Source organism: Humulus lupulus, chromosome 6, assembly GCF_963169125.1.
Source record: "Humulus lupulus chromosome 6, drHumLupu1.1, whole genome shotgun sequence".
Taxonomy (NCBI): Eukaryota; Viridiplantae; Streptophyta; class Magnoliopsida; order Rosales; family Cannabaceae; genus Humulus; species Humulus lupulus.
The window spans coordinates 116,214,007-116,358,185 of record NC_084798.1 but is presented as its reverse complement, the minus strand read 5'-3'; the positions used below and the strand labels follow the sequence as shown (position 1 = coordinate 116,358,185).

Genomic DNA, 144,179 nt, shown 5'->3' with positions numbered 1-144,179 from the left:
ACTGGCCCAGGCGATATATCGCCTACAGGGGGCGATATATCGCCTCCTTCAGCTTATTTTGAAAGTTTTTGAATTTGTTTTCCATTCAGCCATTCAACCTTTTGATAAGTCCAGCACCTTTTTGAACGAGTCTTCAGCCTCTGCTGAACGATTATTCAAATTATTTTCACCTAAAAAGCCATTATTTTTATTTTCACCCCTTTCATTCCTAAACTCTATAAATAGGACCTAGTACCCTGCCACTATTCACCTTTTACTCTAAGTTCAGAGGCTGCAAGTTGCTAGGTGAGTGTGAGAGTGTAAACACTTGGGTGGGGAAATCATCAGCTTGATCATCATAAGCTTATCAAACACTTGGGAAAGTAAGGTTTCATAGTATTTCGGTTCGAGGTTTAGATTGGTCTACAAGTCTTCAAGGTATTTCTACACCTTAGTTCATTGGCATTATCTTGTTTTAAGTTCTCATAGTCTTCTACTCAGCCTCTAACCTTAATCTTTATTTTGGTTAGGAAATCTAAGTTCTTGAGAAAAAAGGTTTTGGTAAGTATTTTTCTCAATAGTTTAGTCCTTCCATTTCCTCTCATTTCTCTTCTTCTCTATACTCACTCTTTTCAAATGGTTCTTAGGAGTGTTCCAAAGTCCCAACTCTGCCCTCTTATCCCGGTAATTTTGGTAAGGAAAATAGGATAGAAATTCATATGTTATATGTTTTATATGTTATCTTATGTTTCTTATGTTATGATAAGTGTTATGATATGTATGTTTGTAGGCTTGGGCATATGACCCATATGACTAACAAGACCCCAAATAGATTATGGGCATATGACTTGTTTAGTCTATAGGACCCCAAGTAATAATGGCCATTATAGTATGTGTATGATAAAAGTGTAATGTATGTTATGTTATGTTTTTACGTTTCTTATGAAATTGTTGTATATGAACTATGTGGTAGATTTTCCTTGCTGGGCATTAGGCTCATTCCTTTTTGTTTATATGTGCAGGAAAATAGCTATAGTGGCGGTAAGATTCGTGGATGCTTGGGGAATGTGTATCGGTGATGAATGGATTCAAGGAGTCGAGAGTTCGATTTTCGAGGATGTAGTCTTGTTTTTATGGTTTTACATGTATTTTCCGCACTTGTTATGTAACTCCTTTTTAATTTAAATTATGTTTTGTTTTTAAAGACAATGGGATCCCATATCCTACTTGACAATTTATGTAAGTAACTCTTATTTTTACAAGTTTCCTAATAAAGTTATGGTATTTTCACAATGTAAGTTTTATTAATGATTAGTATGTATAGTTTCGTTAATGGTCCAAAAGTCTAGAGTAGTTGGGTCATTACAGTATTTTGGGGATTTTATATGTCTAAAAACCCTCTTTCTAATTTTCGGCTATATTAGGCCTTGTGGATGGTTTGGAATGCAGATAGTTTTTGGTTAATGAAAAACATTGTGAGTTTTCTTCTTGAGTTCTTGAAGAAACTTTCGAACTTATCAAGGGGATTCCTTGTGGCGTTCAAATCTGACTTATCAAACGGATAATCCATTCCCGTTTGTGGCATCTTCACGATACCAAGGTTCATGCTTTGCTAAGCATTGGGTCGCGGTTTCCATTCCAAATTCGAGTGTTCTTGGGTTGTTTTTCCAGATTTGGTTCGGGTTTCATCACATTTGTTGGCGTGGTTCGTATCATAAAGGCAAGGGCAAGCTTGATCCGCCTTGACTTGGAGAGCTCTACGGGCCGAATGTACATGACCAGCTGCCCAACCTCCACGATTGGGGTTTAGGCAGGGGCGCAAGAACTAGGAGTGTCTATTTTGCCTTAGTATGGCTAATGGTTGTCTGCATTTTGGGAATTCTGTAAACCAACCTTTAAACTCTATTGCTTTTTGGGATCCCATGTATTAAGTTGCTTAATTATATAAAGTGAAACTTTTGAGACCAAAACCTTTTTAACCCTATCTCACACATGTTTAGTGACACGTTTCTAAATTAATGACTTGATTAGCAAGTCCTGCACCTTTATAAGTAGTACACAGTGTAACGGTCTTGGCTATCCAGGGCGTTACAGGATTAGTGGCTTATCCATATCTGGAATAACTTCCAGATAAGTGTAGAACTTCCTCAATCAAACCACTTCCTTAGCTGCTTCACAAGTCTCTATGTATTCGACTTCCATGGTTGAATTAGCTATGCAGGATTGCTTAATGCTTCTCCAGGCAATAGCTCCTCCAACAATAGTGAACACTGACCCAAATGTCGATTTTTGACTGTCATTTTCTGATTGGAAATCAGAATCAGTGTATCCAATAGGGTTTAGCTCTCCCCCTGAATAGCTTACCCCCTGAATATACCAGCATATAGTCTCTCGTTCTCCTAAGACACTTGAGAATGTCACTGCAATCCAGTGTTCCAAACCACGATTTGATTGATAATGATTTACCATCCCAACTGCATAACATATGTCAGGCCTAGTACACAACATAGCATACATCAGACTCCCAACTGCTGAAGCATAGGGATACTTTCTCATATCCTCTTCCTCTTGAGGTGTCTTGGGACATTGTTCCTTGTAGAGAGTCGGTAATTAACCTTTCTTGGAATTCTCCATAGAGAATCTTTCAAGACCCTTATTTATATAATTAGCCTGAGAAAGTACCAAGAGCTTGTTCTTCTTATCCCTTAGGATTTGGATTCCCAGAATATAGCTCGCCTCACCCAAATCTTTCATCTGGAACTTTTTAGCTGACCACTTCTTCAATTTTGACAATGTCTCTACTTGTTCCCAATGAGCAAAATGTCATCAACGTAAAGAACTTTTTTACTTATACACACATGCTTTGTTGACATTTTGTTTGAAGCCATATGTTTTAATTGTTTCATCAAAAGTGATATTCCAAGATCTAGATGCTTGCTTTTATCCAAAAATGGATTTCATGTACTTGCACACCTTTTGATCTTCCCCTTTCTTTCTGAACCCTTCTGGTTGTACCATATAGATACTTTCATCAAGATAGCCATTCAGAAATGCTATCTTGATGTCCATTTTCCATATCTCATAATCATTGGCAGCCACTATGGATAAGAGAATACGAATGGATTTGAGCATGGCCACAAGAGAAAATGACTCTTCATAAACAACACCTTATCTCTTAGTGTAACCTTTGGCTACAAGCTTCACTTAGAAAGTCTCTAATTTCCCATCTGCACCTCTTTTCTTCTTGTATATCCACTTACATCCTGTGCGCCTGACATCTTCAGGTGGATCCACAAGTTCCCAGACAGAATTAGAATACATCGATTCCATTTCTTGGTTCATGGTTTCTTGTCATTTCTCATTTTCAGGATCATCCATTGCCTTTTTAAAGGTTAATAGATCATCCTTGTCTGTATTAGAAATAAGGACATGTGCCTCATGTTCGTAGCAAGCAGGTTGTCTCACAATCCTCCCACTACGATGTTGCACTAGGGTTTCTTTCTTAGGAATCGTGGTTTCCTTAGTTTTTCATTTATCATTTAATGATGAAGAAGATTGTGATGGAATCTTATCAGCTGTGAGTTCCTCCAATACTGCCTTGCTCTGAGGTTTATAGTTATTCATATAATCATGTTTGTTGAAACAAATTCCTTTTGATCCTTGGGACTATAGAAATAACCACCCCTTGTTTCTGGAGTGTAGCCAACAAAAATGCACACTTCCGAACTTGATTCAAGTTTCCTTGATTTAGGTCTAAGAACATGAGCAGGGCAGCCCCAAATGCAGAAATGGTACAGACTAGGTTTGTTTCCATTCCACAGTTCCAGTGGCATTTTGCTAATGGTCTTAGATGGGACAACATTCAAAATGCACGTCGCCGTTTGAAGTGCATATCCCCAGAATGAGAAAGGAAGTGAAGAGTAGCTTAACATAGACCTAACCATGTCCAACAAGGTCCTGTTTCTTCTTTCAGAAACATTATTTTGATGTGGCGTTCTTGGAGCTGTGAGTTGGGATAGAATACCATGCTCTAGCAAGAAATATTTGAATTCCAAATCCAAATATTCTCCACCTCGATCTGATCGAAGTGTCTTTAAAGTCTTACCTAACTACTTCTCAGCCTCAGCTTTGAATTCTTGAAACTTACCAAAGGTTTCAAATTTCCTAAGCATTTGGTAAGTATGATCATATCATGAGTAATCATCAATAAAAGTGATGAAATACTCATACCCACCTCTTGCTTGTACATTGATTTGACCACAGACATTGCTGTGTACAAGCTCCAAAGGTTCTTTGGCTCTATTGCCTTTTGTTGAGAACGGATGTTTGGTCATTTTTCCTTCTAGACAAGATTCACAAACCGAAAGAGTTCCAACTCTTAGTTCTCTCAAAGGTCCTTCTTTTGATAACCAGTTTATACTATCTAGAGCTATATGACCAAGTCTAAGATGTCAAAGATATGTTTCATCCTCGATGGAAACTTTTAGTCTTTTGTTACCTTGCGGTTTTGCTACTTTAAATTATTTTGAATTATTGAGCATTTGTTCATTTGGTTTGAGCATATATAGTCCATTATTATGTTTTGCTTAACATATATTTGAAACTATTCTTTGAGATAACAATCGAATTATTACTAAAAGAAATATAAAAAAAAATGTTCATGCAACATAGATAAAGAAACTAAGTTTCTAGAAAATTTAGGATTAAAATAAACATTGTTCAAAACTAAATAATTGTTCCCAAAATTTAAACGGATTGTTCCCTTTTCTCTTGCTGAAACGAGCGCTCCACTTCCAACTCGCATCGTCACCTCGCCATCTGCTAGCTCCCTTGATGACTCAAGTATTTGCATGGAAGAACAAACATGGTTAGTGGCTCCTGAATCTAAAACAAAAAAATGACATATCTTCTTCCACTACACAAGTTTCAAGTACAAGTAAATCATATTTACCTTTCTTTTTCAGCTCAAAGAGATACTTCATGCATTTTCTCTTCCAGTGACCTTCAACACCACAGTGGAAACTTTTTCCTTTTGGTTCTTTCTTCTTAGAGTTGTTGTCAATTTTGATCTCCTTGGCTTTTGGTGCCTTCTTGCCTTTATTGGACTTTTTGCCCATTCTTTTGTCCTTATTATTGTTCTTCTTTCACTTCTTGAATTTCTCATCAGAGTTTGAAGATTTCTCCTCTACCACATTTGCTTCAGTACCTTATGTGATGGATTTGTTAAGAGACTCAAATTTCTGCAGTTCTTTCAACAGGTGGGTCATGCTGAATTCCAGCTTATTCATAATATATTTGGTGGTGAACATAGAAAAGGTTGAGCGATTCCAGTATGATGCTTACTTGTGTACGCTCATCAATGACGACCCCATGTATTTCTACTTCATGTATCACATTAATCATGTGTAAAAAACATATTCACATACAGAAACATCTTTCTCCATCTTAGTAGTCATGTAGGTTCTAGTATCCTCATGTCTACTTTGATCAGATTGCTGCCCAAACATGGCCTGCATAGAATCCATTATCTCAAACGCAGTGTCCATGGTTTCATGCTTTGTTCTCAGAACATCATTCATGCTCGCAAGCATGTAACACTTTTCCTTATTATTGGATTAAATTCAGACATCATACTTGTCCCGAACATTCTTCAGGGCAGTGGCAACAGGCTCTTCAGGACATTCCTCAGTTAAGAAAAATTTGTGGTTCTCACAGATTAACATAAGATTTACATTTGATTTCCATCTTATAAAATTATCACCATTAAGTTTTTCAAGTGATAGTAAAGCGGTTATTGGATTGCCACCATTCGACATTACTGAAATAAATAAAAACAATAATATTATCATTTGAAAAAATATCCATGTTTTGGAAAGTAAACATGATGCATGAAGGCAACAATTAAAATACATAAATTTACATTTACTTTTCCACGATAAAACTACATAACAAATAAAGTGCCGCCTTAGGGTTGGTCAAGTTAAATTCAAATAGCTTATAAAACAATCTTATCTTTATAATTTAAAACTTAAAATAACTCTTTATTTTCTCTTTTAAATATAAAGTATCGCTGGTTTGGTCAAGATGCAATTATCCACCGCAAAAGCTTAATTACATCTTTGTATGTGTAACCCATTATTTTGGATTTCATGACTTAACTAAGAGAGTGTCGCCTTAGGGTCGATCAAGCCTAAAATACATCACTTTCTCCTATCTTCGTAAGAAGCCAACCTTGGTATTGATATGTCTAGAAACCTTCCTTAGGGGGATGAAAACAAAGCCACCTCAAGGCCCTATTCATATCTCACGGTGTTGTACTAATAATAGAGGCCATAGGTCACATTTAGATGTTCACCTTCTCCCACTTACTATTTTAGATTAAATGTGTTTTATTAAACTATTCAATTAATTCCAAAAGTAATTACTAGTTTATTAATAACCATATGAATGTAATTAATTACAAAAATCATATTATAAAAGAGCCTTTTCTGTAATTAATGTGATTTAAATAATTATCGGTTACATTCATCTAACTTTACTAAAACACTTTTTACATAAAGTTTGTTATCTTAAAGGCTTATAAAAACTATTGCCTTTATTATGGTGTGATTTACCAAGTTTTAACTAATTTAATACTTAGTAGTTTACATGAAATTAATTCACCAAAAACAATTCATATAAACAAATAGGACAATCCTAGATAGTCATGTTTCTAAAAGATGCATGATTAATGAAAAACTTTGTGGGGTTTCCTGAATGACATGTAATTGACTAATGCATGATCATGTTATCAATCAAACATAAATGAATATTTATTTAAATAAATACAATAAATGATGAACCGAGTACTAATGGTGTAACGCCCTGGATAACCAAGACTGTCACACTGTGTGTTTAAAATAGTGCGAGACTTGCTAACCAAGTCATTTAAATAAAAATGTGAATCTAACGACATAAACAGGTTAAGTTTAAAAGATTTTGGTTATAAACGAGTAATTTTCATTAAAATAAATGTGTGGTACATGGGATCCCGAATCAAGGTTTAAACGACATATTTACAAGATTTCCAATTGTTATAAACAATCAAAGCCACTCTAATGGAAAAATACATATTTTAGGTCTCCATCCCTGTACAAACCCTCGACCGTGGCGGTCGAGCAGCTGACAATGTACACCTCGCCCCCAGAGCTCTCCAACCCATGGTTGATTCATCTTACCTTTGCCTTTACCTGCACCACGTAGCACCCGTGAGCCAAGGCCCAGTAGGAAAACATAATGTCATAGCATGATCAATATCAATAACCAATTATTCCACAAAGCATAACCAAGTACTCAACAATTCATAGCATTCACCTGTTCAGTGATAACAATCAGATAATCAGCATATCATATCCATCAGATTAACAACAATAATCACGTTCATAATGAGCAGTTTATCGCAACCATTAAACAATATTCAGGGTCGGGCCCCTTAGGCCGCACCCTCTATTTAACCCACTGTCTTCGACTCACTTAGGCCGCCCCCAGTGTTATTATATCCACTGACTCCGGCCAGCTTAACCGAGCTCAGTGATTAATAAGCTCTCCTCAGATACTAGTGGCTGAGCTTCGCCCTGTGCGCAAGTATTGATTCCGGCACTCTTACACCGTTTATTACATGTCCTCCATGGCAGAATACCACCTCATGACATTCATACAATTATAGGGAGCTCTTAGTCCCAACATATTCACATGGTTTATCACAATCATATAATAATGCATACGAATATAGGGAACACTTAGTCCCAACCTATCCACATAAACGGGTGCATTTTTCTTACCTTTAATTCCAAGTGCTTTGATTAAGAAAAACAACCCCCGAGCACGATCCTGCCCTGAGCCCAAGCGTACACCTAGTCATAACCACAGTAAAGGATTCCATCAATAATAAATGAATAAGGGTTTCCGGATCAAGTTCTAGTCTTCGGGACATCCAATTCCACCAAGCACAGTAGTGGAATCGATCTCGAGCACCCTAGGTCAAGTCCCCTCACCTTAAACCTCCAAAAGTCCAAGAATGCCCTTAAGAGCCACGGCCCAAGCTTCCTATGCTGCGACGTGCCCCTGACCAGAGGCTCAGCCTCACCAAAAACCAGACAGGGGCCGCGCCCCAGCACTCCCCATGCCGCAGCCCGCCCTTCTTCCCCAACTTTATCTGCTTCAAAGGGCCACGTCACACCAAGAACTGAGCCGCAACCCGACCCCTTTGAGCCCAAAAAATCCACCATTTTTAACACTCAAGCCTCACTCAAATCCATCCAAAATCATCCTAATGATACAATCCAATTTTCACAAACATTCTAACATGTATTCAGCAACATAACCCAGTAAAAACCTAACTTAGAAACTCACCAATATAACACTTTAATCTTAAAACCCATAATCTCAAGAACACCAAAACCAGCCAATAAAACATAGAATTCACACACTAAACCATAAATTAGAGCTTACCTTCACTGAAGGACCTATCCTCCAAGAGATTGCTGAGCTAACTCCCAAGTGTTTAGCATCAATTCAGTCTTAAATTCAAAACCCAAGAGAAATCAGTCCAAAGCTACATAATCAAATTACCAAAACTGTAATTCAAGCCTTACCTCAACTCTTGTTGAATTCCTTAGCTAAATTGAGCTAATCTCCAAAGCTTCAACCCAATTCCCTTAGTTTCCAGCCAAGCTTTTCCTTTGTTTCTGTGGTTTCCCTTGAGAGAGAAGGAGAGAGAGAAGAGAAGGGTTGGTTTGGGTATCTTCTACTGTTTTTCTTAATTTGTTTTATCTATCCTTAGTTACTTAAGTAAATCCCTAGGCTCGGGGTACCAAAAACGTCCCCGAGGGAAAAATGGTAAATTTCCCCAGTACTCCCACCTAGGCTTCCTAACCTCAAATATATTTTCAATTATTTATTTCTATAACCCGATAACTCAAATAACTGTCTAATACCCAAAATACCCCTTGACCCTGAGTCAAGTATCGGGTCCCGTTGTGACTTTCTCGCTACTTGCTCCCTAGGATCGCCTCGTACCGAATGCTGCAAATATAAATATATCCACATAATAATGTGGTCTTAACAGTTTATCACATTTATAACCTAACGGGCCAAAATTACAATTATGCCCTTACAATCTAAACAGGGCCCACATGCTTCGTACTCATAAACATGTATTTCACATATCCATATAATCATAGGATCATGCATATCACATAGTCATGCATTTTTACCAGCAATTCACATAACCTCCAATTATGCCCTCCCGGCATACTAATCAAGGCCCTTAAGTCCTATTAGTAATTTTGGGTCGTTACAAATGGGTATTTCTAAGATTTACAACCCTTTAAAAAAATTAGAAATAAAATTGCAATCTAAGCCTATGTAGCTTTCAAGACTCTCCAAGAATGCTCCTCCTCTTCTTTAGGCTTTCTTGCTAATCTTTAGAAACTTTGTTTTGCCCAAATTATTAATTAGAAAAAAAATTTCTAATTAATTTATTTAATTAAAACTAACTTTTAATAACCATTTTTGTCATCTTTTTAATATAGTTGAATTTAAATAATTATAGAATCAAAATCAAAAAATTATTTCAACTTTAGATATTAAAATATCTTAACCAACTAAAAGATATTTTATTTTCTAATAAAATAAAATAAGATAATTAATCTTATAAATTCAAATAATGTAATTAAATAAAAGAGATTTTATAACAACTTAGGAATTAGGGTTTTGGGCACCAAAATGGTGCCCTAGGGCAGGCATCACAAAGAGCCATGGGCACAAGGGCATCGCTGGGTAGGCTGGCTAGCACGAAGGTGCACACACGGCAGGGGCTAGAGGCACGGGTGTTGGTGGGGCTCGCACAGGCACTGGGTGCGCACGAAGCTCCTCGATAGGTGCCAAGCGCACTAGGTTTTGTATGTGGGAGGCACCAGGGGCGCGTGCGAGGGAGCAGGGGCTCGGGCTGAGTAACGCGCGGAGGGGCATGGAACTCATGGCCTGGGTGCATGCACGGGTTAGGCAGCCATGGGGCTGGTGCGTGTGGCTAGGGCTCAGGCCCTTGGCTCGGGTCCTCCCAATTTTCTTTGTGTACAGATTTTCAATTCAAATTTCAAGAAATAAAATTACAAAAATCCTATGCTCTTTATGATCTAGAGAAACAATAAAATTCCTAACCCAATGATACGAACCACACCAACGATTGTGGTGAAACCCGACACCAAATATGGCAGCCACCAAGAACACACGAAATGGGAATGAAGAACCGCGACCCAATGCTTAGCCAAGCACGGACCTTGGTATGAGAAAGACGCCACAAACGGGGATGGGAATCCGTTTGATAAGTCAGATTGAACGCCACAAGGAATACCCTTGATAAGTTCGAATAGTCTCTTCAAGAACTCAAGAAGAAAACCTCTCAATTTTCATTTCATCAAAATCTGCCTTTCCCAAATGTTTACAAGGCCTAATATAGCCGAAAAATTACATCAAACAAGCCCCTTTGTCTTCCTAATGAAAACCAAAAATTAAAGACAACCCCTTTGTCTTCCCAATGAAAACCGAAAATTAAAGACAACCCTTTGTCTTCCTAATGAAAACCGAAAATTAAAGACAAAAGGACTATTGGACTCACACAAGTCAAATGTTTGACTTTTCACAAAATAAACAAAGACTAAATAAAAAACGTGATTAAAAATAAAAAGACAAGATGACAAAATACAATAAGACTCATTACAAGAGGATAAATATTGATCAAGCTCCTAAACTGAGTCTTTTGGCTCGCGCCCTCGTCACCGGACCAACTGGAACTATACTTGGATCTTTAGTCTTGGTGTCCTCATCACAAGGCCCTTACAACTGAGGGGGTCGAGGATTAGATATGGAGAGAGGGTGCTGCTAGGCGCGATGCTCGGAGGACAGTGCCTCCTTTCACCGGATCTAGTCAGGGTAGTGGCCCCAGTGAGCAGAAGAGAAAGTCCCCAGACTCTTTTGTTCCTCCTAGCTCAGATAGAAACGTACGGGGTGCTTTCAGTGGCCGTCAGGGCGGGGGAGACAACTGGAGGAGTTTCCCAGTGTGTCCTCGATGTAGACGATGACATCAGGGAGAGTGCAGGATCAGGGCTTGCTTTACTAGTGGGAGTATCAGTCATTTGAGGAAGGATTGACTGCAAGCCAAGAAAGAAGAGTTGAAGCAGAGCGACAGTCTCACTCCTGCCAGAGTGTTTACCTTGACTCAGACTGAGGTTGAGGCTAGCCCCTCGGTTGTGACAGGTCAGATTTCTAGTGCTGGTTCTTCTTTCACTCCATTGATTGATTCGGGGGAACTTATTCATTTATTTCTGCTAGAGTGATAAATCAATTGTGTAGACCTAGTGACTTGTATGCTAAGGGAATTCAGACTTTGTTACCGACTGAAGAACTGGTAGTCTCTAGGAGATGGGTTAAAGCATTTCCAGTAGAGATAGACTGTAGAAAGTTATCTGTTGATCTGATTGAGATAGTGATGGATGACTTCGATATGATCCTGGGGATGGATTGGTTATCAGAGTACGGGGTGACAATTGACTGCAAGCGCAGGATGGTGACTTTTGAACCAGAAGGGGAGGTACCGTTTGTATTCGTGGGGACAGTGAGTGGATCGCGAGTACCTATGATTTCGGCACCGAAGGCTAGAGACCTGATGCAGGAGGGTTGTGTAGGATTCCTAGCGAACGTTGTGGATACCTCTAGAGTTGTGTCGATTGGACCGAGTGAGACCAGACTGGTATGTGAGTTTCTAGATTTATTCCCTGCAGACTTGTCAGGGTTACCGCCACAGCAAGAGATCGAGTTTGTTATAGAGTTGGCGCCAGGGGTGGAGCCAGTATCTAGGACACCTTAAAGAATGGCTCCAGCAAAGTTGAAAGAACTGAAGATTCAGTTGCAAGAGTTACTGGATTTGGGGTTAATCAGACCGAGTTTCTCTCCATGGGGTGTTCCAGTGTTGTTCGTCAAGAAGAAGGATGGATCTTTAAGAATGTGTATTGACTATAGGGAGCTGAACAAGTTGACCATTAAGAACAAGTACCCACTACCTAGGATTGACGACTTGTTTGACCAGCTATAGGGGAAGACAGTGTTCTCTAAGATTGACCTTCGGTCAGGCTACAACTAGTTAAGGATTAAAGAGGAGGACATACCAAAGACCGTTTTCCGCACGAGATATAGACACTATGAATTCCTGGTTATGTCCTTTGGATTGACCAATGCCCTAGTATCTTTTATGGATTTGATGAGTAGGGTCTTCAAGGACTATTTGGAAAAGTTTGTGATTGTGCTTATTGATGACATACTGGTGTGCTCCCAGTCAGAGACAGAGCACGAGCAGCATTTACGCCTGGTATTACAGCGGTTGAGGGAGCATAAGTTGTATGCTAAGTTCAACAAGTGTGAGTTTTGGCTACTGCAAGTAACATTTATGGGTCATATTGTCAGTAAGGAGGGGATTCCGGTTGACCCAAGCAAGATTGAGTCAGTGAGAGATTGGCCTAGGCCGAGCAGTGTACCAGAAGTTAGGAGCTTTTTGGGATTGGCAGGGTACTACCGGCGGTTCTTTGAGGGGTTCTCCAGGATAGCCACACCGTTGACCGAATTGACGCGAAAGAAGACTAATTATGTGTGGACAGACAGGTGTGAGAACAATTTCAAGGAATTAAAGAGGCAACTGATCACCGCTCCAGTATTGAGTCTGCCATCAGACAATGAGAAGTTTGTAATTTATTGTGATGCTTCCAGATAGGGTTTGGGATGTGTACTGATGCAAGCGGGAAAGGTGATAGCCTACACATCGAGATAGCTGAAGGAGTATGAGCAGAGATTGATGAGGACACCAAGACGCAAAATCCAAGTCAAGAGGGGAGGAATGATGAGGACACCAGTTTAGGAGCTTGATCAATATTTAGCTTCTTGTAATGAGTCTTTTTATTTTAATCACGTTTTTTAGTCTTTGTTTATTTTGTGATAAGTCAAACATTTGACTTGTGTGAGTCCAATAGTCCTCTTGTCTTTAATTTCGGTTTTCATGAGGAAGACAAAAGGCTTGTCTTTAATTTCGGTTTTCATGAGGAAGACAAAGGGGTTGTCCTTAATTTTTCGGTTTCATTAGGAAGACCAAGGGTCTTGTTTTCATGTAATTTTCGTCCTTATAAGGACTGCCAAAACAATGTGAAAGGGCAGATTATGTTGAATGAAATTGTGAGTTTATTTCTTCTTGAGTTCTTGAAGAAACTTTTGAACTTATCAAGGAGATTCCTTGTGGCGTTCATCCTGACTTATCAAACGGATTCCATCCCCGTTTGTGGCATCTTCCTCATACCAAGGTTCGTGCTTGGCTAAGCATTGGGTCGCGGTTCCATTCCAATCTCGTATGTTCTTGGTGGCTGTTCCATATTTGGTGTCGGGTTTCGTCACACTTGTTGGCGTGGTTCGTATCAGTTGGTATCAGAGATTAGGATCATCCGGTTTGGCCTATCCTTTTTTTTTCATTTGTGTTTCTATTCTATTCGTATTTCAATTTTAGGGTTTCTGAAATAAAAAAAAAAAAAAAATCTATCTATTCGTGTTCTTGATTTTCTTAGTCTTTGTTCTTGTTTTCCTTCTAAAAATCTGAAACCATTATAGTTAATCTCTTTATTCCAGATTGTTTCTTTGTTCAAATCGTGTTCTTAATATCCTTGTTCCAATTGTTTGTTGTGAAATCAGAAACTATTCTAGAGCTTGTTGAAATCGTGAATTAGGGCTTTGAGTTTTTCTCTTGTTCTAATTGTAGAATCTGAATTTTCATTGAGTTTCTAGTGCTGTTTTGTTTTGAAATCCGAATTTTGCCTTGGGGTTCTTGTTCTTGTTGTGAAATCCGAAATTGGTATTGATAATTCCCTTGTTTCAATTGTGTCCCTGGTTTCAATTGGTTCCTTTATTTGTTGTGGAATCCGAGACTGTTATAGTTGCCACCAATTATTTTGGTTTTGATCTTATTGTTTGAATCACAGATTGGATTTTGGGAATATTGGTTTTCGGATTGGTTCTTTGGTGTTCAAATTTTTTTTTTTCTTTTCAAAAATTGAGTATCTGGGTTATCAAATTTGAGAGATAAAAAAAAAAAGGGGGGGGGGGGGGGGGGGGGGGGGAAGAAAGGAAAGGAAAAATCAAGAGGATCCGAACCTTAAAAAAAAAAAAAAAAAAAAGTCTGGAAACCTGTCTTAAAAATTTTTGTTCTATTCTTGTTCCCTATGGTCTAGGGGCCTTTTTGCCAAAACCCCACACAAGTGTTCCAAAAATCACCATTTTTCGCCACTTTTTCATCAGTTTTCGTTTGATTTGTTTGGTAGAATTGGCTGCTTGAACCTCCATATCACCGTTTCATTAGTTTTCAAAGAGCTTAAAGAAGAAAATAGAGTGGAAAAAGGCAGAGGTGTGAGCTTATTTGAGGGTAAAAGCCATCATTGAGTGCAAACACGAGTGTACTTGAGTGACCATTTTCTTTGAGTGAAACACGTAAGGAGTGTGGTGAGGTCTTTTTCTAACCTTAATTTTTTGCAGATTTTCAATCATGTCACAAAATACAGAAAGACATGCAGGCAATGACACTCCACCACCTACAGTTCCAAATCTACAAATTGAAGCTTTAATGGGGGAGATGAGGAGGATGTTGAGGGCGGAGTGTGAGCAAATACATGAGAGGTTGGATAGGGTAGAAGAGGGAACACAACGGAGACCAAGGAGGGGTAGGGTACACCAAAGGGAGGATGAGAATGAAGGGGATTTAGAAGGGGTAGTTTCTGATGATGAGTTTGATAGGATGTCGACGGGTAACCATAGGAGGTATGGTGGGAATAGAGAAGATAGGAACCAGGTAGATAATTATATGGGGAATATCAAAATGAGAATCCCAGCATTTCAAGGGAAGAGTGATCCTGAAGCATACCTTGAGTGGGAGAAGAAAATGGAGCTAGTTTTTGATTGTCACAACTACTCCGACATGAAGAAGGTAAAACTTGCTGCCATTGAGTTTACTGATTATGCTATTGTTTGGTGGGATCAGCTGTGCATCAACAGGAGGCGGAGTGGAGATCGCCCTATTGACACATGGGAGGCCATGAAGAGGGTGATGAGGCGACGGTTTGTACCACCTCATTATTATCGAGATCTGTACCTTAAGTTGCAGGGTCTTCGTCAGGGCTACAGAAGTGTTGATGAGTATTACAAGGAGATGGAGATGGCTATGATTAGAGCCAATGTTGAAGAGGATCGGGAGGCAACCATGGCAAGGTTTTTGAATGGGTTGAACCGAGAGATTGCTGACCCAATCGAGCTACACCATTATGTGGAATTGGAGGATTTGGTTCATATGGCAATCAAAGTTGAGAGGCAGCTCAAGAAGGGTAGTTCAAGTTCGAGGTCAAGACCGAGCCCACACAATCCAAGTACAACACCTTGGAGGTCGAACTATCCAAAGAAGGAAGAAGACCAACCTACTTCATCCTTTACACCAAAACCAGCCACGACCCCTCAAGGTAAAACAACCCCTACTTCGTCCCATTCTAGTGAGATAAAGTGTTTCAAATGTCAGGGGCGAGGACACATAGCTAGCCAATGCCCAAACAAGCGAGTTATGGTAATTCGGGATAATGGGGAGATAGATTCTGAAGAGGAAGATGATCTTGATGATATGCTACCATTGGAGGACGCTTCTATGGGTGGTGAGGAGTTTGGGGCAGAATCTGGTGAGATGCTTGCACTAGTCACACGACGAGCCTTGAATTTGCAAGCAAAAGAAGAGGAAGAAGAGGTGCAGCGGGAGAACATCTTTCACACTCGTTGTCATGTGAAAGACAAGGTATGCAGTGTTATTATTGATGGTGGTAGTTGCACTAACGTTGCTAGTTCTTCCATGGTTGAAAAGCTGGGGCTCCCAACGCTTAAACATCCTTGTCCATACAAGTTGCAGTGGTTGAATGATAGTGGTGAAGTGAGGGTTACAAAGCAGGTGCTGGTATCATTTTGAATTGGCAAGTATGAGGATGAGGTATTGTGCGATGTGGTTCCCATGCAAGCTGGACACCTCCTTCTAGGAAGGCCTTGGATATTTGATCGGCGAGTCCAGCATGATGGCTTCACCAACAAGTACTCATTCACGTTACATCAACGAACAATCACTCTAGCTCCATTGACACCAAAAAGCAAGTATATGAAGACCAAGTGAGGTTGCAAAAATTGAGCGATAAAAAAAAATTGAGTGAGCAAAAGAAGGAGAGTGAAAAGATGAATGAGAGTGAGAAAAAAGAGAGACAAAGAGAGAAAAGGGTCGAATCAAGTGAGAGAGAAAAGAAAGAGAAGAGTTCGATCAATGAGGGAAAATTCGAGAGAAAACAAAGTAATTTTTATGCAAAAAAAAGTGAGGTTAAGGAGGCTCTTTTAAACACTAACCAACTTGATGCTAACAAGGGTCGTCACAAGCAGGTTTTTGATCCCGGTGATTGGGTATGGTTACACATGAGGAAAGAGCGATTCCCAGCACAAAGACGTTCCAAATTGCTACCTCGAGGAGATGGGCCGTTTCAAGTGCTAGAAAGGATCAATGAAAATGCCTACAGACTCGATTTACCAGGTGAGTATACTGTTAGTGCTACTTTTAATGTTTCTGATTTGAGTCCTTTTGATGCAGGTGACGATTTGAGGTCAAATCTTTCTCAAGAGGGGGGGAATGATGAGGACACCAAGACTCAAAATCCAAGTCAAGTTCCAGTTGATCCAAGTCAAGAGGGGAGGAATGATGAGGACACCAGTTTAGGAGCTTGATCAATATTTAGCTTCTTGTAATGAGTCTTTTTATTTTAATCACATTTTTTAGTCTTTGTTTATTTTGTGATAAGTCAAACATTTGACTTGTGTGAGTCCAATAGTCCTCTTGTCTTTAATTTCGGTTTTCATGAGGAAGACAAAAGGCTTGTCTTTAATTTCGGTTTTCATTAGGAAGACAAAGGGGCTGTCCTTAATTTTTCGGTTTCATTAGGAAGACCAAGGGTCTTGTTTTCATGTAATTTTCGTACTTATAAGGACTGCCAAAACAATGTGAAAGGGCAGATTATGTTGAATGAAATTGTGAGTTTATTTCTTCTTGAGTTCTTGAAGAAACTTTTGAACTTATCAAGGAGATTCCTTGTGGCGTTCATCCTGACTTATCAAACGGATTCCATCCCCGTTTGTGGCGTCTTCCTCAAACCAAGGTTCGTGCTTGGCTAAGCATTGGGTCGCAGTTCCATTCCAATCTCGTATGTTCTTGGTGGCTGTTCCATATTTGGTGTCGGGTTTCGTCACACTTGTTGGCGTGGTTCGTATCAGAGATATCCCACGCATGATCTAGAATTGGCATCGGTGGTATTTGCACTTACGGTTTGGAGACATTATTTATATGGTGAGAAGTGCGAAATATACACCGACCATAAGAGTTTGAAGTACGTATTTACTCAGAAGCATCTGAATATGCGCCAGAGACATTGGCTAGAGTTGGTAAAGGATTACGATTGTGATATTCTATATCATCCTAGGAAGGCCAATGTAGTGACCGACGCACTGAGTCGAAAGGGCCCAGGACAGTTGTTCAATTCGAGGCAGATGTCCGATAAGTTAGCTGAGGAGATGACTAGAGCTGGTATAGAGTTGGTTGTTGGTCGGTTAGCCAACATCACTCTTCAGTCTACGCTCCTTGAGAGGATCAAGGAGGCACGGGGGGAGGATCCCCAGTTGAGAGAGCACAATGAGAGTGTCTTAGCCGGAGTGGCTAGAGACTTCTCTATTTCAGAGATGGGACTACTGAAGTACAAGGGTCGGATTTGCATTCCGATGGATTCTGATATCCGGCAAGAGATCTTGCATGAATCTCATACCACTCCCTATTCCCTACATCCGGGTACGACGAAGATGTACCAAGATTTAAGAACCTTGTATTGGTGGTCAAAAATGAAGAGGGATGTGGTAGATTATGTGGCCAAGTGCTTAACTTGTCAGCAGGTAAAGGCTAAACATCAGAGGCCAGAAGGGTTGTTGTAGCCACTAGGGATTCCAGAATGGAAATGGGAAGATATCAACATGGACTTTGTGGCTGGATTGTCGAAGACCATGGGACAACATGATTCCATGTGGGTGATTGTGGATAGGTATACCAAGTCCGCCCACTTTTTTCCTGTTAGGACAACTTATACTATGGAGCAGTATGTTGAGATGTATGTGAAGGAAATTATACGACTTCATGGGGTTCCGAGGTCGATAGTATCAGACAGGGACCCCACCTTCACCTCCAAGTTTTGGGAGAGCCTGCAGAAGGCTATGGGGACGCAGTTGCGGTTTAGTACAGCTTATCATCCTCAGACAGATGGACAGTTTGAGATGACGATTCAGATACTAGAGGATATGCTACAAGCCTGTGTGCTGGATTTTGGGGGATCTTGGAATAAGTATCTTCCTTTGATTGAGTTTTCATACAACAATAGTTATCAGGTGACTATCAAAGTGGCTTCGTATGAGATGTTATATGGGAGGAAGTGCATATCACCTATCCATTGGGATGAGACGGGTGAGAGGAGATACTTGGGTCCTGAGGTTGTTCAGAGGACCAATGAGGCGATTGAAAAGATTAGAGCACAAATGCTCGCCTCCTAGAGTTGGGAGAAGAGTTACTTTTACTTGAAACTCAGGAGCGTAGAGTTTCAAGTCAGTGACCATGTCTTTCTCAAAGTTTCTCCTTTGAGAGAGGTGAAATGGTTTGGTGTTCGGAGCAAGTTGAGCCCTAGGTTTGTTGTCCCCTTTGAGATTCTGGAATGAGTTTGAGAGGTAGATTACAGATTGGCGATGCCTCCAGATCTATCAGGGGTTCACAATGTGTTTCATGTATCCATGCCTATGAGGAGAAGTCGATTTATCAGATTCCACGCATGTACTGAGTTATGAGAACTTGGAGCTAGATCAGGATTTATCATATGAGGTGAAGTCGATTTAGATTCTTCACCGAAAGGATAAAGTCTTGCGGAGCAAGACCATCGCCTTAATGAAAGTGCTGTGGAGGAACAACAAATTGGAGGAGGCGACTTGAGAACTTGAGACAGATATGCGGGATCGGTATCCCGAGTTATTCAGGTAATTTCGAGGACAAAATTTCTGTAAGGATGGGATAGTTGTAGCGTCCCAAATTCGCTAATAAGGCTTAGGGCCTTGATTGCCTGGAGGGTAGTAATTGATTTAATTATATTAATTAATGAATTTGATGATTATGTGATTAGAAATGCATGTTTAGGTGAATTAAATGCATGTGGGCCCCATTTGGCTATTAGGGGCATGTTTGTAATTTTAGCCTATTGAGGGCATAAATGCAATATTTTGTATTTATTGTGAGTGATACCACGAGTAAGTGGTAATATATTTGTGATGCACGATCCGAGACAGTCCTAGGGAGCAGATTAGTTAAAAGTCACAACAGGATCAAATACCCGGCTCGGGAGGAGCCCAGGGGTATCTTGGGTGTGTTATATGTGTTCGGAAATTATGTAATGGATACTAATTTATCAATTATTTGGATATGTCAGGATTAAGCGAGATTTATAGGAACATTTGAGGAATTAACGGGGTTTGGCAATTGACAAAATTGCCCTTGATGATATTTGGGGACTTAGATAACTTAAGGGGCATTTTAGACTTTTGCCAAGATTGAATATGCATTCAGATGATTTGAGAAAACAATAGACTTAAGTGAAGGATAGCATCAACACTCTCAACTTCTTCTTCTCTCTCTCTCTCGGTTCTCTCTCATCCTCTTAAAGACTCAGCTGGTTTTTTTGGGAATTTTGGAGGAGAAACTCATAAACTAAAGCTTGGAACTTGGGAAAGATAAGCTTAGGGTGCTGGAGTACTAGTCTAAGCTCGAAATCATCCTTGAGGTAAGGAACCTAGCACTTAATTATTAGAGTTTCTGCTAAGTTTTGTTAGAGTTATAGGTTTGCATGTGAATTGGATTTTTAAGTTTAATTTTTTATATTGGCTGAGTTTATGAGATTATTTATGGACTTGTTATGGAGCCTAGATTGTGTGGAAGGAAAGTCTAGGCTTAATTCTGGGTTTAGATATTGAGTTGGGTTGATTTAAGAGGAAATTGGCTCGAGGAAAACGCAGGAAGAAATGGTGTTTTTCTAGGTTTGGAGGCTTGAGCCGCGGCCCTATTCTTCAGGCAGCGCGGCCCGTGTGTGTCAAAAAAGCTGGAAGCCTTTGTCTACCCAGGCGTGCCGTGGCCCAAGGATGGGAGAGTTGCGGTCCGTGTCCCTCAACTTTGAATCATTTTTCCTCTGACTTTGGCGCGTCGCGGTCCTTAGGGGCTGGGCCGCGACTCAAGTTCGAAGTATTGATTGTTTAAAGGGGTTTTGCTCGGGAACTCAAAAGTTGAGGCTCGGGAAGGATTTTACCACTCGGATTGGTAGAATCCAAGGTCCCGGAGGCTAGAATTATACCCCGAAGTTATTTATTGGATTAGAGCTTGATGGATGGCTATTGTGATTGAGTTGTGACTAGGTGTTCAGCGAGGCTCGGGTTAGAGGAATTTGCTCGGGATTGTGGGTCTCAGGAAGCTTGGGGCACAGGTAAGAAAACGGTTGTACCCATAGAGCATGGCCCTATTGTTTGTATTGGAGGGCATGGCCCTATTGATTGGATTGCAGGGCGTAGCCCTATTGTTTATGTTTAGTATATGTTTGAATATTTGTTGATATTATCTTATGTAGTGCATATATGTGACTGAACGGCGAAGGCCGGGAACAGCGAAGGCCGGGAACGGGGAAGGCCGAGAATGGCTGCAAGCCGAGTACGGCAAGGGGCCGGGAATGACATTGAGCACAAGGAGTGCAGAACCGAGTATGGAAAGGGGCCAGGAACAGCGTTTAGCACACGAAGTGCAAGTTGTTAGGGCGAGACCTTCCTAGGATGCTGGAGTAATCCTCACGGTGAAGACCGCAAACCCAGGGCCTGGTAAAGCGCCTGGGACAGCATGGGCGCTATGTGTTTAGCATGTTGGTTGTTTTGTTATATGTTGATTGATAGATATGCATATGTTAACTATTTTGTGTTGAGTTTTCTTGCTGGGCTTCGGCTCACGGGTGTTCTATGGTGCAGGTAAGGGCAAAGGAAAGGTCGACCAACCATGAGTACGAAGAGCATGGAGCGATGGGTACATGTTCGGCCTATCTGGCTGCCATTGCCAGGGTTATTTTTGGGAAAATGTTATGTAATAGCCTGAATTGGTCGCCTAGTTGACCCTAAATGTATTTTGAGTTGTAAATATTTTCTAAACAGTATTTTGGGATCCCAAATGTTTAAATTTTTAGTATTTTCAATGAATGATTACATTTTTTTATTTAATGCCTTTAAACGACCCTCAACACAGTTTAGCTAGACTTTTAACCTAAAGCCTCGTGTAGCGACTGATTGGCAAATTATAAACTCACTTAGTAACGACTCTAAGGAAGTAGGGCGTTACAACTTAACTAGCCAAAGTTCTCAACCTTTACAAGGAGATACCCCAACCCTATTTATAGGGGCCTGGGTCATTTATGTCCTTAATGGACAATTAATATAACATTCCCCATTATTTGGGGAGTAAAATGTTAATTAATTACATATGGATGCACTAATAAAGACCATGGGCCCAAGCAGATTGCACGGGGCCCATTTGCAGAAAGCTGGCCACCAACTTTATGGGGAACAAGTATCTAGACTATGCCAGGATGCGGCTGCATGTTCGTCCATGTTAGGCAGCGTTGTGAGAAATGTTGATTGTTGAGTGTACGAGCTCGACACCACTACTCGAGGCTCACCAAAAGTTGTCAGGCAATCTTTTGGTGGGCCACAGCTGGAGGGATTAACATCTGGCAGCTACTACATGCTCGAAGACAAGAACCCTAGACCTGGGGATTGGTGAATGAAGAAGGCGAGAGGACCACCTGAATGGTCCTCGAGGCGTGGTTTAATGCAAAGACATACATGGCTTAGAAACAGACCAAGGGACGTGGCCTCACCTAGAGACATCCGCACCTCGAAGATGGAACTTGGGGCGTGGCCTCACTTGGAGACAACCACGCCTGGTCGGACCACATCACTCGAAGTTTTTCACTCAAAGGAACGCTCGAGGAGTTTAACTACTCTTCTAAAGACTACCACGTGTCTACTGGTAAAAACACGGACAACAATGATAATATTATATAAGCCAAATTTCTTACTAATTATATTAATATGAATTCAAATATTATAAAATATTATTTAATATAAGACTAGATATTTACTACTTATATTGCTATAAATTTAAATATTATAAAATATCATTATAATAATATATTATACATAATCTTAATTTTTATTAAAAAAAATTAATATTTATGTTTAAAAAGGTTATCTTGTCATGGAAGACTTCTCAATGGTTACTACCCATAGATGAGTACTAACAACTATGACGATGTGGCAACATAGTGACTTGGTGTAGCAAGTCACCAACAAGTAAATATTTTTTTCTTCATTAATTTTGAATTTAGTTTTTTATTGTCATAATTAATGTTGTTTCCAACAAATGAGAGACAATAGTTATATTTAGAAATTGACATGCATTTAAAAAATGAAAAATTTACAATATTAAATTTTCATAATAAATACACATTTTTCATCAAGTAACTTTTCCAAAAATTTGAAAGAATCAAAATTTATTTTTAGAAATATTAATTAACAACTATAAATATGGATCATTGATCTTAATTCAATGGTTTAAAGTAATCATCCATGAGAAGTAACTATTAAGAGTGCATCCATATGTATATATATAAATTATAAACAATGTTTTGGTTTAATTTTTAACTTAATATGTTTATGTCATTATTTTATATATAATATTATTTATTTATTTGAAATTTAATAACAATGATACAAATTTAATAAAAATAATTAATAAATTCTATAAACAAAACTAACCAAACATGCACATTATTTTTTGAAACGATATGATTAATTTTTTTTTACAGTTTTTAAGTTAGTTTTTTTTCCTCGACAAAATTGGTCTTAATAAGTTTTTTACATTCATATTAATACCTTGTTTTTATTATATAAATGCTTTTATGTGTTCAGTTTTTTAAACAACTAATAATTTATTTTAGGTCAATCATATTTCTCTTGTAGTTTTTTATTAGTTTCAAAGTTAGTTTTCAATGGATCGAATTCTTTTACTTATTTTGGCAGTTTATATTTATATTATATTATTTTAATTTTTATTATTATTATTATTTTGATATTTTGTTTTATTATTATTTTTGTTGGTGTTATTCAAAGTTATTAGAGATATTTGTTATTATAAGTTTTGTTATTGCGAGTTGTTATTGCAAGTCATTAGAAATTTCAACAAAATTCGGAGGAGGGTTGGAATTTTCAGTTTTAGTCACTAGACTATTTTCATGAAAACATCAATACACAATCGAGATACTACACAAATAAGATTTTTTTTTTCTTGTTTCGTTCTAATTTATAAGTTTAGTTTATTCTTTATTTATTTTTTCTAACTCTTAAGAATAATTTATTATATTTCATTTTTATTGCAATTGATTAAACTTACTTGTATAGTGTTTTATTTTTTTTATTATTATTATTATTTAATCTATCTTTTTTGTAGATTCATTGAAAAAGAATCATAGTTGTCATTGGATACCTAGATGCTATACAAGAAGGATGAGGATTTGTAGAGGCTGTGTGTTTTTAATGGTGGTGCTAGATTGGAGTTATTCATGTGGTCTTTCTTTGCACGTTGTTGCATAGGACTGTTTAGCAGTTGTAACTACTTTCTCTTGAATATCTTCCTTTTCAATGACTTTAGGTCTTTGTAGAAAATATTGCAAGTTTGTTGTCCAATTGTCCTAGAATATCCTTGATTCATGTCATTATCATGGATTAACTGTGCATGCTCTTTGGGTGGACGAATAACTTGTTTGGGTAGAAGATTTCATTTCTTTCTTCAAGCTGCTTAGTTTTATAAGATGTATGACATTATGATTTTTTTTCAATGAATAAATTTCCTTGCGACAAAAAAAAACTGCTTTCATTTAAGGAGAAAATTACATATTTGTGAAGTATTTTTCCCAGCCACTTGCAATTCTATGACTCCAAAAAATCAGAAATTCAGTCGTATGAATATTGAACCTTGCAGGATAAGTCAAAAGTCATAAAATCACAAATAAGTGTCCATTATTCAGTTCATGATTGAGGTCAAGTCTCAAACGATCATCGATTGATGAATGCTGAACTTCTACATTTTAATGGAGATTATTAGAAGTTTCTTCTTTCATCGTGTTTCAGTCCTATACAATCTATATTGTATATGCTACCTCTATCCATTTGTGTTGCTACACTTAACAGTCCAAATAAACTGCTTTGTATTAAACAAAAGATAGGTCGTACTCATAATCTTTATTAAATAAAGCTCTCACTTTATTTAGCGATTACAAACTGTTTTATATTATTAATTTGAAATAAATTGTCTTGTATATATATATTGTAACACCCAAATTTCAAAATTTAATAGAGAGCCTCAAAATGTAGGCTTGTAAAGAGTAAGCTCGGGATTAACAAATGTTAACAGTACACTTGTACAAATTTTCAAACAGTTCCAATTCTGCTATCAGCGCTCGAGCATGAGTTGCAGGCTAGAAGATACCAACCTTCTTTGAGGGATGTGTTCGATCGACTTAGCGAGTGAGGAGGAGACAACAACTGGAATGATGAACTCGAAGTTTGGCTGGTCTCGAAAGCACGTTAAATCAACGTTTGAGCTCGATGACACAATTACCACACAGAAAAGTTGTTAGGAAATCCCTATTTCTTTGGGAATCCCTATTTTTATGGGATTATTATTTAATTAATACATTTGATTTTTATTATTAATTCCAATATTTATTTGAATTTAAATATTTGATTGTAACTTCCCTGAATTGGGGGAAGATATTCCTACAACCAGATCTATAAATAGCCCGGACTTGGTCATTTGTACTCACGTACAATTTTGTACTGAAGAAGAGTCTCTGCCAAATTGCTTTCACTTGAAGCTTTCACACATAGTTCATAATAACAGTGACTCATGGACGTAGGCAGATTATAACTACTGAACCACGTTAAAAATCTCTGATTTCTTCTATTCTTCCTATATTAATTGTTTATTGTTCTACATAATTAAGTTGACAAAAAACGGTGTCAACATATATATATATATCACTGTACATATACTTAATTCAAGATCACATCAATAATATTGAATCTTCATGATAAATGGAATGTATAATTAAATACAAATATGAGTGCAAAATATTAACTTTATTTAATTAACAATAATTGTTCATACAAAAATATTCTTTAAAGGCACAAATCCCACTACTTTTAATTATGATGAAGAATATAACTAGGTTAAATAAATTACATGTTTATGGGTTTATTTATTAGAACAACCTATCTTTAATGAATTTAATGCTTTCACTAAATTAAATATTTGGTGTTTTCCTTTAGGTTGTTGTTGACGGTGAGAACTCACCAAGTTGTAGTAGGAAAATAATCAACTAAGCATATAGATGAAGAACTTGACAGAAAATATTGTAGGGAAACTGTATGCCCTGGTTTTCCCACGGGCTGATTAGCGAGCTAAGATGCGGCCTAATCATGATTACCACGTGGACGTCCCAAGACCGGAACTGTCATCGTAAGGTCCTACCTCTTTAGCTCGAGGTAACCTAAGGGTTCGCCAAGAGTGCCTGAGGGTTAGGTCTGGACTCTAAAGGCCGCAGGTCGAGTTAAGTATCCAGCTCGTGGTACGAGCTAGAGTTGGAGACTGTGACCTCTTATAAAGTCAACCACGCAAGGTAAACGTGCATATATCAGACATCACGTGTCTAATATATCCCTGACTTCTCGGACACGCAGCGTGAACGTGCGTATTCAGATACCCACGGCTGGGTTGGGCCGTGCGGCCCATTATCCCCTTACCTATTGATTTGACCACACTTATGTGTCAGGTTTAGGAATTAATCATGAATGTCCCAGAGTGGATACGATAGGTAAGAAGGTCACGGGATGACCTTCTTACCAACTCCCAGGTGCCTTCTCCTATAAATATGGAGACCTTGGGAGTTAATAGAGGTTGGATTCTCGATTGTAAGAAATACCCTGTAATCAAATACCCAGTATATAGCAATAATACTGACTAGTGGAGTAGAAGGATTTTAACCTTTGAACCACTTAAAAAACGTACTTTGAGTCACCATTTCATTTCCTAAGATCATATATCTGTTTCGGTTCAACCTAAGCACTAATCCCTTTCTCTTCTTTTCTTAATTACCTGTTGGCGAAGAACCGCGCGTCAACAGAAACAATGGAGGAAATTTGTCTATTTATTTTAGGTGTATTGTTATAGTAATTTTCCAACCCCGTTCCTGATAGAATGAAGGGCTATTTATAGGAGCTCTAATGGCTTTATTACAAGGTTGTCCCAAGGGTCTAAAGGTAGTATCCTGAAACGTTGTAGGAGGTAGTGGTGTAGAGGGTAGTGGTCGACTCTGTCACCGATTAGGGGTGTGGTTGTAGTGCCACCACTACGTACTTACCCGTACTACTACTACTTGTCTGGTGCAGGTGTCAGGCTCGTACTCTGACATCTTCATGCTTGTGTGTACCTTCATTGTAAGCGTACCTCGTTCCCTAAGCTTATATTTTGTCTCAGTGTTTGACATCAAGCTTTTTTTTATATATAATATACTAAGTATGGGGAAAGGCAATGGATTATCTTCTCATGGAGAATAGACTTTCTATATGCTGAAGTTTGTTGCCTTGTTCGTATACCTCTTGTTGACCCTTGATTTGGCCAACGACACGGAGTCAAATGTACGACAAAAGATAAAACGATAATTAAGAAAGATAATCCAATGGAAAATAAGAAAATACCAAGGATTTATAGTGGTTCGGCCCCAAAGAATGGTAATGACCTACGTCCACTTAGTGCTATTATTAATATTGAATCTCAAGGTCGTGATAAAAAAACTAGGGTTCTTGAGTTTCACAAACCTTGGAAGAAATACAATAAAACGATGGATAATTGCACTATAGCTCTCTCTCTCTCTCTCTCTCTCTCTCTCTCTCTCTCTCTCTCTCTCTCTCTATCTTCGCAAAGAAATTCAGGGATCAAAAGTCCCCTCCTTGAGCTATTTCATGCATATTTATAGGCTCAATGAGGGTTACATGGGCCAATGGGCCATATCTTTCCTTAATAACCGCGTATTAAGGTAACAATGAGGAAATATTCAATGCAATTATTATAAGATTACAATCTTAGAAGAAAACAAATCAAATTATACGACCAGAGTGGTCGTATCTAAAAGTTAAGCCCTGACGAAGCGATGTGCCTCTGGTCAATAGTCGAACAACACTTCTGCCACGTGTCAACCACGTGTTACAAATCCATGTCACGTCATCAGCAGCCGTTTTTTGGGTAAACATTTGCCCCCCAAGTTTATTTATTGCGACCAGCAATAAGTAAACTTAAGAAACTGACCCTTCGAATACCCCACGAAATCTGTCAGAGCCGCCCGTGCTTCCTTGAAAAAAGTGATCAATCATGTCCAATCAAGTCTTTTCGGTTTCCCAATAACTTTTCTGACGGCCATTACACTTCCCCATGCTTTGAAAAAAGTAATTCATGATTACTTCTTCTACTGTGTCGCAGTCACTATAAGTAATACCCCAAATCCACATTTTTACTTTTTACTTTTCACTTGCCATCTCCTCTCGAAGAACTTCCGTCTTCAGAGCCCAGAAATTCCCAGGAACTCACATCCGGACGCTCGAAAGCTTTTGTGTTTAGACTTCGTATTCAAACTCCATTCTTCATCTAAGTTTCACGAACTTCTTAGACGTTTGAGTTGCCATGCAAAACTGTTTCATACTTATATTTATCTCTGAACCTTTGCATGTTCTGGGCTGAAACTATTATGGGGATTGTGTGTATATCAATAGATGTTTGATAGGGTAGTGAAGTAACATTTCGTAGGAGTTAGGAGTCAGTTTGGTAGTCGAGATTGTAGATTTAAGGCGTAAAATTACTTCGATTTTTAGGCTAGTTGAAAAACTGGGTTTTTCCCGCCCCTTTGGAGTCGAAAAAGTTTTTACTTCCGCTTTTCAATCTGTTTTTCAAACTGTTCGTATAGAACTTAGTGTTTTCACTAGAATGTTGCTGGCCGTATAAAAGCTTAACTTTTATACGCGAGCAACGTTATTCTAACTCTCGACACAGATTTTGAGGCTTTACGTTCTCACCTCCCCCTTTCTCTATTCGCAGCTTTTCATGCAAGATCCGTGGGGAGGTGAAAGGCCTATCGACGACGAATTGCTTGCCCAATTACTTGAAGACGAGGAGCAACCATCGTTGTTGATACCAGAAATTCCCTTTTCTCGAACCCCACCCAATAGACCTCAGTCAAACCTTCAAGCCATGGGTAGAGTAAAATCCACTGCCCAGAAAAAGAAACCTTCCAACCCTTCAAATCAGCCTGCTCCTCAGGCTGGAATTCCCTCGACCAGTGGTCGGGAAAGAAATATCCCTGACCCCAACATTCAAACTCGTGCTTAGCTTCGAAACGTCGTTCAACCAGATGTTGAATGGTACGTCGCCCCTCCTAGCCGGGTAACGATTAGGATGATCGCTAATTATATTAAAAAATATGGACTTCCTGGGGTGACACTAGTCCAACCCACTCAAGACCAACGGGCGAACTTGCCTGGAGGCGCTTTCAGCGCCTGGTCGAGGTACCATATCGAGGCAGGAGCGATCCTGCCTCCTCATCCTTTTTTCCAGGGGGTGGCCAACTACTTCGGGGTCGCCCCTTTTCAAATAACTCCCAACATATATAGAATGCTTGCTGCACTCTATATCCTCTATAGCCATAAGAAATGGCCCGTCCCCACGCCACATGAGGTCAACTACCTATTCGACCTAAAATCTAACCCCAACCAGGAAAACACGGGGTTTTTCCACTTCTGTCACCAGGAAACAGGTCGCAATTTCCTGACCGACACCACTTATATCTCGAACGTGGGGAAGTACCATCTGGAGTACTTCCTGACGACTGACATGATTGCAAACAACTTGGCCTTCACACAAGGAGGTAAAGTCTTTGTACCACTGGTCGTTTATCTTTCTTCAATTTTTTGCTGCATTTCCCTTAGAAATTTAGTGCGTTTCAGGCCCATGGTTGCGACCAGACCCTACTCCAGACATGGAGATCCGATCAGCCCTCCTGGCCAACATGACCGACATAGAGAAAAGTGTCAAACAACTAGTCACAGAGGCCAATCTGAGACTGGTCGGCCTTTTGGCCACTCACCAGGATGTGAGGGAGTCAACAGCGGGAAGTGCCACTGGTGGAGAGGTTCCTGAGTAGCACCCAGACGTGTCACAACCCCCTTTGAGGAGGGCAACTGGAGTGACAATCAGGGAACCCTCCAGCACCCTGCAGGCTGCTGCTCCCCTCGCCCCAACGGGAAAGGGAAAAAAGAAAGCCATCGAACCTCTCGAGCCCCTCGACGAATCTTCGGATGAGAACAGTACTGATCTCTCGCTCTTAGATAGTTTGCCAATTCCCTGTCACTTGACGGGGACGACAATTTTAAGTACGCTCCCAATTTAGCTTCAGACTTCTTCATGCCAGAGAGTGAGTGTAACACTAGTCGAGTATATAATGTAGCGACCAGTAATGATAGCTCGGGTATTTCACTTACAATTTTCTTTGTTTCTTTTGCTGACATAACATACTCAATCGTTTATACTATCTCACTGTTCGTGTATTTTCTTTTCTTACAGACATGGACTCCAAGAATGTGTTCGACATATATAGTGCCCCCGAGGCTCTTGAAGCTCCCTCGAGCAAGAAGAAGACGAGCAAGCAGCATCCTGGGGAAAGCAGTAAAGCGCCTCCGGCCAAGAAAACCCGTACTGCAGTCCCTCCGGCAGACGGACCTTCAACAAACATAACGCCACCTCCTTCTCCTCTCGAGCAACAAACTCCCCCTGCTCCTGTCGGGTCGACACCTTCTCCACCGGCCCCAACCGACCAGACTCAGCAGGCTACTCCTGCTTGCACAGGGGGCGACATATCGAGTCGCGCCTTAAGATTGGTCAAAGATAGGGTGGCCAAAATTTTGAAGCACGAACGTTGCCGAGAGGCGATGGCTAGGACGGAGATGATGGACGTCGACCAGATCTTAACCCGCGCATTAAATAAGTTTGCCAGTGTGAGTTATCTTTTTATGTGGAGACAACCATTTTATACTTTATAGTCAGTTTAACTTTCGCTCTGATCGCAGGCAATGCTGACCCTTACTGCCGGCCGGCTCCGCTCAAGTCTATCACCGAGCAATCTAGGGCTTCGAAGCAACGGCATGTTGAAGAACTCAAAGCTGCCGAAGCGAAATACGCTGAACAGCTTGGGGCAGTGCTTGAGGAGAAGAACAAACTGGCTGAGGAGTTAAGGGAGAAGCAGATTGCTCTGGATAAGGCCGTCGAGCAAAGAGACAAGTTCAAGGAGTCTAACTGCGTCAACTACCGCGAGGCTAAAAAGCTCGAGGAGGACAATCGCAAGCAGATAGGAGACTACAACATTGGAGGGTCGGATCGAGAAGCTTGAAAAAGCTAACGCCAACAATTTGGAAAGGTACAAGAACGCCACGGTTAAGTGTTTCTAGACTTCTGGAAACACAACCAAGAGGCTGATTTCAGCTATCTTCCTGAGCGCACAAGGCATGTTGAGATATTCCGCTGCGTTGCTCGATTGGCGGAAGAAGAGAGAGCAAGGGTACCTGCCTCGCCTGAAATCTCCTTGGCCACTGGCGTGGACGGGGCGGACAATGAACCTACAACTGTCGTCGACTAGGGCACCCCTCAAGATCCTCCAGCCTCGTAGTCTGCTATTTTTCTTTCTCTTTAATCTTTTAAGTACACGGCCTACGGGTTGTGATGTAAAGACACTTTTATTTTCTAGCTGAATATTTATTGCTGCACGGGCAGCTTTTACTTTTAATTGAACAATTACATCCGAGCAGCGGCTGCTCGCAGTGTAAAAGGATCCATTTTGATATTATAATATATTTGCATCTTATTATAACATCTGTTCACATGACCGAACTTAGCATAGTACTTTGGTTTGATTTAACAAAATACAAAATTTTGAAAAATACTCTAAGTACCCTAGCATGCTTTCACTTATTTTGCTCATGTGTTTACATACTTTTCAATATGCTTTGCTTACTAAATACCTTATGTGCCCCCCAAGTGATCGAGGAGCTTTAGGTCCTTGGTCACTTGCCTTGACCAAAACCTGTTCGAACAATACTGCTCGGAGCAAAATAATTAAAATTGTAATACAGCAAAACAACACATGTAATGAGCAAATACTTGTATAAAATACAATAATTGGAAAGAATGACTGGCTGCGCACAGTCCCTTATATTTCTCGTAATAAATGGACAAAATGTGTCTGTACAAGTGATAAAAAAGATCTTACACTTATAAGCGATTAGTCGCATAAAATGACCAACCCTTTTTCATAACTTGTAAAAAGTAAAATTAATACAAGCCAATCCTTTAAGAAGGATTGTTCATTGATAGTACTTGCGCAGGTGTTCTCCATTCCAATAGTGAGGAATGAAATCTCCATTTAGGCGAGCAATTTTGTAGGTGCCTGGATTGAGGACTTCTTCAATCTGGTAAGGCCCATCCCAATTAGGTCCGAGTACTCCAGCAGCTTGGTCGCGAGTGTTTAGGAAAACTCTTCGAAGTACCAGATATCTGACATTAAATTTCCTTTCTCGCACTTTAGAATTGAAATATCGAGCAACTTTTTGCTGGTACGCAGCTACTCGGAGTTGGGCTTGTTCACGTTTCTCATCGATCGAGTCCAGGGATTCCATCAATAGCTGGCTATTCGAACCTTGATCGTACGTTATTCTGCGATGCGAAGGCAGATCTAACTCAACAGGAAACATACCCTCATACCCATAAGCTAAAGAGAATGGAGTATGGCATGTTGCTGTTCGGTGGGAAGGTCTGTACGACCAAAGGACTTCAGGCAATTGCTCTGGCCATGCCCCCTTAGCTTCTTCCAGTCTTTTCTTCAGAGTATCCTTTAGCGTTTTGTTGACTGCTTCGACTTGTCCATTTTCTTGGGGATGAACGACTGAAGAAAAAAGCTCTTGATAATACCACGTCGTTCGCAAAAGTCCGTGAATAAATCACTATCAAACTGGGTGCCGTTATCCGAGACGATTTTCCTTGGCAATCCATAGCGACAAACGATGTTTTTTATCACGAAATCCAGCACCTTCTAGGTCGTTATGGTTGCGAGCGGCTTGGCTTCGGCCCATTTAGTGAAGTAGTCGACGGCAACCACAACACACTTGACGCCACCCTTTCCTGTGGGAAAAGATCCGATTAGATCTATGCCCCAAACTGCAAACGGCCACGAACTTTGCATCTGCTTAAGCTCATCATTAGGGGCTGCTCGTGGGATTTTGGAGAACCTCTGGCACTTGTTGCACCTCCGTACAAACTCCATCGAGTCTTCATTCATCATGGGCCAGAAGTATCCTTGCCTCAGGATTTGTTTTGACAAGCTTTGCCCCCCAGCGTGGTCTTCGTGTACCTCTTTCATCAATTCTTTGGTCTTCTCTTTTGAAATACATCAGAGGAGTGGCATTGAGTATCCCCTTCGGTACAAGATTCCATTGACTAGGATATACCTAGCAGCTTGCCGCTGAAGGGTCCTAGCTTTGTTTCTATCAGTTGGTAACACGCCTTGCGTCAGATACTCTATATATGGTGCCATCCATGTATCCGTCATCTGGATCACCATAGTGGTCTCCTCTGCTCGAATGCTTAGCATAGACAGCCGCTCAACCGGTACTATATTTAGAGTATCAGCATCCTTCGCACTTGCTAACTTGGCCAAAGCATCAGTATTGGAATTTTGGTCGCAAGGTACTTGCTGGAGGGTGTATTTGTCGAACTGAGCCAATAGATCTTTTGTTTTGTTTAAATAGGCAACCATCTTTAAACCTCGCGCCTGGTGTTCTCCCATGACTTGATTCACCACCCGCTGAGAATCACTGTAGATGTCGAGCATCTTTATATTCATGTCCCTGGCTAACCACAACCCAGCGAGTAATGCTTCATACTCGGCTTCGTTGTTAGAAGCAGTGAAGTCAAACCTGATTGCGCAGTGAAATCGATGCCCTTCCGACGTTATCAATATCACTCCTGCTCCGGAGTGGCACTCGTTAGAAGAACCATATGTAAATAATTTCCACGAGGGAGCTTGGTTTTGAGACTCAGGCTCATTACGCTCTTCAGTCTGCTCGCTATCTGTAAGTTCAGTGAACTCTGCAATGAAGTTAGCCAGGGCTTTCCCTTTCATCGCTGCTCGCGGCAAGTAAGATATATCGAATTGCCCAAGTTCGACTGCCCATTTTAACAATCTACCCATAGCCTCTGGTTTTTGCAGGACTTGCCGTAGAGGCTGGTCGGTCAAAACCATGATTGGGTGAGCTTGAAAGTAAGGTCGTAGCTTCCTGGAGGCCAAAATTAAGCAATAGGCTAACTTTTCAATAGGTGGGTACCGTAGCTCCACTCCAATTAGCCTCTTGCTTACATAATAAACAACATTCTACACGCCTTCTTCCTCCCTTACTAAAACGACACTAGCAGCATATTCTGTGATCGCCAGGTAGATGAACAAAGTTTCCTTATCAACCGGTTTCGATAGGATCGGTGGTTGCGCCATATGAGTTTTCAATGCTTGAAAAGCCTGCTCGCACTCCTCCATCCATTCAAACTTTTTGTTGCCTCTAAGTAGATTAAAAAATGGAACGCACTTATCTGTTGACTTCGAAATGAATCTACTGAGAGCAGCAATTCTTCCGGTTAAACTTTGAACATCCTTAATTAATCTTTGCTAGCGATTTCATATCGATCAGGGCTTTAATTTTCTCGGGATTGGCTTCAATTCCTCTCGAGTTAACTATAAATCCCAAGAACTTCCCTGATCCTACTCCGAAGGAGCATTTAAGGGGATTCAACTTCATCTGATATTTGTTCAAGACGTTGAAGCACTCTTTTAAATCCTTTATATGCCCTTCTGCCTTCTTCGACTTGACCAGCATGTCGTCGACGTAGACCTCCTTGTTTGTACCGATCACTTCTTTAAACATGTGGTTGACTAGTCGCACCAGCGTTTTTCAAACCGAAAGGCATTACTGTGTAATAGTAAAGTCTTGTATCAGTCTGAAAGCTAGTGTGATCCTCATCAGGGGGATGCATACTAATCTGATTATACGCGGAGTATGCATATGAGAGAATCTCATGCCCTGTAGTGGCATCAACCAGCTGGTCGATTCTTGGGAGTGGGAAACAATCTTTGGGGCAAGCTTTATTAAGGTCTGTGAAATCCACGCACGTACGCCACTTGCCATTTTGGCTTGGGAACTAGCACGGGATTAGAGACCCACGATGGATAAAACGCCACCCTGATGAACCAATTCTCCTTCAGCTTTTCGACTTTTTCTTTTAAGGCCCTTGATCTATCTTTGTCGAGCAGCCTTCTTTTTTGTTGCACTGGTGGAAAGCTCTTGTCGATATTTAGGACATGGCTGATAACTGCAGGGTCTATCCTGACCATGTCTTTGTGCGACTAGGCAAAGACTTCCTAGTTCCTCCTTAAGAACTCCACCAGTGCTTGTTCTAGTGTTGTCTCTAAGTTTTTACCGAATTTCACACCCCTGGTCGGATTTTCTTCATCGAGTTGGACCTCTTCAAGGTCCTCGATGGGTCCTTTTTCTTCCTCAAAATCCCCAAAGCGAGGATCCAAGTCTCTATCCACACTTTGGGCAAAGCCCTATTTGGTGACATTATCACCTGAGTGGGCCTGAGCATCAATTTCCACTTGCAACTCTTTTCTGAGAACATCTCTCGATACACCTTTCTTTTCCTTGGTGATCGAGGCGTTGTAGCACTCCCTTGCTTCCCGCTGATTTCCCAATACGCATCCTACCCCTGCGTTTGTCGGGAATTTCATGGCAAGGTGCCATATTGAAGTGACGACCCGTAGGTCGACCAGGATTGGTCTCCCAATTACAGCATTGTATGCTGAAGGACAATCAACTACTATGAAAGTAGTGAGTAATGTCCTATTAGCAGGTGCAGTACCTGCTGTAACTAGAAGCCTAATTGACCCTGTTGGGGTAAGCCCTTCACTGGAAAAACCATAAATGGTTTGGTTGCATGGCTCCAGGTCTTTGACAGATAGCTTCATTCTTTCCAGCAAAGACTTGTACAGGATGTTGACCGAACTTCCTATATCGACCAACACCTTCTTCACCATTATGTTGGTAATTTGTATGTCTACGACCAGCGGATCAGAGTGTGGGAATTGCACGTGCTGGGCATCGTCTTCAGAGAAGGTTATCAATTCCTCCTCTGTTCGAGCCTTTTTTGGTATTCGATCCTTCACACTCATCATCTCGATGTCCTAGTCATGGCGTAGGGTTCCAGCGTATCGTTCCCTTGCCTTCCCACTGTCTCCTGCAAGATGTGAGCCTCCGCAGATGGTGAGTAAAGTGCCTGCCACAGGAGCTGGCTGTGGAGGTGGCGAGCGTTGGCGTGCAGGCGCCTGCTCATTGCCACCTTGAGCCTCTCGCTAAGACCCTCCTGCGGCTCGCACATATCTTCTTAAATGTCCCTGCCTGATCAAGAACTCAATCTCGTCTTTCAACTGGTTACATTCATTGGTGTCGTGCCCGTAGTCGTTGTGAAAACGACAGAACTTTGTTGTATCTCTCTTGGAGATATCTTTCCTTATAGTTGCGGGTCGTTTGTAAGGCACGCTTGAGCTGGTCGCCTGGTAGACTTCAGCTCGGCTTTCGACAAGGGCCGTGTAGTTGGTGAATCTCAGCTTGTATCGATTGCCTTTGGGGCGTTTACTCTCAGAAGTTGAGGGTTCATTGTTCGCCCGTTTTCCATCGTTCCTACCATTGCCATTCCCGTTGCCCTTGCCGTTGCCCTTGGGATTTTCTGACCCGTTGGCGGCTTTGGTGGGTTCTTCCTTGGGCCCCTTGTCTTTTGTTGGCGATTTCCCTTCGTTGGCAATCGTGTCTTCGAGTTTGATATATCGATCAGCCCGATCCAAAAACTCTTGGGTACTTCTTACCCCATTCTTTCTGAGGCTACTCCAGAGGGGTGAATGGCGCCTAACCCCAGCAGTTAGAGCCATCATCTTACCTTCATCACCCACTGTCTTGGCTCCAGCTGCTGCTCGCATGAAGCGTTGGACATATTCCTTTAAGGGCTCTCCCTCCTTCTGGCGTGTCTCGACCAACTGGTTGGCCTCTGTGGGATGTACGCGACCCGCATAGAATTGTCCGTAAAATTCCTTTACGAACATCTCCCAAGATACTATACTAGCAGGAGGGAACTTAAAGAACCACTCCTGGGCGGTGTCAGACAGTGTCGCTGGAAAGATCCGGCAGCGGGCATCTTCCGACACTTTCGATATATCCATTTGTATCTCAAACTTATTAACGTGAGATACTTGGTCTCCGTACCGTCAAAGTTCGGCAAAGTTGGCATCTTAAACTTACTGGGGGTTTCAGCCGCAACAATCCTTTGTACAAAGGGAGTGCCCCTCCTCCTATCGTACTCGATATGGGACGTTCGTCCCCCGACCAGTTGCTGTACCTCCTGGTTCAGCGCATCAATCTGAGCCTGAACAGCTTCTGGGATTGCTGGGGCCGCCGGTGCCGGGGGAGCGTACTCGTCGTGCCTCTCACGGCGGTCGTTAAGTACGTCCCTTAAATCATCGTCTCTACGTCTCTGCTCGCTAACTCCTAGTCGACTAAAGACGTTCTGTTGCCTGGGTTGCCCCCCAGCGTTGTGGCTAGCTGGCCTATTTTCTCTAGGTGGGGGGCTTCTGCCTCCACCTCTTTCCTCATTTCTCCGACCAACATTTCTTCTGCCGGAATCAGCTTAATTATAGTTGATATCGCCCAATAAATTCCTAAGCGGTCGCAGTAGTAATCGGGCTATGTCGTATCCACAGAGAGGTAAAGTACAAAATTAAAAGAAAGATTAGTAAATTAAAAATAATAAACTTTGTAAAAATGTGAATTTGAAAAAGAATATAAACATTAAATGAATAAAATCGAGGGATTAGAATCAGAAAGAAAGTATGGAAGGCATAAGTTTCATTCATGCAAACATATATATATTTTAATAAAATTGATTCATTATACTCAACTATAATTCTACACCATTAATTATAGTTGGAAAATATATATATTAAAGCTCACCTTAAAATATGTTCTTTAATTAAATTATACTAACTTCTAATTTTAAAACCTATCATATTATATACTTTAGAGCGACAAAATACCAATGGCAGAATGCAGTAAAAAGCATATAATATAACAAATATTCTAAATTAAATTAAAAACCTAAATTACATAAGAAGAGCATGACTAGACTTATGTAAAAGATAATAATAAATTTAGAACAAAAATTAGAAAAAAATAAATTTAATTGTAACAAATATACAGAAATGAAGAACAAAATAAAGAATCAATATATTAAAAATATAATATTAAACATGAACTCCACTCTAGCCTTTCCACAAGAAAATTTAGCCTAAAATAGGCATTGTTTTCACTCAAGAAAATGTAAAAGAAAAATAGGAAAAGTAAGTGTTTTTCTCTCCAATACTCTCTACTATTCCCTTGCACAATCTCCTCCCATTTTTCACCATTTGGTACTCTATTTATAGTGTAAATAGGACTCAAAATCGTGTAAAACCGTGTATAAAATAGTGGGAAAGTGGCTTAAAAAGCTGATGAAAATGGGAGACACGGACTGGTCGTGGTCGGGTGCTAGGGAGCATGGGCTGACGAGTGGGACGCGTGGCGGGCTACGGTTCGCTGCTGGGCTGGAGGCGTCAGTCACGGTCGGGTCGTGGGAGACAAAGCAGGCGCGTCAGGCTGGCGTGTCAGGTGCAGTCGTCAGAACGTGGCAGGTGGCGTCAGGCATGTCAGGGAGGCTGGCGGCTGGCTGCTCGGCTTGGAGGCTCGGCTGGCTCGGCTCGGCGGCTCGGGTGGACGAATGGCAAGCTGCCATGTGGCAGCATGGGAGAGCAGAATTTTGCTTGGGCTTTGGCTGTTTTGGGCTTAATTTTGGGTCATTCCATCTTCAAAAATGCCATTTTCTTCATGATTTCTTCAATTTTAATTATTTATTTCCTCTTTCTTTTTCTTTGTGTCAAAAATCATTTTATTTCCTGAAAATTAAACACAAAATAAATTAAAATTAATATTTTCAAATATAAAATATATGACAATAAATCCATGAAAATATTAATTAAAACTTAATTAATTTTACACTTTAAGATTAATAAAATGATATTTTTGAGCACTAATCACAACCCCCAACCAGCTTATTGCTAGTCTCTAGCAATTCAAGCGAAATGATAAATGTCAACATGATATGTTTCCGGTCAAAAATTATAAAAAGAACTTAAGTATTCACACAAAATGTTAGTAACAAGTCAACAAGAGTTATCAAAATTACTTCGAATAAATCTAGAGTTGTGAGTGTGTGCACCAAACTTAAACCTTCTTACCGCAAACCAGAGCACATAAGAGCCTTCGAAATTATGCCAAGTAAAAGTCTCAACTCCATTAACCTCCCATGTAATTGAAAGTATTTAAAGCTTAAGGGTTTCACTCATGGAGTTGGAAAAGAAGTAAGCACTCATCAAATGGGTATATATTTAGGACAAACTCATAAATAATTATTGAAACGAAGATAGGAAATAGACTATTTGGACAACCACCATAAATAGTACCACAAAACCAGTTTTTCGGGATTTTAAGTTAAATAGACAATCTTTACATTTATTTTAAGAGCCATAAAATAAAAAATTAATAAACACATTTTTTTTTTTTTTTGGACACAAGGGACAACATAATTGAAAATGATAGAAATATTGTTCTTGTGTCTTTCTCCTTTTTTTTTTTTGCTATTTTTTTTTTTCTTCTTCTTTTTTTTTCTATTTTCTTCTTTTTTTTTTTTTTTTTTTTCATGAACAACATAATAAAAGGCTCTTTAATAAGATTTGTCTATAGAAAATATTATCCCTAAAACATCATCCATTCATACCACAATACCTTGTCCAAATAATTATAACCATTTCTAAGAATCAATAAAAATTTAAAAGTTGTTTTCTCAAGTCTCACTTCTCACACAAAAGAATGAATTACTTAAACATGGCAAATTTCTAAGCAAATATGTACTAACAACCATCTTACCACAACAATTGGCATGTGCATTAGGTAACTCTAGAGAAACTCTTAGTAATATAGATAACAAAAATTGACTCAAAAGTAACATTTTGCAAAAATAAATAAGTAATTTTTTAAAAAATTTGACCGTGAAAATATTAATATGACAAAAATCAACATGAACGTGCATGAATATGCTCACCACCCCCAACCAAAATCTGACAGTGTCCTCAATGTCTCAAAAGATAATAAATGTAAAAGAGCAGGGAAAGAGAACACCTGGATAGCGAGCGTCGAGTGGTAGAGCGAATATTGATTCTCTAAAACATGAAAAACTGAAAACACAAAATGATAACAAAAAAAATAAAATGACAAAAGGGAAATAAACAGAAAACAAACCTATTTACAAACAATTTGGAACACTACTCAGACTTGGTAAACTGGTTCCACGAGAGTGACTTCTTCAGGCTGGGTCACCCTCTCTATGTAGTGTTTCAGTCGCTGGCCATTTACTTTGAATTCTCTCCCATCAGTTGGGTCCATGACCTCAACAGCACCGTTGGGAAAGACAGATTTCACAACATATGGGCCAGTCCACTTTGATCTCAGCTTGCCAGGGTGGATATGCAAACGAGAGTCATAAAGATGCACTCGTTGGTTTGGCTCAAATTCTTTTCTTAGGATCTGCTTGTCATGAACCGCTTTCATTTTAGCCTTGTAGATCCTAGAGTTGTCGTAAGCATCGTTTCTTAATTCTTCAATTTCTGACAATTGAAGCTTACGATTGAGTCCTGCCGCCTTGAGATCAAAATTTAGGCTTTTAACTGCCCAATAAGCTTTGTGTTCCAGCTCAACAGGAAGGTGGCAGGCTTTACCATAGACTAGCCTATAAGGAGACATACCAAGTTGAGTTTTGTAAGCAGTGCGGTATGCCCAGAGAGCATCGAGAAGTCGTGAGGACCAATCTTTGCGGTCAGGATTAACCGTCTTTTCTAAAATTTGCTTAATTTCTCGGTTGGCTAACTCAGCTTGGCCATTTGTCTGTGGGTGATAAGGCAATGCAACCTTATGAATTACACCATATTTTTGCATTAAGGTCTCAAAAGAATAGTTGCAAAAATGGGTGCCTTGATCACTTATGATAGCGCGTGGTGTGCCAAACCTAGATAACACATTTTCTTTTAAAAATTTCACAACAGTTGTGTTATCATTATTTCGACAAGGCACAGCTTCCACCCATTTCGAGACATAGTCTATGGCGAGGAGAATGTAAAGGTAGCCAGAAGAAGGTGGAAATGGTCCCATAAAGTCTATTCCCCAACAATCGAATATTTCTATTACAAGAATTGGGTTTAATGGCATCATATGTCGTCGGGACAGGGCACCTAATTTCTGACACCTTTCACATGATCGACAGAAATTGTTAGTGTCTTTGAACAAAGTAGGCCAATAAAGACCACACTGTAAGATTTTTGCAGCAGTCTTTTTCATTGAAAAATGACCACCACAAGCTTCATTATGACAAAAGTTCAAAACACTAAAAATTTCATCATCTGGAATGCAACGTCTCATAATTTGGTCGGGGCAATACTTGAAAAGATATGGGTCATCCCAATAGAAGTTACGAACCTCGACCAAAAATTTACGTTTATCTTGTGCACTCCATGCAGTTGGAAGTTCGCCAGTCACTAAGTAATTGACGATATGAGCGTACCATGGCAACTTAGTGACTGCGAAGAGATGTTCATCAGGGAAGTCATCTCGAATGGCTGGGCCATCAGCGGAATCAGAAAATTCAAGACGAGATAAGTGGTCCGCTACCACGTTTTCAACTCCTTTCTTGTCTTTTATGGTCAGATCAAATTCCTGTAACAGAAGGATCCACCTAATTAAACGCGCCTTAGCATCCTTTTTGGAAAGGAGGTATTTTAAGGCGGAATGGTCCGTGAAGACTGTGATAGGTGAACCAATCAGGTAGGAACGAAACTTGTCAAGTGCGAATACTACAGCAAGTAACTCTTTCTCAGTGGTAGAATAGTTCATTTGAGCACTGTTAAGAGTTCTACTTGCGTAATAGACAACGAAGGGCTTCCCTTCCCTTCTTTGACCTAAGATAGCCCCTATAGCATAATTGCTAGCATCACACATGATTTCGAACGGTAAGTTCCAATCTGGTGGCTGAATGATAGGGGCGGAAGTGAGTTTTGCAACGAGTGTTCGGAAAGATTCCTCACACTCAGGTGTCCAACTGAACACAACATCTTTTGCTAGGAGGTTTGACAAAGGGCGAGCAATTGTCGAAAAGTTTTGTATGAACCTCCTATAGAATCCTGCATGCCCAAGAAAAGACCGAATGTCTTTAACAGTCTTGGGGGTGGGCAACTTTGATATGAGTTCAATCTTTGATTGATCAACCTCAATTCCTCGTTCTGACACGACATGCCCCAATACTATGCCTGATGGCACCATGAAATGACACTTTTCCCAGTTGAGTACTAAGCCTTTCTCTTTGCAACGTTTAAGCACAGACTCCAAATTGAGAAGGCTTGATTCAAAGGAATCTCCAAATACTGTCAAATCATCCATGAATACTTCCATACATTTCTCGATCATATCACTAAATATGCTCATCATGCATCGCTGGAAAGTGGCTGGAGCATTGCACAGGCCAAATGGCATACGCCGGAAGGCAAAAGTACCAAAAGGACAAGTGAATGTGGTCTTATCCTGATCTTCTAAGGCAATCTCGATTTGGTAATACCCTGAATAACCATCGAGAAAGCTATAGAAAGGATGACCTGCCACACGTTCCAATATTTGATCGATGAATGGAAGTGGAAAATGGTCTTTGCGGGTGGCTGCATTTAATTTTCTATAATCAATGCACATGCGCCACCCAGTTGTGACCTTGGTAGGAACAAGTTCCCCTTTTTCATTTGGTACCACTGTTACCCCAGATTTCTTGGGCACAACCTGAGTTGGGCTGACCCATTTACTATCAGCAACAGGATAGATTATGCCAGAATCCAGAAGTTTCAAGACTTCAGTCTTTACTACTTCCTTCATCGTTGGGTTCAATCTTCTTTGCGGGTCACGACGTGGTATAGCCCCGTCTTCCAATTGAATGTGATGGGAGCAAATTAATGGACTAATACCTTTGATGTCAGCTATCGTCCATCCTAATGCATCTCTTTGTTCTTGCAACACATTGATGAGTTGGAGCTCTTGTGTGGCAGTGATCTTGGAGGATATTATGACAGGAAAAGTGTTGTCAGCTCCCAGGAAAACATGCTTAAGACCGTCAGGAAGTTGGGCCAACTTTGGTTGAGGAGCTTGTTCAATAGATGGTTTTGGTGTTTCTCGATCTTGAGGGAGTTCCTCAAAGATTGGATTCCAAAACATGGTTCTTTTAGCCTGTGAGTGTTTAACGATTTCAGGGTTGATTGTCGACTCATCAGGCTCAGAACTTTCTGAAATTTGGAAGAGGTGATTAAAATGATTAGACGTGTATTTTGATTCGACCTCTTCCGAAATAAGTGTATCGATGAGATAGGATTGGAAACACTCATCGTTGTCAGGTGGTTGTTTGCCGATGTGGAAAACATTCACTTCTAGAGTCATGTTCCCGAAAGAGATTTTCATGAGACCATTCCTACAGTTAATGAGTGCATTTGCTGTTGCGAGGAAAGGTCTACCGAGAATGATGGGAATTTTGGACTCTATACTTACTTCAGATTGAGTGTCCAAGATGAGAAAGTCAACAGGGTAATAGAATTTTTCAATTTGAATCAGAACGTCTTCTACTATTCCCCGAGGTTTCTTAACTGATCGATCAGCCAGTTGTAGCACCACAGATGTGGGCTTGAGTTCTCCTAGACCTAATTGCAAGTATATTGAATATGGCATGAGATTTACACTTGCTCCTAAGTCTAGAAGGGCTTGACCAAATTCCTGTTCCCCTATTTGACATGAGATGGTGGGACAACCAGGATCTTTGTACTTAGGCGGTGTTTTGCAGTCAATTACCGCGCTAGCTTGTTCTGCCAAGAATGCAGTTTTCTTGACATGATGCTTTCTTTTAACGGTGCATAAATCCTTGATAACCTTGGCATAAGCCGGCACTTGTTTGATCACATGCAACAATGGCAAGTTGATCTTCACTTGTGTTAAAAGGTCTAGGATTTCACCATGATTTTCCAGTACCTTTCCAGTGGATTTCAAAGCTTGAGGAAAGGGTGCCTTTACTGGAATGTTTATTGGCACATCATTATCTGGAGCGGGCATTGACGTACTCGTTGTCTTTGTTAACGGTGAAACCGTACTTTGACCACTTCGAGTAGTTATGGCATTAACCTCTTTGAAATTTGTATCTGCAGAGGAGGAGGTTTGTGCCATGTGTTGCCCTTTTTGATGGATTAGAGGTTGAGCGGGAAGTTTCCCATGCTCTTGAATAGCCAAAGTAGTGTTTAGCTTTGTCATTTGGACTTTCATGTCTTTCATTTCCTCTACCATTTGTGTGAAACAAGCTTTGAGCTCTTGAGTTGAGGCTATTTGAGTTTGTGCAAGCATTTGCAAAGTACTCTCAAGAGAATTACTTGACTGCATGATATTTTGAGGAGCGTTGTATGATTTTGGTGGTTGTTGCTGCTCAGGCCTCCATTGGCTCCCAGATGCTTGGTTCGAATCCTTCCAGCTGAAATTTGGATGGTTGCGCCAACCAGGATTGTAAGTGTTTGAGAAAGGGTTATAAGGTTTCTTGTAATCCCCTAAGGCATTGCATTGTTCCTCTTTTCCTCCTCTTAACTCACTAAGAGTTGGGCACTCTTGCGGTTGATGTTCCGTTCCTCCACAGATGAAGCATGGATCTCGTGTCTCTACTTTTGCAGCCATGTGGATTCCTCTACCTTCTTGAGATTTGAAAGCCTCGAATTGTTGTCTCAATGATTCAATTTGGCTTTTGACGTTATCCTCTTCCTTCAATTGGTAGATTCCAGTTGATCGTGGCTTGTCCATAGGACTTGGTCCATTCCATGTGTAGGATTTTTCAGCAAGATCGTCGAGGTACTCGAAAGCTTCATCGGGATCTTTTTGAAGGAATTCGCCATTGCACATCATTTGTACGAATTGTCTTTGTCCGGTTGTGAGACCGTCATAGAAATAGCTGATCAGACGCCAGCTTTCGTATCCATGATGTGGGCATTGATTTATCAAATCTCTAAACCTCTCCCAAACCTGATGGAAAGTTTCATGGTCTTTCTGGATGAAGGTAGAGATTTGTCTCTTAAGGCTGCTAGTCTTATGGGGCGGGAAATATTTGGAAAAGAATGCTTTTGTCATTTCGTCCCATGTTCCGATAGATCTAGGCCTTAAGGAATACAACCAGCTTTTTGCTTTGTCTTTGAGTGAGAAAGGAAAGAATTTCAATCTCACAATGTTGGTGACATCAGCTCGGTTGTTGAATGTAGCCACCACCTCTTCGAATTCCCGAATATGCACGTACGGACTCTCATTTTCCAACCCATGGAAGGTTGGTAGGAGGTTAATCATGCCGGGTTTGAAATCGAAATTTGGCATATTGTTGGGATACATTATGCACGAAGGTGTGGCTGTACGCGTAGGATGTAAATATTCCTGTAGCGTTCTTGGTTGGACTTCATCTTGATGAGCCATCGTGGGTGGTTCAGGAAGTCTCGGTGAATCAGGAGTGTTTGAACGAATGGAAGAAAACGATGAACTAGGAGAGTTTTCTAAAGTTTCTACTTGTTGTCTCACAAATCTCCCTAGTGTGTCTCTGTTTCGTGGCATAAATATTTTTTTTATTTTTTATTTTTTATTTTGTAAGTATTATAAGCGCAAATATGTAATAATGTAATAAGTATACACCAAAATGTTCCCAGGCCAATTGGAAAGGCTGCCAAGGTACCACTTTAGGCCCAAGAGCTTTTCTAGAACTCCCCGAGGTTCTTAGAAAAGATTGGAGGGTAACGCTAACACAGACCTTATTTAAGAACCAATTTTTCTAAGACAGAACAAGTTTGGTTTTTACTAATTTCCACGATTACACAAATGTTCTCAATACTTTGTTTGATTTTTATTTTTGATTTTTATTTATTTATTTATTTTTTTTTCCGGAAAAAACCTAAATCTAAAATAAAAATTCTAAACTTAAAATTAAAAAAAAATGAATAAATAAAATAAATAAATAAAACTACTAAGGAAAAATAAAATAAAAGAGAAATTAAAAATTACACTACTTTTTTTTTATTTTATTTTTTATATATATTGAAAGAAAAAAATTAATTTACTAGGCAAACCTTTAATTGTAGAATTACCTCCCCGGCAACGGCGCCAAAAATTGATATCGCCCAATAAATTCCTAAGCGGTCGCAGTAGTAATCGGGCTATGTCGTATCCACAGAGAGGTAAAGTACAAAATTAAAAGAAAGATTAGTAAATTAAAAATAATAAACTTTGTAAAAATGTGAATTTGAAAAAGAATATAAACATTAAATGAATAAAATCGAGGGATTAGAATCAGAAAGAAAGTATGGAAGGCATAAGTTTCATTCATGCAAACATATATATATTTTAATAAAATTGATTCATTATACTCAACTATAATTCTACACCATTAATTATAGTTGGAAAATATATATATTAAAGCTCACCTTAAAATATGTTCTTTAATTAAATTATACTAACTTCTAATTTTAAAACCTATCATATTATATACTTTAGAGCGACAAAATACCAATGGCAGAATGCAGTAAAAAGCATATAATATAACAAATATTCTAAATTAAATTAAAAACCTAAATTACATAAGAAGAGCATGACTAGACTTATGTAAAAGATAATAATAAATTTAGAACAAAAATTAGAAAAAAATAAATTTAATTGTAACAAATATACAGAAATGAAGAACAAAATAAAGAATCAATATATTAAAAATATAATATTAAACATGAACTCCACTCTAGCCTTTCCACAAGAAAATTTAGCCTAAAATAGGCATTGTTTTCACTCAAGAAAATGTAAAAGAAAAATAGGAAAAGTAAGTGTTTTTCTCTCCAATACTCTCTACTATTCCCTTGCACAATCTCCTCCCATTTTTCACCATTTGGTACTCTATTTATAGTGTAAATAGGACTCAAAATCGTGTAAAACCGTGTATAAAATAGTGGGAAAGTGGCTTAAAAAGCTGATGAAAATGGGAGACACGGACTGGTCGTGGTCGGGTGCTAGGGAGCATGGGCTGACGAGTGGGACGCGTGGCGGGCTACGGTTCGCTGCTGGGCTGGAGGCGTCAGTCACGGTCGGGTCGTGGGAGACAAAGCAGGCGTGTCAGGCTGGCGTGTCAGGTGCAGTCGTCAGAACGTGGCAGGTGGCGTCAGGCATGTCAGGGAGGCTGGCGGCTGGCTGCTCGGCTTGGAGGCTCGGCTGGCTCGGCTCGGCGGCTCGGGTGGACGAATGGCAAGCTGCCATGTGGCAGCATGGGAGAGCAGAATTTTGCTTGGGCTTTGGCTGTTTTGGGCTTAATTTTGGGCCATTCCATCTTCAAAAATGCCATTTTCTTCATGATTTCTTCAATTTTAATTATTTATTTCCTCTTTCTTTTTCTTTGTGTCAAAAATCATTTTATTTCCTGAAAATTAAACACAAAATAAATTAAAATTAATATTTTCAAATATAAAATATATGACAATAAATCCATGAAAATATTAATTAAAACTTAATTAATTTTACACTTTAAGATTAATAAAATGATATTTTTGAGCACTAATCAATAGTCATGGCCATCTCTGAATTATGGCTGACTACGGCGTGATAGGCTGTTCACGCTATTTCCTCCTCGGGATGGCATTTCCCGAGCGTCAGGGGGAGGCTTGCGCTGGTCGTTGGGTCCCCGTGCATTGTTATGCCGTGGGGGGGCCCTGACCGCAGAGCCTAACTCGGTGTTCCTCCTATTGGCAGAAGGACGCTGCCCCCTGCTCGGTAGATTTGGCTCTTCATCCCCGGGGCGGCTGCCCTGCCCTATTCTGCCTCGGGCGTTGGGGATTGCCTCAATCAGCCTGAGATGGAGGCTGCTGCTCAGGATCCCTAGGTGGGACATCATCCTAAGCCACAGGCAGCTGCTCCGGCCTTTGAGGGCTTGCCGGCTAGAGCGGAGGGCTTGGATTAGGACCTCTTTGAGGTGGCGCATTCGGTGGCTGATCTGGCTAGAGGTTGGCACAGCCTGACTCTTGGCCAGTTGAATGACTGCTTCAAGGGCGGCCATGGCATCCCTCTGTCGACGATCCATTTCCGCCTGTCGCTCACTCAACTCCTGGCGCTGGCGTTCTGTCTCTTTGCTGCAGCGCCATCGTCTCCGCAGCACTCTCCTGATTGGCCCTTAATGTCAACTCATCTTGCAGCACTCCTAGCGTTGCCCTCAGTGTTTCAGAATCTAACTCTTCCTCATCAAACTCCAAATGTGGTTCATTCTCAGCCACATTTGGGGGAGGAGGTTGGGATGGTGCTGCGCCAGCAGCCTGTCCAATCTTCTTGGATGTTTTCGCCATTAGATTTTCTCATAGTTTTTCCTCAAACTCTCAATGAAAGCACCTTGACCCTTGATTTGGTCAACGACACAGAGTCAAATGTACGACAAAAGATAAAACGACAATTAAGAAAGATAATCCAATGGAAAAGAAGAAAACACCAAGGATTTATAGTGGTTCGGCCCCAAAGAATGGTAATGACCTACGTCCACTTAGTGCTATTATTAATATTGAATCTCAAAGCCGTGATCAAAGAACTAGGGTTCTTGAGTTTCACAAACCTTGGAAGAAATACAATAAAACGATGGATAATTGCACTATAGCTCTCTCTCTCTATCTTCGCAAAGAAATTCAGGGATCAAAAGTCCCCTCCTTGAGTTATTTCATGCATATTTATACTCTCAAGGAGGGTTACATGGGCCAACGGGCCATATCTTTCCTTAATAACCGCGTATTAAGGTAATACTGAGGAAATATTCAATGCAATTATTATAAGATTACAATCTTAGAAGGAAACAAATCAAATTATACGACCAGCCTGGTCGTATCTAAAAGTTAAGCCCTGACGAAGCGATGTGCCTCTGGTCGATAGTCGAACAACACTTCTGCCACGTCATCAACAGCCATTTTTTGGGTAAACACCTCTTAAGGGAGGCTCTCGCATAACCCTCTCGTGTAGTCTTCTTGCATATTGATCTCTAGACAACATGTCTTACAATCGCGTCGTGTTATGCTACAAGATGATTTTGGGGAGTTCTTTTGTACCAGGTCATGGTGACATCTCAAGTGATGCCTCGAGATGACACGACATTGCGCAAAGGTCTCAAGCACAGTGAAGGGGCTCGCGAGGTGGTGCTCGATAAGGGTCGCGATATGCGAGGGCTCGCGCATGGTGAAGGGCCTTGCGAAGTGGCGCCACATTAGGACGTCGTGATATGTGAGGGCTCGCACATGGTGAAGGGCCTTGAGAAATGGCACCGCATAAGAGCCTCGTGATATGGGGCTTGCACATGATGAAGAGCCTCGCAAAGTGGTGTTGCAATGGCCTCGCGACATGCAAGGCTCGTGGTGTGAAGGATCCCACTATGTACTAAAGCCTCATGCAGGGTGCCACACAAGTCTCTTAAGGTGCGACCTCACGCAACGACCCCTTGAGGCGAGGTCTCGCAGCGTGACCCTTAGGGGCGCAACGAGATCGCGTCGGGGCATAAAGATTTCCAGAAATGGGGTCTCACTAGAAAAAATTTCCATGCTTACACCTTGCGAGATGAGGGTAGCCTTATGGAGTTTGATAAGTGCAGAGTTTTTGACGTCCAAAGTTGTTTAGTGAATATATTAAAATAAGAATGTTTACTTTAATTAATTATATTGGGAGAATGAGGTATTGATAGTTTCGTGTTACCTATGTTTGGTAAATTTGTAGGAAATATGATTCAATTGTTTAGTGTAGAGAATGATCTCTTAACTATATTTTATTATTGAATTCTTATTTGTGTTTATCATGCTTCATTTTAATTCTTTAAATTCTCAAAACTGTCTTTTTATTAAACTTAATAATTCTTGAATGATAAATTGAATTGATAGTCCTCGTGGGTCGACGCTTACTGCCACTATACCCAAGTAGGCAATATAATTTAGAATCAATAATTGTTTAAATTGGTACGGTATACGACACACATCAACGAATTGAGGTCAACAATGTAAGAGATTGAGTGAGAATGAGAGCGAAACTGAGTATGAGAAAAATGAGTAAATGAGAGATAACAGCAGTAAAGAGAGGTAAAAATTGTGTCATGGTATTTTGGGAAGAATATGAAAGATTAGCACAAAAAGGTGTTTTTTTTTTAAATTTTGCCCCCACATTAAGCATAGAAGCTCAAACTTCCCCTTGAAATATGAAACTTTTGGAACATACAAGCATTGGAATCATAAATAATTGATTAAATGACATTAAATTTGAGCCAATATCGGTCATTTTCCCCCACTTTTTTCAATCTAAATTCTAACTTTTGTTTGTAAATCTGTGAATACGTCAGGGACAATCATATCAAAAACCCATCTTTTTGGTTAGTATGCCAACTAGGAATGTGTAATGCACAAACTCAAAGCAAAAAGAAGTCCAAGTCTCAAGCTTAAAACAAACAATAGACGTAAGATGACTAGACTACATGCATAAGCGGATGTTTCAAATAAATATGCCAAATCTTATTTTTCACTACTCAGCTGAAGATTGCTTATATTTTGACTTTATATATGTATATACAAAAGGAAGGAGTCTAAAGATTTCAAATACAGTATGTCGGGACACTGGCAGGTCGATATACGAAAGTCCTAACAGTGTGAGAGTAACCTGATGGATGAGTATAACCGAACTTCACTCCTGAGCTGCCTTCACCAAGATGAGTGCAGTGCTCATGGAAGCTGCTTATAGGTCGTGCCAGGCACGCATCCCAGCGGTCGCTCTCGGGCATTGTCTCCGCCACTGTGTATATTCCCTTAGCATTAGTGAATGCCTGGTAATTTAGAACTTCCCCAGATTTTGTGATGCAAAGAACAGCTACTTCAGCACCTGCATTTCACAAATCAAAACTACCCTTTACTGATGTATCCTCATATCTAAAAACAAACTAGGATGAGACTAGAAGTATTTGAAGATCATTAATAATGCGGATATAAGTATTACAATCCACTTATAGCTGGTAAATGGATGAGCTATTCACATATTTTATTATATCATGCAATGTCATTATTTGGTAGTGGTAGCAACCTAGCAGGCTCATTTTGAAGACAACGAACAAAGATGTTAATTGATCCGATTCGTCTCAAAGCTTGTAAACAAGTTAAAACAGATTTATTCCAGCCAGTTGAATCTTTAATATCACCATTTTGTCGGTATCAATTGATTGAAATCGCCTATCATTTAGTAATGACTTAAATATTCATCTAGAACAACAATATATAACTCTCAACATAAACAAATGATCAACAATGAACTGAAATACTCCTGAGAAGAAAACTGAGTTGTTCCACATCCAAATAGCTCAAGGTAAAGAAAAAGGTGTTTTAGGATACAGTCTCTTTCTATTTCAAGAAAATGAAACCAAATTTCAATTGGTAATTGCAATACATATTAGATCAAATAAAAGGACATTATGGAATGAAAATTTCAACGCACACAAATGATGATCTTGATTGAACTAGACCAAAGATTACACATCGAACATATCTAAAATTCTCAACAACAAAAAAAAAGTAACATACACACAAAGTCCGAGCACAAACATGTTAGTATGTCAATGAACTCTCCACGCTATTACGAAAATTGGCGATAGAAGTATCACTGACACCAAATTAAAAACCGGCTAAAATGAGGTTTTTTACTAGAACAGGAATATCATCACCAACCCACAAAATATTATAATTAAAAGCTGGAACCAACAAAAAAAAAATCCAACCGTAAATAAAAATCATAGCAACCCATTTCATTAATACAATTGCACTATATGAAATGGCCAATTGAGCAAATCATACATATATATGTATATATATGGAGAGAGTTGGACCTTCAAGAACATGATCTTCAGGTCCAATTGAGGAATCACCACAGACATCACAGACGACTCTACCATGGATCTCGCCGGTCCAAGCTTGTACACCAGAAATGAATAATAATACCATCAAAAGAAGATAACCCATCAGCAGATTCTTCTTTTGCGGAGCTTCCATGGCGTTTCTTGGTATTCCCAAACTTTAAATCTCCACTGTGGCTATCTATACACACATAGAGAGAGGCTTACATACGCAAGTATCGACGGTCCTGTTAGTGGCCCAGTGTGCTCAACTCCTCTACGGTTAATCAGTGTCGGTAGCGGAGTAAAGCAAACAAAAAAAACAAAAATTCAAAACGACACCGTTGCGTTTTATTATTATTATTTTTTAAATAAAATTGAATGTCTATATAAAGAAGGGTCAATCGCATAGAAAATACCCTAGCAGCCTCCGAGTCTTGAGTGTTGCACTCTGCCTTTCTCCCTCTCTAACTCTTCAAGGTCATTTTGTTATCCTTAATTGTTCAATATGGAACTACTAATTGGTTTTTGTATGTTGAGGATTTTGTTGATCGCTCTTAATTTTTAACTGCAATTTTTTTTTGTTTTTTTTTTCTCTCTCACATTCACTACTTGGAACTATATCCCTGTGACGAGTTAATTATTTAAGTTAAAAGTAGTATGAAATCTCTTTGATGTAAATATATTTTCTGAGGGATTAGTATGTTTCGTTAACCTCTTGCAATTTGATTTTTTCCTCTTTCTTCTCAAGAAATTAAAAAAATATATCCAGTGGGATTTGGTGAATTAATTATTATTACACCTCGGGTTCTTCATGTTTCCTTGCCTATTGCATATCAATTTTTTTACTCTTATGATTTTATTCTCTGAAACCCTTAAATTTGTTTTTATTTTTCATCTCAGTGAAGATTAGAGTATGATTTTAAAAGTAGTGGACAGAATTCCATTGTTGATTATCATCATTCTGAGAGATTTGCTAAATGTTATTTATTTGCCATATTATTCGTCTTTTATTCATTTATATTGAACTGTCGATTGTAGTTTTGAATCTCAATGACGATTGGTATATAAATTAAATTAGTGGACTGACTTCCATTGATGATTACAACCATTCTGAGAGATTTGCAATTTCGTTGAGGGGTTCACTTATTTTTTACCATTCTGAGCTTGTGCAAAAAAAAAAAAAAAGAACTATTGGATGCGTTAGCGTTTTCTCAGAAAAAATATTTTATTATTTTCGTTAGCTTGAACCTTTGGATGCCAATGACTTAGTTTCTAATTATCACACAAGCTAATGGAATGTGCACTTCAACGTCAATTCTTTTTTTTTTTTTCCTGAATTGAGTTGATTATTTAGCTTCCGAAAGTAAAATACTAACCTAAAATAAAGCAGGCAAGAGCCCACTATTTGCATTACGTGGAATCAAATCTATATATACATTAGGTAATTCATGAGGATAAAGCAGTAGCTTTTAAAGGCAATCCAAGATTTGTCAGTGTGGGCATGCTTTTCGGATGCTCCCCTGCACCGGGTTTTTACAATCAATGAAGAGATGAAACTTTTAGATTCGAAGCCTTTGGCAAGTCGTCATCCCATGAAAGCAGAGCCAGCAGACTTTGCTCGAAAGCATTTTGCGGCAGCTGCCTCGACATAATAGAGACCATCCGAATGATCACTGAGGCACGCGACGGAGGAAATGGTGGAAATGACCACATCTGGAAAGCATTGTAAGAGGTCGTTTTACTTTTCTTAAAAAAACTTATGGTTTTCACAAAAATAATTTTTAAAAATAAGTGTTCTTAATTTTTTTTTACATACTTTTACTTGTTATTATTTCATATTATTCTTGTTAATTTATTTTTTATTATTTTTTTATACTCACATTTTCTAACATCGCCTTTCATCTAATTATATTATTTTCAAAAAATAATTTTTTAAAACAAAATTACAGAAAATAAAGTTCTTAAATTTTTCTTGTCAATCTTATTCTCATGTAATATTTTTCATTATTATCTTACATTATTTTTTTTCTCTCATTTAATTTGTTGCTCTTTATTTTTTCTTTCCTCGTTTTCTCTTACATCACTTTTTTTTTCTTATTTTCTTTTTATATTTCACATCACTTATTATTTTGTTATTTTTTATCTCTTTTGTTACTTGTTATCTTATTATATATTTTTATTTATTTTTTATTTTTATATCAAATCTTCCCTTTTTTCTTTCTTATAACAATTTATTTTTCTTCGTCAAAATTTTTTTCTTTACTTTTTCTCTCTTATCAAATTTTATTTACAAATTTTAAAAAAATAAAACTAAAAGATTATTTTTAAAAAATACTAACTCTAAACCCTTTTTGTTTTTTAAAAGCTACAAAAAAAATATTTATTCTCATTTTTTAAACTACAATTTTGAAAACAAAAAACAGAAAATAATTTCAAACAAATCTGAACTTTTTTTTTTCTTTTTGTTTTCTCAATTATTATCCAAAAGCTTTAAGAAGTTTATTAAAAAAATATTTGTAATGTAATAATTTTTCAAACATTATGAATATACGAATAAAAAAAAGTATTCGTTGGAAGGAGTGTGAATGTTTTTGATATATTCAATTTGAATTTGCTTATATCTTGAAGAAAAATAAGAAAGTCATCATAACAGTCATCATAATGAACAGTTATAATGAACAGGACTTCAAAAGTAGTGATGAGAAAGAAAATTCTAATATTGTCTTAACTTTTATTTAGATTGGCTTACTACCTCTCTTTGTGTAGGTGAATGAAAATTTTGTTTGTTTAAATAATATTATTTCAACAGATGAGCTCTCATAGTGATTCGAATGAATCCGATTTGGATGATGATTCCTTAAAAGAATCATACAAAAAGTGTGCTTAGTTCTCAAGAAGAGAAATGAAGAACTTGACTCTTGTTAAAAATATGAAACTGATATTGTTGCTAAATATTATGAAATCTAACATCTCTCTAATGAAGTTGATTAAATTGTGAAAAGTGTCAAAATGTTTGATCTTAAATTTATGATTTTGGATGATGTTCTGCTTGCAGGTCAAAATACTTGTGATTTTTCTATGCGGATCAAATGGATTCAAACGTAAAGGAAAAACATTTTTTTATTTATGGAAATCTTCTTGTTGTTTCAACAACTCATCTTTTCTGCAGGAACAATTCAGACCTATGTGACCTCAACTTCTCAACACATGAGAAATAGATTAGAAATTTTCAGAATAAAAAAATTGGTCATTTTGTTCTAATTTCCCACTTCTGTGGAATGAAATGTCATATTTGACCTAAATGTTTTACCTTAATGAACTTTCTTCAAAAAAAATTAATTTAATCATCATGCTAATATGAGACAAATGCTCTTGAAGAAAATGATTCCACCTAAGAAACTTTGGGTGAAGAAAAATTAATTCAAATGTCTTGCGTCCTTTACTTGTTTTAGTGTGCTTCTAACTCTTGGTTTTTTTATAGTGATTGTTCTAGGCATATGACGGGTAACAAAAACTCATTGGCTTCGAGACTTTGAAAAATTGGGAAACCACATTTGGAGATAGTAAGTCTTGTAAGGTATTTGGTAGTGGCACTCTATATTCTAAAGGACAACCAAAGTTGCAAAATGTTCATTTGGTTGATGAACATAAAACTATTTAGTATAATTCAAATTTGTGATCAAGACTTGTTTGTAAATTTTTCTTATGATAATTGTTTTGTACTTGACCAAGATGGAAAATGAGTTTTGAAGGGTTATATAAATTTGTTGATAATTGTTACACATTATACTAATTTGTGTCATGACAAACATGGTCATGTGAATTTTGAAAATTTGAGAAAAATTGTAAGTGTGAGTTATGTTCATGATTTACTGAATTTAAGTAAATATTCTTTTGGTAAATGTGAATCATGTCGATTGGAAAAACATTTGAAAATTTATCACGAAAAGTGTTTTTGTGTTGATGGTGTGTTGCGACGCACAAGAGAACTAGTTGAAAATAAAACTTTGGTCTTAGAATATGTTGAGATTGCTAAAAAAGTTGCGAATATTTTCACAAAATCCCTAGATGCGTTTAAGTTTGATTCTCTCAAAAAATCCTTTGTGGTTTGTACTAATTAATTTTTTTTATTGTTTTTTGTCATATCCTAGACACTGTGTTGCTCAAAAGTTGTATTGTTCTTGTCCAAATTGAAAAATAAATATTAGTTTTTAACATTATTTTACTAATTGGTTAGCTTTTCTAGTTAATATATCATGCTTAGTAGTCTCAAAAAATGGATAGGTCTAACCATTTAATATTTTTATGAATCAATATGTGTATGTGGTGTGTGAGTATATAACATTTTTTTATCTTGTTTCAAGCTACATTTTACGAATAGAGCTACATGCATTGGGGTGTGAAAGTCATCCATGAGTAAGTTGGAACTATGTGTCTAAAATTATGTAAAAGATACTCTACCATATAAAAAGGGCTACCATCAGTGTAGTGTAAAAGCGCTAAGATGGGTTTTTTTTTTACTTTTACATCAATTTTTCTCATTTTTTTCTTATATCAATTTTTCTTCATTAAAATTTTTTTCCTTACTTTTTCTCTCTTTTCAAATTTTATTTAAGATTTTTAAAAAAAATACTAACTAAACACCTGTTGTTTTTTAAAAACTACAAAAAAATATTTATTCTCATTTTTTAAAATACAATTGAAAATAAAAAACAGAAAACAATGTCAAACAGGTCTTAAATTTTCTTTTTTTCTTTTTCTTTTCTCACTTATTATAAAAAATCTTTAAGAAGTTTATGAAAAAAAAATTGTAAGAATAAAAATATGTCTAAATCCTCCAAAGGTAATAAGTTTTCCAAACTTTTTTAATATACGAATAAAAAATTTATTCGATGTAAGGAGTGTGAATGTTTTTGACATATTTAATCTGAATTTGCCTATATCTTGAAGAAAAATAAGAAGGTCATGACAGCCACTTAGAATGAACAGAACTAGGAAAGTAGTGATGAGGAAGAAAGTTCTAATATTGTCTTAACTTTTATTTAGACTGGCTTACCTCTCTTTGTGTTGTTGTTTGTTTAAATAATATTATTTCAGCGGATGAGAGTTCCCATGGTGATTCGAATGAATCCAATTTGGATGATGATTCCTTAAAAGAATCATACAAAAACATGTATAATCAATGGTTGAAAGTATGTTTAGATAATCGTTTAATGATATATAATAACAAAGTTCTCAAGAAGATAAATGAAGAACTTGACTCTTGTTAAAAATATGAAATTGATATTATTGCTAAAGATTATGAAATCAAACATTTGTCTAATGAAGTTGATCAAATTGTGAAAAGTGTCAAAATGCTTTATCCTAGATCTACGGTTTTGGATGATATTTTGGATAGGTCTTGAAAGATTTTTTGGCCACAAAAGAATATTTTGGCATTATTATATTTATATATATACCTTTGTGCTATTATAAAAAAAACAAAAAATAAAAATTTGATCATTCAGGGGAATAGTTAAAATATTGACAATTTCTTTTAGGCATTGATGATCATATTCTTAGACAAGAAAAAGTTTTCATTTTCTAAATTTTTGTGGAGTTTTGGTTGGTACCAATTTTTTTTCTTCCACTTCATTTTCACTTATTCTTCTTGTTTATTTGTTTCCTAAATCTAACATGTGCGCAGACAACCATGGTGATGAACTATGATGAAAGTGTGTTTGGCCTCTGATGGTGTTCCTTTGCTCTTTTGATAGACAAAAAGGGGAGGAATTATTATTTAAGTTTAATGTTCTTCTGCTAATTGATCGAGTTTGGAACATATTCTATGCCTTATTTTTTATTATATCTTGCGTAGGGGCAATTTTGAGTAAACTCTATGCTTCAACTAATCTCTGTAGTGTAAAAGTGCTAAGATGGGTTATTCATGCAACTTGCGAAAAATGCTAAAATTTGCAACTTGTGTAATGCCCTGGATAGCCAAGACCGCTACACTGTGTATTTATAAAGGTGCAGGACCTGCTAATTAAGTCATTCAGGTAAAAACGTGTCACTGAAACCATTAATGAACTAGGGTTATAAGGTTTTGGTCACAAAAGATACATTGCGTATAACTAAACATTTTGAATAAGGGATCCCAAAAGAAACAGTGTTCGAAAGTCAGTTTACAAAATTTCTAGAGTACAAAAAACCACTAGCCACTCTAAGGGCAAGACAGACATTTATGGTTCTCCTGTTCCTGTCTCCTCCTCAACCGTGGCAGCCGAGCAGCTGATCCTGTACATTCCGCCTTCAGAGCTCTCCGATTCAAGGCTGATCAAGCTTGCCCTTCCTTTACCTGCACCACGTAGCACCTGTAAGCCAAGACCCAGCAAGAAAGTATAACATTATAGTACAAACAATGATAACAATTGAATAATCCTTAAAGCATGTTCATACGCTTAGCATACCACACTAATCACATAGTCCATAGACATAACCAGAGAATCAACAAACCAACACTCAGCTATTCAGCATGACAAATCCATCAATCAATAATAATAATAATAATAATAATAATCAAATCACATGATAATCAGGGTCGACGCCCTTAGGTCGCACCCTCTGTTTACCCCACTGACTCCGGTCCGCTTAAACCGAGCTCAGTGAATATTAAGCTGTCCTCAACTACCAGTGGCTGAGCCGCGCCCTATGCGCCAATGTAAACTCCGGCACTCTTAGGTCGTTTGTTTATTATTCACATGACATAATACCATCCTTTATTAAAGCATACAAAATAGGGAACCCTTAGTCCCATTATAAATTCACAACCGGGTGCAGTTTTCTTACCTTTAATTTCCAAGTGTACTGATTCGAGAGACGCCTCTTGAGCACGATCCGTTTCCCGAGCCCTAGCTTAGTACCTAGTCACAACCAAGATAAATGATACCATTAATAATTGTAAAAATGTTTATGAGTAAAGTTCTAGCCTCTGAGACATCGAATCCCACCAAACACGGTAGTGAGATCGACCCACATAATAATGTGGTCCTCACAATTATAACATATAATCATATTTACGCCCTCAATGGGCTAAAAATACAAATTTTACCCCAAGCTAAACGGGGCGTACATGCATACTAATACTCGTAGACATGCATTTCACATATACATTCATATAACCATACAAGCATGCTTATCATAGAATCATGCATTAAACTACTTAATTCACACATAAACCAATCGTGCCCTCCCGGCACACTAATCAAGGCCATTAAGCCTTATTAGTGATTTTGGGTCGTTACAACTATCCCCTCCTACTGAGAATTTCGTCCACAAAATTTACCTGAATAGCTCGGGATACTGATTCCGCATCACTGACTCAAGGTCCTAGGTCGCTTCCTCGACCTTGCTATTCCTCCACAATACTTTAACTAGTGGTATTGTCTTATTCCGTAGAACCTTGTCCTTCCGATCTAAAATTTGAACCGGTTGTTCCTCATAGGACAAATCTGTCTGTAATTCTAGGTCCTCATACTTTAGCACATGTGTCGTATTTGAGACATACTTCCGCAACATAGAAACATGGAACACATCATGAACTCCCGACAACGATGGTGGCAAGGCCAACTTGTAAGCCACCTGTCCAATCCTCTCTAGAATCTCGAAAGGTTCAACAAACCGAGGGCTCAGCTTGCCTTACTCCAAATCTTCTCACCCCTCGAAGTGGAGAAACTCGCAGAAACACGTGGTCCCCAACCTGGAACTCCAAGTCTCTACGCTTAGGATCAGCGTAGCTTTTCTGTCTACTCTGCGAAGCAAGCATCCTGGCTCGGATCTTCTCAATAGCTTCACTTGTCTTATGAACTATGTCTGACCCCAAGTATTTCCTCTCACCCATCTCATCCCAATGAATGGGCGACCTACACTTCCTTCCATATAGCATTTCATAAGGAGTCACTCCAATCGTTGACTGACAACTGTTGTTATACGAAAATTCAATCAACGGGAGATACTTACTCCAAGATCCCTCGAAGTCAATCACACACGCCTTAAGCAATCCTCCAACCCCTAAATCATCCTTTCAGACTGCCCATCAGTCTGAGGATGAAAGGCTGTGCTAAACTTTAACTAAGTCCCCATGGCTCTCTGCAGAGCTCCCCAGAACTTGGAGGTAAAGATAGGATCTCGATCAGATACAATAGACATAGGAACCCCGTAGAGATGAACTATCTCCCTCACATACAACTCTGCATACTGCTCCACTGTGTAAGTCGACTTCACCGGTAGAAAATGAGTTGACTTGGTGTATCTATCCACTATCACCCACACCGAGGCAAGAAGCCCCACAGTCTTGGGTAAACCTCCCACAAAGTCCATGGTAATGTCCTCCCATTTCCACTCAGGAATACCCAAAGGTTGAAGCAACCCTGCTGGTCGCTGATGCTCAGCTTTCACCTACTAACATGTCAAACACCTGGCCGCATACTCCACCACATCCTTCTTCATCCCGGGCTACCAATATAATGTCTGTAGATCTTGATACATCTTCGTGGTACCCGGATGAAGCGAGTACGACGTAGTGTGAGACTCATCTAGTATCTCTCGCCTGATCCTTTCATCTGTCGGAACACAAATCTGTTCTTGATATCGAAGCATACCAGCCTCATAAACAGAATAATCCTTAGCCATCCCTGCTAAGACATTCTGTCTAACAACCTGTAACTGCACATCTACCAATTGACCCTCCTTGATCCGCTCTAGTAGGGTCGACTGCAAAGTAATATTGGCCAATCAGCCCACCACCAGCTCTATCCTTGCCCTGGTCATCTCATCTGCTAATTCTCTGGAGATCTGAACAGAACTAAATAACTGCCTCGAGCCCCTCCGGCTCAATGCATCTGCCACCACATTGGCTTTCTCTGGGTGGTAAAGAATATCACAATCATAATCCTTTACCAACTAACCAATGCCTCTGCCTCATGTTCAGATCTTTCTAGGTGAAGAAATACTTCAAACTTTTATGGTCAGTGTATATCTTGCACTTCTCCCCCCATACAGGTAATGTCTCCACACCTTCAGTGCGAATACCACTGCCGCCAGTTCTAGATCACGGGTAGGATACCGCTGCTCATACTCCTTCAGCTGTCGTGATGCATAAGCTATAACTTTCTCATTCTGCATCACCACACAACCTAAACCCATCCTAGATGCATCACAGTATACCACAAACTTTCCTTCCTCCGAAGGAAGACTCAGCACATGTGCAGTAATAAGTCGTCGTTTCAATTCTTGAAAACCGTTCTCACACTTCTCTGACCAAACAAACTTCTGATTCTTCCGTGTCAACTCTGTCATCGGTGAAGCAATCTTCGAGAATCCTTCCACAAACCGCCTGTAATAACCTGCTAACCCGAGGAAACTCCGCACCTCCGAGGCGTTCCTTGGCCTCGGCCAATCTCTCACTGCCTCCACCTTGGATGGATCTACCTTAATCCCCTCTACGCCAACTATATGTCCAAAAAAAGTCACTTCAGGCAACCAAAACTCACACTTCTTAAACTTAGAATATAACAAATGCTCCCTTAATCTCTGCAAGACCTGTCGGAGATGTTGCTCGTGCTCTGCCTCTGAACTGGAGTACACTAAGATGTCGTCGATGAAGACAATGACGAACTGATCCAAGAAGTCCTTGAACACCCTGTTCATTAGATCCATGAAAGTTGTCGGGGCATTGGTCAAACCAAAAGACATGATCAAGAACTCATAGGGCCCATACCGCGTTCGGAAGGCCGTCTTCGGTATGTCCTCATCCTTGATCCTCAACTGGTGATAACTAGATCAAAGATTGATCTTTGAGAACACCGTCTTTCCCTACAACTGATCGAACAAGTCATCGATCCTTGGTAGAGGGTACTTATTCTTGATAGTCAACTTGTTCAATTCCCTGTAGTCCCGTCCCTCTTCTTAACAAAAAAAACTGGAGCACCCCACGGAGAGTAGCTAGGCCTGATGAATCCCAAATCCAGAAGTTCCTGCAGCTGTATCTTCAATTCCTTCAACTCTGCTGGTGCCATCCTATATGGTGCTCTTGATGCTGGTTCTGTCCCCAGTGCTAGCTATAACAAACTAAATCTCCCTGTGCGGTGGCAATCCCGGTAGATCCTCAGGAAATACATCCAAGAACTCACAAACCAATCTGGTCTCTCTCGGCCCTGCTGGAAAAACCCTAGTAGTGTCCATCACACTGGCCAAAAAGCCTATACATCCTCCCTGTAACAAGTCTCTAGCTCTCAAGGCTGATATCATGGGTACGCGGGGTCCATATGTCGCACCCACGAAAACGATAGGATCCTCGCCCTCGGGCTCAAAAGTCACCATCTTCTTCCTGCAGTCAATAGTAGCCCCATACCTGACCAGCCAATCCATCCCTAAGATCATGTCAAAATCCACCATGTCTAGCTCAATCAAGTCTACTGAAAGCTCCCTACTATCAACCATCACTGGCAGTGCCCTTATCCACCTCCTAGAAACTACCAGTTCCCCAGTAGGCAATAAAGTCCCGAACCCCGCAGTCCGATACTCACTAGGTCTACACAATCTATCAATCACTTTACTAGAAACAAATGAATGTGCGGCACCAGAGTCAATCAATACAGTAAAAGGAGAGTCAGCGCTAGAAAGCTGACCTGTCACCACCGAGGGACTAGCCTCGGCCTCTGCCTGTGTCAAAGTGAACACTCGAGCTGGAGTCAAGCTGTCCACCTTTCCTGCTTCCCCTTTCTTTACTGTTGGGCAGTCCTTCTTGAGGTGCCCCACTGTTCCACACACATAGCAGGCCTTGGCCCAACATTTGCCCTGATGGCGTCTTCTACACCTCGGGCACTCCGGATAACTCCTCCATGCCTCACTGCTGCCCTGACGGCCACCCTAACCACCTCAACCCCTCCTATCAGGACCAGCAGTGGTCGAAGTGCAGGGGTCTTCCTCTTCACATCATTGGGGCCTCCGCCCCTACCTGACCCAGAATAAAGAGGCACCACTCTGCGACCCTCGCGCCTCGCTGCATTTTCCTTCCAAATCTTGTTATTCGCTTTCTCAGCGGTAAGAGCCTTCTCAACAGCCTGGGCATAAATCGTCCCCCCAGGTACTGTTGTGATCCTCACATCCCGGGCTATCATAGCATTAAGCCCTCAAATAAACCTGTCTTGCCTGGCTACATAAGTAGGCACAAGATCTGGTTCAAATTTTCCAAGTCTATCGAACTTTATGGCATACTCAGTAACTGTCATGTTGCCCTGCACCAACCCCACAAACTCATTAACCTTCGCTACCTTGATGGCAACATTGTAGTATTTTTGGCTGAACAAATCTTTAAATCCTTCCCAACTCAAAGCAGTGATGTCCCTGGTTTGTGATGCCACTTCCCACCAAATGCGGGCATCCTCTCTCAACATATATGTGGCACAGGCCACTCTGTCATATCCCTCTATCCTCATGAAGTCCAGGATAGTAGTAATCATAGTGATCCATTGCTCGACCTTCAGTGGTTCAGGTCCTCCCTCAAAAGTTGGGGGATCCTACTTTCGGAATTGCTCATAGAATGGCTCCCACCTGTTCCCAACCTCTACTGGCTTAATAACTGGTGCCACTACAGGTGGCACAATAGGCGCGACCAAGAGTGAAACACGAGTGGACAAATATAGTTAGTGGACAAACACGACTAGATGATACCAAGAGGTGTGAGCTTATTTGAGGGTAAAAGCCATCAAAGTTGAGTGAAACACGAGTGGACTTGAGTGACATTTTTTGAGTGAAAACATGTGAGGGAGTGTGGTGAGGTCTTTTTCTATAACTGTTCTAACCTTATTTTTGCAGATTTTCAATCATGTCACAAAATACAGAAAGAAATGCAGGCAATGACGCTCCACCACCTACAGTTCCAAATCTACAAATTGAAGCTTTAATGGGGGAGATGAGGAGGATGTTGAGGGAGGAGTGTGAACAAATACATGAGAGGTTGGATAGGGTAGAAGAGGGAACACAACGGAGGCCACGGAGGAATAGGATGCACCAAAGGGAGGATGAGAATGAAGGGGATTTGGAAGGGGTAGTTTCTGATGATGAGTTTGATAGGATGTCGGCAGGTAACCATAGGAGGTATGGCGGGGATAGAGAAGCTAGGAACCAGGTAGATAATTATTTGGGAAATATCAAAATGAGAATTCCAGCATTTCAGGGGAAGAGTGATCATGAAGCATACCTTGAGTGGGAGAAGAAGATGGAGCTAGTTTTTTATTGTCACAACTACTCCGACATGAAGAAGGTAAAACTTGCTGCTATTGAGTTTACTGATTATGCTATTGTTTGGTGGGATCAGTTGTGCATCAACAGGAGGCGGAGTGGAGATCGTCCTATTGACACATGGGAGGCAATGAAGAGGGTGATGAGGCGATGGTTTGTACCACCTCATTATTATCAAGATCTGTACCTTAAGTTGCAGGGTCTTTGTCAGGGCTATAGAAGTGTTGATGAGTATTACAAGGAGATGGAGATGGCTATGATTAGAGCCAATGTTGAAGAGGATCGGGAGGCAACCATGGCAAGGTTTTTGAATGGGTTGAACCGAGAGATTGCTGACCCAATCGAGCTACACCATTATGTGGAATTGGAGGATTTGGTTCATGTGGCAATCAAAGTTGAGAGGCAGCTCAAGAAGGGTAGTACAAGTTCGAGGCCAAGACCGAGCCCACACAATCCAAGTACAACACCTTGGAGGCCAAACTATCCAAAGAAAGAAGACCAACCCACTTCATCATTTGCACCAAAACCAGCCACCACAGCCACACCACCTCAAGGTAAAACAACTCCTACTAAGTCTCATTCTAGTGAGATAAGGTGTTTCAAATGTCAGGGGCGAGGACACATAGCTAGCCAGTGTCCAAACAAGAGAGTTATGGTGATTCGAGAAAGTGGAGAGATAGATTCTGAAGATGAAGATGATCTTGCTGACATGCCACCATTGGAAGATGCTTCTGACAATGAGTATGGGCCAGAATCTGGTGAGATGCTTGCACTAGTCACAAGGCGAGTCCTGAATTTGCAAGCAAAAGAGGAGGAAGAAGAGGTGCAGCGAGAGAACATCTTTCACACTCGTTGTCATGTGAGAGACAAGTTATGTAGTGTCATTATTGATGGAGGTAGTTGTACTAATGTTGCTAGTGCTTCCATGGTTGCAAAGCTGGGGCTTACAACGCTTAGGCATCCTTGTCCATACAAGTTGCAATGGTTGAATGATAGTGATGAAGTGAGGGTTACAAAACAGGTACTGGTCTCATTTTGAATTGGCAAGTATGAAGATGAGGTGTTGTGTGATGTGGTTCCCATGCAAGCTGGACACCTCCTTCTAGGAAGGCCTTGGCAATTTGATCGGCGGGTGCAGCATGACGGCTTCACCAACAAGTAGTCATTCACGTTCCGTCAAAGCACTCTAGCGCCATTGACGCCAAAGCAAGTATATGAAGACCAAGTGAGGTTGCAAAAATTGAGTGACAAAAAGAAAATGAGTGAGCAAAAGAAGGAAAGTGAAAAGATGAATGAGAGTGAGGAAAAAGAGAGACAAAGAGAGAAAAGTGTGGAATCAAGTGAGAGAAAACAAAATAATTTTTATGCAAAAAAAAGTGAGGTTAAGAGAGCATTGTTTACAAAACAACCCATGATTTTACTCATGTATAAGGAGGCTCTTTTAAATACTAACCAACTTGATTCTTCGCTGCCAAGTGTTGTTGTGTCTATCTTGCAGGAATTTGAGGATGTGTTTCCTGAGGAAGTACCACATGGTTTACCACCTATTCGAGGGATAGAACATCAAATTGATTTTGTTCCAGGTGCTTCAATCCCAAACCGACCAGCATACAGAAGTAATCCTGATGAAACAAAGGAATTGCAAAGGCAAGTTGAAGAATTGATGGAGAAAGGGCATGTGAGAGAAAGCATGAACCCTTGTGCTGTTCCAGTGATTCTAGTTCCCAAGAAGGATGGGACATGGAGGATGTGTGTTGACTGTCGAGCCATCAACAATATAACGGTAAAATATCGACATCCCATTCCTTGTTTAGATGACATGTTAGATGAATTGCATGGTTCTTGTTTGTTTTCCAAGATCGATCTAAAAGGTGGGTATCATCAGATACGTATGAAAGAAGGAGATGAGTGGAAAACTGCTTTAAAAACTAAACATGGATTGTATGAGTGGTTAGTCATGCCTTTTGGGTTAACTAATGCACCTAGCACTTTCATGCGCTTAATGAATCATGTATTGCGTGCTTTAATTGGAAAATTTGTGGTTGTGTATTTTGATGATATTCTTATTTATAGTAAGAATTTGCATGACCATGTTTTGCATTTGCATTCTGTTTTGGATGTTCTTAGGAAACAGAATTTATATGCTAACCTCAGTAAGTGTACCTTCTGCACCGATAAGCTTGTTTTCCTAGGCTTTGTTGTAAGTGCTACAGGTATTCAGGTGGATGAAGAAAAGATCAAAGCCATCCAAGAGTGGCCGAGCCCTACAACAATAGGTAATGTTAGAAGTTTTCATGGACTTGCTAGGGTTTGTGAAAATTTTTTAGCACCATCGCCGCACCACTTACAGAAGTTATCAAAAAGAATGTGCCATTTAAATGGGGTGAAGCTCAAGAGGAGGCATTTCAGCTACTGAAATACAAGCTTACTCATGCTCCTTTACTTGCTTTGCCTAACTTTTCTAACACTTTTGAAGTTGAATGTGATGCTTCTGGAATAGGTATTGGCGCTGTTCTTATGCAGGATGGGAGACCGCTTGCATACTTTAGCGAAAAGCTAAGTGGGGCTGCCTTTAATTACCCCACCTACGACAAAGAGTTGTATGCACTAGTGCGAGCTTTAGAAACATGGCAGCACTATTTGTGGCCGAAAGAGTTTGTGATTCGCACAGATCATGAATCCTTGAAACATTTGAAAGGCCAACACAAGCTCAACAAGAGACATGCACGATGGGTTGAGTTCATTGAGACATTTCCTTATGTCATTCGGTATAAACAAAGTAAGGAGAATGTGGTTGCTGATGCCCTTTCTCGCAGGTATGCCTTAATCTCTACTCTTGATGCTAAGTTACTTGGTTTTGAACACATTAAGGAGCTTTATCCTGTTGACCATGACTTTGGGGAGATTTATGGTGTTTGTGAAAAATCTGCTGAGGGAAAATTTTATAGGCATGAGGGTTTCTTGTTTAGGGAGCATAGGTTGTGTGTACCTAATTGTTCTTTAAGAGACTTGTTAGTTCGGGAATCCCACGGGGGAGGGTTGATGGGACATTTTGGAGTTGCTAAGACCCTAGTTATGTTACAAGAGCACTTCTTTTGGCCCCACATGAAACGAGATGTTGAGCGAATTTGTGGTAGGTGTGTCACTTGTAGGCAAGCTAAATCGAGAGTTCAACCAAATGGCCTTTACACACCCCTACCTATTCCTAGTTCACCATGGGTTGATATTTCGATGGATTTTGTGTTGGGTTTACCTAGAAGTAAGCATGGGAGGGGTTCAATCTTTGTGGTGGTAGACCGGTTTTCTAAGATGGCTCATTTTATCCCTTGTCATAAAACTGATGATGCTTCTAACGTTGCAGATTTGTTCTTTAGGGAGATTGTGAGATTACATGGTATGCCTAGGACAATTGTATCAGATAGGGATGCTAAATTCTTAAGCTACTTTTGGAAAACATTGTGGGGTAAACTTGGGACAAAACTATTGTTTTCTACTACATGTCATCCTCAAACCGATGGTCAAACAGAAGTAGTTAATAGGACTCTATCCACCTTGTTGAGGGCTATCATAAGTAAAAATATTAAGACTTGGGAAGATTGTTTGCCACATGTTGAGTTTGCTTATAATCGTTCCATGCATTCTGCTACTAAATTTTCACCATTTGAAATTGTTTATGGTTTTAATCCTCTAACTCCTTTGGATTTATCACCTTTACCTGTTTCTGAGCATTTGAATTTAGATGGAAAGAAGAAGGCAGAATTTGTGAAGCAAATCCATGAGAGGGCACGACTCAACATAGAGAGATTATGTGGAATGAAAATTGTGAGTGTTTTTCTTCTTGAGTTCTTGAAGAAACTTTTGAACTTATCAAGGGGTTCCTTGTGGCGTTCAACCTGACTTATCAAACGGATTCCCATCCCCATTTGTGGCGTCTTCCTCATACCAAGGTTCGTGCTTGGCTAAGCATTGGGTCGCGGTTCTTCATCCCCAATTTCGTGTGTTCTTGGTGGCTGTGCCATATTTGGTGTCGGGTTTCATCACAGTGTTGGTATGGTTCGTATCACACTACAGGTGGCACAATAGGCCCGACACTCCCTGCTGGAGCCTGCTATCATAGAAGACGAATTTGCTCATCTTGACTCTGAAGCCGCGCTTGCATCTATGCCATAATTTGCTGCCAGTTCTCAGGAGCTGGTGGAGGAATCTGGCCCTGGTCATCACCTCCGGTCACAGACCTAGTGCCGGCTAGTCGCGTAGATATTCTTGGATGCATAACTATCCAAATCAATCTGCAATCAACGACTCGGCAATCAGACCATGATGACAGGGTAAAAGCTTTTCCAAAATCCACCAATGGAACATAATCAATCACAAGCAATCAAGATATAGGCATTCATCCATACATTCACCCATATATACACAACAAGCAGTTAATCATTAAGATATTCATTTACATGCACAACAATGCTAATAGGCATGCCTCAATATTATCACACAACAGTCAAGGGCCAGGCCCTATCAGTATCTCATACTTCCTATTATTCCAACATATAACAACATTCATAATTCTTTCCAAGCACATAAGCACATATAAACATTACCAAACCCTGAATCGATCTTGTCTCTAGAAGCGAATGTACACGTCCAGCCGGTCTTTAGGAACCCTTAAACCTAGGATGCTCTGATACCAAGTTGTAACACCTTGGATAGCCAAGACCGCTACACTGTGTATTTATAAAGGTGTAGGACTTGTTAATCAAGTCATTCAGGTAAAAACGTGTCATTGAAACCATTAATGAACTAGGGTTAAAAGGTTTTGGTAACAAAAGATACATTTCGTATAACTAAACATTTTGAACAAGGGATCCCAAAAGAAACCCGTGAGCCAAGGCCCAGCAAGAAACCCGCCTTCAGAGCTCTCTGATTCAGGGCTGATCATGCTTGCCCTTGCCTTTACCTGCACCACGTAGCACCTGTGAGCCAAGGCCCAGCAAGAAAGTATAATGTTATATAGTAGAAACAATGATAACAATTGAATAATCCTTAAAGCATGTTCATACGCTTAGCATACCACACTAATAACATAGTCCATAGACATAACCAGAGAATCAACAACCCAACACTCAGCTATTCAGCATGACAAATCCATCAATCAATAATAATAATAATAATAATAATAATAATAATAATAATCAAATCACATGATAATTAGGGTCGACGCCCTTAGGTCGCACCCTCTGTTTACCCCACTGACTCCGGTCCGCTTAAACCGAGCTCAGTTAAGTTGTCCTCAGCTACCAATGGCTGAGCCGCGCCCTATGCGCCAATGTAAACTCCGACACTCTTAGGCCGTTTGTTTATTATTCACATGGAAAAATACCATCCTTTATAAAGCATACAAAATAGGGAACCCTTAGTCCCATTATAAATTCACAACCGGGTGCAGTTTTCTTACCTTTAATTTCCAAGTGTACTGATTACGAGAGATGTCTCTTGAGCACGATCCGTTTCCTGAGCCCTAGCTTAGTACCTAGTCACAACCAAGATAAAGGATACCATTAATAATTTTAAAAGGGTTTTCGAGTAAAGTTCTAGCCTCCAGGACATCGAATCCCACCAAACACGGTAGTGGGATCGACCCTGAGCACCCTAGGTTAAGTTCCCATGCTTAAAAACCCCCAAAAGCCACAAATGTCCTTATGGGTCACGACTCAAGCTCCCTATGCCGTGGCATGGCCCCAACCAGAGGCTCAGCCTCGTCCAGAAACTGACACGGGCCGCGGCCCTACATACCCCATGTCGCGGCCTGCCCTCCATCTCCAGCACCCATTAGCTTCAAAGGGCCGCGACACACCAAGAACTATGCCGCGGCCCGATCCATTCGAACCCAGAAAAACCACCATTTTAACACTCAAACCTCACTCAAAACCACTCATAACCATCCCAATAATATACTCCAATCATCACAAACATTCTTGCATGATTTCATAAACATAAACTAGCAGAAACCTAATCTGAAAATTCATCAAAACATAATTTTAATTTCTGAACCCACACACTCAAGAACACCAAAACCAGTCAGAAAAACCCAGAATTCAAACACTATATCATAAATTGGAGCTTACCTTCAGTAAAGAATCAATCCTCCAAACACTCACTGAGCCAACTCCCAAGCTTTCTGCCTAAATTCAACCTTTAATGCCAAAACCCATACACACTTTAAAACTCAGCCATAATCACAGAATTTAACCACCATGCATAAAACTTATGGCTTACCTTAACTCTTGATTGAATCCTTAGCTAATTCTTGAGCTAATCTTCTAAATCACAACTCCAATTCTCTGAGTTCCAACCAAGTTCCCTTAATTTTCTGTAGTTTTCCTTGAGAGAGAAAGAGAGAGAGAAGGAAGGGTCGGTTTGGCTTTTGTTCTACCGTTCTCTAAATTTTACTTAGTCTATCCTTAAGCAATTAAATCAATCCCGAGGCTCGGGGTACCGAAAACGTCCCTGAGGGCAAAATGGTAAAATTCCCAAGTATTCCCACCTAAGCTTCCTAACCTCAAATATATCTCAAATTATTTATTTCCATAACTCGATAACCCAAATAACCATCTAATACCCCAGTTGTGACTTTTCCGCTAACTTGCTCCCTAGGATCGCCTCAAGTCGCATGCTGTAGATTTATCCACATAATAATGTGTGATACGAACCACGCCAACAAGTGTGACGAAACCCGACACCAAATATGGAACAGCCACCAAGAACACACGAGATTGGAATGGAACCGCGACCCAATGCTTAGCCAAGCATGAACCTTGGTATGAGGAAGACGCCACAAACGGGGATGGAATCCGTTTGATAAGTCAGGATGAACGCCACAAGGAATCTCCTTGATAAGTTCAAAAGTTTCTTCAAGAACTCAAGAAGAAATAAACTCACAATTTCATTCAACATAATCTGATTTTTCACATTGTTTTGGCAGTCCTTATAAGGACGAAAATTACATGAAAACAAGACCCTTGGTCTTCCTAATGAAACCGAAAAATTAAGGACAGCTCCTTTGTCTTCCTAATAAAAACTGAAATTAAAGACAAGCCTTTTGTCTTCCTCATGAAAACCGAAAATTAAAGACAAAAGGACTATTGGACTCACACAAGTAAAATGTTTGACTTATCACAAAATAAACAAAGACTAAAAAACGTGATTAAAATAAAAAGACTCATGAAGATAAGACTCATGAAGTTCCTAAACTCAGTCGACTTTGATGAGTAAGACAAGTCTTTGTTCTCCTTCAATGTTGACCACGGTCTCCTCTTGTTTTAGGACTTTGTGGACTAGGCTGTTAAGTTCTTCCTTGAATCTCTTGGCTCGTGCCCTCGTCACTGGACCAACTGGAACTTGACTTGATACTTGGGTCTTAGTGTCCTCATCAATGTGGTCCTCACAATTATAACATATAATCACATTTACGCCCTCAACGGGCTAAAATTAAAAATACACCCCCCCCCCGCCCCTTTAAGCTAAATGGGGCCTACATGCATACTAATACTCGTAGACATGCATTTCACATATACATTCATATAACCATACAAGCATGCTTATCATAGAATCATGCATTAAACTACTTAATTCACACATAAACCAATCGTGCCCTCCCGACACACTAATCAAGGCCCTTAAGCCTTATTAGTGATTTTGGGTCGTTACAATTTGGTTCACTTTAAATATTTCATGGGAGAGGACTAACTATTTTTCTTGAGACAAATAAAAGTATGATATGTTAAATACATTTACTAAATATTATAGTAAAATTTTGTTAAAATGTACTAATGTTTGATTTTTTCTCAATGGATAGGTCTTGAAAGATTTTTTGGGCACAAAAGGATATTTTGGCATTATTATATTTATATATATATATATATATATAAATGGGTAGTAACCATTGAGAAATCTTCCATTTATATATATATATATAAATGGAAGATTTCTCAATGGTTACTACCCATAGATGGGTACTAACAATTATGATGATGTGGAAACATAGTGACTTGGTATAGCAAGTCACCAATAGGTAAATATTTTTTTCTACATTAATTTCGAATTTAGTTATTTTTTTTCCATAATTAATGTTGTTTCCAACCAATGAGAGACACTAGCTATATTTAGAAATTGACATGCATTTGAAAAATGAAAAGTTTACAATATTATATTTTCATAATAAATACACGTTTTTTATCAGGTAACCCTTCAAAAAACTTGAAAAAAGTCAAAATTTAGTTTTAGAAATATTAATTAACAACTATAAATATAGACTATTGATCTTAATCTAATGATTAATATCAAAGTAACCATTCATGGGTAATAACCATTAAGAGTCCACCCATATATAAATATACTTTGTGCTACTATAAAAAAAACAAAAAAAAGTTGATCGTTTGTGGGAATAGTTAAAATATTGACAATTTCTTTTGTGTAATGAATATCATATTCTTAGACAAGAAAAAGTTTTCATTTTCTCAAATTTTTTTGTGTTTTTTGGTTGGGACTAATTTTTTTTCTTCCACTTCATTTTCACTTCTTCTTCTTGTTTATTTGTTTCGTTTTTCATCTAACATGTGTGCAGACAACCATGGTGATGAACTATGATGGAAGTGTGTTTGGCCCCTAGTGGTGTTCCTTTAGCTCTTTTGATAGACAAAAAGGGGGAGAAGAATTATTTAAGTTTAATGTTCTTGTGCTAATTGATTGAGTTTGGAACATGTTTTTTTTTATTTTGTGCCCTATTTTTTGTTATATCTTGCGTAGGGGAGTTTTGAGTAAACTCTATGCTTCAACTAATCGGTGTAGTGTAAAAGCACTAAGATGGGTTCTTCATTCAACTTGCAAAAAATGCTAAAATTTGCCACCAAAGGGCAATGTCCCATGCTTTCACATGCACACACAAATGCTTGAGATTGATATTAGTGGTAAAATAAATATATTAAAATGCATATACACCATTTGATTCACTTTAAATATTTCATGGGAGATGACTAACTATTTTTCTTGAGACAAATAAAAGTATGATATGTTAAATAGATTTACTAAACATTATAGTAAATTTTTGTTAAAATGTACTAATGTCTGATTTTTTCTCAATGGACAGGTCTTGAAAGATTTTTTGGGCACAAAAAAGGATATTTTGGCATTATTATATTTATATATATACCTTTGTGCTATTATAAAAATAAACAAAAAAAAGTTGATCGTTTGTGGGAATAGTTAAAATATTGACAATTCTTTTGTGCATTGAAGATCATATATTCTTAGACAAGAAAAAAGTTTTTATTTTCTCAATTTTTGTGGTGTTTTGGTTGGTACCAATTATTTTTCTTCCACTTCATTTTCACTTCTTCTTCTTGTTTATTTGTTTCGTTTTTCATCTAACATGTGTGCAGATAACCATGGTGATGAACTATGATGGAAGTGTGTTTGACCCCTGATGGTGTTCCTTTAGCTCTTTTGATAGACAAAAAGGGGGAGAAGTATTATTTAAGTTTAATGTTATTGTGCTAATTGATCGAGTTTGGAACATGTTTTTTTTATTCTGTGCCCTATTTTTTGTTATATCTTGCGCAGGGGGAGTTTTTAGTAAACTCTATGCTTCAACTAATCATTGTAGTGTAAAAGCTCTAAGATGGGTTCTTCATGCAACTTGCAAAAAATGTTAAAATTTGCCACCAAAGGGCAATGTCCCATGCTTTCACATGCACACACAAATGCTTGAGATTGATATTAGTGGTAAAACAAATATATTAAAATGCATATACACCATTTGATTCACTTTAAATAGTTCATGGGAGAGGACTAACTATTTTTCTTGAGACAAATAAAAATATGATATGTTAAATAGATTTACTAAACATTATAGTAAAATTTTGTTAAAATGTACTAATGTTTGATTTTTTCTCAATGGACAGGTCTTGAAAGATTATTTGGGCACAAAAGGATATTTTGGTATTATTATATTTATATATGTATATACCTTTGTGCTATTATAAAAATAAACAAAAAAAAGTTGATCGCTTGTGGGAATAGTTAAAATATTGACAAATCTTTTGTGCATCGACGATCATATTCTTAGACAAGAAAATGTTTTCATTTTCTCAATTTTTGTGGTGTTTTGGTTGGTACCAATTTTTTTTCTTCCACTTCATTTTCACTTCTTCTTCTTGTTTATTTGTTTCATTTTTCATCTAACATGTGTGTTGACAACCATGGTGATGAACTATGATGGAAGTGTGTTTGGCCCCTGGTGGTGTTCCTTTAGCTCTTTTGATAGACAAAAAGAGGGAGAAGTATTATTTAAGTTTAATGTTATTGTGCTAATTGATCGAGTTTGGAACATGTTTTTTTATTCTGTGCCCTATTTTTTGTTATATCTTGCGCAGGGGGAGTTTTTAGTAAACTCTATGCTTCAACTAATTGATGTAGTGTAAAAGCACTAAGATGGGTTCTTCATGCAACTTGCGAAAAATGCTAAAATTTTCCACCAAAGGGCAATGTCTCATGCTTTCACATGCACACACAAATGCTTGAGATTGATAGTAGTGGTAAAACAAATATATTAAAATGCATATACACCATTTGATTCACTTTAAATATTTCATGGGAGAGGACTATCTATTTTTCTCGAGACAAATAAAAGTATGATATGTTAAATAGATTTACTAAACATTATAGTAAAATTTTGTTAAAATGTACTAATGTTTGATTTTTTCTCAATGGACAGGTCTTGACAGATTTTTTGGGCACAAAAGGATAGTTTGGTATTATTATATTTATATATATATATCTTTGTGCTATTATAAAAATAAACAAAAAAAGTTGATTGTTTGTGGGAATAGTTAAAATATTGACAATTCTTTTGTGCATTGAAGATCATATTCTTAGACAAGAAATTTTTTTCATTTTCTCAATTTTTGTGGTGTTTTGGTTGGTACCAATTTTTTTTCTTCCACTTCATTTTCACTTCTTCTTCTTGTTTATTTGTTTCGTTTTTCATCTAACATGTGTGCAGACAACCATGGTGATGAACTATGATGGAAGTGTGTTTGGCCCCTAGTGGTGTTCCTTTAGCTCTTTTGATAGACAAAAAGGGGGAGAAGAATTATTTAAGTTTAATGTTCTTGTGCTAATTGATCGAATTCGGAACATGTTTTTTTTATTCTGTGCCCTATTTTTTGTTATATCTTGCGCAGTGGGAGTTTTGAGTAAAGTCTATGCTTCAACTAATTTGTTTTTTGCATATACTTTTGAGTGATGATAACATAAGAGATTTTTTTTTTCTAAAAAGATGCCAAAGGGGGAGATTGTAAAACCCTAAATTGGCTATCTTAAATAGACAATATATATTTGATAACTCAAAAGTATTTTTTTGACAATTTTGAAGCAGTTGTCCCGACAAGTTTGTGATATCTCGCGACAACTTGTTTTTTCCAGATTTGTTTTCTTAAGTCTTAATTCTCTAGAAATCATCATATCTGTTTGTGGCAATTTATTACTTGATATTTCGTTCATATATGTTTATATTCACTGCGAAAAGATTATTTTATTTATAAGAAGATTTTTCTTTAAATAAAATATTCTTTTCCTTTTTTTGACATTGAGACTTTTTGTCAATTGACTAAAGAATATTTTGTGAAATTTTTTATTGACAAAATTCGTAGTATTGGCTGACTCTGAAAATAAAGATAAAAAATATAGTTTCATGAATTTTTGTGTAATAAAGGAAATATTTTTTTTAAGGAATTAACTTGTGAAATTTTCTTGTGATTCTTTACTTTGGAAATTCGATTATACAAGGATTTTTCTAGCTGAAAAGATTATTTTTATTTAAAGAAATATTTTCTTTAAATAAAATATATCTTTCCGTGTTTGGAAAAGAAGGCTTTTTGGTGAAATAAAATAATTTTTATGAGATTTTTTATTATGTGCTTCTCTGAACGAATTACTACAGGATTTGATTTATTTTGGGAAAGTTCCTTGTGCCAGAATGAATCTGGTCGTTTTAATTGTCCAAGTACATTCAAGCTATCAAGAAAATTTCCTAATCTGTTGAGACTGAATCTGGCAGACATGCAGAATTTTCTATTTAAAGAATTTGTATGATTCTTTAATTGATTCTTGCAGATTTGTGAGCTGCATTGCACAACCATTTCAGCTATAAATAGATAGCAAGAGTTCTTGGAAAGTCAAATTCCTTATCTTGTGATAAGGATAATATATTTGATTTATTCTAACAGAGTATTTTCAGTGTATGAGTTATTCTAGATAAGAAAGGTTCTAAAATGAACCTGGTCAAGAAAAATGACCAAATTCGTTACAGTCAGTCAAGACTGATGATCATGCTGACTTGGCTGACAGATTTTTTCAATCAAAGAAATTTGGAAATATTCTCATATTAATTGCATGATTTTAGAAGAGTTGACCCTGGACTTTTTTCTCAGCTATTAATACCTCATCCATTTTGTATTTTGTAAACAGTTGTTGTTATTTTGGAGGAGTGTTTCTTTGAAAAGATTTAGTTGTTCACCTTAATCTTTGTGTGTCTGTCGAGTGCACCTGTCCATATATCTATCTTGTTCCTTGTAATAGGTGGTATCTCTTGTGAACGTGTTCCTAAGGATCTTTGGGAGAATATTTCATCAAAGTCTCACTTCAGGATGAAGAGAGCACTCACTATTCTTTAAAGGATTTCAAGATAATCAACATTTTATCAAAACTATATTCGTAGAGAAGAGTACAACAAGATTGAGGCAATAGTTTTAAAGGGAGCCTTACATTGTTTAAGTCAATGCTTTTGTACACATTATTTCTTTACTAATTGGTTTATTCTCTCGGCATGACCCCGTGGATGTAGTTTATTCGAAATGATTTCTGAACCACGGAAAAATTCTCGTGTGTTGGTTTTTACCTGTTTTTCTTTTTCTGTCTTAACACTCGTATCAGTTGTGTTAACAACGTTGGAATCGGTCTTAACAACTTAATCAATATTCTGCATTTAATTAAGTTGTTTATCCCTAATCACTTGGTAATTTTAAAATATAGAATTTCACATCTCAACTATCTTCTTCAATGGACATTTTTCTTGGGCTCTTAAGATATCACTAATCTTTGCCAAGATTTATTAAAAAAAAATAAGAAACCATTGAAGAAGGGAAGTTTCCATCCAATTATTGTAAAGGTTCGTAATCATTAATCAACTTCGAACTCATATTTAATAATAGGGCATTCATTGTGTTTACCGAGTTTTTCGGAAACTAGAATTATAAAAGATAAGAGAGCTTAAAAATAAAGGATTTAGAATATGCAAGCAAGGTTTTTACGTGGTTGCGGAGTTAATGAACCTTAGTCCATGAGTCAGTTGTATTAGAGCTTAGAGAGTTGTTGACAATGGAGTTTTCTACAAGTTTGAGCAGAGTAATTGCTTAACACAGAAAATTTGGATCCTTTCCACAGTGCACAATTATTCATATTTATAGGCAATGAATGCTCTGGGTTTGGGATGGACTAATCTGGGCCCAATAAGGGTATAAACACTATTTTGCTCACTGATGGAGGCTTAGTACAAAGGATTTTATTAAATAAAACACACTAATCAGGGCCCACTGGGACGACTTGAGCATAACCATGTTGTAATATTGACAACAGTATTCAACTTCAGTCTGGTTCACGTGGGCTTCTAAGGAGATCCGGGGGGCACGATCCGTCAGAGTCTAAGGTGCTAGTAAATATAGAGAGATACACTTGGGTTTTGGGATAAAAGCTTTATTATCTTAAAACTTTATAAACACTTGGGTAGTGAGATAAAGTGTGATTTTGATATTGAAGTGTAGATCAGTTCTAGTTCATCCAAGGTAATATTATTCATAAGTTCTATTTTTTTTATGATTCCTTAGTTTTCCTTAAGTTTCCTTTAGATCCTAACTTCTGTTTATGGTTTTGTGGTTAGGTGTTTAGGTTCTTTGATTTAAGGTTCTTCTCGGTAAGTTTCTTCTTTGATGGTTTTGTTTCTTTTCATCTCTTTTCTTTAGAAACTCACCATTCTTACTTTTGGTTTTAGGAGTGTTCTAGTCCCGTCCTTGTTCTCAAATATCCCGGTGTTGGTAAGGAAAATAGGATAGTTTTTATATGCTTATATGATATGTTTATGTTATAATATGTTATGATATATGATTATGTTTTTATGTTTCTTAGGGGCTCATAGTTGCTTAGCTAGCAAAACTCAATGTATTTTGAGGCTCATTGTTGTTAGCTAGCAAACCCCAAATGTTTTTATGTTGCTTAGGGGCTCATTGTTGCTTAGCTAGCAAACCTCAATGTATTTTGAGGCTCATTGTTGTTAGCTAGCAAACCCTAAATATTTTTATGTTATATAGGGCTCATAGTTGCTTAGCTAGCAAACCTCAATGTATTTTGAGGCTCATAGTTGCTTAGCTAGCAAACCCTTGTTTACCATGTACATGGGTTAGAGTTGTGATATATGTTTTATAGTATATGTTTTATGATTTATGATATATGTTTTGATATAGTCTTATATTTATGTTTTATAGTATATGTTTTATGATATAGTTTTATGAATTATGATATATGTTTTGATATAGTCATATGTTTATGTTTTATGTTATATGTGTTTGATTGGTAGATTTTCCTTGCTGGGCATTAGGCTCACTCCTTTATTTTTAATAGTGTGATGCAGGAAGTTAGATACGGAGGCGGAAGACTTTTTGGTAGCTTGGCTTGTGTGTTGAGGATGAATGGAATGGATGGGCTGCGTGTCGATCGAGGATGACGTTATTTTTAGTCTCTTTAAATTATGTTTTTTTATGTCTTTTCCGCATTTAGTTTTGTAAACAACTTCATTTAAATTAAAGTTTTGTTTTATTTTAAAACAATGGGATCCCATACTGCTCATTTATGTATTTCAAATATTTACTTTGGAGTTTTTAATAAAGTTACGAATATTTCTTTTGTATGTTCTCTTCAAAGTAGTAGCTATGTCTAGTAGTTTTAATGGTCCAAGGTCTTAGAAATAGTTGGGTCATTACAACACCCCAGGGCGATTTCTTATTTAATGAAAATGATGTGTACAAAAAATCATAAAGAAATATTGTATAGAAATGAAAGTTCGCGTCCGTCTTCACAAACAAGTGACCCAAGACTACAGTTTTCGCTCACTTGGGGGGGTATAACCCATCTGTACGAACAAGTCCGGGAACAAAAAAAAGCAGGATGCAAAGCACAAAGTTTAGTCCCAATTTGGACCCTACAGACTGGGGGTGGCAGAAACCCAACTCCCAACAAAAGGATGCAAGGCTCAGGCCTAGTCCCAACCCAGAAATGCATGGTCCAGGGGGTACAAACCTAATAGGACGCAAGTGTAATGCCCTGGGTAGCCAAGACCGTTACACTGTGTATTTATAAAGGGTGCGTGACTTATTGGGTAGTGGTTGGTAATTTAGTAATGATTTAGACATGTTGGAATTAAATGTGGATCTATAGGAATACTTGGGGATTTAGTAGGATTCAGGTGAAATGACAGAATTTCCCTTAAGGTTGCTATAAGACTTTTTATTATGGGAAAGGGCAAAATGGTAATTTGGTCTTAGGAAGGGATAACTCTAGCTGAGGAGAAGTCAAATACGTTATTTTTCATTTAGGAATTAAACTGAACATCTTGCTAAAATCTAGAGGGAACCAAAGGAACTAGAAGGAAGAAGAAGAAGAGCTATCTTCTTTGGGGTCACGGAAGGGACTCAAGGGTGAACTAAGGGAGACTCTAGGCCAGGAATTCAAGGGTGCAAAGGTAAGTTTTAACTCTCTTCTAATGAGGACACCAAGACTAAAGATCCAAGTCAAGTTCCAGTTGGTCCGGTGACGAGGGCGCGAGCCAAGAGATTCAAAGAAGAACTTAGCAACCTAGTCCACAGAGTCCTAAAAACAGGAGGAGACTGTGGTCAACACTGAAGGAGAACAAAGACTTGTACTGCTCATCAAAGTAGACTCAGTTTAGGAGCTTGATTAATATTTAGCTTCTTGTAATGAGTCTTATTGGATTTTGGCATCTTGTATTTTTATTTTAATCAGTCACTTAATCACGTTTTATTTAGTCTTTGTTTTTTTTTGTGAAAGTCAAACATTTGACTTGTGAGAGTCCAAGAGTCTTTCTATTTGTGATTGTTAGGGTTTTCATTAGGAAGACAAAGGGGCTTTTCTTTCATGTAATTTCGGCCATATTAGGGCTTGTAAACGTTTGGGAAATTCAGATTTTGATGAAATGAAAATTGAGAGGTTTTCTTCTTGAGTTCTTGAAGAGACTATTCGAACTTATCAAGGGTATTCCTTGTGGCGTTCAATCTGACTTATCAAACGGATTCCCATCACTGTTTGTGGCGTCTTCCTTATACCAAGGTTCGTGCTTGGCTAAGCATTGGGTCGCGGTTCATCATTCCAGATTCGTGTGTTCTTGGTGGCTGCCATATTTGGTGTCGGGTTTCACCACAATCGTTGGTGTGGTTCGTATCAGTTGGTATCAGAGCTTAGGATCATCCGGTTTGGCCTATCCTTTCCTTTGTGTTTTTCTTTCAATTCGTGTTTCTATATTAGCTTTTTTTGAAAAGAAAAAATCATCATCATCTAGTCGTGTTTTGATTTCTTTGTCATTGTTTCCTTGTGAAATCCGAAACTATTCTAGAGCTTGTTAATTTCCTTATTTCATTTGTTTCAATTGTTTCCCTTATTTGTTGTGAACTTCGAAACTATTCTAGAGCTTGTTGATTTCCTTATTTCATTTGTTTCCTTGTTTTTCTTTTTTCGTTTCATTGTTCAAATCGTGCAATTGAATTAGGGTTTCTGAAATTTCCCCTAATTTGTTTTCTTTTTGTTTCTGAATTCGTGAATTAGGGTTCTTATTGTAAAAACCGAATTTTCATTGAGTTCCTCTTGTTTTGTTGTGAAATCCGAATGTGCTTTGGGTTTCTCTTGTTCTTATTGTGCAATCCGAATTGGCATTTAGTTTTCTCTTGTTCTTATTGTGCAATCCGAATTGGCATTGAGTTTTCTCTTGTTCATATTGTGCAATCCGAATTGGCATTGAGTTTTCTCTTGTTCTTATTGTGCAATCCGAATTGGCATTGAGTTTTCTCTTGTTCTTATTGTGCAATCCGAATTGGCATTGAGCTTTCTCTTGTTCTTATTTTGCAATCTGAATTGACAGTGAGTTTCTCTTGTTTTCATTGTGAAAATCTGAATTTGCATTGAGATTCTCTTGCTCTTTTGTGAAATCCGAGTTGTTTTGTTTTCGAATCCAAGTTTGATATTTTTTTCTTGTGTCTTGTACCTGCGTTTGAGAAATCAAAAAAAAAAAAAAAAAAAGAAGAAGAAAAATCAAGAGGATTCGAACCCAAAAAAAAAAAACAAAAATTTTTCTTCGTTCTAATCTTGTTCCATATGTCCTAGAGGTTCTTTTGCCAAATCCTCACGCAAGTGTATAAAAAATCATCAGTTTTTCTATGTTCGTTTGGTTTGTTCTGGTTTGATTTGCTACTTGAATCCTCCATGATATTGTGTGATTAGTTTTGAAAGAACTTAAAGAAGAATACGAGTGGAAAAAGGCAGAGGTGTGAGCCTATTTGAGGGTAAAAGCCATTGAAATTGAGTGAAACACGAGGGGATTTGAGTGTAATATTGTTCGAGTGAAACACGTGAGGGAGTGTGGTGAGGTCTTTTCTCCATATTATTCTAACCTTATTTTGCAGATTTCCATCATGGCACAAAATCCAGAGAAAAATGCAAGCAATGATATTCCGCCACCTGAGGTTCCGAATCTACAAATGCAAGCAATAATTGGGGAGATGCGAAGGATGATGAGGGCGGAGTGTGAGCAGATACATGAGAGGTTGGATAGGGTAGAAGAGGGAACACAATGGAGGGCACGGAGGAACAGGGTGCAACAACGGGATGTTGAGGGTGAAAGAGAGTTTGATGGGGGCGATTTAGAGGAAGAATATGATAGGATGTCAGAGGGTAACCATAGGAGGTATGGCCGAGATAGAGAAGCTAGGAACTAGGTAGACAATAATTTGGGAAATATCAAGATGAGAATCCCCGCATTTCAAGGGAAGAGTGATCCCGAGGCATACCTTGAGTGGGAAAAGAAGATGGAGTTGGTTTTTGATTGTCACAACTACTCCGAAGTGAAGAAGGTAAAACTTGCTGCAATTGAATTTACTGATTATGTTGTTGTTTGGTGGGATCAGTTGTGCATCAACAGGAGGCGAAATGGAGATCATCCTATTGAGACTTGGGATGGTATGAAGAGGGTGATGAGGCGACGTTTTGTACCAGCTCATTACTATCGGGATCTATACCTTAAGTTGCAGGGTCTTCGTCAAGGTTCCAAGAGTGTTGATGAGTATTACAAAGAGATGGAGATGGCTATGATTAGAGCCAATGTGGAAGAAGATCGGGAGGCGACAATGGCAAGGTTTTTGAATGGATTGAACCGAGAGATTGCTAATACAGTTGAGCTACACCATTATGTGGAATTGGACGATTTGGTGCATATGGCAATGAAAGTTGAGAGGCAGCTCAAGAGGGGTAGTACAAGTTCAAATCCGAGACAAATCCCACAAAATTCAAGTGCAACACCTTGGCGGTTGAACTATCCAAAGAAGGAAGAAAACCCTTTCACGCCCAAGCCTAAAACCGAGCCAAAACCAGCCACCACAACCACAGCCTCTCAAGGTAAAAACAGCCCCTACTTCGTCCCGTTCTCGTGAGATTAAGTGTTTCAAATGTCAGGGGAGAGGTCACATAGCTAGCCAATGCCCAAACAAGCGAGTTATGGTAATTTGGGATAATGGGGAGATAGATTCCGAAGAAGAAGATGATCTTGATCACATGCCACCATTGGAGGACGCTTCAATGGGTGGTGAGGAGTTTGGGGCAGAATCTGGTGAGATGCTTGCACTAGTCACACGACGAGCCTTAAATTTGCAAGCACAAGAAGAGGAAGAAGAGGTGCAGCGGGAGAACATCTTTCACACTCGTTGTCATGTGAAAGACAAGTATGTAGTGTGATTATTGATGGAGGTAGTTGTACTAACGTTGCTAGTTCTTCCATGGTTGATGATACGAACCACGCCAACAAGTGTGACGAAACCCGACACCAAATATGGAACAGCCACCAAGAACACACGAGATTGGAATGGAACCGCGACCCAATGCTTAGCCAAGCACGAACCTTGGTATGGGGAAGACGCCACAAACGGGGATGGAATCCGTTTGATAAGTCAGGATGAACGCCACAAGGAATCTCCTTGATAAGTTCAAAAGTTTCTTCAAGAACTCAAGAAGAAATAAACTCACAATTTCATTCAACATAATCTGATTTTTCACATTGTTTTGGCAGTCCTTATAAGGACGAAAATTACATGAAAACAAGACCCTTGGTCTTCCTAATGAAATCGAAAAATTAAGGACAGCCCATTTGTCTTCCTAATGAAAACCGAAATTAAAGACAAGCCTTTTTTGTCTTCCTCATGAAAACCGAAAATTAAAGACAAAAGGACTATTGGACTCACACAAGTCAAATATTTGACTTATCACAAAATAAACAAAGACTAAAAAAAACGTGATTAAAAATAAAAAGACTCATTAAGCTCCTAAACTCAGTCAACTTTGATGAGTAAGACAAGTCTTTGTTCTCCTTCAATGTTGACCACGGTCTCCTCTTGTTTTAGGACTTTGTGGACTAGGCTGTTAAGTTCTTCCTTGAATCTCTTGGCTCGTGCCCTCGTCACTGGACCAACTGGAACTGGACTTGATACTTGGGTCTTGGTGTCCTCATCATTCCCCCCCTCTTTAGAAGGATTTGACCTCAAATCGTCACCTGCATCAAAAGGACTCAAATCAGAAACATTAAAAGTAGCACTAACATTATACTCACCTGGTAAATCGAGTCTGTAGGCATTGTCATTGATCCTTTCAAGTACTTGAAATGGACCATCTCCTCGAGGTAGCAATTTTGAACGCCTTTGTGTTGGGAATCGCTCTTTCCTCATGTGTAACCATACCCAATCACCGGGCTCAAAAACCTGCTTATGACGACCCTTGTTAGCTTGCTTAATGTATTGTTCAGTCCTTCTCTCTATGTTGAGTCGCGCCCTCTCATGGATTTTCTTCACAAATTCTGCCTTCTTCTCGCCATCTAAATTCAAATGCTCAGAAACAGGTAAAGGTGATAAATCCAAAGGAGTTAGAGGATTAAAACCATAAACAATTTCAAATGGTGAAAATTTAGTAGCAGAATGCATTGAACGATTATAAGCAAACTCAACATGTGGCAAACAATCTTCCCAAGTCTTAATATTTTTACTTATGATAGCCCTCAACAAGGTGGATAGGGTCCTATTAACTACTTCTGTTTGACCATCGGTTTGAGGGTGACAAGTAGTAGAAAATAATAGTTTTGTCCCAAGTTTTCCCCACAATGTTTTCCAAAAATAGCTTAAGAACTTGGCATCCCTATCTGATACAATTGTTCTAGGCATACCATGTAATCTCACAATCTCCCTAAAGAACAAATCTGCAACGTTAGAGGCATCATCAGTTTTATGACAAGGAATAAAATGAGCCATCTTAGAAAATCTGTCTACAACCACAAAGATTGAATCCCTCCCACGCTTACTTCTAGGTAAACCCAACACAAAATCCATTGAAATGTCAACCCATGGTGAACTAGGGATAGGTAGGGGTGTGTAAAGGCCATTTGGCTGAACTCTTGATTTAGCTTGCCTACAAGTGACACACCTACCACAAATTCGCTCAACATCTCGTTTCATGTGGGGCCAAAAGAAGTGCTCTTGCAACATAGCTAGGGTCTTAGCAACTCCAAAATGTCCCATCAACCCTCCCCCGTGGGACTCTCTAACTAGCAAATCTCTCACAGAACAATTGGGTACACACAACCTATGCTCCCTAAACAAGAAACCCTCATGCCTATAAAATTTTCCATCAGCAGACTTTTCACAAACAGCATATGTTTCCCCAAAATCATGGTCAGCAGAATACAACTCCTTTATGTGTTCAAACCCAAGAAATTTAGCATCAAGAGTAGAGATTAGGGCATACCTGCGAGAAAGGGCATCAGCAACCACATTCTCCTTACCTTGTTTATAGCGAATGACATAAGGAAATGTCTCAATGAACTCAACCCATCTGGCATGTCTCTTGTTGAGCTTGTGTTGGCCTTTCAAATGTTTCAAGGATTCATGATCTGTGCTAATCACAAACTCCTTTGGCCACAAATAGTGCTGCCATGTTTCTAAAGCACGCACTAGTGCATACAATTCTTTGTCATAGGTGGGGTAATTGAGGGCAGCCCCACTTAGCTTTTCGCTAAAGTATGCAAGCGGTCTCCCATCCTGCATAAGAACAGCGCCAATACCTATTCCAGAAGCATCACATTCAACTTCAAAAGTGTTAGAAAAGTTAGGCAAAGCAGGAGCATGAGTAAGCTAATATTTCAGTAGCTGAAATGCCTCCTCTTGAGCTTCACCCCATTTAAATATCACATTCTTTTTGATAACTTCTGTAAGTGGTGCGGCGATGGTGCTAAAATTTTTCACAAACCTCCTGTAGAAGCTAGCAAGTCCATGAAAACTTCTAACATTACCTATAGTTGTAGGGGTCGGCCACTCTTGGATGGCTTTGATCTTTTCTTCATCCACCTGAATACCTGTAGCACTTACAACAAAGCCTAGGAAAACAAGCTTATCGGTGCAGAAAGTACACTTACTGAGGTTAGCATATAAACTCTGTTTCCTAAGAACATCCAAAACAGAATGCAAATGCAAAACATGGTCATGCAAATTCTTACTATAAATAAGAATATCATCAAAATACACAACCACAAATTTTCCAATGAAAGCACGCAATACATGATTCATTAAGCGCATGAAAGTGCTAGGTGCATTAGTTAGTCCAAATGGCATGACTAACCACTCATACAATCCATGTTTAGTTTTAAAAGCAGTTTTCCACTCATCCCCTTCTTTCATACGTATCTGATGATACCCACTTTTAAGATCAATTTTGGAAAACACACAAGAACCATGCAATTAATCTAACATGTCATCTAAACGAGGAATGGGATGTCGATATTTTACCGTTATATTGTTGATGGCTCGACAGTCAACACACATCCTCCATGTTCCATCCTTCTTGGGAACTAGAATCACTGGAACAGCACAAGGGCTCATGCTTTCTCTCACATGCCCTTTCTCCATCAATTCTTCAATTTGCCTTTGCAATTCCTTTGTTTCATCAGGATTACTTCTGTAGGCTGGTCGGTTTGGGATGGAAGCACCTGGAACAAAATCAATTTGATGTTCTATTCCTCGAACAGGTGGCAAACCATGTGGTACTTTCTCAGGAAACACATCCTCAAATTCCTGCAAAATAGACACAACAACACTTGGCAGCGAAGAATCAAGTTGGTTAGTATTTAAAAGAGCCTCCTTATACATGAGTAAAACCATGGGCTGTTTTGTACACAATGCTCTCTTAACCTCACTTTTTTTTGCATAAAAATTATTTTGTTTTCTCTCACTTGATTCCACACTTTTCTCTCTTTGTCTCTCTTTTTCCTCACTCTCATTCATCTTTTCATTCTCTTTTTGCTCACTCATTTTCTTTTTGTCACTCAATTTTTGCAACCTCACTTGATCTTCATACACTTGCTTTGGTGTCAAAGGCGCTAGAGTGATTGTTCGTTGACGGAATGTGAATGAATACTTGTTGGTGAAGCCGTCATGCTGCACCCGCCGATCAAACTGCCAAGGCCTTCCTAGAAGGAGGTGTCCAGCTTGCATGGGAACCACATCACACAACACCTCATCTTCATACTTGCCAATTCGAAATGAGACTAGCACCTGTTTTGTAACCCTCACTTCACCACTATCATTCAGCCATTGCAATTTGTATGGACAAGGATGCCTAAGCGTTGTAAGCCCCAGCTTGGCAACCATGGAAGCACTAGCAACATTAGTACAACTACCTCCATCAATAATGACACTACATACCTTGTCTCTCACATGACAACGAGTGTGAAAGATGTTCTCTCGCTGCACCTCTTCTTCCTCTTCTTTTGCTTGCAAATTCAGGACTCGCCTTGTGACTAGTGCAAGCATCTCACCAGATTCTGGTCCATACTCATTGTCAGAAGCATCTTCCAAAGGTGGCATGTCAGCAAGATCATCTTCATCTTCAGAATCTATCTCTCCACTTTCTCGAATCACCATGACTCTCTTGTTTGGACACTGGCTAGCTATGTGTCCTCGCCCCTGACATTTGAAACACCTTATCTCACTAGAATGAGACTTAGTAGGAGTTGTTTTACCTTGAGGTGGTGTGGCTGTGGTGGCTGGTTTTGGTGTAGATGATGAAGTGGGTTGGTCTTCTTTCTTTGGATAGTTCGACCTCCAAGGTGTTGTACTTGGATTGTGTGGGCTCGGTCTTGACCTCGAACTTGAACTACCCTTCTTGAGCTGCCTCTCAACTTTGATTGCCATATGAACCAAATCCTCCAATTCCACATAATGGTGTAGCTCGATTGGGTCAGCAATCTCTCGGTTCAACCCATTCAAAAACCTTGCCATGGTTGCCTCCCGATCCTCTTCAACATTGTCTCTAATCATAGCCATCTCCATCTCCTTGTAATACTCATCAACACTTCTGTAGCCCTGACGAAGACCCTGCAACTTAAGGTACAGATCTCGATAATAATGAGGTGGTACAAACCGTCGCCTCATCACCCTCTTCATGGCCTCCCATGTGTCAATAGGGCGATCTCCACTCCGCCTCCTGTTGATGCACAACTGATCCCACCAAACAATAGCATAATCAGTAAACTCAATGGCAGCAAGTTTTACCTTCTTCATGTCGGAGTAGTTGTGACAATCAAAAACTAGCTCCATTTTCTTCTCCCACTCAAGGTATGCTTCAGGATCACTCTTCCCCTGAAATGCTGGGATTCTCATTTTGATATTCCCCAAATAGTTTTCTACCTGGTTCCTATCTTCTCTATTCCCACCATACCTCCTATGGTTACCCGTCGACATCCTATCAAACTCATCATCAGAAACTACCCCTTCTAAATCCCCTTCATTCTCATCCTCCCTTTGGTGTACCCTACCCCTCCTTGGTCTCCGTTGTGTTCCCTCTTCTACCCTATCCAATCTCTCATGTATTTGCTCACACTCCGCCCTCAACATCCTCCTCATCTCCCCCATTAAAGCTTCAATTTGTAGATTTGGAACTGTAGGTGGTGGAGCGTCATTGCCTGCATTTCTTTCTGTATTTTGTGACATGATGGAGAATCTGCAAAACAATAAGGTTAGACAATTATAGAAAGGACCTCACTGCACTCCCTCACGTGTTTCACTCAAAGAAAATGGTCACTCAAGTACACTCGTGTTTGCACTCAATGATGGCTTTTACCCTCAAATAAGCTCACACCTCTGCCTTTTTCCACTCTATTTTCTTCTTTAAGCTCTTTGAAAACTAATGAAACAGTGATATGGAGTTTCAGGCAGCCAATTCTACCAAACAAACCAAACGAAAACCGATGAAAAAGTTGGGAAAAATGGTGATTTTTGGAACACTTGTGTGGGGTTTTGGCAAAAAGGCCTCTAGAGCATGGGGAACAAGAATAGAACAAAATTTTTTAAGAGAGGTTTCCAGACTTTTTTTTTTTTTTAGGTTCGGATCCCCTTTGAATTTTTCTTCTTCTTTCTTTTCTCTTGTTTCAATTTTCTTTTTTTTTTTCAAGAACAAAGAGCCAACCCGAACAACAAAAAAAAATGAATACCAAAGAGCCAACCCGAAAACCAAGCAATTTATGTTACTAAAACAGATTCAAGAACAAACCAATCTATGATTCAACAACACTCCCCATAACATGAAAAACCAATCTCAGATTTCACCACAACTAAAGCAACAATTGAAACCAGGGACACAATTGAAACAAGGGAATTAACAATACCAATTTGTGGCTCTAGAGTACTTTCGGATTTCAAGGGATTTCACAAAGATATAATGGAAATTTTGGAAAAAAGGAAATGATTGAACAAGGAAACAATTGAAATGAGGAAATTAACCAATGGACATTCAGATTCCACAATTAGAACAAGATAAAACTCAAAGCCCTAATTCACGTTAAGAATCCTAATTCATGATTTCAGAAATGAAAAGAAAACAAAATAGGGGATTACAAAGGACCCTAATTCACGATTACAAAGGAATTGAAACTTTGTGTAGACTAGTTTCGGATTTCAAGGGATTTCACAAAAAAAAAAAAAAAAGATAATGGAAACTTTGGAAATAAGGGAATGATTGAACAAGGAAACAATTGAAATAGGGAAATTAACTATAGTAGTTTCGGATTTCACAAGAAAAAAATAAACAAGGACAAAGAACTCAAACACGACTAGATGATGAATAATTTTTTTTGTTTTTTTGATTTCAGAATTGAAAAACGAATTGAATAGAAAACACAAATGAAAAAAAAAAGGATAGGCCAAACCGGATGATCCTAATCTCTGATACCAACTAATACGAACCACGCCAACAAGTGTGACGAAACCCGACACCAAATATGGAACAGCCACCAAGAACACACGAGATTGGAATGGAACCGCGACCCAATGCTTAGCCAAGCACGAACCTTGGTATGGGGAAGACGCCACAAACGGGGATGGAATCCGTTTGATAAGTCAGGATGAACGCCACAAGGAATCTCCTTGATAAGTTCAAAAGTTTCTTCAAGAACTCAAGAAGAAATAAACTCACAATTTCATTCAACATAATCTGATTTTTCACATTGTTTTGGCAGTCCTTATAAGGACGAAAATTACATGAAAACAAGACCCTTGGTCTTCCTAATGAAATCGAAAAATTAAGGACAGCCCATTTGTCTTCCTAATGAAAACCGAAATTAAAGACAAGCCTTTTTTTGTCTTCCTCATGAAAACCGAAAATTAAACACAAAAGGACTATTGGACTCACACAAGTCAAATATTTGAATTATCACAAAATAAACAAAGACTAAAAAAAACATGATTAAAAATAAAAAGACTCATTAAGCTCCTAAACTCAGTCAACTTTGATGAGTAAGACAAGTCTTTGTTCTCCTTCAATGTTGACCACGGTCTCCTCTTGTTTTAGGACTTTGTGGACTAGGCTGTTAAGTTCTTCCTTGAATCTCTTGGCTCGTGCCCTCGTCACTGGACCAACTGGAACTGGACTTGATACTTGGGTCTTGGTGTCCTCATCAGTTGAGAAGCTGGGGCTCCCAACGCTTAAACATCCTCGTCCATACAAGTTGCAGTGGTTGAATGATAGTGGTGAAGTGAGGTTACAAAACAAGTTCTGGTATCATTTCGAATTGGCAAATATGAGGATGAGGTATTGTGCGATGTGGTTCCAATGCAAGCTGGACACCTCCTTCTAGGATGGCCTTGGCTATTGATACGAACCACACCAATATTGTGATGAAACCCGACACCAAATATGGAACAGCCACCAAGAACACACGAGATTGGAATGGAACCGCGACCCAATGCTTAGCCAAGCACGAACTTTGGTATGAGGAAGACGCCACAAACGGGGATGGAATCCGTTTGATAAGTCAGGATGAACGCCACAAGAAATCTCCTTGATAAGTTCAAAAGTTTCTTCAAGAACTCAAGAAGAAATAAACTCACAATTTCATTCAACATAATCTGATTTTTCCAAATGTTTTCAAGGCCTTATATAGCCGAAAATTACATCAAGTCAAGCCCCTTTGTCTTCCTAATGAAACCGAAAAATTAAGGACATCCCCTTTGTCTTCCTAATGAAAACTGAAATTAAAGACAAGCCTTTTGTCTTCCTCATGAAAACCGAAATTAAAGACAAGCTTTTTGTCTTCCTAATGAAAACCGAAAATTAAAGACAAAAGGACTATTGGACTCACACAAGTCAAATGTTTGACTTATCACAAAATAAACAAAGACTAAATAAAAAACGTGATTAAAAATAAAAAGACTCATTACAGGAAGCTAAATATTGATCAAGCTCCTAAACTGGTGTCCTCATCATTCCTCCCCTCTTGACTTGGATCAATTGGAACTTGACTTGGATTTTTAGTCTTGGTGTCCTCATCATTCCCCCCCTCTTGAGAAAGATTTGACCTCAAATCGTCACCTGCATCAAAAGGACTCAAATCAGAAACATTAAAAGTAGCACTAATAGTATACTCACCTGGTAAATCGAGTCTGTAGGCATTGTCGTTGATCCTTTCTAGCACTTGAAACGGCCCATCTCCTCGAGGTAGCAATTTGGAACGTCTTTGTGCTGGGAATTGCTCTTTCCTCATGTGTAACCATACCCAATCACCGGGATCAAAAACCTGCTTGTTAGCATCAAGTTGGTTAGTGTTTAAAAGAGCCTCCTTAACCTCACTTTTTTTTGCATAAAAATTATTTTGTTTTCTCTCTAATTTTCCCTCATTGATCGAACTCTTCTCTTTCTTTTCTCTCTCACTTGATTCGACCCTTTTCTCTCTTTGTCTCTTATTTTTCTCACTCTCATTCATCTTTTCACTCTCCTTCTTTTGCTCACTCAATTTTTTTTTATCACTCAATCTTTGCAACCTCACTTGGTCTTCATATACTTGCTTTGGCGTCAATGGAGCTAGAGTGATTGTTCGTCGATGGAACGTGAATGAGTACTTGTTGGTGAAGCCATCATGCTGGACTCGCCGATCAAATAGCCAAGGCCTTCCTAGAAGGAGGTGTCCAGCTTGCATGGGAACCACATCGCACAATACCTCATCCTCATACTTGCCAATTCGAAATGATACCAGCACCTGTTTTGTAACCCTCACTTCACCACTATCATTCAACCACTGCAACTTGTATGGACAAGGATGCCTAAGCGTTGTAAGCCCCAGTTTGGCAACCATGGAAGCACTAGCAACATTAGTCCAACTACCTCCATCAATAATGACACTACATACCTTGTCTCTCACATGACAACGAGTGTGAAAGATGTTCTCTCGCTGCACCTCTTCTTCCTCTTCTTTTGCTTGCAAATTCAGGACTCGCCTTGTGACTAGTGCAAGCATCTCACCAGATTCTGGCCCATACTCATTGTCAGAAGCATCTTCCAATGGTGGCATGTCAGCAAGATCATCTTCATCTTCAGAATCTATCTCTCCACTTTCTCGAATCACCATAACTCTCTTGTTTGGACACTGGCTAGCTATGTGTCCTCGCCCCTGACATTTGAAACACCTTATCTCACTAGAATGAGACTTAGTAGGAATTTTTTTACCTTGAGGTGGTGTGGCTGTGGTGGCTGGTTTTGGTGTAGATGATGAAGTGGGTTGGTCTTCTTTCTTTGGATAGTTCGACCTCCAAGGTGTTGTACTGGGATTGTGTGGGCTCGGTCTTGACCTCGAACTTGTACTACCCTTCTTGAGCTGCCTCTCAACTTTGATTTCCATATGAACCAAATCCTCCAATTCCACATAATGGTGTAGCTCGATTGGGTCAGCAATCTCTCGGTTCAACCCATTAAAAAACCTTGCCATGGTTGCCTCCCGATCCTCTTCAACATTGTCTCTAATCATAGCCATCTCCATCTCTTTGTAATACTCATCAACACTTCTGTAGCCCTGACGAAGACCCTGCAACTTAAGGTACCGATCTCGATAATAATGAGGTGGTACAAATCGTCGCCTCATCACCCTCTTCATGGCCTCCCATGTGTCAATAGGGCGATCTCCACTCCGCCTCCTGTTGATGCACAACTGATCCCACCAAACAATAGCATAATCAGTAAACTCAATGGCAGCAAGTTTTACCTTCTTCATGTCGGAGTAGTTGTGACAATCAAAAACTAGCTCCATTTTCTTCTCCCACTCAAGGTATGCTTCAGGATCACTCTTCCCCTGAAATGCTGGGATTCTCATTTTGATATTCCCCAAATAATTATCTACCTGGTTCCTATCTTCTCTATTCCCACCATACCTCCTATGGTTACCCGCCGACATCCTATCAAACTCTTCATCAGAAACTACCCCTTCTAAATCCCCCTCATTCTCATCCTCCCTTTGGTGTACCCTACCCCTCCTTGGTCTCCGTTGTGCCCCCTCTTCTACCCTATCCAACCGATCATGTATTTGCTCACACTCCTCCCTCAACATCCTCCTCATCTCCCCCATTAAAGCTTCAATTTGTAGATTTGGAACTGTAGGTGGTGGAGCGTCATTGCCTGCATTTCTTTCTGTATTTTGTGACATGATGGAGAATCTGCAAAACAATAAGGTTAGACAATTATAGAAAGGACCTCACTGCACTCCCTCACGTGTTTCACTCAAAGAAAATGGTCACTCAAGTACACTTGTGTTTGCACTCAATGATGGCTTTTACCCTGAAATAAGCTCACACCTCTGCCTTTTTCCACTCTATTTCCTTCTTTAAGCTCTTTGAAAACTAATGAAACGGTGATATGGAGGTTCAGGCAGCCAATCCTACCAAACAAACCAAACGAAAACTGGTGATTTTGGGAACACTTGTGTGGGGTTTTGGAAAAAGGGCCTCTAGACTATGGGGAACAAGAATATAACAAAAAATTTTAAGAAGGGTTTCCAGACTCTTTTTTTTTTTTTTTTTTTTGCTCTCGGATCCCCTTCCCTTCCCTTCCCTTTTCCTTTCCTTTCTTTTTTTTTTTTTTTTTACCTCTCAAATTTGAGAAACCAGATACGAATTTCTGAAAAGGGAAAAGAAAAAAAAAATGAATACCAAAGAGTTACTAAAACAGATTCAAGAACAAACTATTATGTGATTCAAGAACACTCCCTATAGCATGAAAACCAATATGTGAAAACCAATACTCCCAATAAAATCTGTGGTACACGCCCAATAATAAAGAACCAATATTCCCCAAAACCAATATTAGAGATCCAAACAACCCGTGGCACCAAAACAATCTCAGAATTCTCAACTAGTAAAGAAAATAACACAATCAATCCGTGGCACTAGAGTAATTTCAGATTTCATCAAGAAACAATTGAAACAAGGGAAAACAAATGAATTGAAATCAACAATACTAATTTGTGGCTCTAGAGTACTTTCGGATTTCACAACACAAAAACAATTGAATCAAGGGAAAACAAATGGACTTGACAACAAATAGGTTCGAACTTGAAGAAAAAACAGATTCGGACTTAGCAATATCAACTAGTTTCGGATTTTCAAGGGATTTCACAAAGAAATAATGTAAACAAGGAAATAAGAACACGATTTGAACAAAGAAACAATCTGGAATAAAGAGATTAACTATAATGGTTTCGGATTTTTAAAAAGAAAACAAGAACAAAGACTAAGAAAATCAAGAACACGAATAGATAGATTTTTTTTTTTTTTTTGATTTCAGAAACCCTAAAATTGAAATACGAATAGAATAGAAACACAAATGAAAGAAAAACACAAAGTAAAGGATAGGCCAAACCGGATGATCCTAAGCTCTGATACCAACTGATACGAACCACACCAATATTGTGATGAAACCCGACACCAAATATGGAACAGCCACCAAGAACACACGAGATTGGAATGGAACCGCGACCCAATGCTTAGCCAAGCACGAACCTTGGTATGAGGAAGACGCCACAAACGGGGATGGAATCCGTTTGATAAGTCAGGATGAACGCCACAAGGAATCTCCTTGATAAGTTCAAAAGTTTCTTCAAGAACTCAAGAAGAAATAAACTCACAATTTCATTCAACATAATCTGATTTTTCCAAATGTTTTCAAGGCCTTATATAGCCGAAAATTACATCAAGACAAGCCCCTTTGTCTTCCTAATGAAACCGAAAAATTAAGGACAGCCCCTTTGTCTTCCTAATGAAAACTGAAATTAAAGACAAGCCTTTTGTCTTCCTCATGAAAACCGAAATTAAAGACAAGCTTTTTGTCTTCCTAATGAAAACCGAAAATTAAAGACAAAAGGACTATTGGACTCACACAAGTCAAATGTTTGACTTATCACAAAATAAACAAAGACTAAATAAAAAACGTGATTAAAAATAAAAAGACTCATTACAGGAAGCTAAATATTGATCAAGCTCCTAAACTGGTGTCCTCATCATTCCTCTCTTGACTTGGATCAATTGGAACTTGACTTGGATTTTTAGTCTTGGTGTCCTCATCAGCTATTTGATCGGCGAGTCCAGCATGATGGCTTCACCAAGAAGTACTCATTCACGTTCCGTCAACGAACAATCTGATACGAACCACGCCAACAAGTGTGACGAAACCCGACACCAAATATGGAACAGCCACCAAGAGCACACGAAATGGAATGAAGAACCGCGACCCAATGCTTAGCAAAGCACGAACCTTGGTATGAGGAAGACGCCACAAAGGGGGATGGGAATCCGTTTGATAAGTCGGATTGAACGCCACAAGGGATACCCTTGATAAGTTCGGATAGTCTCTTCAAGAACTCAAGAAGAAAAACTCACAAATTTTCATTCAACATAATCTGATTTTTCCAAATGTTTTCAAGGCCATATATAGCCGAAAATTACATCAAGACAAGCCCCTTTGTCTTCCTAATGAAACCGAAAAATTAAGGACAGCCCCTTTGTCTTCCTAATGAAACCGAAAAATTAAGGACAGCCCCTTTGTCTTCCTAATGAAAACTGAAATTAAAGACAAGCCTTTTGTCTTCCTCATGAAAACCGAAATTAAAGACAAGCTTTTTGTCTTCCTAATGAAAACCGAAAATTAAAGACAAAAGGACTATTGGACTCACACAAGTCAAATGTTTGACTTATCACAAAATAAACAAAGACTAAATAAAAAACGTGATTAAAAATAAAAAGACTCATTACAGGAAGCTAAATATTGATCAAGCTCCTAAACTGGTGTCCTCATCATTCCTCCCCTCTTGACTTGGATCAACTGGAACTTGACTTGGATTTTTAGTCTTGGTGTCCTCATCATTCCCCCCCTCTTGAGAAAGATTTGACCTCAAATCGTCACCTGCATCAAAAGGACTCAAATCAGAAACATTAAAAGTAGCACTAACAGTATACTCACCTGGTAAATCGAGTCTGTAGGCATTGTCATTGATCCTTTCTAGCACTTGAAACGGCCTATCTCCTCGAGGTAGCAATTTGGAACGTCTTTGTGCTGGGAATCGCTCTTTCCTCATGTGTAACCATACCCAATCACCTGGATCAAAAACCTGCTTGTTAGCATCAAGTTGGTTAGTGTTTAAAAGAGCCTCCTTAACCTCACTTTTTTTTGCATAAAAATTATTTTGTTTTCTCTCTAATTTTCCCTCATTGATCGAACTCTTCTCTTTCTTTTCTCTCTCACTTGATTCGACCCTTTTCTCTCTTTGTCTCTTTTTTTTCTCACTCTCATTCATCTTTTCACTCTCCTTCTTTTGCTCACTCAATTTTTTTTTATCACTCAATTTTTGCAACCGCACTTGGTCTTCATATACTTGCTTTGGCGTCAATGGAGTTAGAGTGATTGTTCGTTGACAGAACGTGAATGAGTACTTGTTGGTGAAGCCATCATGCCGGACTCGCCGATCAAATAGCCAAGGCCTTCCTAGAAGGAGGTGTCCAGCTTGCATGGGAACCACATCACACAATACCTCATCCTCATACTTGCCAATTCGAAATGAGTCCAGCACCTGTTTTGTAACCCTCACTTCACCACTATCATTCAACCACTGCAACTTGTATGGACAAGGATGTTTAAGCGTTGGGAGCCCCAGCTTTTCAACCATGGAAGAACTAGCAACGTTAGTGCAACTACCACCATCAATAATAACACTGCATACCTTGTCTTTCACATGACAACGAGTGTGAAAGATGTTCTCCCGCTGCACCTCTTCTTCCTCTTCTTTTGCTTGCAAATTTAAGGCTCGTCGTGTGACTAGCGCAAGCATCTCACCAGATTCTGGCCCATACTCTAAATCATCGATAGAAGCATCTTCCAATGGTGGCATGTCAGCAAGAGCATCTTCATCTTCAGAATCGAGCTCGCCACTTTCTCGAATCACCATAACTCTCTTGTTTGGACATTGTCTAGCTATGTGTCCTCGCCCCTGACATTTGAAACACTTTATCTCACTTGAAGGGGACGAAGTAGGGGCTGTTTTACCTTGAGGGATCGTGGCTGTGGTGGCTGATTTTGGTGTAAAGGATGAAGTAGGTTGGTCTTCTTCCTTCTTTGGATAGTTCGACCGCCAAGGTGTTGCACTTGAATTGTGTGGGCTCGGTCTTGGCTTTGAACTTGTACTACCCCTCTTGAGCTGCCTCTCAACTTTGATTGCCATATGCACCAAATCCTCCAATTCCACATAATGGTGTAGCTCAATTGGATTAGCAATCTCTCGGTTCAACCCATTCAAAAACCTTGCCATTGTTGCCTCCCGATCCTCTTCCACATTGGCTCTAATCATAGCCATCTCCATCTCCTTGTAATACTCATCAACACTCTTGGAACCTTGACGAAGACCCTGCAACTTAAGGTATAGATCTCGATAATAATGAGATGGTACAAACCGTCGCCTCATCACCCTCTTCATGGCCTCCCATGTGTCAATAGGGCGATCTCCACTCCGCCTCCTGTTGATGCACAACTGATCCCACCAAACAATAGCATAATCAGTAAATTCAATGGCAGCAAGTTTTACCTTCTTCATGTCGGAGTAGTTGTGACAATCGAAAACCAACTCCATCTTCTTCTCCCACTCAAGGTATGCTTCAGGATCACTCTTCCCCTGAAATGTGGGGATTCTCATCTTGATATTTCCCAAATTATTGTCTACCCAGTTCCTAGCTTCTCTATCTCGGCCATACCTCCTATGGTTACCCTCTGACATCCTATCATATTCTTCCTCTAAATCGCCCCCATCAATCTCTCTTTCACCCTCAACATCCCGTTGTTGCACCCTGTTCCTCCGTGCCCTCCATTGCGTTCCATCTTCTACCCTATCCAACCTCTCATGTATCTGCTCACACTCCGCCCTCATCATCCTTCGCATCTCCCCAATTAATGCTTGCATTTGTAGATTCGGAACCTCAGGTGGCGGAATATCATTGCTTACATCTTTCTCTGGATTTTGTGCCATGATGAAAATCTGCAAAATAGGGTTAGAATAATATGGAGAAAAGACCTCACCACACTCCCTCACGTGTTTTCACTCAAAAATTTGTCACTCAAGTCCACTCGTGTTTCACTCAATAATGGCTTGTACCCTCAAATAGGCTCACACCTCTGCCTTTTTCCACTCGTATTCTTCTTTAAGTTCTTTCAAAACTAATCCAACGGTAATATGGAGTATTCAAGCAGCAAATTCAACCAAACAAACCAAACGAACACCGACGAAAACTAGTGAAAAAATGACGAAAAACGATGATTTTTTGGAACACTTGTGTGAGGTTTTGGCAAAAAGGCCTCTAGACCATAGGGAACAAGAATAGAACAAAGTTTTTTTTTTTTTTTTTTTTTTTTTTTAGAGTTCGGATCCTCTTGGTTTTCTTCTTCTTTCTTTTCTTTCTTCTTTTCTTTTCTTTTTCTTTGATTTCTCAAATGCAGATGCAAGGAACGAATTTGAAAGCAAAATGAATCGGTTTTCACAAGAGAAACAATGGAGACTCAAAAAGAAAAGAGAAACAATGTAGATTCGGATTTCACAAAAAGAAAAGAGAAAACCCAACCCACTTTCAGATTTAACAATAAGAATAAGTGAAACTCAATCCCAACTCAGATTTCACCATAAGAACAAGATAAAACCCAATCTCAATTCAGATTTCACTACTAGAACAAGAGAAAACTCAATCCTAATTCAGATTTCACAATAAGAACAAGGGAACTCAATCCCAATTTGGATTGCACAATAAGAACAAGAGAAACCCAAAGAACTTTCGGATTTCACAACCAACCAAGAGGAACTCAATGAAAATTCGGTTTTTACAATAAGAACCCTAATTCACGAATTTAGAAACAAAAAGAAAACCAATTAGGGGAAATTGAAACAAAGAAAACAGATTATTTGGTTAATGAAAATTGGAATAAGGAAACAAGGAAATTCATAAATCAACAAGCTCTAGCATAGTTTCGGATTTCACAACAAATAAGGGAAACAAGGAAATTAACAAGCTCTAGAATAGACAAAACAAGACTAGATGAACACGAATTCATTATAGGAACACGAATTGATTTTTTTTTTTATTTTTGTAATTTTTTTTTTCAGAAATCCTAATATAAGAACACGAATTGAATAGAAAAAAAAAACACAAAGTAAAGGATAGGCCAAACCGGATGATCCTAATCTCTGATACCAACTGATACGAACCACGCCAACAAGTGTGACGAAACCCGACACCAAATATGGAACAGCCACCAAGAGCACACGAAATGGAATGAAGAACCGCGACCCAATGCTTAGCAAAGCACGAACCTTGGTATGAGGAAGACGCCACAAACGGGGATGGGAATCCGTTTGATAAGTCGGATTGAACGCCACAAGGGATACCCTTGATAAGTTCGGATAGTCTCTTCAAGAACTCAAGAAGAAAAACTCACAAATTTTCATTCAACATAATCTGATTTTTTCCAAATGTTTTCAAGGCCTTATATAGCCGAAAATTACATCAAGACAAGCCCCTTTGTCTTCCTAATGAAACCGAAAAATTAAGGACAGCCCCTTTGTCTTCCTAATGAAAACTGAAATTAAAGACAAGCCAAGTCTTCCTCATGAAAACCGAAATTAAAGACAAGCTTTTTGTCTTCCTAATGAAAACCGAAAATTAAAGACAAAAGAACTATTGGACTCACACAAGTCAAATGTTTGACTTATCACAAAATAAACAAAGACTAAATAAAAAACGTGATTAAAAATAAAAAGACTCATTACAGGAAGCTAAATATTGATCAAGCTCCTAAACTGGTGTCCTCATCATTCCTCCCCTCTTGACTTGGATCAACTGGAACTTGACTTGGATTTTTAGTCTTGGTGTCCTCATCACAATCACTCTAGCTCCATTGACGCCAAAGCAAGTATATGAAGACCAAGTGAGGTTGCAAAAATTGAGTGATAAAAAAAAATTGAGTGAGCAAAAGAAGGAGAGTGAAAAGATGAATGAGAGTGAGAAAAAAGAGAGACAAAGAGAGAAAAGGGTCGAATCAAGTGAGAGAGAAAAGAAAGAGAAGAGTTCGATCAATGAGGGAAAATTAGAGAGAAAACAAAATAATTTTTATGCAAAAAAAAGTGAGGTTAAGCGAGCATTGCGTACAAAACAGCCAATGATTTTACTCATGTGCAATGAGGCTCTTTTAAACACTAACCAACTTGATGCTAACAAGGGTCGTCACAAGCAAGTTTTTGAGCTCGGTGATTGGGTATGGTTACACACGAGGAAAGAGCGATTCCCAGCACAAAGACGTTCCAAATTGCTACCTCGAGGAGATGGGCCGTTTCAAGTGCTAGAAAGGATCAATGACAATGCCTACAGACTCGATTTACCAGGTGAGTATACTGTTAGTGCTACTTTTTATGTTTCTGATTTGAGTCCTTTTGATGCAGGTGACGATTTAAGGTCAAATCTTTCTCAAGAGGGGGGGAATGATGGGGACACCAAGACTAAAGATCCAAGTCAAGTTCCAGTTGGTCCGGTGACAAGGGCGCGAGCCAAGAGATTCAAAGAAGAACTTAACAACCTAGTCCACAGAGTCCTAAAAACAGGAGGAGACTGTGGTCAACACTGAAGGAGAACAAAGACTTGTACTGCTCATCAAAGTAGACTCAGTTTAGGAGCTTGATTAATATTTAGCTTCTTGTAATGAGTCTTATTGGATTTTGGCATCTTGTATTTTTATTTTAATCAGTCACTTAATCACGTTTTATTTAGTCTTTGTTTTTTTTTGTGAAAGTCAAACATTTGACTTGTGAGAGTCCAAGAGTCTTTCTATTTGTGATTGTTAGGGTTTTCATTAGGAAGACAAAGGGGCTTTTCTTTCATGTAATTTCAGCCATATTAGGGCTTGTAAACGTTTGGGAAATTCAGATTTTGATGAAATGAAAATTGAGAGGTTTTCTTCTTGAGTTCTTGAAGAGACTATTCGAACTTATCAAGGGTATTCCTTGTGGCGTTCAATCTGACTTATCAAACGGATTCCCATCACCGTTTGTGGCGTCTTCCTTATACCAAGGTTCATGCTTGGCTAAGCATTGGGTCGCGGTTCATCATTCTAGATTCGTGTGTTCTTGGTGGCTGCCATATTTGGTGTCGGGTTTCACCACAATCGTTGGTGTGGTTCGTATCATCTTCCTAGTAGAAATTCTGCTAGTGATGTTAGGTTAGTTAGCTGAAATTGTGTTATTTTCTTGTGGGTTATTGGAGTGAAGAATTCAACTTGGAAAACAAGGGAAATTAGCTTGGAGTTGGACTTGAAAGATGCTCAAGGTCGAATATGTGCTTGAGGTGAGAATTTCATGTGTTTCTGAGGTTTACAATTTGGTGTGGTTTAAGTTTTTGAAAGGGTGGTTTAAGTTTTATAAAGTATGGTTTAAGTTATTGTGGATTTTGAGCCACTAGGTGATTCTTGAGTTTGATTATGTGATTGGGTTTGTTGCTGCGATTTCTGAGTTGCCATACTTTTTATCTGGGGTTTTTGTTTGATTTGGGACTTGGGTGTACCTTTGGGTTGATTTGGAAGAGTTTTGGCTTGGGAAAAATGTTGGGAAAAACTCAGTTTTCTGGGTTCGCATATGAGTGTCGCGACCCTGTTCTTCTATGCTGTGGCGCTAGGTTGAATCAGGAGATGGGGACCCCTCTGGGCGCCGTGGCCCCTATAGGGGTGTGCCGCAGTACTAGGCTAATTTTAGGACAAGGGAAGTTGAGTTTTTAGGGTTTTGGCTCAGGGGGCTCGGGGGACGCTTTCGCTACCTTATGTGGGGAAACGGGAGGTCCCAAGAGCATGGGATTGGTTCCGGGAGATGATTATGAATTGGTTAGTAATGAGAGTGCAATGTATGTGTCGTGACTAGGTATTCACCGAGGCTCGGGTTAGAGGACCGTGCTCGGGATTTCGGTGCCCGAGAAGCTTGGGACATAGGTAAGAAAAATGCACCCAATTGTGAATTTATAATGGGACTAAGGGTTCCCTGTTTTGTATGCTTTATGAAGGATGGTATTATGCCATGTGAATAATGAACAAATGACCTAAGAGTGCCGGAGTTTATATTGGCGCACAGGGCGCGGCTCAGCCACTAGTAGCTGAGGACAGCTTATTGTTCACTGAGCTCAGTTTAAGCGAACCGGAGTCAGTGGGGTAAACAGAGGGCGCAAACTAAGGCGTCGACCCTGACTATCATGTGATTTTATTATTATTATTGATTGATGAATTTGTTATGTTGAATAGCTGAGAGTTGGTTTGTTGATTCTCTGGTTATGTCTTTGGATTATGTGATCATTATGGTATGCTAAATATATGAGCATGCGCTAAGGGTTATTCAATTGTTATCATTGTTTGTGATATAACATTATATTTTTCTTGCTGGGCCTTGGCTCACGGGTGCTACCTGGTGCATGTAAAGGCAAGGGCAAGCTTAATTAGCCCTGAATCGGAGAGCTCTAAGAGTAGAATGTACATGATCAGCTGCTCAGCCGCCACGGTTGAGGGGGTGACAGGAACAGGAGGACCATTAAAATCTATTTTGCCTTAGAGTGGCTAGCGGTCGTTGAACTTTGAAAATTTTGTAAACTGACTTTCAATCAATGTTTCATTTGGGATCCCTTCTACAAAACGCTTAATTGTATGAAATGTATATTTTATGACCAAAACCTTTTTAACCCTAGTTCATTAGTCATGTCAGTGACACATTTTTTATAACTAAATGGCTTGGTTAACAAGTCTCGCACCCTTTATAAATACACAGTGTAACGGTCTTGGGTACCCAGGGCGTTACACCTTGGTATCAGAGCGTCCTAAGTTTAAGGGTTCCTGAAGACCGACTGGACATGTACATTCGCTGCTAGAGACACGCTCGATTCAGGGTTTGGTAATGTGTATATGTGCTTATATGCTTGTGTGCTTGGATTGAATTATGAATGTTGCTGTCTATTGGATTGATAGGAGGCATCAGATACTAATAGGGCCAGCCCTTGACTGCTGTGTGATAATGTTGAGGCGTGCATATTAGCATTGCTATGCATGTAAATGAGTATCTCAATGATTAATTGCTTATTGTGTATATATGGGTGAATGTATGGATGAATTCTTGTACCTTGATTATTTGTGATTAATTGTGTTCCATGGGTGGATTCTTGAAAAGCTTTTACCTTGTCATCATGGTCTGATTGCCAAGTCGTTGATTACAGATTGACTTGGATAACTATGCGTCCAAGAAAATCTACGCGACTAGCCGGCACTAGGTCTGGGACTAGGGGTGATGACCAGGGCCAGATTCCTTCGCCAGTCCCTGAGAATTGGCAACAGATCATGGCAGAAATGCAAGCGTGGCTTTAGAGCCAAGATGAGCATATTCGTCTTCTACGTCAGCAGGCTCCATCAGGGAGTGCTGCACCTATTATGCCACCTGTAGTGGCACTAGTTATACAGCCTGTAGAAGTTGGAAATAAGTGGGATCCATTGTATGAGTGGTTTCGAAAGTAGCATCCCCCAACTTTTGAGGGAGGACCTGATCCATTGAAGGGCGAACAGTGGATGACTATGATTACTACTATCCTGGACTTCATGAGGATAGAGGGATAAGACAGAGTGGCCTGTGCCACATATATGTTGAGAGAGGATGCCCGCATCTGGTGGGAAGTGGCATCACAGACCAGGGACGTCACTGCATTGAGTTGGGATGCATTCAAGGACTTGTTCAACCAGAAATACTACAATGTTGCCATCAGGGAAGGTTAATGAGTTTGTGGGTTGGTGCAGAAAATGAGCTGACTTGGTGTATCTGTCCACTATCACCCACACCGAGTCATGAAGCCCTACAGTCCTGGGTAAACCTCCCACTAAATCCACAGTAATATCCTCCCATTTCCACTCGGGAATACCCAAAGGCTGAAGCAACCCCGCAGGTCGCTGATGCTCAGCCTTCACCTGTTGACATGTCAAACATCTAGCCACATACTCCACTACATCCTTCTTCATCCCGAGCCACCAATATAATGTTCGTAATCCTGATACATTTTCGTGGTACCCGGATGAAGCGAGTACGGTGTAGTGTGAGACTCATCTAGTATCTCTCATCTGATCCCTTCATCTGCTTTCTTCCCTGATATCAAAGCATACTAGCCTCAGAAATAGAATAATCCTTAGCTACCCCCGCTAAGACATTCTGTCGAACTTCCTGTAACTGCACATCCAGCAATTGACCCTCCTTGATCCGCTCTAGTAGAGTCCACTGCAAGGTAACATTGGCCAATTGGCCCACCACCAGCTCTATCATTGCCCTGGTCATCTCACTGCTAACTCTCTGGAGATCTGGAGATCTGAACAGAACTAAATAACTGCCCCGAGCCCCTCCGGCTCAATGCATCTGCCACAACATTAGCTTTCCCTGGGTGGCAAAGAATATCACAATCATAATCCTTAACCAACTCCAACCAACGCCTCTGCCTCTTGTTCAGATCCTTCTGGGTGAAGAAATACTTCAAACTCTTATGGTCAGTGTATATCTCGTACTTCTCCCCATACAGGTAATGTCTCCACACTTTCAGTGTGAATACCACTTCTTCTAGTTCCAGATTGTGGGTAGGATACTATTGCTCATACTCCTTCAGCTGTCGTGATGCATAAGCTATAATAACTTTGTCATTCTGTATCAACACACAGCCTAAACCCATCCTCGATGCATCATGGTATACCACAAACTTTCCTTCCTCCGAAGGAAGACTCAACACAGGTGCAGTAATAGGTCGTCACTTCAACTCTTGGAATCTGTTTTCACACTTCTCTGACCAAACAAACTTCTAATTCTTTCGTGTCAACTCTATCATCGGTGTAGCAATCTTCAAGAATCCTTCTACAAACCGCCTGTAGTAACCCGCTAACTCGAGGAAAATCCGAACCTCCGAGGCATTCTTTGACCTCGGCCAATCTCTCACTGCCTTCACCTTGGGTGGATCCACCTTAATCCCCTATGCACCAACTATATGCCCAAGAAAAGTCACCTCTGGCAACCAAAACTCACACTTCTTAAAGTTGGCATACAACCGATGTTCCCTTAATCTCTGCAAAACCTGACGAAGATGCTGCTCGTGCTCTGCCCCTGAACTGGAGTATACTAAAATGTCATCGATGAAGATGATGACGAACTGATCCAAGAAGTCCTTGAATACACTGTTCATTAGATCCATGAAAGTTGCCGGGGCATTGGTCAAACCAAATGACATGACCAAGCATAGTGCCCATACCGCGTTCGGAAGGCCGTCTTCAGTATGTCATTGTCCTTGATCCTCACCTGGTGATAACCAAATCGAAGATCAATCTTTGAGCACACCGTCTTTCCCTGCAATTGATCGAACAAGTCATCGATCCTTGGTAGAGGGTACTTATTCTTGCTCAACTTGTTCAACTCTCTGCAGTCTATACACATCCTCAGAGTCCCGTCCTTCTTCTTAACAAACAAAACTGGAGCGCCCCACGGAGAGTAGCTAGGCCTGATGAATCCCAAATCCAGAAGTTCCTGCAGCTGTATCTTCAATTCCTTCAACTCTGCTGGTGCCATCCTATATGGTGCTCTTGATACTGGTTTTGTCCCCGGTGCTAGCTCAATAACAAACTAAATCTCTCTGTGCGGCGGCAATCCCGGTAGATCCTCAGGAAATACATCCAAGAACTCACAAACCAATTTGGTCTCTCTCGGCCCTGCTAGAAAATCCCTAGTAGTAGTGTCCACCACACTGGCCAAAAAGCCTATACATCCTCCCTATAACAAGTCTCTAGCTCTCAAGGCTGATATCATGGGTACGCGGGGTCCATATGCCGCACCCACAAAAACGATAGGATCCTTGCCCTCGGGCTCAAAAGTCACCATCTTCTTCCTACAGTCAATAGTAGCCCCATACCTGACCAGCCAATCCATCCCTAAGATCATGTCAAAATCCACCATGTCTAGCTCAATCAAGTCTACTGAAAGCTCCCTACTATCAACCATCACTGGCAGTGCCCTTATCCACCTCCTAGAAACTACCAGTTCCCCAGTAGGCAATAAAGTCCCAAACCCCGCAGTCTGATACTCACTAGGTCTACACAATCTATCAATCACTTTACTAGAAACAAATGAATGTGTGGCACCAGAGTCAATCAATGCAGTAAAAGGAGAGCCAGCGCTAGAAAGCTGACCTGTCACGACCGAGGGACTAGCCTCGGCCTCTGCCTGTGTCAAAGTGAACACTCGAGCTGGAGTCAAGTTGTCCACCTTCCCTGCTTCCCCTTTCTTCGCTGTTGGGCAGTCCTTCTTGAGGTGCCCCACTGTTCTGCACACATAGAAAGCCTTGGCCCGACACTCACCCTGATGGCGTCTTCTACACCTTGGCCACTCAGGATAACTCCTCCATGCCTCACTACCGCCCTGACGACCACCCTGACCCCTCCTATCAGGACCAGTAGTTGTCGAAGTGTCAGGTTCTTCCTCTTCACATCACTGGGGCCTCCGCCCCTACGTGACCCAGAATAAGGAGGGCACCACTCTGGAACAGTGTGCAGAGTTGTATGTGAAGGAGATAGTTCGTCTCCATGGGGTTCCTAAGTCTATTGTATCCAAGTTCTGAGGAGCTCTGCAGAAAGCCATGGGGACTCAGTTGAAGTTTAGCATAGCCATTCATCCTCAGACTGATGGACGGCCTGAGAGGATGATTCAGTTATTAGAAGATATGTTTAGGGCGTGTGTGATTGACTTCGAGAGATCTTGGAGTAAGTATCTTCCATTGATTGAGTTTTGATATAACAACAGTTATCAGTCCACGATTGGAGTGGCTCCTTACGAGATGTTATATAGGAGGAAGTGTAGGTCGCCCATTAATTGGGATGAGATGGGTGAGAGAAAATATTTGGGGCCAGACATGGTTCAGAAGACAAATGAAGTTATTGAGAAGATTCGAGCCAAAATGCTTGCTTCGCAGAGTAGACAAAAAAGCTACGCTGACCCTAAGCGTAGAGACGTGGAGTTCCTGGTTGGGGACCACGTGTTTCTGCGAGGGGTGAGGAGGTTTGGAGTAAAGGGCAAGTTGAGCCCTCGATTTGTTGGACCTTTCGAGATTCTAGAAAGGATTGGACAAGTGGCTTACAGGTTGGCCTTGCCACCATCGTTGTTAGGAGTTCATGATGTGTTCCATGTTTCTATGTTGTGGAAGTATGTCTTAGATACGACGCATGTGCTAGTATGAGGACTTGGAGTTGCAGACAGATTTTTCCTATGAGGAACAACCGGTTCAGATTTTAGATCGGAAGGACAAGGTTTTACGGAATAAGATAATTCTGCTAGTTAAAGTATTGTGGAGGAATAACGAGGCCGAGGAAGCGACTTGGGAGCTTGAGTCAGTGATGCGGGGTCAGTATCCCAAGCTATTCAGGTAAATTTCGAGGACGAAATTCTCAGTAGGAGGGGATAGTTGTAACGACCCAAAATCACTAATAAGGCTTAAGGGCCTTGATTAGTGTGCCAGGAGGGCACGAATGGTTTATGTGTGAATTAAACAGTTTGATGCATGATTATGAGAATTATTATGATGTAGGCCCTGTGTAGAATATTAGGGCATATTTGTAATTTTAGCCTATTGAGGGCATAAATGTGATATTTGTATATATTGTGATTGTTACCACGTGAGAGTGGTGATATAATTGTGATGCACAACCCGAGACGGTCCTAGGGAGCCGTTTAGCTAGTAAGTCACAACGGCGTCGAATGCCCGGCTCGGGAGGAGCTTAGGGATATTTTGGGAATAATATATAGTGTTCGGGAATTATTGGGTAGTGGTTGGTAATTTAGTAATGATTTAGACATGTTGGGATTAAATGTGGATCTATAGGAATACTTGTGGATTTAGTGGGATTTAGGTGAAATGACAGAATTTCCCTTGAGGTTGTATAAGCCTTTTATAATGGGAAAGGGCAAAATGGTAATTTGGTCTTAGGAAGGGATAACTCTGGTTGAGGAGAAGTCAAATACGTTATTTTTCATTTAGGCATTAAACTGAACATCTTGCTAAAATCTAGAAGGAACCAAAGGAACTAGAGGAAGAAGAAGAAGAGCTATCTTCTTTGGGGTCAAGGAAGGGACTCAAGGATGAACTAAGGGAGACTCTAGGCCAGGAATTCAAGGGTGCAAAGGTAAGTTTTAACTCTCTTCCTAGTAGAAATTCTGCTGGTGATGTTAGGTTAGTAAGCTGAAATTGTGTTATTTGCTTATGGGTTATTGGAGTGAAGAATTCGGCTTGGAAATCAAGGGAAATTAGCTTGGAGTTGGACTTGAAAGAAGCTCAAGGTCAAATCTGTGCTTGAGGTGAGAATTTCATGTGTTTCTGAGGTTTATAATCTGGTGTGGTTTAAGTTTTTGAAAGGGTGGTTTAAGTTTTTGTGGATTTTGAGCAACTAGGTGATTCTTGAGTTTGATTATGTGATTGGGTTTGTTGCTGCGATTTCTGAGTTGCCATACTGTTTATCTGGAGTTTTAGGTTGATTTGGGACTTGGGTGTACCTTTGGGTTGATTTGGAAGAGTTTTGGCTTGGGAAAAATGCTGGGAAAAACCCAGTTTTCTGGGTTTGCGTATGAGCGCTGCGACCCTATTCTTCTGTGCCATGATGCTAGGTTGAATTAGGAGATGGGGATCCCTCTGGGTGCCGCGGCCCCTATAGGACTGTGCCGCAGCACTAGGATAATTTCAGGACAAGGGAAGTTGAGTTTTTAGGGTTTTGGCTCAGGGGGCTCGAGGGACGCTTTCGCTACCTTGTTTGGGGAAATGGGAGGTCCCGAGAGCACGGGATTGCTTCCGGGAGATGATTAGGAATTGGTTAGTAATGAGAGTGCAATGTATGTGTCGTGACTAGGTATTCGGCGAGGCTCGGGTTAGAGGACTGCGCTCAGGATTTCGGTGCTCGAGAAGCTTGGGACATAGGTAAGAAAACTGCACCCGGTTATGGGACTAAGGGTTCCCTGTTTTGTATGCTTTATGAAGGATGGTATTATGCCATGTAAATAATGAACAAACGGCCTAAGAGTGATGGAGTTTATATTGGCGCATAGGGCGCGGCTCAGCCATTAGAAGCCGAGGACAGCTTATTGTTCACTGAGCTCGGTTTAAGCGGACCGGAGTCAGTGGGGTAAATAGAGGGCGCGACCTAAGGGCGTCGGCCCTGACTATCATGTGATTTGATTATTATTATTGATTGATGAATTTGTTATGTTGAATAGCTGAGAGCTGGTTTGTTGATTCTAGTGAGCGGTTTAGTGAAAAAGTCACGGCGGGGATTTATACCCGGCTCGGGGCGAGCCTGGGGGTATTTCTGGGAATTTAGGAAATATATTGGAGTCTATTTTGATATTGAGGAATATAATTGGTGATTAGTTAGGTGTCGGGAAGTAAGTAGTAAATATTAGAGACATTCGAGGAATTAGCGGGAATTGGGTGTAATGACTAAAATGCCCTTAGGATGTTTAAAAACTTAGTTTTAAGTGGGAGGGCAATATGGTCTTTTGGTGTTCAGAATCAGAGATAAGGGTCATAATGTTTTATGTCTTAGTGGATTGTGTAGAAAGTGTTGGAAGTCTGAAGAAAAGAGAAAGAAAAGAAAGAAAGAAAAGGAAAGAAGGAAATAGAGGTCTTCTCTCTCACGGTTTGGGCATTTCTTCATCAATTCTCTGGAAATTTGGAGCTAAAATTCAGAGAAGGATTAGGCTAGGACTCAACACTAGGATCCTTGATTTGGCTTGGGGAATTGGTAGAGGTTACTCATCATTTGAGGTAAGATTTTGAGGTTGTTATTTAGTTCTTGGTTTTGGTGTTGAATTGGTTTTCTAAGCTGAGTTTCTGTGGGAATTCTAGGGAATTAAACCTAAGGGTTTGAGGATGTGAAGGCTAAGCAAGTGTGGAAGATAACCTAGGTTGAGCTCATCCATCAAAGGTAAGAAACTCTAGTTTTAAGTTATGTGATTTCAGTATATTTCTGTTGAGTTTTTGAGCTCTAAGTTCAGCCATGGTGAATTTTGTGTTTTGGGGTGCATGTGATAGAATTTCTTATGGTTGGGTCATTTGGGGTGAGTTGGAGATGTTGGTAGGCTTGTTTTGATGTTAGGTTGAAGTTTGGAAGAGTTTGGAAAGGTTTGGCTCGGGGAAAATCGAAGGAAGAAAATGCAGGGTTTGCTGTGTTGTGACTAGCGTTGTAGCGCTAGCCTTTGGGCGCTACAGCGCTAGGCTTTGTGTTCTAGGGCGTTTTTGGCTCTGGTTGTAGCGGTGTAGCGCCCACTTTAGGGCGCTGTAGCGCTACCTTGTTCCCAGAAAGGGGTTTTTGGGTTATTTCTTAGGGTTTTTGCCCGGGGGCTCGGGGTTTGATTCCACCACCCCGTTTGGTGGAATTAGGGCTTCCCGAGGGCTCGGGATTGGTCCCGAGGCTAGGTTTTGGAATTGATGTTTGGAGTTGGTTCTAACTTGTGACCGTGACTAGGTGTACACTAGGGCCCGGACAGGATCGTGCTTGAGAATTGAATTGAACAAAGCTATCGGAATCTAAAGGTAAGAAAACTGCACCCGGTTATGTGTTTGTGATGGGACTAAGAGCTCCCTAATTCTGTATGATGTCATAGATGGTATTATACCATGGGACATGAGATAAACGGCCTAAGAGTGCGATAAATAATACTTGCGCATAGGGCGCGACTCGACCACTAGTAGTTGAGGACAACTTATTATTCACTGAGCTCAGTTTAAGTGGGATAAATAGAGGGTGCAACCTATGGGCGTTAACCCTGGTTATCATATGTAATTAATTATTAATAGAAAGTGATGTACTTGGTATGCTGAATACTTGATTAACGTGAATATTTGGAATGTTGAGTATATGATTATACTGCATGGGTTATCTGGTTGTTTGCTTGATGATTATGCTTTGTTATTGTGTTTTCTTGTTGGGCCTTGGCTCACGGGTGCTACGTGGTGCAGGTAAAGGCAAGGGCAAATTGGACCTTCTTGCGTCTGCAGTCGATTGTTGCGCCATGCCGTGCTAGCCAATCCATGCCTAGTATGATGTCGAAGTCTTTGATCACCAGCTCTATCAGGTCTCCTTCTAGTTCCTTGTCCTCAATTTTGATTGGTACGCCTCGTACAATTCGTGATGATAGAACTACTTTGCCCGAAGGCAACTCGGTTACAAACCTAGTTCTAAATCTTTCACTAGGTTTGTCTAGTTTATCTATCATTCCTAACGAAATATACGAATGAGTGGCTCCCGAATCAAATAATACATGACATAAATTACTGAGGATGGAAACCTGACCTGTGACCACCTTGTTGCTAGCATCTGCCTCTCCTTGGGTTAAAGCAAAAACCCGAGCAGGAATCTTTTCGTCCTTCTTCCCTTCTGGCTTTTGCTGAGGACAGTCTCTTTTACGATGCCCTTCTTGACCACAGTTGAAACACTCCTTGGTGTTGGCGCGACATTCTCCAGGATGCTTCTTCAGACATTTGGCACATGGCGGGTATTCCACGTAGCCCGACCTATTTCCCCCATTCATTTGTGCCCTTTTATTGTTGTTAGACTGCTTGTTGTCAGGATGCCGTCTTTTCTGGCCGTTACCGTTGTTGCCTGATTGACTGTTGCTGGACTGATTGTTGCCGCTATTGCTAGACTGATTGTTGTTCCAACTGGCCTGAGGTTGGCTCTGCTGTCTGGGTTCCGGCTTACTGGCTTCTTCTTTGCTTACATTGGCCTGCAACCTTTCTACTTCGATTGCCGTCTCAAGAACGTCGGCATATGTAGTGTTTCCCGGGTTCGCTAGTTTAACCCCCATCTCGATCTTCGGGCGAAGTCCTCTAACAAACTTGTTCACCCTCAGATAGTCGGTTGAAACCAACTCTGCTGCGAACTTGGCTAAGCGGTCGAACTGACGAGCATATTCCGCCACTGTTAAAGTACCCTGCTTCAGATTGGTGAACTCCTCAACCCTCGTAGCGAGTACAGCCGAGTTGTAGTACTTTTTGTGGAACAGCTCCACAAATCGGGTCCACGTCATGGTGGCAGCATCATGGGATTGCTAGACCAAATCTCACCATATCCTGGCATCTTTCTTGAGTAAAGACGAGACGCAGGATATGCGGTCCGCATTACTGAGGTTCATGTGGACTAGAATCGGCTCCACATTCCTTAGCCATTCTTCTGCTTCAAAGGGGTCCATAGTCGCTTCGAAGTTCGGAGCGTGCTGCTTGCGGAACCTCTCGTACACTGGCTCCATGTGCTGTACAGGATACGGCGCGTAATTCGTCATAGGCCATCCCCCATATGGTCCAACTTGTTGGGGTGCTGGGGCCATTTGCTATGGCTGCGGCTGTGGCTGTGGCGGAGGTTGAGGCTGAGATTGAGCCTGTTGGCGTTGCTGCAGAAGTTCCTCGACTTGCTGTCGCAGTCTGGCAATCTCTGCAGTGTTGTCAGCTGGCTGTGCCGGCGCGTTGCGGCGAGCAGTAGCACGCACTCCCCTTCGGCGAACGGTAGGGACCGCGTTGGTCGCTGGAACATCGTTGGAGGCGTTTCCGTTGGTGCGTGCAGATCTTCGGAGAGACATCGTAGCAGAGTTCTAATAGTTGAAAGAAACATGTTAGAACTTTTCCTAATAGGCTCTAAGGCAAAAACTTATTATTCTAAAACAAACATAACTCGGACCTATTTATTATGACTTCTTATGAAAAATTATATAGGTCTTTATTTATTATTAGAGTGGGTTTCTATACTTAGAAAAACAAGTCATCTTTATTTTCTAAGTGTGTTTCTAATCATCCTATATGACTTAATTCTCAGGCTCGAAACTTATCTTTGTTCCAAAGTTAACCATATTGAGGGAGGGCTGGGATCAGTAAAATCGTTCCCACTACTATGGCCCCCTAACTCTCAATAAGGAAACTAGGTTCATTGATTTGTATCCACCCTCACTGAACTTAGTCATTATTCATTTTATTTAGTATTTATTATGATTGCGAAAATAAAATCAAACTCACACATGATATTCAAATAGCATGTTTATTCATTTGGAAAACAATTTCACTTATTTACAATCATAACATAAAAAGTAAATAAAACAAATAAAAACTACTAATCTAAAAATCGGGATCTTCTACATCTGATCCGTCATCTAACATATCATCATCTATTGCCTCATAGTCATCATTATCATGAGCATCAAAATGCCCTCTAGGAAGGTTGGTGAGAATCCTATGTTTTTGCTCATTTGTGAATTGAAACTCAAATTTGGCGGTGAACCTAACTAAGAGGAAATAGTATCTCATTGCTAATCGTAGTTCATCCTCATCATTCATATCTTCCCATATCTCTTCTAAGGCTGCTATTACAGAATGAAAATCCTTAAACAACCTAATTACTAATACATATTGTTCCGTTGATCTTAACATTATTTGCTTAGCCTCTTGAAGGCCACCTATCTCTTGGTGAAACAAAAGCAACCTTCGAGTGATCCTTTCTAGGGCTCCTACGGTGTTTCTTGGCTCCCTTATTCTTTTTAAGGCCTTAATGGCTCGGATGTCTTGGTAGGTTAAAGCTCCGTTCATTCTTAACTGAAACATGAACACTAAAGTTGTTAGCTATACACATAAGTAACATAACTAGTAACTTAAACACTTACTTGGCGGCCAGATTCGGAGCTTTGAGCGTGTGTATCGAGGAGAACTTCATGCAAAGGAGCCGTTTCTCTAATACCAACTGTAATGACCCACTAATCTAGACTATTTGGACCATTAACGAAACTATACATAAACTTACATTTTTACGAAAATACCATAATTTTATTGAGTAACTTGTAAAATAGGAGTTACTTACAAATAAATAGAATACTAAGAAGGATATGGGATCCCATTGTCTTTAAAAAAACAAAACATGATTTAAATGAAAAGAATTACATAAGAAATGCGGAAAATACATATAAAACCATAAAAAGATAAAATGAGACTACATCCTCGAATCGAATAACGCTCGGCCCCTTGACTCCATTCACCATCGATACACATCCTCTAAGCGTCACGAATCTTACCACCTCTAAAGCTTATTTTCCTGCACATAAAACAGAAAGGAATGAGCCTAATGCCCAGCAAGGAAAAATATAACACATAGTCATACACATAAATTTCATAAGAAACATAAAGACTTAACATAATACATATAACATACACTTATTATAATGGCCATTATTACTTGGGGTCCCATAGACTAAACAAGCATATGCCCATGGGATTAGTGGGGTCCTACTAGCTAAGTAGGTCATATGCCCATAACCCATTTGGGGTCTTGTTAGTCATATGGGTCATATGCCCAAGCCTACAAACATACATGCATACATATCATAACACATTTAACAACATAAAACATAAGATAACATAAGCATATAACATATTGATTCTAGCCTATTTTCCTTACCAAAGTTACCGGGATATGTGGACTGAGTTGGGACTTTTTGGAACACTCCTAAAACCATAATGAACAAGAGTGAGTTGAAAGAAGGAAAGAGATGAAAAGGAAATGGGAAGACTAAACCATTTGAGAAACATGCTTACCGAAACTTATGTACTCAAGAACTTAGATTCCCTAACCAAAATGAAGATTAAGGTTAGAGATTGAGTAGAAGACTATGAGAAAGAAAATAACATAATACAGAAATGAACTAGAGTTTTGGTTACCTCAAAGACTTGAAAGACCAATCTACACCTCAACCGAAATACTATAGAACCTCACTTCCCAAAGTGTTTGATAAGCTTATGATGTTTAAGCTTATGATTTTCCCAAACCAGGTGTTTACACTCTCACACTCACTTAACACTAGCAGCTTCTGAACTTAGAGCAAAAGGTGAATATTGGCTGGGTACTAGGTCCTATTTATAGAGTTTGGGAATGAAAGTATCTTGATTTTACTTGAATAAAAATAATGGCTTTTTAGGTGAAAATAATTTGAATAATCGTTCAGCAGAGGCTGAAGACTCGTTCAAAAGATGCTGGACTTATGGAGGAGTTTGAATGGCTGAAAGGAAAAGAATTCAAAAGTGTTTGAATTTATGCTGGAGGAGGTGATATATCGCCCCCTGTAGGCGATATATCGCCTGGGCCAGTATGCCCGAGGCGACCGTGCATCGTCTCGTGTTTTCCGTATCTACGTGCTGCGACATATCGCCCCCTATAGCTGCGATATATCGGCACACGCTGAATATTTAAACACGAAATTACACATTTTTAGCTAAGTTTGAATGGAGTAAACAGCCTTGACTAAGCCCTCAACGTATTCAAAGCTGCTGATTGACCCTATAACATTCAAACTTTACTCCTTATTAAATTTAATCCTAAAAAATACTTAATCATTAATCACCATTCATAACATGTGCTTAAAATCCTATTGGTTGATATCTAAACCTTATAGTATAATAAATATAATCCTTAATATCAGTCATATTAATCAACCTTAGGTTAAAATTAATATTCTTAAACTATAGATTAAACTTAGAAAATCTACAAGTACTACTATGAGTGTCCAAATAATTCCCGGTCTGAACCAAAAATCCACAGTAACAAAGATAATACTATACATACTATAATACTACTAAATAATTAGCTAAGTAAAGTTCTTGGAATCTACACCCGGGAAGCCCTAATTCCACCAAACAGGGTGGTGGAATCAAATCCCGAGACCCCGGGCAAAAACCTTTAGAAATAACACAAAAACCCCCTTCTGGAGACAGGGTAGCGCTCCAGCGCCACAAAGTGGGCGCTATAGCGCTACAAGCTGTAACGACCCAAAATTACTAATAAGGCTTAAGGGCCTTGATTAGTGTGCCAGTAGGGCATAACTGGATTATGTGTGATTTAAATGATTAAATGCATGATTATGTGAAAAGCATGCTTATACGATTATATGGATATATGAGATGCATGATTTTGAGTATTAGTATGCATGTAGGCCCTGTTTAGGTCATAAGGGTATATTCGTAATTTTGGCCCATTGAGGGCATAAATGTAAATATTTGTGATAAATTGTTGAGACCACATTATTATGTGGATATATCTGTAGCTTGTGACTCAAGGCGATCCTAGAGTGTGGTTTAGCAGAAAAGTCATGATGGGAATTTATACCCGGCTCGAGGGTATTTCTGGGAAATATATTGGAGATTATTTGATATTGAGGAAAGTAATTGGTAATTAGTTAGGTGTTGGGATTTATGCGGTAATTATTAGGAACACTCGAGGAATTTGTGGGGATTGGGAGCAATGACCAAAATGCCCTTAGAAGGACTTAAAGGTTTAGTTATAAGTGGGAGGGCAATATGGTCATTTGACTTTAAAGGGATAAGTTATATTAAGCTTTTAGGACTTAGTGGAATTGTTAGAAAGAAGTGGAAACTGAAAGAAGAAAGAAAGAAGAGAAAACATAACTAAACTTACTCTCTTCTCCCCCAATCGGTTTGGTCATCCTTCACCACCTCTTGAGGAATTTTGAAGATTTAACTTAGGAAAAACTTGGATTGGAGCTTGGGGCTAGAGACCTTGGTGAAGCTAGAGGTCTTAGCAAGGATTTGTCACCCAATCAAGGTAAGTTTCAAGGTTGTTCTTGAGTTTCTAGTTCTGTGTTAGAAATGATTTCTGAAACTTGATTTTGATGGAAGTTAGGAGAATTAAGCCTTGGGAATTAAGGAGTTAAAAGCTGGAAAGGTTTGGAGGATAACCTAAAGTCGAATTCCCCACTTGAGGTAAGAAATTTTGAGCTTGAACACTTGAATCCTGGGCTATTCTGGTTCTCTTCTGTTGGGTTTTTGAGCTTCAAGCTCAAACATGGGTTTTTCTTTATTTTGGGGTGCATGTAGCTAAGTTCTATATGGTTGGGTTGTGTGGGGTTAGATATAGATGTTGGTAGGCTTGTTTTGGGGTATGATTAAGGTTTGGAGGAGTTTTGGAGAAGTTTGGTTTGAGGAAATTTGAAGAAGACAATTCTGAGAAGTTGAGTGCTATAACTAGCGTTTAGCGCTAGCCTTTGGGCACTACAACGCTAGGCCTAGGCTGTTTGGGCGTTTTGGCTCTGTTTGTAGCGCTATAGCGCCCTTCTTGCGGCGTTACCCCATTTCCAGAAGAGGGTTTTTGGGTTATTTCTTATGGTTTTTGGCCCGGGGGCTCGAGGTTTGATTCCACCACCTCGTTTGTTGGAATTAGGGCTTCCCGAGGGCTCAGGATTAGTCCCGAGGCTAGGTTTTGGAATTGAATTTTGGTGATGATGCTAAATTATGGTTGTGACTAGGTGTATGCTAGGGCTCAGACGGGATCGTGCATGAGGGTCGGTTTCATTAATCAAGCTATCAGAATCTAAAGGTAAGAAACTGCACCCGGTTATGTGTTAATGATGGGTGCAACGACCCAAATTTGCTAATAAGGCTTAGGGCCTTGATTAGCGTGCCTGGAGGCAAATAAGTGAATTATTGCTATAATATGTGAATTTATGTTAATGTGTGATTAGAGATGCATGTTTAGTAGAATTAAATATGCATGTGGGCCCTGTTTGGATATTAGGGGCATGTTTGTAATTTTAGCCTGATGAGGCCATAAATGTAATAATTGTGATATATTGTGATATATCTATGTAGCACGATCCGAGACAGTCCCTGGGAGATGTTAGCCAGAAAGTCACAACGGGGTTGAATATCTGACTCGGGACGAGTCGAGGGGTATTTTGGGTATTAGATGTTTTATGGGGTTATCGGGTTATGGAAATAAATATTTGGAGATATATTTGAGGTTAGGATGTTTAGGAGGGAATATTGGGTAAATTTACCATTTTTCCCTCGGGGACTTTTTTGCACCCCAAGCCTTGAGGTAACCTTATAGACTTAAGTTAAATAAAACAAAATATAGGAAACCCTCATAATTCTCTAAACCGGCTATTTCCTTCTCTCTCTCTTGAAGTTGTCTTCTCTCCTTTGGAAGCTTGGGGAAACCTTGGTGAATCTAATCAAGGACTAAGGAGTTTCAGCTGGGATTTTGGGAGCTAGAGGCTTGGAGCTTAGGGAACTGATTTAGGGAATCACTTCTGCCCAAGGTAAACTTTTTAGTATGTTGAGTTGTGTTGAACTGTAGCTAGTTTTCTGCTGAAATGTTAGAGTTTTGCATGTGTGTTGGGTGATGGATCAATCTTGAGATTTGATGAGGTTTAGAGCTAATTCTTTGGTAGGTTTTGTTACTGAAAGCATAGTAGAGCTTCTGTGAATAATGGTTTGGATTGTTGGTTTGATTTTGGGGTTAATTGGATTGGTTTTCATGGCAAAAATGGGGGATTTTTCTAGTTTCGAGGGGTCGGGCCACGACGTTGTTCTTGCTGAGCCGCGGCCCTCTAAAGCATAATAGAGGCGTGGAAGAAGGCGGGCCGCGGCGCGCCTGCGATGTGGTTCCAATGCAAGTTGGACACCTCCTTCTAGGAAGGCCTTGGCTATTTGATCGGCGAGTCCAACATGATGGCTTCACCAACAAGTACTCATTCACGTTCCGTCAACGAACTATCACTCTAGCTCCATTGATGCCAAAGCAAGTATATGAAGACCAAGTGAGGTTGCAAAAATTGAGTGATAAAAAAAAATTGAGTGAGCAAAAGAAGGAGAGTGAAAAGATGAATGAGAGTGAGAAAAAAGAGAGACAAAGAGAGAAAATGGTCGAATCAAGTGAGATAGAAAAGAAAGAGAAGAGTTCGATCAATGAGGGAAAATTAGAGAGAAAACAAAATAATTTTTATGCAAAAAAAAGTGAGGTTAAGCTCATGTACAAGGAGGCTCTTTTAAACACTAACCAACTTGATGCTAACAAGGGTCGTCACAAGCAGGTTTTTGATCCCGGTGATTGGGTATGGTTACACATGAGGAAAGAGCGATTCCCAGCACAAAGACGTTCCAAATTGCTACCTCGAGGAGATGGGTCGTTTCAAGTGCTAGAAAGGATCAATGACAATGCCTACAAACTCGATTTACCAGGTGAGTATACTGTTAGTGCTACTTTTAATGTTTCTGATTTGAGTCCTTTTGATGCAGGTGACGATTTGAGGTCAAATCTTTCTCAAGAGGGGGGAATGAAAAGTCAAACACTTGACTTGTGTGAGTCCAATAGTCTTTTTTTTGTGATTGTTAGGGTTTTCATTAGGAAGACAAAGGGCTTGTCTTTGATGTAATTTTTGGTTTTCATTAGGAAGACAAAGGGGCTTGTCTTTGATGTAATTTTCGGCTATATTAGGCCTTGTAAACATTTGGGGAAAGGTCAGATTATGATGAAATGAAATTTGTGAGTTTTTCTTCTTGAGTTCTTGAAGAAACTATTAGAACTTATCAAGGGGTTCCTTGTGGCGTTCAACCTGACTTATCAAACGGATTCCCATCCCTGTTTGTGGCATCTTCCTCATACCAAGGTTCTTGCTTGGCTAAGCATTGGGTCGCGGTTCTTCATTCCCATTTCGTGTGTTCTTAGTGGCTGCCATATTTGGTGTCGGGTTTCACCACAATCGTTGGTGTGGTTCGTATCAGTTGGTATCAGAGCTTAGGATCATCCGGTTTGGCCTATCCTTTCCTTTTTGTTTTTCTATTCAATTCGTGTTCTTATATTAGGGTTTCTCAAAAAAAAAAAATCAATTCGTGTTCCTATATTCAATTCGTGTTCCATCTAGTCGTGTTTTTTTTTCTATTCTAGAGCTTGTTAATTTCCTTGTTTCAATTGTTTCCTTGTTTCCCTTATTTGTTGTGAAATCCGAAACTATTCTAGAGCTTGTTGATTTCCTTATTTCAATTATTTCCTTGTTTCAATTATTTCCTTGTTTCCCTTATTTGTTGTGAAATCCGAGCCACAAATCTTGTTTCAATTGTTTCCTTGTGTCAATTGGTTCCTTATTTGTTGTGACATCCGAGCCACAAATCTTGTTTCTATTGTTTCCTTGTGTCAATTGGTTCCTTTATTTGTTGTGAAATCCGAGAATGTTATAGTGCCACAAACTATTTTGGTTTTGTTCTTATTGGTTGAATCACATATTCGTGTTGGGACTTTGAATTTCTCTTATTCTTATTGTGAAATTCGAATGTGGGTTGAATTTTCTCTTTTCTTTTTGTGAAATCTGAATCTGCATTGAGTCTCTATTGTTTCTCTTGTGAAATCTGATTCGTTTTGTTTTCGAATCGTTCCTTGTATCTGCATTTGAGAAATAAAAAAAAACAAAAGAAAAGAAAGAAAGAAAGAAAAGAAAGAAGAAGAAAAATCAAGAGGATCCGAACCAAAAAAAAATTTTTGGGTCTGGAAACCTCTCTTAAAAAAATTTCTTCTAATCTTGTTCCTTATGGTCTAGAGGCCTTTTGGCCAAAACCCCACACAAGTGTTCCAAAAATCATCATTTTTCGTCATTTTTCACCAGTTTTCGTCGGTGTTCGTTTGGTTTGTTTGGTTGGATTTTCTGCTTGAATACTCCATATTACCGTTGGATTAGTTTTGAAAGAACTTAAAGAAGAATATGAGTGGAAAAAGGCAGAGTTGTGAGCCTATTTGAGGGTAAAAGCCATTGAAATTGAGTGAGACACGAGGGGATTTGAGTGAAAATATTGTTCGAGCGAAACACGTGAGGGAGTGTGGTGAGGTTTTTTCTCCATATTATTCTAACCTTATTTTTGCAGATTTCCATCATGGCACAAAATCCAAAGAAAAATGCAAGCAATGATATTCCGCCACCTGAGGTTCCGAATCTACAAATGCAAGCATTAATTGGGGAGATGCGAAGGATGATGAGGGCGGAGTGTGAGCAGATACATGAGAGGTTGGATAGGGTAGAAGAGGGAACACCATGGAGGGCTCGGAGGAATAGGGTGCAACAACGGGATGTTGAGGGTGAAAGAGAGTTTGAAGTGGGAGATTTAGAGGAAGAGTATGATAGGATGTAAGAGGATAATTATAGGAGGTATGGCCGAGATAGAGAAGGTAGGAACTGGGTAGATAATAATTTGGGAAATATCAAAATGAGAATCCCCGCATTTCAAGGGAAGAGTGATCCCGAGGCATGCCTTGAGTGGAAAAAGAAGATGGAGTTGGTTTTTGATTGTCACAACTACTCCGAAGTGAAGAAGGTAAAACTTGCTGCAATTGAATTTACTGATTATGCTGTTGTTTGGTGGGATCAGTTGTGCATCAACACGAGGCGAAATGGAGATCGTCCTATTGAGACTTGGGATGGTATGAAGAGGGTGATGAGGCGACGTTTTGTACCCGCTCATTACTATCGGGATCTATACCTTAAGTTGCAGGGTCTTCGTCAAGGTTCCAAGAGTGTTGATGAGTATTACAAAGAGATGGAGATGGCTACGATTAGAGCCAATGTGGAAGAGGATCGGGAGGCGACAATGGCAAGGTTTTTGAATGGGTTGAACCGAGAGATTGCTAATCCGATTGAGCTACACCATTATGTGGAATTAGAAGATTTGGTGCATATGGCAATCAAAGTTGAGAGGCAGCTCAAGAGGGGTAGTACAAGTTCAAATCCGAGGAAAATCCCACAAAATTCAAGTGCAACACCTTGGTGGTCGAACTATCCAAAGAAGGAAGAAAACCCTTTCATGCCAAAGCCTAAAACCGAGCCAAAACCAGCCACCACAACCACAGCCTCTCAAGGTAAAACAGCCCCTACTTCATCCCATTCTAGTGAGATAAAGTGTTTCAAATGTCAAGGGCGAGGAAACATAGCTAGCCAATGTCCAAACAAGAGAGTTATGGTGATTCGAGAAAATGGAGAGGTAGATTCTGAAGATGAAGATGATCTTGCTGACAAGCCACCATTGGAAGATGCTTCTATAGATTGATACGAACCACACCAACATTGTGATGAAACCCGACACCAAATATGGAACAGCCACCAAGAACATACGAGATTGGAATGGAACTGCGACCCAATGCTTAGCCAAGCACGAACCTTGGTATGAGGAAGACGCCACAAACGGGGATGGAATCCGTTTGATAAGTCAGGATGAACGCCACAAGGAATCTCCTTGATAAGTTCAAAAGTTTCTTCAAGAACTTAAGAAGAAATAAACTCACAATTTCATTCAACATAATCTGCCTTTTCACATTGTTTTGGCAGTCCTTATAAGGACGAAAATTACATGAAAACAAGACCCTTGGTCTTCCTAATGAAACCGAAAAATTAAGGACAGCCCCTTTGTCTTCCTAATGAAAACCGAAATTAAAGACAAGCCTTTTGTCTTCCTCATGAAAACCGAAAATTAAAGACAAAAGGACTATTGGACTCACACAAGTCAAATGTTTGACTTATCACAAAATAAACAAAGACTAAAAAACGTGACTAAAAATAAAAAGACTCATTAAGCTCCTAAACTCAGTCAACTTTGATGAGTAAGACAAGTCTTTGTTCTCCTTCAATGTTGACCACGATCTCCTCTTGTTTTAGGACTTTGTGGACTAGGCTGTTAAGTTCTTCCTTAAATCTCTTGGCTCGTGCCCTCGTCACTGGACCAACTGGAACTTGACTTGATACTTGGGTCTTGGTGTCCTCATCATAGATGATGAAGAGTATGGGCCAGAATCTGGTGAGATGCTTGCACTAGTCACACGACGAGCCTTAAATTTGCAAGCAAAAGAAGAGGAAGAAGAGGTGCAGCGGGAGAACATCTTTCACACTCGTTGTCATGTGAAAACCAAGGTATGTAGTGTGATTATTGATGGAGGTAGTTGTACTAACGTTGCTAGTTCTTCCATGGTTGAGAAGCTGGGGCTCCCAATGCTTAAACATCCTCGTCCATACAAGTTGCAGTGGTTGAATGATAGTGGTGAAGTGAGGGTTACAAAACAGGTTCTGGTATCATTTCGAATTGGCAAATATGAGGATGAGGTATTGTGCGATGTGGTTCCAATGCAAGTTGGACACCTCCTTCTAGGAAGGCCTTGGCTATTTGATCGGCGAGTCCAACATGATGGCTTCACCAACAAGTACTCATTCACGTTCCGTCAACGAACTATCACTCTAGCTCCATTGATGCCAAAGCAAGTATATGAAGACCAAGTGAGGTTGCAAAAATTGAGTGATAAAAAAAAATTGAGTGAGCAAAAGAAGGAGAGTGAAAAGATGAATGAGAGTGAGAAAAAAGAGAGACAAAGAGAGAAAATGGTCGAATCAAGTGAGATAGAAAAGAAAGAGAAGAGTTCGATCAATGAGGGAAAATTAGAGAGAAAACAAAATAATTTTTATGCAAAAAAAAGTGAGGTTAAGCTCATGTACAAGGAGGCTCTTTTAAACACTAACCAACTTGATGCTAACAAGGGTCGTCACAAGCAGGTTTTTGATCCCGGTGATTGGGTATGGTTACACATGAGGAAAGAGCGATTCCCAGCACAAAGACGTTCCAAATTGCTACCTCGAGGAGATGGGTCGTTTCAAGTGCTAGAAAGGATCAATGACAATGCCTACAAACTCGATTTACCAGGTGAGTATACTGTTAGTGCTACTTTTAATGTTTCTGATTTGAGTCCTTTTGATGCAGGTGACGATTTGAGGTCAAATCTTTCTCAAGAGGGGGGAATGAAAAGTCAAACACTTGACTTGTGTGAGTCCAATAGTCTTTTTTTTGTGATTGTTAGGGTTTTCATTAGGAAGACAAAGGGCTTGTCTTTGATGTAATTTTTGGTTTTCATTAGGAAGACAAAGGGGCTTGTCTTTGATGTAATTTTCGGCTATATTAGGCCTTGTAAACATTTGGGGAAAGGTCAGATTATGATGAAATGAAATTTGTGAGTTTTTCTTCTTGAGTTCTTGAAGAAACTATTAGAACTTATCAAGGGGTTCCTTGTGGCGTTCAACCTGACTTATCAAACGGATTCCCATCCCCGTTTGTGGCGTCTTCCTCATACCAAGGTTCTTGCTTGGCTAAGCATTGGGTCGCGGTTCTTCATTCCCATTTCGTGTGTTCTTAGTGGCTGCCATATTTGGTGTCGGGTTTCACCACAATCGTTGGTGTGGTTCGTATCACCATCTGTTCACAATCTCTGCTGGCTGTACAACTTGTAACGACCCAAAATTACTAATAGGGCTTAAGGCCTTGATTAGTGTGCCGGGAGGGTATAACTGGATTATATGTGACTTGAATGATTAAAAGAATGCTTATATGATTATTTGGATATCTATGATGATTGACTATGTGTATTAGTATGCATGTAGGCCCTGATTAGGTTAGAAGGGCATATTCGTAATTTTGGCCCATTGATGGCATAAATGTAAATATCTGTGATAAATTGTTGAGACCACATTATTATGTGGATATATTTGTAGCTTGTGACTCGAGGCGATCCTAGTGAGCGGTTTAGCGAAAAAGTCATGGCGGAGATTTATACTCGGCTCGGGGTGAGTCTAGGGGTATTTTTGGGAATTTATAAAATATATATTGGAGATTATTTGATATTGAGGAATATAATTGGTGATTAGTTAGGTGTCGGAATGTAAGCGGTAAATATTAGAGACAATCGAGGAATTAGCGGGAATTGGGAGTAATGACCAAAATGCCCTTAGAATGATTTAAAGGCTTAGGATTTATGGGAGGGCAAATTGGTCATTTGGTGTAAAATCAGAGATAAGTGTTATAATGCTTTATGCCTTAGGGGAATATGTAGAAAGCTTTAGAAGTCTGAAGAAAAGAAAAAAAGAAGGAAAAAGGAAAGAAGGAAAAGTAGAAGTCTCTCTTCTCTCTCTCTCGGTTTGGGATTTCTTCTCCATTTCTTGGGGCCTTTTGGAGTTGTGGTTCAGAGGAGGGCTAGGTCAAAGCTTAGCAATTGGGTTCTTGATAATGCTTGAGGAATAGCAGGAGTTATTCAGTCCAATTGAGGTAAGTTCTCAAGGTTTTCTTCAGTTTTGGTTTTGGTGTTAAACTGGATTTCTGAACAGGGTTTTGATGGGAATTCTAGTGAATTAAGGCTGAGGTTTTGAGGAGGGAAAGCTAAGGAAGTGTGGAGGATAGCCTAAGGTCGAATTTCTCTATTGAAGGGAAGAAATTATGAACTTAGTCACTTAAATACTGAAGTTTCTGTTGTTTTCCTGTTGATTTTTTGAGTTTCAAGATCAGTCATGGCTCTTTCTTGGTTTGATGATGCATGTGATTGATTTTCATATAGTTGGGTCTTATGGGATGTGTTATAGATGTTGGTAGGCTTGCTTTGGGATATGGTTGAGGTTTGGAAGGATTTTAGAGGGTTTTGGCTCGAGGAAGTTCAAAGGGGAAAAACCTGGGTGTTGTCTGGCTGTGACTAGCGCTGTAGCGCTAGCCTTAGGGCACTACAGCGCTAGGATTGGGTGCTTGGGGCGTTTTGGGCTATGTTTGTAGCTATATAGCGCCCTCTTTATGGCGCTGTAGCGCTACCCTGTTTCCAGAAGAGGGTTTTTGGGATATTTCTTAGGGTTTTTGCCTGGGGGCTCGGGGTTTGATTCCACCACCCTGCTTCCCGAGGGCTCGGGATTGGCCCCGAGGCTAGGTTTTGGAATTGAAGTTTGGTATGGTTCTAAATTGTGACCGTGACTAGGTGTATGCTAGGGCTCGGACGAGATCGTGCTTACGGGTTGAATTGAACAAAGGTATCGTAATCTAAATGTAAGAAACTGCACCCGGTTATGTGTTAATGATGGGACTGAGAGCTCCCTATACATGAATTGTGTCATAGATGGATGCCATGGGACATGTGATAAACGACCTAAGAGTATCGGAATCAATATTTGCGCACAGGGCACGGCTCGGCCACTTGTAGCTAAGGACAGCTTAATATTCACTGAGCTCGGTTTAAGCGGGCCAGAGTCAGTGGGGTAAATAGGGGGTGCGGCCTCAGGGCGTCGAAGTTGTTTATTATGTGAATTGTTTATAAATGTTTAACTATGAGTTTGGTATGCTGAATATCTAATTATATGAAGACTATGGATTGTTGAGTATATGGTTATGCATTATGAGTTGCTTGATTGTTGTTTTGCAAATTGATTGCTTAATGATTATGCTTTGTTATCTGGTTTCTTGCTGGGCCTTGGCTCACAGGTGCTACATGGTGGAGGTAAAGGCAAGGGCAAGGTGGACTAGTCCTGTGATGGAGAGAGCTTTGGGGCTGAATGTACATAGCCAGCTGATCGGCTGCCACTGCCGAGGAGTAGTACAGGACAGGAAAAGCCTAGAGTGGCTAGTAGCTGTACTTTTATCCTGAAATTTTTGTAAACTGTCTTTTAAATGATATTTCTAATGGGATCCCATGTTCAAAGTGTTTGATTGTAAGAAGTGTAACTTTTGTGACCGAATTCTTTTAACCTTAGTTCAATTATAGTTTTAGTAACACGTTTCTAAGTAAATGACTTGATTAGCAAGTCTTGCACCTTTATAAACACACAGTGTAACGGTCTTGGCTATACAGGGCGTTACAACTCAAGGTTTGGTAATTGTGCATACGTGTTTATATGCTTAAATGATTAGAATGGAATATGACTTGATATTTGCTTGATTAATAGGGAGCATGAGATACTGATAGGGCCTGGCCCTTGACTATTATGTGATGATATTAAGGCGTGCTTATTAGCATTGCTATGCATGTGAATGAATATATGGATGAATACTTGGATAAACTGTTATTCTTGATTATTTGTGAATGTTTGAGTTCTAATGGTGGATCATGAAAGGATTATTACCCTGTCATCATAGTCTGACCACTGAGTCTTTGATTGCAGATTAATTTGGATAACTATGCGTCTAAGAAAATCTACGCGACTAGCCGGACCAAGTCTGAGACTAGAGATAATGACTAGGGCCAAACCCCTTCGCCAGTCCCTGAGAACTGGCAGCAACTTATGGCAGATATGCAAGCACGGCTACAGAGCCAGGATCAGCAGATCCGCATTCTGCGACAGTTGGCCCATCAGGGAGTGCTGCCCCTATTGTGCCACCTGCAGTGGTACCAATTGTACAGCTAGTAGAGGTTGGGAATAGATGGGAGTTGTTGTATAAGCGGTTCAGAAAGCAGCAGCCCCAATCTTTGAGGGAGGACCTAATCCACTGAAGGCCGAACAGTGGATGACCATGAATACTGCTAGGATTTCATGAGGGTAGAAGGACATGACAGAATGGCCTGTGCCACATATATGCTTAGAGAGGATGCTTGTATCTGGTGGGAAGTGACATCACAGACCAGAGATGTTACTACACTGAGTTTGGAAGGATTCAAGGACCTATTCAGTCAGGAATACTATAATGTTTCCATCAGGGCAGCGAATGTTTGGGTTCGTGGGGCTGGTTCAGGGTAGCATGACAGTTACAGAATATACCCTGAAGTTTGACAGACTTGCGAAGTTCGCACCAGATCTTGTGCCTACTGATGCAGCTAGGCAGGACAGATTTATCAGAGGGCTTAATGCTATGATATCCCGTGATGAGGACACCAAGACTAAAAATCCAAGTCAAGTTCCAGTTGATCCAAGTCAAGAGGGGAGGAATGATGAGGACACCAGTTTAGGAGCTTGATCAATATTTAGCTTCCTGTAATGAGTCTTTTTATTTTTAATCACGTTTTTTATTTAGTCTTTGTTTTGTGATAAGTCAAACATTTGACTTGTGTGAGTCCAATAGTCCTTTTGTCTTTAATTTTCGGTTTTTATTAGGAAGGCAAAGGGTTGTCTTTAAATTTCAGTTTTCATTAGGAAGACAAAGGGTTGTCTTTATTTTTCGGTTTCATTAGGAAGACAAAAGGCTTGTCTTTAATATTTCGGTTTTTAGGAAGACAAAGGGGCTTGTATTTATGTAATTTTCGGCTATATAAGGCCTTGAAAACATTTGGAAAAATCAGATTATGTTGAATGAAAATTTGTGAGTTTTTCTTCTTGAGTTCTTGAAGAGACTATCCGAACTTATCAAGGGTATCCCTTGTGGCGTTCAATCCGACTTATCAAACGGATTCCCATCCCCGTTTGTGGCGTCTTCCTCATACCAAGGTTCGTGCTTTGCTAAGCATTGGGTCGCGGTTCTTCATTCCATTTCGTGTGCTCTTGGTGGCTGTTCCATATTTGGTGTCGGGTTTCGTCACACTTGTTGGCGTGGTTCGTATCAGTTGGTATCAGAGATTAGGATCATCCGGTTTGGCCTATCCTTTTTCATTTTTTTTCTATTCAGTTCGTGTTATTATATTAGGATTTCTTGAAAAAAAAAAAAAATCTATCTATTCGTGTTCTTGATTTTCTTACTTCTAAAAATCTGAAACCATTATAGTTAATCTCTTTATTCCAGATTGTTTCTTTGTTCAAATCGTGTTCTTATTTCCTAGTTCCCATTATTTCTTTGTGAAATCCCTTGAAATCTGAAACTAGTCTACACAAAGTTTCAATTCCTTTGTAATCCCCTATTTTGTTTTCTTTTCATTTCTGAAATCATGAATTAGGGTTCTTAACGTGAATTAGGGCTTTGAGTTTTATCTTGTTCTACTTGTGGAATCTGACTTTGCATTAGTTTTCTCTAGTTCTTATTCTGAAATCCGAATTTTCATTGAGTTTCTCTTGCTTTGCTTTTGAAATCCGAATTTTACCTTGGGTTTCTCTTGTTCTTATTGTAAAATCTGAAATTGGGTTTGAGATTTCTCTTGTTCTTATTGTGAAATCTGAATTGGGATTGAGTTTTTTTTTTCTTGTTCTTATTGTGCAATCCAAATTGAGATTGAGTTCCCTTGTTCTTATTGTGAAATCTGAATTAGGATTGAGTTTTCTCTTGTTCTTGTAGTGAAATCTGAATTGAGATTGGGTTTTATCTTGTTCTTTTGGTGAAATCTGAGTTGGGATTGAGTTTCACTTATTCTTATTGTTAAATCCGAAAGTGGGTTGGGTTGTCTCTTTTCTTTTTGTGAAATCCGAATCTGCATTATTTCTCTTTTCTTTTTGAGTCTCCATTGTTTCTCTTGTGAAAAACCGATTCATTTTGTTTTTGAATTGTTCCTTGTATCTGCATTTGAGAAAAAAAAAATAGAAAGACAGAAAGAAAGAAGAAAAAAAATTCAAAGGGATCCAAACCCTTCTTAAAATTTTTTGTTCTATTCTTGTTCCCCATAGTCTAGAGTCCCTTTTGCCAAAACCCCACACAAGTGTTCCAAAAATCATCATTTTTTTCGTCATTTTCACCAGTTTTCGTCGACGTTCGTTTGGTTTGTTTGGTTGGATTCGCTGCTTGAATACTCCATATTACAGTTGGATTAGTTTTGAAAGAACTTAAAGAAGAATACGAGTGGAAAAAGGCAGAGGTGTGAGCTTATTTGAGGGTAAAAGCCATCAAAGTTGAGTGAAACACGAGTGGACTTGAGTGACATTTTTTTTTGAGTGAAACACGAGGGGATTTGAGTGAAAATACTATTTGAGCGAAACACGTGAGGGAGTGTGGTGAGGTCTTTTCTCCATATTATTCTAACCTTATTTTGCAGATTTCCATCATAGCACAAAATCCAGAGAAAAATGCAAGCAATCATATTCCACCACTTGAAGTTCCGAATCTGCAAATGCAAGCACTAATTGGGGAGATGGGAAGGATGATGAGAGCGGAGTGTGAGCAAATACATGAGAGGTTGGATAGGGTAGAAGAAGGAACACAATGGAGGCCACGGAGGAATAGGGTGTACCAAAGGGAGGATGAGAATGAAGGGGATTTGGAAGGGGTAATTTCTGATGATGAGTTTGATAGGATGTCGGCGGGTAACCATAGGAGGTATGGTCGGGATAGAGAAGCTAGGAACCAGGTAGATAATTATTTGGGAAATATCAAAATGAGAATTCCAGCATTTCAGGGGAAGAGTGATCCTGAAGCATACCTTGAGTGGGAGAAGAAGATGGAGCTAGTTTTTGATTGTCACAACTACTCCGACATGAAGAAGGTAAAACTTGCTGCCATTGAGTTTACTGATTATGCTATTGTTTGGTGGGATCAGTTGTGCATCAACAGGAGGCGAAGTGGAGATCGTCCTATTGACACATGGGAGGCAATGAAGAGGGTGATGAGGCGACGGTTTGTACCATCTCATTATTATCGAGATCTATACCTTAAGTTGCAGGGTCTTCGTCAAGGTTCCAAGAGTGTTGATGAGTATTACAAGGAGATGGAGATGGCTATGATTAGAGCAAATGTGGAAGAGGATCGGGAGGCAACAATGGCAAGGTTTTTGAATGGGTTGAACCGAGAGATTGCTATTCCAATTGAGCTACACCATTATGTGGAATTGGAAGATTTGGTGCATATGGCAATCAAAGTTGAGAGGCAGCTCAAGAGGGGTAGTACAAGTTCAAAGCCAAGACCGAGCCCACAAAATTCAAGTGCAACACCTTGGCGGTCGAACTATCCAAAGAAGGAAGAAGACCAACCTACTTCATCCTTTACACCAAAACCAACCACGACCCCTCAAGGTAACACAGCCCCTACTTCGTCCCATTCTAGTGAGATAAAGTGTTTCAAATGTCAGGGGCGAGGACACATAGCTAGCCAATGTCCAAACAAGAGAGTTATGGTGATTCGAGAAAGTGGCGAGCTCGATTCTGAAGATGAAGGTGATCTTGCTGACATGCCACCATTGGAAGATGCTTCTATCGATGATGAAGAGTATGGGCCAGAATCTGGTGAGATGCTTGCACTAGTCACACGACGAGCCTTGAATTTGCAAGCAAAAGAAGAGGAAGAAGAGGTGCAGCGGGCGAACATCTTTCACACTCGTTGTCATGTGAAAGACAAGGTATGTAGTGTGATTATTGATGGAGGTAGTTGTACTAATGTTGCTAGTTCTTCCATGGTTGAGAAGCTGGGGCTCCCAACGCTTAAACATCCTTGTCCATACAAGTTGCAGTGGTTGAATGATAGTGGTGAAGTGAGGGTTACAAAACAGGTGCTGGTATCATTTCGAATTGGCAAGTATGGGGATGAGGTATTGTGCGATGTGGTTCCCATGCAAGCTGGACACCTCCTTCTAGGAAGGCCTTGGCTATTTGATCGACGAGTCCAGCATGATGGCTTCACCAACAAGTACTCATTCACGTTCCGTCAACGAACAATCTCTCTAGCTCCATTGACGCCAAAGCAAGTATATGAAGACCAAGTGAGGTTGCAAAAATTGAGTGAGCAAAAGAAGGAGAGTGAAAATATGAATGAGAGTGAGAAAAAAGAGAGACAAAGAGAGAAAAGGGTCGAATCAAGTGAGAGAGAAAAGAAAGAGAAGAGTTCGATCAATGAGGGAAAATTAGACAGAAAACAGAATAATTTTTATGCAAAAAAAAGTGAGGTTAAGGAGGCTCTTTTAAACACTAACCAACTTGATGCTCACAAAGGTCGTCACAAGCAGGTTTTTGACCCCGGTGACAAAGACGTTCCAAATTGCTACCTCGAGGAGATGGGCCGTTTCAAGTGCTAGAAAGGATCAATGACAATGCCTACAGACTCGATTTACCAGGTGAGTATACTGTTAGTGCTACTTTTAATGTTTCTGATTTGAGTCCTTTTGATGCAGGTGACGATTTGAGGTCAAATCTTTCTCAAGAGGGGGGGAATGATGAGGACACCAAAAATAAAAATCCAAGTCAAGTTCCAGTTGATCCAAGTCAAGAGGGGAGGAATGATGAGGACACCAGTTTAGGAGCTTGATCAATATTTAGCTTCCTGTAATGAGTCTTTTTATTTTTAATCACGTTTTTTATTTAGTCTTTGTTTTGTGATAAGTCAAACATTTGACTTGTGTGAGTCCAATAGTCCTTTTGTCTTTAATTTTTGGTTTTTATTAGGAAGGCAAAGGGTTGTCTTTAAATTTCAGTTTTCATTAGGAAGACAAAGGGTTGTCTTTATTTTTCGGTTTCATTAGGAAGACAAAAGGCTTGTCTTTAATATTTCGGTTTTTAGGAAGACAAAGGGGCTTGTATTTATGTAATTTTCGGCTATATAAGGCCTTGAAAACATTTGGAAAAATCAGATTATGTTGAATGAAAATTTGTGAGTTTTTCTTCTTGAGTTCTTGAAGAGACTATCCGAACTTATCAAGGGTATCCCTTGTGGCGTTCAATCCGACTTATCAAACGGATTCCCATCCCCGTTTGTGGCGTCTTCCTCATACCAAGGTTCGTGCTTTGCTAAGCATTGGGTCGCGGTTCTTCATTCCATTTCGTGTGCTCTTGGTGGCTGTTCCATATTTGGTGTCGGGTTTCGTCACACTTGTTGGCGTGGTTCGTATCATCCCGAGATGTGAGGATTACAACAGTTCCTGGGGGAACAACTTATGCCCAGGTTGTCGAGAAGGCTCTTACCGCTAAGGAAGCGGAGAATAAGATCTGGAGGGCCGCAGGGCGGTGCCTCCATATTTTGGGTCTGGTAAGGGCGAAGGCCCCAGCGATCTGAAGAGAAAGACCCCTGATGCTTCGACCACTCCTGGTCCTGATAGGAGAGGTCGGGGTACTCAAGGTGGCCGTCAAGGAGGCGGTGATACATGGAGGACTATCCTGAGTGCACGAGGTGCAGAAAACGCCATTCGGGCGAGTGTCAGGCTAGGGCCTGTTATGTGTGCGGGGTGGTGGGACTCCTCAAGAAAGACTACCCGACAACGAAAAAAGGATATGAAGTGAAGGTGGACAGCTTGACTCCGGCTCGAGTGTTCACCCTGACGCAGGCGGAGGTTGAGGCTAGTCCCTCAGTAGTGACAGGTCAGATTTCTAGCGCTAGCTCTCCTTTTACTATATTGATTGACTCTGGTGCTACATTCGTTTGTTTCTAGTAAGGTAATTGATAGACTGTGTAGACCTAGTGAGTATTATACTTCGGGGTTTGGGACTAGTTTGCCTACATGAGAACTGGTAGATTCTAGGAGATGGATTAGAGCACTGCCAGTGATGGTTGATGGTAGGGAAATGTCAGTGGACTTGATTGAGTTGGGTATAAAGGACTTTGATATGATTTAAGGCATGGATTGGCTGGTTAGATACGAAGCTACTATTGACTGCAGAAAGAAGATGGTGACCTTTGAGCCAGAAGGCGAGGATCCCTTTGTCTTTGTGGGAGCGGTGCATGGACCCTGCGTACCCATGATATCAACGCTGAGAGCTAGAGATCTGTTATAGGGAGGATGTATAGGTTTTCTGGCTAGTGTGGTAGATACCACAAGGGTTTTGCCAACAAGACCGGAGGAGACCAGATTGGTTTGCGAGTTCTTGGATGTGTTTCCTGAGGATTATGAGTTTCTGGTCATGTTGTTTGGTTTGACCAGTGCTCCAGTAGCCTTTATGGATCTAATGAACAGGGTATTCAAGGATTTTCTGGATCAGTTCGTTATTGTCTTCATCGACGACATCTTAGTGTACTCTAATTCAGAGGCAGAGCACAAGTTTCATCTTCGACAGGTTTTGCAGAGATTGACGAAGCATCAGTTGTACGCCAAGTTTAAGAAATGTGAGTTTTGGTTACCAGAAGTGACATTCCTTTGACATATTGTTGGTGCAAATGAGATTAAGGTGGATCCATCCAAGGTGGAGGCAGTTAGGGATTGGCCGAGGCCAAGGAACACCTCGGAGGTGCGAAGTTTTCTTGGTCTAGCAGATTACTATAGACGGTTTAGGGAAGGCTTCTTGAAGATAGCGGCACCGATGGCAGAATTGACACGGAAGAATTTGAAGTTCATCTGGTCAGACAAGTGTGAGAACAATTTCCAAGAGTTGAAGAGACGACACTTGTGCTGAGTCTTCTTTCGGAGGAAGGGAAGTTTGTTGTCTACTTTGATGCGTCAAGGTTGGGTTTAGGCTGTGTGTTGATGTAGAACGAGAAAGTCATTGCTTATGCATCACGGTAGCTGAAGGAGTATGAGCAGCGGTATCCTACCCATGATTTGGAGTTAGTAGTGGTGGTATTCGCACTGAAGGTGATGAGGACACCAAGACTAAAGATCCAAGTCAAGTTCCAGTTGGTCCGGTGACGAGGGCGCGAGCCAAGAGATTCAAAGATGAACTTAACAACCTAGTCCACAGAGTCCTAAAAACAGGAGGAGACCGTGGTCAACACTGAAGGAGAACAAAGACTTGTACTGCTCATCAAAGTAGACTCAATTTAGGAGATTGATCAATATTTAGCTTCTTGTAATGAGTCTTATTGGATTTTGGCATCTTGTATTTTTATTTTAATCAATCACTTAATCACGTTTTATTTAGTCTTTGTTTTTTTTGTGAAAGTCAAACATTTGACTTGTGAGAGTCCAAGAGTCTTTCTATTTGTGATTGTTAGGGTTTTCATTAGGAAGACAAAGGGGCTTTTCTTTCATGTAATTTCGGCCATATTAGGGCTTGTAAACATTTGGGAAATTCAGATTTTGATGAAATGGAAATTGAGAGGTTTTCTTCTTGAGTTCTTGAAGAGACTATTCGAACTTATCAAGGGTATTCCTTGTGGCGTTCGATCTGACTTATCAAATGGATTCCCATCACCGTTTGTGGCGTCTTCCTCATACCAAGGTTCGTGCTTGGCTAAGCATTGGGTCACGGGTCATCATTCCAGATTCGTGTGTTCTTGGTGGCTGCCATATTTGGTGTCGGGTTTCACCACAATCATTGGTGTGGTTCGTATCAGAAGGTTTGGCAGCGTTATTATGGGGAGAAGTGCGAGATATACACCGATCACAAGAGTCTAAAGTATTTCTTCACCCAGAAGGACCTGAACATGAGGCAGAGACGTTGGATGGAGTTGGTAAAAGACTATGATTGTCATATTCATTACCATCAAGGGAAATCCAATGTAGTGGAGGATGCATTGAGCCGGAGAGGCCCAGGTCAGTTATATAGTTCCACCCAGATCTCGAGAGAGTTTGCTTATGAGATGGTCAGAGCGGGGATAGAATTGGTGGTGGGTCGATTAGCCAATATTACTCTGTAGTCGACCCTGCTAGAGCGGATTAAAGAAGGTCAATTGGCAGACGCTCAGTTACAGGAGGTTAGGGAGAATGTCTTAGCGGGAGTAATTAAGGACTATTCTATTTCTAAGGTTGGTTTGCTTCAATATCAGGGACGGATTTGTGTTCCAACTAATGAGAGGATCAGACAAGAGATATTGGATGAGTCACATACGACGCCGTACTCACTTCATCCAAGTACCACGAAGATGTACTAGGATCTACGGACATTATATTGGTGGCCCGGGATGAAAAAGGATGTGGTGGAGTACGTAGCTAGATGTTTAACCTGTCAGCAGGTGAAGGCTGAGCATCAGCGACAAGCAGGGTTGTTTCAGCCTTTGGGTATTCCCGAGTGGAAATGGGAGGATATTATGATGGATTTTGTGGGAGGTTTACCCAGAACAATAGGGCTTCATGACTCGGTGTGGGTGATAGTGGACATATACACCAAGTCAACCAATTTTCTTCAAGTGAGGTCGACATATACTTCGAATCAGTATGCAAAGTTGTATGTGAGTGAGATCGTACGTCTCCATGGGGTTCCTAAGTCTATAATGTCAGACCAGGATCCTATCTTTACCTCCAAGTTTTGGGGTAGTTTGCAGAAGGCTATGGGAACTCAGTTGAAGTTCAGCACAACCTTCCATCCTCAGACTGATGGACAGTCTGAGAGGATGATTCAGGTATTGGAGGATTTTCTTCGAGCATGTGTGATTGACTTCAAGGGATCTTGGAGTAAGTATCTTCCGTTGATTGAGTTTTCATACAACAATAGTTACCAATCAACGATTGGAGTGGCTCCCTACGAGATGTTATATGGGAGGAAATGTAGATCACCCATTCATTGGGATGAGACAGGTGAGAGGAAGTATTTGGGGCCGGATATGGTTCAGAAGACAAATGAAGCTATAAAGAAGATCCGAGCTAAGATGCTCGCCTCATAGAGCAGACAGAAGAGCTACGCTGATCCCAAGCGTAGGGACGTGGAGTTCTAGGTTGGGGACCACGTGTTTCTTCGAGTTTCACTACTGCGAGGAGTGAGGAGATTTGGAAAGAAGGGCATCGGTCAGGTGGCTTACAGGTTAGCTTTGCCACCGTCGTTGTTGGGAGTTCATGACGTATTTCAAGTCTCTATGCTTCGGAAGTACGTCTCAGATATGACACATGTATTGAGGTATGAAGACTTGGAATTGCAGACAGATTTAGCGTATGACGAGCAACCGGTTCAGATTTTGGATGGAAGGATAAAGTACTATGGAATAAGACGATTCCTCTTGTTAGAGTGTTGTGGAGGAGTAGTAATGTCAAGGAGGCGACCTGGGAGCTTGAGTCAGCGATGCAGGATCAGTATCCCAAATTATTCAGGTAAATTTCGAGGACGAAATTCTCATTAGGAAGGGATAGTTGTAACGACGCAAAATTACTAATAGGGCTTAAGATTAGTATGCCGGGAGGGCATAACTGGATTATATGTTACTTGAATGATTAAAAGCATGTTTATATGATTATTTGGATATCTATAATGCATGACTATGTGTATTAGTATGCATGTAGGCCAGGAGGGCATAGCTGATCATACATGTGGGAATGGAGCTGGATTTACACTAGACCCTTTGTCACTTCCTAATGGCCCAATTACAAGACTTAGAGCCAAGCGTTTCAAGGAAGCACTAAATGGGCTAATCCAAGAGAATTGGGCTGATTCTAAAAAGACCAATATGGACTCAAATAATAATCAAGGCTTAGTCCATGTCATCAAAGCAAGTGAAGAGGCTAATTAACATCCAAAAACGTAATCAGCATGGTTTAGTCATTAAAGGGCATGAATTTGATGAGTTTCAAGGATATTAAATAGGGGAATGCAAATGGCCTTGGCTGGTTAAGTTAATGCATTAAATTTAGTCATTTAAGTTATTTTTGGCAGCCTTTTGAAGTCCAAAATGCCTAAAAACGTGGGGAGTAATTATTTTTATATTTGTGTTGATTTTAAGGCTGAATTATGACTTTTCCTATTCTTGGAGGATTGTTCCAAGTATATATAGGGGTTTTATGAACATTGTAAGACATTATGTTTTGAGAAATATTATTATTATTGTGAGGTGTGTTCCTCTTCGTTCTTGAAAGAACTCTTGAACTTATCAAGTTAATCTTGTGGCGTTCAAACAACCAAACTTATCACCTTGATCCTTGAGATATTCTTAGGTTTCCTGGGGTGGCGTTTTCTATCCGTTGTAGTCTTGGTTTTCATCTAATTAGGTGACGGGTCAAGGCTCAACAAATCTTGTCTACACGATCTTGGGGTTCCAAACCATCATTGTTATCGGGTTTCATCACAATTGTTGGTGAGGTTCATATCATTTGGTATCAGAGATTTGGTTCTAAGGCAAGTTTGACTATCTTTTATTTTCTTTTTCATATTTCCCTATCATTTGATATCTGTACTTGAAAAAAAAAGAACAACAACAAAAAAAAAGTACACGATTCCATTAAGAAAAATTTATTCCTTTCAATCTTGTTTCTCACCGTATTCAAGTTCTTGATCTTTGATCTTTTGATGAGTCCTTTTTCCCTTCTTGATTTGTTGATGAGTTTGGTTGCTTCTCCTTTTTGAGTGGTTGCTAGATTATTTTTTATTAGTTTCTTGAAGTTCGATTAAGAACTAAAGAAGACACAAAAGAGTGGAAAAAGGCAAGAGTGTGTGAGACCATAAGAGGGTAAAAGCCATTTAGAGTGAAAACACGAGTGCAAGTGTATCAATTGTTGAGTGAAACACGTGAGGGAGTGTTTGTGAGGATTCTAACTTTTTATTGCAGATTTTAAACATGTCCAATAATCAAGAAGAAGACAAAACCAGAGATTTTTGACAGCCCGCAGGTCCGAAACTCCAAATGCAAGCGTTGTTAGGGGAGATGAGGCGTATGATGAGGGCTTAATTAGAACCTATTCATGAGAGGTTGGACAAGGTAGAAGCAGGAACTCCTAGGGAACAGCAACAAGACATCCCCAATAGGCAACAAAGTGGGCGTGTTCCGTGGCAGAATGTTGAGGAAGAGGCTGAGTCAGAGGTGTTTGATGAGCCATATTTGAACCGGGGCAGGTTTGAGCGTGGGTATGGGAATAGAGAAGCTAGGATGGGTTGGCCTAGGAGGGATAATGATTTAGGAAACATAAAGATTAAAATCCCATCTTTTCAAGGTAAAAATGATCCTGAAGCTTATTTGGAGTGGGAAACTAAAATAGAGACGATGTTTGATTGTCACAACTACTCGGAGATAAAGAAGGTTAAGTTGGCAGTAATTGAATTCACCAATTATGCCATTGTTTGGTGGGATCAATTACTGATTAATACGAGGAGGAATAGAGAGACACCCGTAGACACTTGGGAGGAGATGAAAATTCTTATGAGGAAGCGTTTTGTACCCAGCCACTATTATAGGGGATTGTATCAAAAGTTACAGAGGTTAAATCAAGGTTCCAAGAGTGTGGATGAGTATTACAAGGAGATGGAGGTAGCTATGATCCGGGCTAATGTAGAAGAGGACAGGGAAGCCACCATGGCTAGGTTTTTGCACGGTTTAAATCGAGAGATTGCGGATATAGTTGAGTTGCAGCACTATGTTGAGCTGACGGATATGGTGCATCAAGCCATAAAGGTGGAGGAACAACTCAAACGGAATGGATTGTCTAGGAGGGGACAACCTATGGCTACCACCAGCCTATGGAAGACAGATCCAAAAAAGGACGAGCAGCTACAAAATAATCCAAAATTTGAACCCTCGAATGCCAAGCCAACGACCGCCACTACTTTAGGTAACACTGGTTCTTCTACTTCTAAAACACGTGATATTAAGTGTTTTAAATGTTAGGGGCGGGGACACATAGCTAGCCAGTGTGTAAACAAAAAGGTGATGGTGATTAATGCCCAAGGAGAGCTTGAGTCAGAGAATGAGGAAGAAGTAGATGATGATGCCATGCCACCTGTGGAGGATGCTGTGGTTGGAGATTTATTGGTAGCAAGGATAGTTCTCAATGTGCAGATTAAGGAGGAAGAAAGTAACCAAAGGGAGAACTTATTTCATACTCGGTGCTTTGTAAATAACAAAGTTTGAAGTATCATTATCGATGGAGGGAGTGGTACAAATGTAGCCAGCACTTATTTGGTGGAGAAATTGGCCCTTTGAAACATCCTCACCCTTACCGGCTTCAGTGGCTGAATGATTGTGGCAAAATCAAGGCGACAAGGCAAGTGTTGGTGGCATTATCCATTGGCAAATATGAGGATGAGGTGCTTTGTGATGTGGTTCCTATTCATGCATGCCATTTATTATTGGGGAGACCGTGGCAGTATGATTTGAGGGTTACGCATGATGGATTCACGAATAGGTATTCTTTCACTCTTAAAAGGCAACCTATTACTCTTGTTCCATTAACTCCAAAACAGGTCATGGAGGATCAACTAAAGTTACAAAGATCAAATGAAAAAAATAAAGAAAGGAAGGCTGAAATAGAAAAAAGAAAAGAGTTTAAAAATAAAGAAAGAGAGAAAAATATTGATTAGAGTGAAAAAGAAAGAGAGAGGATTTCAGCCATAGTGAGAGCAAGAGAGGAAAAATTTAGTTATATTGCAAAAAAAAAGTGAGATCAAGAGAGCATTATTTTCACACCAGCCCCTTATTGTACTCATGTACAAGGAGGCTCTTTTTTGTACTAATGATCTCGTTGGTACTTTGCCGAGCGATATTGTTTCTCTTTTGTAGGAGTTTGAAGATGTCCTTCCCGAAGAGGTACCTTATGGCTTACCTCCAATTCGAGGGAGTGAACATCAAATTGATTTCATACGCGGTGCATCCATTCCAAACTGACCTGCTTATAGGAGCAATCCCGAGGAGACCAAGGAGATTCAGAAGCAAGTAGGTGAATTATTGGAGAAGGGGTACGTGCGTGAAAGCATGAGTCCTTGTGCTGTTCCAGTGCTATTAGTTCCTAAGAAGGATGGAACATGGAGGATGTGTGTTGACTGCTGAGCCATCAACAACATAATGGTAAAGTATCGTCATCCCATTCCTAGATTAGATGATATGCTGGATGAATTGCATGGTTCTTGTGTCTTTACAAAAATTGATCTTAAGAGTGGATATCATCAGATTAGGATGAAGGAAAGTGATGAATGGAAAACTGCTTTTAAGACTAAATATGGTTTGTATGAGTGGTTATAAATGCCTTTCGGTTTAACTAATGCTCGAGCACATTTATGCGTTTGATGAACCATGTTTTGCGTGCATTTATTGGCAGATTTGTAGTTGTTTATTTTGATGATATCCTAATGTATAGAAAAAACTTGGAAGAACATGTAATGCATTTGAAAACTGTTTTGGAAATTCTAAGAAAAGAAAAGTTGTGTTGCTAACCTCATGAAGTGCACCTTTTGCACAGATAAGCTTGTGTTTCTTGGTTTTGTTGTTAGTAAGAGCGGAATTGAGGTGGACGAGGAAAAGGTGAAGGCAATCCAAGAGTGGCCAACGCCTACAACAATCAGCCAAGTGAGGAGTTTCCACGGCATAGCCTATAGACGGTTTGTGTGTGATTTTAGTAGCTTAGCCACCCCTCTTCCTGAAGTCATCAAGAAAAATGTGTAGTTTATCTGATCAAAGAAAAGTTAACTAATGCACCTTTTGCTTGTTTTACCTAACTTTGCTGAAACTTTTGAAATTGAGTATGATGCTTCAGGAATAGGTATTGGAGCTGTTTTGATGCAAGAAGGACGTCCAGTTGCTTATTTCAGTGAAAAGTTGAGTGGGGCAGCTCCAAATTATCCCACTTATGATAAGGAGATGTATGCCTTGGTAAGGGTTTTGGAAAATTGGCAGCACTATCTATGGCCAAAGGAATTCGTGATTCACACAGATCATGAATCTTTGAAGCATTTAAAAGGACAACAAAGGTTGAACAAACGCCATGCCAAGTGGGTGGAATTTATTGAAACCTTTCCTTATGTGATCAGATACAAGCAAGGTAAGGAAAATGTGGTGGCTGATGCATTGTCCCGCAGGTATGCTTTACTTTCCATTCTAGATACAAAATTGCTTGGCATTGAATACATTAAGGATTTGTATGCACAAGATTCTGATTTTGGTGATGTGTTCAATGCATGTGAAAAAGTGGCGTTTGGTAAGTTTTATAAGCATGATGGATTTTTGTTTCGAGAAAATAAACTGTGTGTAACTACGTGTTCTTTGCGTGAATTGCTTGTGAGAGAAGCTCATGGTGGTGGTTTGATGGGTCATTTTGGTGTAAGACTTTAGGAATTTTGCATGATCATTTTTGGCCTTATATGAAACGTGATGTGGAAAGAAGTGTACGTGTAAACAGGCTAAGTCTAGATTGAAACCCCATGGTTTGTACATCCCTTTGCCAATACCTCATGAACCTTGGACTGATATTTCTATGGATTTTTTTTTAGGTTAACCTAGGACTAAGAGGAGGAGAGATTCAGTTTTGTGGTGGTAGATCGATTTTCCAAGATGGCACACTTCATTGCATGTCATAAAACTGATGATGCATCACATATAGCTGATTTGTTCTTCAAAGAAATTGTTAGGTTACATGGCATGCCTAGGACCATTGTTTCTGATCGGGATGCAAAGTTTGTGAGTTACTTTTGGAAGACTTTGTGGGGAAAGTTGGGAACCAAGTTGTTATTTTCTACTACTTGTCATCCACAAACGGATGGTCAAACTGAAGTAGTGATAAAACTTTGTCTTCTTTGTTGCATGCTATCATTAAAAGAACTTGAAAACATGGGAAGATTGTTTGCCACATGTTGAATTTGCTTACAATAGAAGTACACATTCTGCAACTATGTTTTCACCATTTGAAATCGTTTAAGGCTTTAACCCATTCTCACCTTTGGATTTAACTCCTTTACCTTTGAGTGAACGTGTGAACTTAGATGGCACGGTTGAACATTGAAAGGAGGACTAAACAATATGTCCAGCAAGCCAACAAGGGACGGAAGAAGGTAGTGTTTGAACCAGGAGATTGGGTTTGGTTGCACTTAAGGAAGGACCGTTTTCCAGAGAAACGGTGTTCAAAACTCCTACCACGGGGTGACGGACCATTTCAAGTAGTGGCACGCATCAATAATAATGCCTACAAGCTTGACCTACCAGGTGAGTATGGTGTTAGTGCAAGTTTTAATGTTGTTGATTTGTCTCCTTTTGATGTAGGTGATTATTTGAGGACAAATCCTTCTCAAGAGGGGGAGAATGATGCAAACCAAGAGCTGGACATGCTGATCATACATGTGGGAATGGAGCTGGATTTACACTAGACCCTTTGTCACTTCCTAGTGGCCCAATTACAAGACTTAGAGCCAAGCGTTTCAAGGAAGAACTAAATGGGCTAATCCAAGAGAATTGGGCTAATTATAAAAAGGCCAATATGGACTCAAATAATAATCAAGACTTAGTCCATGTCATCAAAGCAAGTGAAGAGGCTAATTAACATCCAAAAACGTAATCAGCATGGTTTAGTCATTAAAGGGCATGAATTTGATGAGTTTCAATGATATTAAATAGGGGAATGCAAATGGTCTTGGCTGGTTAAGTTAATGCATTAAATTTAGTCATTTAAGTTATTTTTGGTAGCCTTTTGAAGTCCAAAATGCCTAAAAACGTGGGGAGTTATTATTTTTATGTTTGTGTTGATTTTAAGGCTGAATTATGACTTTTCCTATTCTTGGAGGATTGTTCCAAGTATATATAGGGGTTTTATGAACATTGAAAGACATTATGTCTTGAGAAATATTATTATTATTGTGAGGTGTGTTCCTCTTCGTTCTTGAAAGAACTCTTGAACTTATCAAGTTAATCTTGTGGCGTTCAAACAACCAAACTTATCACCTTGATCCTTGAGATATTCTTAGGTTTCCTGGTGTGGCGTTTTCTATCCATTGTAGTCTTGGTTTTCATCTAATTAGGTGACGGGTCAAGGCTCAACAAATCTTGTCTACACAATCTTGGGGTTCCAAACCATCATTGTTATCGGGTTTCATCACAATTGTTGGTGAGTTTCATATCAATTGGTGATTAGTTAGGTGTCGGAATGTAAGCGGTAAATATTAGAGACACTCGAGGAATTATCGGGAATTGGGAGTAATGACCAAAACGCCCTTAGAATGATTAGGCTTAGGATTTATGGGAGGGCAAATTGGTCATTTGGTATAAAGTCAGGGATAAGTGTTATAATGCTTATGCCTTAATGGAATATGTAGAAAGCTTTAGAAGTCTGAAGAAAAGAAAAGAAGAAGGAAAAGTAGAAGTCTCTCTTCTCTCTCTCGGTTTGGGATTTCTTCTCCATTTCTTGGGGCCTTTTGGAGCTGTGGTTCAGAGGAGGGCTAGGTCAAAGCTTAGCAATTGGGTTCTTGATAAAGCTTGAGGAATAGCAGGAGTTATTCAGTCCAATTGAGGTAAGTTGTCAAGGTTTTCTTCGGTTTTGGTTTTGGTGTTGAACTGGATTTCTGAAATGGGTTTTGATGGGGATTCTAGTGAATTAAGGCTGAGGTTTAGAGGAGGGAAAGCTAAGGAAGTGTGGAGGATAGCCTAAAGTCGAATTTCTCTATTGAAGGTAAGAAATTCTGAACTTAGTCACTTAAATACTGAATTTTCTGTTGTTTTTCTGTTGAGCTTTTGAATTTCTGTTGTTTTCCTGTTGAGCTTTTGAGTTTCAAGATCAGTCATGGCTCTTTCTTGGTTTGATGATGCATGTGATTGATTTTCATATAGCTGGGTCTTATGGGATCTGTTATAGATGTTGGTAGGCTTGCTTTGGGATATGGTTGAGGTTTGGAAGGATTTTAGAGGGTTTTGGCTCGAGGAAGTTCGATGGGGAAAAACCTGTTATAGATGTTGTCTGGGTGTGACTAGCGCTGTAGCGCTAGCCTTAGGGCACTACAGCGCTAGGCTTGGGTGCTTGGGGCGTTTTGGGCTATGTTTGTAGCTCTATAGCCCTCTTTATGGCGCTGTAGCTCTAC

General features: G+C 39.8%; 1 protein-coding gene, 1 long non-coding RNA gene, 3 other non-coding genes and 1 pseudogene across 6 annotated transcripts; 5 read left to right on the top strand and 1 right to left on the bottom strand.

The window, feature by feature from the left end:
- The first annotated feature begins 44,638 nt into the window (after positions 1 to 44,638).
- LOC133787277 (small nucleolar RNA R71) lies at positions 44,639 to 44,745 on the top strand. Its single transcript, XR_009872307.1, has one exon. It is a non-coding gene; the product is annotated as a small nucleolar RNA R71 (small nucleolar RNA).
- A 5,377-nt stretch (positions 44,746 to 50,122) lies between these two features.
- LOC133782468 (uncharacterized) lies at positions 50,123 to 51,858 on the bottom strand. The gene is made up of 2 exons (XM_062221787.1): positions 51,560 to 51,858; positions 50,123 to 50,565 (listed from the first exon to the last, which is right to left on the bottom strand). Exons 1-2 carry the CDS (start codon positions 51,720 to 51,722, stop codon positions 50,282 to 50,284), a joined length of 447 nt encoding a protein of 148 aa, XP_062077771.1. The 5' UTR covers positions 51,723 to 51,858; the 3' UTR covers positions 50,123 to 50,281.
- Positions 51,859 to 51,978: 120 nt separating this feature from the next.
- On the top strand, positions 51,979 to 55,470 carry LOC133782470 (uncharacterized). 2 transcript variants are annotated; one of them, XR_009870531.1, is made up of 2 exons: positions 51,979 to 53,293; positions 54,624 to 55,470. It is a non-coding gene; the product is annotated as an uncharacterized LOC133782470 (long non-coding RNA). The 2 variants fall into 2 exon arrangements; XR_009870530.1 differs by having other exon boundaries at positions 51,979 to 53,300.
- Positions 52,461 to 52,539, top strand: LOC133787805 (small nucleolar RNA R21). The gene has a single exon (XR_009872800.1). It is a non-coding gene; the product is annotated as a small nucleolar RNA R21 (small nucleolar RNA).
- LOC133787804 (small nucleolar RNA R21) lies at positions 52,612 to 52,688 on the top strand. The gene has a single exon (XR_009872799.1). It is a non-coding gene; the product is annotated as a small nucleolar RNA R21 (small nucleolar RNA).
- Positions 55,471 to 63,860: 8,390 nt separating the features above from the next.
- On the top strand, positions 63,861 to 139,014 carry LOC133785402 (uncharacterized; annotated as a pseudogene).
- The last annotated feature ends 5,165 nt before the right edge of the window (positions 139,015 to 144,179 follow it).

What these genes read in the sequence shown, in the direction of transcription:
- LOC133782468 (XM_062221787.1), bottom strand. Translation starts at nt 51,722, where the DNA reads ATGGAAGCTCCGCAAAAGAAGAATCTGCTGATGGGTTATCTTCTTTTG. An exon ending in TGAAGATCATGTTCTTGAAG is followed by an intron (nt 50,566 to 51,559) that starts GTCCAACTCTCT and finishes TGTGAAATGCAG; the next exon opens with GTGCTGAAGTAGCTGTTCTT.